The sequence below is a fragment of the Cygnus atratus genome, chromosome 1, assembly GCF_013377495.2.
Source record: "Cygnus atratus isolate AKBS03 ecotype Queensland, Australia chromosome 1, CAtr_DNAZoo_HiC_assembly, whole genome shotgun sequence".
NCBI classification, from domain to species: Eukaryota; Metazoa; Chordata; class Aves; order Anseriformes; family Anatidae; genus Cygnus; species Cygnus atratus.
The window spans coordinates 135197173-135341351 of NC_066362.1; the positions used below are offsets into that span (position 1 = coordinate 135197173).

Consider the following 144179-nt stretch of genomic DNA (forward strand, 5'->3'; position numbering starts at 1 on the left):
CATATAAACTGTAGCTATCATGTGCTTAACAAATGGTAGTGGAATACAGCTTGTTAATCCATCCTCGATCATGGGAGAAAGCAGAACTGGCTCCCCAGAATAAAAACCTCCAGTGAGTTACAGCGTGAGATATCTCTCTTAACAGCCAAAACACTATATAGGTATGTTTGATTCATTTTATTGCCTGTCCTGTAGAAATCACTTACATTTCAGTGGGATTGCTTTGTTTTTCTCTGCAAAATTATTGTATCTTAAAAATATTGAATGTTCAAAAGGATGAGCAAAACTCGTTCTGGTGGTCTGTATAGCGTACCTTTGCATCATTTTTTTACCTTTTTGCATTTTAATTCCCTGTAAAATCACTGCAGTATGAAATATCATGTTTTAAGGATGAATTTTCACAGATTTTGTGGAAAAACATGTATCCAAAATTGTTCTATTTTCAAACCCTAAAGTAAGAAGTTACTATTTGTGCTCAAAAGAGATGTTCCTGATTTTTGAAAATAGGTCTTGATTAAAAATCTTACACTTCAAAGATCTTTTTGCTGGCTTATGAGAGTTTTGAATCAAGTTGTTGATTAATGCCCCTGTCTTGAGAGTTGGAGAACACACAGCTGACACTGGCTTCAGGGAAATTCTCTGAGTTCAGGGTAACTGTGCCTAGCTTATAAATGTGATTGTATTCACTACTATGAAGAAAAGCCTTTTAAGTAATGTATATTTGATCTAATTTTCCTGGGATTCAGTAGGAAGGCTTGAGAGTTCATGGTGGTCTTCCTTTTGACTGTAATAGAAATAGTACTTTCCACTTTCTGGACTACATTTGTGTTCCTCCTCACTGTGTAGTTCTGCTGATTTTAACATTTGGCACCAAACTCACCGTTGGTTTTCTGAATTATCATTAAGTTAATTAGCTGGCATTAACTCTCTGAGGTCCTGTGGTGGAAGACACCATGTTAGCATGTACTGTTAATGTTATTGTTTTGTCCTAGCAACTGGAAAATAATTAAATATGAGTTTCATTTGGCCATTATCTTTTAAGATCACTTGCAGAATATATCTGAATCAGACACTATATATATATGTTCCATAGATAAAATTTTCAGTTTATTTAAATTCCTCATATATAAGACCTTGAAGGTGAATTGAACACTGACTCAATCACAAGGCAAAGATTTAATGTCCCTCTAACTAGAAACATGACCAGCCCTGTTAAATTAACTGAAGGAGGAAAGGCTGTGCAATGGAGTGAGTATTAATCTGGGCCTCAGGAGCATGCCACTCACTTCCTTGTTTTTCTAGGTACCTCTTCTGTGACTTTGTATGAATCACATATACTCAGACCCTGAAAGTCATTACGTTATCTGTCATTAAAATTTCATTCATTCTCAGTCAGCTGCCTAACTAACAGAACTAAAAATAGCCATATGAAAAGAACTAGGGACTTAAGATATCTCAAAATATTTCTTACTCCGCTTAAACAGACCATCTATCTCTATTGCCAGATTCCACACCTGGGAAGGGGCAACCCTGGCTGTACGTACAGACTGGGGGACATGAGGCTGGAGAGCAGCCCTTTGGAAAGGGATCTGAAGGCTGATGGCAAGTTGAACGTGAGCCAGCAGTGTGCTCTGGCAGCCAGGAGGGCCAGCCATACCCCGGGGTGCATCAGGCAGGCACTGCTAGCTGGTCAAGGTAAGGGATCGTCCTGCTCTGTGGCCTCACCTCAAGTACTGTGTGCAGTTCTGGGTGCCACAATATACGGACATAAAACTATCAGAAAGCAACCAAAGGAGGACTATGAAGATGGTGAAGGCTCTAGAGGGCAAGACATATGAGGAGCAGGTGAGGCCATTTGGTTTGTTCAGCCCAGAGCAGAGGAGGCTGAGGGGAGACTTCATGGTAGCCTGCGGCTTCCTCAAGAAATAAGCTCTTCAGGGCAGTGGTCACAGCACCGGGCCTGCCAGAGTTCAAGAAGCATTTGGACAATGTTCTCAGACAGATGGTCTAATTTTTGGGTGATCCTGTTTGAGTCAGGAGCTGGACTCGATGATCCTTGTGGGTCCCTTCCAACTTGGGATATTCTATGATTCTGTGATTCTGTTGGATTCCTTATAGATTTCTGCCTGGTGTTACCACTTGTTTGACCTAATTTTATAAATATTTCATTCAGGAAAATTTTTGACTTCCCTCAGAAAATTATTCCAGTACCTACTTTTCCTTAAAAGGATTTATTTTTATCAAAACTGAAAATCTTCCATGCCTCAGATCTTCACTTAGAAAACATGGTGACTTTTATTATTTAATGGAACTATTGCAAAAATAAATATATTTTCATCTGCGTAATCAAGTTTAGCTTCTGAAGATAAAGCAGTACATATTTAAAAAACTTAATCAAATAACTAATAAATCTAAGCACGGGAATTTGGCAAATTTAAAAACAGTCTACACACAATAGTTATCTGCAGCATTCAAATATAGACAACTATATAGGTTTTTGAGTAAATCAAATTCTGTTGACAGAAGCAAATATATGCATATATTTTAACTATAACATTATATTTCTCCATAGTTACTCTAAGAAATGAAAAGGAGTAAATATACATTTATTTATTTCATTGTGTTATCTTCACCAAATGCTATTGGTGAAATTGAAAATTGAATGTCAAAATACTATGTGGAAAGAGTACATCCCAAAGGAATTACACTCTGCCTACTCATCAAAGCACACTGATAGTATTCCTTTCAAAATTGATCCCCATGTAAAAGTAAAACAGATTCTGCTGAGCATAAGGGTTCAAAAGAAGACTTAATGTTGTATTTCCACATTTTCTGAACTTTATAGTTCAGAATTCATGTCTTCAATTTTATATCCTCAATTTAAAAATATATATTATAATGTTATTTTAAAGAGATTTTCTGATTTGCAATATGATTTTAAATGTTAACTTTATTTCTATTAAAATAGATATGAAAATTGGAATTCAATATTTTCAGATAATCAAAATTAAGTATTTAATTGGTCAATTACAATTTTCTGTTTGATTACTGGGTCATGAAAATGTTTAGAGCTCCATTTTATTGTCTTGACGGAAACATTTTTCTCAGTGTTCAAAACTCAAATATGAGATTTCCTAATAATAGGTAAAGGTAACTACTTTTTTTTTTTTTTTTTTTACTTTTTTTACTTTTTTTTTTCTTTTTTTTAACTTTTTTTTTTTCCCCAGGGAGTATTAGGTTGGATTTGTTGGGCATCTAGCATTCAAATGGCAATTTAATCTTAAACAATCTATTGCACAAATTTTTGAAAAATAATCTTTCTCTTCATCAACATTCCCTTTCCCACAACACATTTTAAAATTTGACATTTTTTTTCCTATGGGCAGGTTAACAACAAAGGCTTTTCTCTGATTCCAGACTGGAAACCTTGTCAGAGTTTTATAGTAGAATAATGATTACTGATTTCTAAGACCTATAATTAAATGTGTTCTCTGGAGTCAATTTGTTCAGCTGTGACTGATTCATTTAAACGAGAAGAATCAGGACCCTTTTATCATTTTATGTTACAAAACATTGAATTGCACTGTGCCTTGGTTTCCAATCACCTCTGTAAGTACCATCTGTGCTCCTTATTTATGTTCACCTGCTTTCTAATTAACACCTTGCAAAACTGCACACCTGCAGCAGCTCTATTCTCACCTCACTGCACGTTACCCATTAAGTCTCCTCAGCACAGCCTACACAGGAATAATTTTGTCACTACATCATTTTACCTCATCCTCTCCAAGAGAATACAGGCAAAAATCAACTGTTTATGTTATGTTTGGGGAGAAATAGCTATTCCCTTTCTTTCATATCTTTACACATTTCACATAAAGTAAAAATCTAGCACATCCAATGTCTGCATTGCATTGGCACTGTTGAGAGCAAGGTGAGGAGTTGAAAACAAAAACAGAAAACCAGAGTTTTCCCTTTGATGTGGAGACTGGATCTCGTTAATAAGTATGCCAATCCACAGCCAAATGTTTTCAAATGCTCTCACCAGTGAAACATATACTTCTTCAATAGGTACATTTCTTGCAAAGTTAGACTATCCCAATTTTTTTTTGTTAGGAGTCTGTTGTGCTGGTTGCACTTGATAGGGGTTGTTTCGTTTTTCTGTGTTGCATCACGTTCTGTGTAACTCGTGTATATGCAAACACAAACCACACCACACAAACCCAGTTGCTCATGAATAACTTAATTGTGAAGTTATTCAGCAAATCCTGGATACCGTAGGGACAAAAAGCACCACTTCATGGGACCCGGACGCTTGGTCAAATTTTAGAATGTACCAAGAAATGTTTCCTTATGCATTCTCATACAGTAGAAGAATGATAATCCTCTGAGCCTCTTCTGTATGATCAATGCACTCTGTCATAGCCTATATTTTCCTCAGATTCTCAAACTGGTGTGCATGTGTACATTTGGAGTATATGTATACAAAGAATGATATACAAGGAGTGATGATCTGGCCTGATAGTATTTAAATCATCATTGTACAACTGTGATTATTAATGATAAATTCCATGTACAATAGATTTTTTAATGTTACAGCAACTTTATTTTTCCTGTCCACCTATTTGGCTCAAGTCTTATTTAAGTCAAAAAAAGATAGTATTCTGTAATTTTTTTAACCCCCTAGTGCCTTTTGGCCTGTTTCTATGTGACCAATTTTGCCTCTTTGTAGCAGGTGGAATACAATGCTAAATGCTACCCAAGCAGAATTATCATGAATCACTCTCATTTTGTGGTCGTGTTGCAGAGTTGTAAATGACTTCACCAGAGCCAGTAAGCACCGCTCAGGCAATCACACAGTCTCTTAAACTCTGAAAGGATTGCAGACTTCACAAAACATTGAATTACAAAACACATTAATGGAAAATAATAGCTGGAAATAAACTCTAATCCACATTAATAAAACTGGTATGTTTACAAAAACAAGGAGTAGATGTGCGGATATGACACTTTTGACATGAGCCATGTCCTCTGCTTATCTGGGTCTGTCTGTGCCTTCAGTGTGGTAGATCACTCTTCTGTCAGCCAAGGACTGGCCTGACAGATCTGTGCTGGTGACTTTCACATGCCTACTTCTGGCATACTTTGTTGACTGCAGTGCTGAGATGATTTTGGAGGATGTACAGCTAAGGATTTTAATATATACAGGTAAAAACCTGAATGAGGGAGCATTAAGAGCTCTTTTCAGCTCTAGTACAAAATAAAAAAAAAATTATATAGGCAGATAGATGCAACACTTTTACTGCTTTATAGAAGTGATTATTGTTAAACTGATCTACTGAACCTTTTGTTTTCTGTTATTTTCAAGAAAAGGCTATGCAAGTGATTAAAGAAAACAGTCTTAATACATTGACTTCAACAGCAAAACAGAATTAGGACTAAGAACACATGCACACAATTGAAGAGCAAAAACATTTCAAGGAAATTGCAGACAGTATTTGAGATCAGAATTTTCAACAATGAAAAATACTTCATAAAATTCAAAAAATATATTCAAGGATGGAAATACACTCTACAATATAAATGCCATATAATTATACAGAAAAAAAACAGACATTTGCAATGTAGAGATGTCGTTTCATGTATGCAGCTCAACAATAACCAAATGCTGGCTTCACAGTCTACCTTTTTTTAATAATGCTCTATAGATTAGTTTAAAATTATTTTTGCCAATGTATAATTAATGTAAAGCTCAAGTTGGTCTTACAACACAAAAATGGCTAAGAAAATAATTAAATATATATATATATACAAATAAAAAGAATGAAAATAAATATAGACTGGAAACATCTCATGAATCTGGAATTTACTTGTTGGAAAACCATTTCTCTGCCACGCCTTTGGAAGGGAAAAACCCCATCCCTTTTCCTGTCCTTATCTCTGTTCCAACTTGCCCAGCATATTTAGTTCCAATGATTGCACTATGTAGCAGACACATTCATGCCCAAGAAACCCAGCCAAGTGTTGAGATTATATCTTTATTTAAATTATGAGATAAAAATAGTGTCATTGCATATTTTGGGGTATTTCCTGCTACCCCATAGTATTAAGGACTAGATATCAATCTCTGTAATAATGATTCAGTGAAACAAGCCATAACTCTAAAATCCAGCTGAGAAAACACACATCATAAAGTCACAGAATCAGAATTGTTGAGGTTGGAAGGGATCTCTGGAGGTCATCTAGTCCAACCTCCTGCTCAGGCTGGCGCACATACAGCAGGTTGACCAGAAACACGTCCAGACAGCTGTTGAAGATCTTCAAACTCAACAGCCTCTCTGGGCAACCTGTTCCAGTGTTTCATCACCCACACAGTAAAGACACGTTTCCTGATGTTCAGACAGAACCTCCTGTGTTCCAGTTTGTGCCCATTGCCTCTTGTCCTGTCACTGGGCACCACTGAAAAGAGCCTGGCTCCATTCTCTTTGCACCTTCCCTTCCGGTGCAAACGTGGATACATGGATACATGCGTACATGCATACATGGCTAAGATGCCTCAAAAGTCGCAATTCAAATTCATACATCACAAAATTAGCTCAAACCTGTTTCAGCTTTGGGTCAAAGTCTGGATGGTTGTAATAGGCAGCAGACAATTACTGCAATATCTACTCAGCAAGGTAAGTCTTGATACGGTTAAACATGCAGTTTTTATTTTTTATTATTTATTTATTTATTTATTTATTTATTTATTTTAATTACAAGTCATCCTGAGAGTCTGGTGCTTGCTTTCTGAGTTTAGTCAGTAGAAAAGGTGGCTACTGGTCTAGACATGGGCCTGTCCTTGTGTGTGTTCTTACACTCCAGAGGGGGAACAAAGTAGCTTGACTATGTTTTAACCCACCCATGTAGTTAAGACTTCAAACTAGAAACCTAATTAGTGGGAGGGAGGGAAGGAAGGAAGGAAGGAAGGAACGAACGAACGAACGAACGAACAAAAAGAAAGAAAAGAAAAATAGACATTTCAGCACTCTAGAAAGGAAACTGCCTGAAGCTGCCTGGTAGGACACATTAAACCTTTTTGGGGATTCAAACCAGAATCATCTCTTGGTCATCACCTCCAAATTAGCATAGGTCCTGCTTTGTAAAACAGAAGAAGGAAGATGTCATTTTGCCATGCATGTCACCATCCGGCTTTTATAATGCCCCAGTATTTGACATATTCAGATGAGGTATGAGATTCTAGTCTTTTCTCAACAACACCTTCTTGTGGTAAAGTGTCTTGCTACCTTAGTATAGGATAGACTAGGAGGAACACACTTCACCTCTGCACTGTAGCCAGACCACTGTATAGCTGAGAGATAAATGGAGAAACTATTCTACACAAATATATATATTTCTTCTCAATTGTTCAGTTATTATTCATAATAAAAATATATCAAGTTTTAAGTACATTAATCATGTGTAAATAACATTAAATCTACTAGTCAATCTGCCTCTATTCTTTTGCCTCTAAATGCATTCTGAAATGTAGCACTATGCAGTCAGAGGAAAATTGCTTACCGTATGTCAACTAAATGAGTCCTATAAAAGATATAATTCAAAAAAAATATCTCTTACACACAAATACTGAAATGAATGTGCTTATTTTGCAGTAGCAATGCAATTAAGTCCTGTCATTTTTGTATACAGCCTTGGGAATCACAGCATTAGTTAACATTAATCAGAGAAAAAGATAGAATAAATTCTAATCTGTATAAATTAAAATAATCTTTTCTCACCATTTCCAAAATAAAACAGTGGGAACACAAGTCATTTATAAGACTTATATGCTTAGATAACCAAAGAATTTAGCATTTTTACTAGACATAGACTAATTAAACATAATGCCCCAGTGCTAGGCAAAGACCTATATTCTGAAAAATCATTCATGCCAGGGATATAAAATATTTTAGTATCACCACTGGGAGACCAACTCTTAATAAGCCATTTCTCCAAAGAATGCTGTTATTTATGAAATATGCATCAGATTCTGACAATATATATATATTTTTAATTTTATTTTTCCCAATCATTCCAGTTGGTGTTGGAGGGATAGGAATTAGATCTTGCCAATTCTTGGAATTGACTGTGAAAACTTCAATGGAAGCAGTCACTATTCAATCTGCACAATATGGTTTATAAGTTGTGAATGGACTTCATGGCCCTTTTTGCTTGAATTCTTATACCTTCAGAATTAAGAGTGTTTGAATATCAGTGCAATTTTAATTTTTGCAATTATCTCACCTGATTACCCAGGTATTCACACAAATAATAGAATTTTTCTGTCAAATACCCAGCAAACAGTTCTGCAGTACAGTAACACTTCTATCTATTAAGCAAGCTCATAACGTGAAGTTTCTTCCAAGTTATCTCTGATATCTCTGAACAATTTGTGAAATAAAATATGTACAGAAACTGTGTTCTGTATAAAAATTGATAATTCTGATCTCTGAATGATCGCTTTTATATAATAGAGTAGGCCCTACATGAGCTATGAACGACAAAAAAATTTAACAGACACTCTCCCTCATTGCTGCAAAGAAATGTCAATATGATTCCAGTTGGTCTCAAAGTATGGTAATATATCCAGACTTCTTTTAAAGAGAAATATGGTTTTGGCTTTAATAACTTTTAAACAAGTGTTTTACAGTTTCCCCATGGAAAGTGTTGTAGAGTTTGCTTGATATATTAGTTTTGCAGAGTCATGAACAGAGAAGGAAAAATCAACCTGTGAAAAAACAGGGATTATGAATATATTCCTATGAACTTTCTGCTGGTTGGTAGCCAAGCTGACCGCTACTGTTAGCAGAATATGGGCATAGTTCTCACTTGTCAACTACTCAAAATGGTGTATTTGCACTCTCTCTGTATAAATCTAGTTTTAAAACTGATAACTTGGCCAAAGTACAAGGAAATTTACTTCCATTAACTCAGAGTTTCACAATGAAAAATAACTTGCAAATGTCTACAAGTAATGCTAAAATCTGCAAAATCATCTCCTAGCCTCCTAAAGGACTGTTGATGGGCAAATAAGTTATCCAAATATGAGAGATTCTTCTGTTTTACAATTTATCAGGCTGTCCCATTAATTTCTCATGTTCTGCCATTGACAAAGTCTTAAGTTATTTGGATAAGAGGAACAGGAAAAAATTATCTTCCTTAAAGTATTTCCTCATCTATGGAACTGTTGTAGCTAGCTGCTTATTCAAGAAGAGCACATTTTATCTCTCCCTGCTTAAAATCATGTTATTAGTAGTTGTCTGATCATCTAAATGTATGATTGCATAATGCACACAGTTACCCGAAGTTTTATAGATTTGTACTTAAGGAAAATCAAATACACCTTCATTAGTAGTACCAAACCAGTGTAGATTAATTTTCCGTACAAACCAGCCTGTTGAAGAGTTGTAAGTAAGCTGCATTGTGTCTTTGCACAAAAGTGCAAAGCATTTGCATATTTCAAATCTGTGAAGCTTCATTGATGATCAAAGAGAAATAATCACTGCTGCGCATATTTTGTGTCAGACAGCAGTATGGATATACATTTCTACTGCTGAAATCTTCATTTTTTATGTTCCCAATTATTAAAGCACACAGAATGTAAAGTATATGAAATCATATCCAGTAGATTAAAATAAAGGTACTCTAATTGTGATTTTTATTTCCACATAGAGGCTTGTTTGTGGGCTTTTTAGCTGCTTAAATAAAGTTCCAACCACAAATATTTATGTGTGTAAAAGCTATTTTAAAGCAATTCTTACGGAAATGAATTTGCGTATTAGCACAAGAACTGCTAAACAGATTTAGAAGGGGTTGCTTTTAGGAGTAGGTTAGTTGAAAACTATTTTGAAGTATGAAGACCACCATTTTGTTTGCATTAAAAACAAATAAGAAACACAGAAGGTTCCAATGAAGCATTGCAGAGGCTAAAATGAGCTTTTTGACTCCAAAGCAAACAAATGAACAAATAGAAAACACAAACAGTTATTTGCATGTGTTCACAAGTGCCTCACAGCTCCTATGGGAGCATCTTAGACTTCAGTGGAATAATTAATCAACGTTTCATTTAGGTGTTTAGACTTTATGCTTTAAAGCTTTTTATTTCCTTGTGCACTGTGCATTAGAACAAAACCCAATAAAATGGATTAGAAAGTAAGCATATATACTTCTATTGATGTTAAATATATTTCGTAGCCACTATTAAATCCATTAAGATTTAGTAAATATATGTCTCAGTAACTGGGGGGGGGGGGGGGGGGGGGGGGAAGGGATAGTTTAAGAAACCTATGCAATAGGATGCAGTTCCATATTAAATTCTTGAAAATTAACACAAGAAATATCTAGCCAGCAGACCAGAATGCAGAATTTTTCAGAATATGAATAAAAATCCAAAGTTTTTGTTTGTTTTTGAGTTAAAAAAATAGGATCAATGTGCAAAAAAAAACCATTTCATTAAAATGTTAGACATGTTTATGCCTACTGGACATGGATTAGAGGTGCTCTTTTGTTATGGTTAAGTAGATAAAATCCTATTGATTGAGGATTAAAAAAAAATGTCATGCATATAAGGCACAGATCATGGGTCTGTAGTAATATGCATTGCTGTGAAATATTGTAGCAGCTGTGAGGAGTCATGATGTTTATTGTGCCAATGAATTGAAAAGCAGAACCTATTTCAAAACACAGAAGACTGGAAAATAAAACAGGCTCTGGCATGTACTATGCATCATATAGTATACTTGGATTGGTCAAAGATTTTTGCCATTTCATCATAGAGATTTCACTGAATGAACATTTCTGAAGTAGTAAAATGAAGAAATAGCAGTCAAGTAGAGGTGGGTTCACAAGTAAGAATATTCAATACAACATTCATTTCCTACAAAATAGTTAAAATATGTGTATGCCATTTCATTGCAGCAGGAAAGGTGCTGCCTTTTTACTATGCCTTTTCTTCTGAAAAGTTTTGTCAAACTAAGATGGAAAGGCATAGTTCTACTTTGCCAATGACAACTTATTTAACACAGGAATCACAAGGCACCCCTGGGCCTCCCTTGCAAGGGCCAAGTTTGTAATTTCTCTCCATATTCCTGCAAATCAAACTCATTAAACTGATATTGAATGTTGTTGCCAGAAGGCCAACAACCAGTCCCAATGGTAAGGGACAGGTAGTCAGACTGTTAGGCTCATTTTCTTTACACATGAGTAGGTGACTCCCTCCATAACAGCTCCAAACACAATCTAATTTTGTTTTGCTTTGTTTTGTTTTTGTCTTTTAATGTTAGACAACAAGTGAGAATATCTCAATCTAGTAGGAACGTTGAACTGAAAATTGTTAACAGATTTTGCTGTATTTCATGATAAAGAGGAACAGTATGGATTCTTTGTCTTAAATACTTTCAGAGGAATCTTAAGCAAGAGCAGGAGTATTATGGCATCAAATTGTCATTTTTTCACTAGCACTTGAATACCCAATTGGGCTTAATTGCCCTCCGGTGAATGCAACAGTATATATCATTTTAGCCTAAATTTAAAACATCATGAACATTTACCCCAAAATATTAGATTAAGACCATCTTTTTAATGCAAATAATGCAATACCATTTATGCTTGTCCGTGGAGGACAGGATGAGACATTGAGACTGGTAATGAAAGACAATAAGCGCAACTACTTTCATTCACCTGTTAGACAGAACCGATTTTTTTCCCCTCTGCCAGTGTTGGTGAGGCTGTACTTGGAGTAATTGTGTCCTGTGTGTACTGTGTCCATTTCTGGGCTCCCCAATACTACAGACATGCGCATACTGGAGGGAGTCAAACAAAGGGACATGAAGAGGATGAAGGGACTGGAGCAACTCTCCTACAAGGAAAGTCTGAGAGAGCTGGGAGTGTTCAACCTGGAGAAGGGGAAGCTTGGGGAGATCTTATAAATGTGTCTAAATACCTGAAAAGAGGGTGCAGAGAGGATAGATCCAGTCTCTTTTCAGTGGTGCTCAGTGACAAGATGCAGTGGGCACAAACTGAAACACAGGAGGTTCCCTCCTAACACCAGGAAGCACTTCCGTGTTCTGCGGGTGACGGAGAACTGGCACCAGCTGCCCGGAAAGGCAGGTCTTTTTCCTTGGAGGTGCTCAAAAATTGTCTGGACATGATCCTGGGTAACCTGCTCTAGGTGTCCCTGTGCTTGAGCAAGGGGGTTGGACCAGATGGTCTCTGGAGAGTCCCTCCAATCTCAACCATTCTGTGATTTGGTGATTCGGATATTAAATTCATCTTTAAAGTCTGATCATGAGACTTCTGATTTTGCCAAGAATATTTAAGTACACGCATATACACATACAGAAGCATAGACTAAAAGAGACCTTTGGAGGTCCCAGATAACAGCAAACTTCCAATCCAGATGAGGTTGCTCTGACTTTATCAAGCCCAGATTAGAATAGCTACACAAATGGACACTCTGGAGTCTAGGGAGCCTGGTCCAGTCTCATACTCTTGTCCACTCTCAATCCAGGTTCATTTGTTTATTATGCATCTGTTACTGAACTATAACACCCTCATGGCAAACAAACCTGGTCACACTTGCTGTTGCTATGCACTTTATTCTTTGTGTATTTACATACAGAGTACCTAACTCCCTGTGATATACAACTGAAGAAACTAAAAGATATTATGAAGGAAAATCATACCTACTGCAATTAAGAGTGGAAGGACTCGGCTGCATGTGGCTGAACTGATGTTTTCCCAGAGGTATTGACACATGAGTGAAAGCTCATAATCAGCTCTTTTTATAAGCACTAGATAATATCACATTCATTGCAAGATTGGTCTCCAGTCTCACAAGGGCACCTTGAAATCCATGTATCTCTGCGTCAAACAAGTCACTATAGTTTTACTAGCTGTAATCTTTAACAATAGTTCATGTATGCATACATGCAAAAACTCTTGAAGAATCTAACTCTGATTCACGTTCATAGTTTAAATGGAGGTACCCTTTGATCAAATTATCCATCTATCTACTTGTGTGCATATTAAAACAGAGCTAATTAAGATGGAAAAAACAGCAGCTTTCCAAAAGGTAATTTGGAGGATAAAATATAGTCTTGATCCAGGACAGAGAAGAAAACATAATTTTCTATGCACAGTCATTTTGGACGGGTGGGGGGAAATTATCTATAGATTGCTAGTGTGTAGGTGTCTGGAGATAATGATGAAAGTTTATTTTTAAAACAACATGTTGTCAAAACAGGCATATGCAATTTCATCATAGATTGTTTAACTACAAACCCTTATGACATGCACTAACAAAATAACCATTACAGTGATATTATCCCCTTCTTAATTCAGCAGAGTGGCAATAGTTTTAGCCTAAATCATTCTGAATAGCTTCCACTACAAAGTTTATCATGTTTATCATGTAACTCTGAATTATTTGTATTTGTATTATACTGTAACATAAATGTTTTCAAAATATTTTGGAAAGTATTTCAAAAGACAAACTTAATCCAATTCTATCTGCCAGAGCATCCACCCACAGAAACCTGAAAAATCACATTACTTCTTGAGTCAAATTTCTCTCATCTTTTCACCTAATTTTGTTCTCTGATTTATATGCCAGAGATATAAATGTAGAAGTATTTATAGTCATTGCAATGTTGGATTGAAAATAAGTTTTCTACTCTTGTAAAACCAGTGAGTTAAGTGTTTTCATTTATATGCATACACAGTAATGTAAATTATTCACATAAACACACTAGTTCTGATGCTATTTTTACCATGGTTAGTGCAAGATCTAATTAAAGACTTGGATGCCTTAAACAGCCTAACTGTCCTATTGTTGTTTTTTGTTGGTGGTGGTGGTGTTTTTTTTTAACTTGTGAACAAGGTAAGTGTGAAGAGCAAATGGCTCGTTTTGCTTTTTCTCTCAAGCAGCATCAGAATTACATGAGAAGAGAAAGAAAATTGAGAGTGTTATATTGAGAAATGGGCATGTTCATGCATGAAGTTCAAACAAAATAAGCTGGCAACACAGAACAAAGTTCACTGGGTAATTCCAAATACTTTCTTTGGGTAGTGGTCAGAGGGCAGTGATCACAGAGCTAGCATAATAAAGGCTTTTTCAATAAGTAAACTGCTAAAGGAATTAAAAATGCCCTTTTTCTCACACACTTCCCTTGAAGTACAGACATATCACCAAGACCCTAGCAGCATACTGACTTTCTGTATGCCTGCTATGTTCTGTACACCTGCTACTCAGCTCCATATGCTGTACTGTCCTGCTTTTTTCTTTTCTTTTCTTTTTTTTTTTAATGTTTCCTATGTAATTTTGCTCTTCTCCAATTTAAAACATGGAGAAGAGCTCTAAGTCTACAGGTGTGGCCTGGGAAGTAAAGGCAGCTGAAGCTGCCAGGATCTAGATATGTAATTTAGGTTAACCTACATGACGACCACAGTTAAAACTATAGTAATGCAGAACGCTAAAAAGGAAGCTTGGAGATTATCTCAAATGTAAAGCACCGCTGTAAACATCAGGGAATGGGGCTGATACTGTTCAGTCCTCCTGGAAATGTTACTGTTACTAAGGAATCCTAGAGCTAGGCTGCAGTGAGGTATATCAGAATATCCCTGATGCTAACAGACCTTGTTCTGTACTAAACTGGAAGGAATGATACAAGGAAATACAAATGTAATTAACAGTCACCCTTGTATCTTAATAGCATGACCACAAATTGATCTCTTTTGTGTCTTTGGCATGAGTTAGTCCATACTCATGTGGGTATTTTCTAGACAGTAATCTATATAACTTCATGAAGTAATTTTTTCCTCTAGCTTGTGAATATGTAAATATGTTTTGTATAATTATTTACATGATTTAAATACACAGTTTCATAGCCCTGCCTGTCTTAAGACTTGTGATGATAATCAGACCAAACAAAGAAGTATCTGATGGTATGGCAGATCCACTGTATACCGACAAAGAAAGCTTAAAGCCAAAACACATACACAAGAGATGGAGAATAGTTCTACAAAGTGGTTTTAAGTAATTCTCCACTGAATAGCCATGAAAAAGCATTAGGCATAGAGATGGGTGAGCACAGCTGTGGATTTCTATGTGATCCTGTATCAAGAGCTGGTCTGTGGATAATCCATTTAAAAATGCTCTTTGGCCTGAGCTAGCATGTGCCAAGTTTCAGCATCAATCATGGCATTCTGCCTTGCCCAGATAGAAGCCAGTCAAAAACTAATGTGATTACATGGCCATGATAGCTTTTAACAGGAAAATGGTTTACAAACTTGCAATTGGATTTGATCTGATAATCCCTTGAAAGCAAAAGTGGCTTTTCATGTGCTGATGCTGAATGACTGTTTCTAGAAAAGGCAACAGGAGGCAAAAATACAAAATAAAATCGTTTCTCCTTTTTCTTTAAGTCTTCAGTGTGTTACAGTGCTCATCACTTACTTCAGAGGTTATAGCTCAAATATTTCCCTGAGAAGAATGAAAGATCCATTGGGATGCAGTGGGCATACCTTGATCAGTATAATATATACTGTAAATGGCTGTATTCTTTGCAATCAACAATGCAGACCGTTGCAGCTGTATTAGAAAGCAGCAATAGTCCAATATGTCAACAAGGACCATTAAATTCCCTTTGTGCAGCTGTGATATAGTGAGCTTTGTATTATTTACAGCTGAAAATTGCTTATTAGCTGTATATGAAAATCTGAAATATCTTAGCACCACTATTCTATGTCAGTTTAGCAGAACTAAGTTCTATTTTAGTTTATTAGAACTCATTTTATCTAACTAACCAAAATTCATTACTTTAGACTACAGCATGAACAAGACAGAATGAAAATCACTCTACTGATGCTAATTGTTCCATTTAAATCAAGTGGGGTTTGCACTTTAAACAGCAACTTGTTGCACTGATTTTCCTGTCGGTTTTTTTGTTTGTTTTGTTTTGCTTTTCCAAAGTTTACTATGGAAAGACAAAAAGGATGTAGAGCACAAAGCCTAAAAGTTTTGCCTTCACAACACATGGGCCTATCCCAGCAGCAAATTTTAACCATTTCAATCACCCAGCATGAGGCTTAAGGTCAGCTCTAGACAGAGAAATCAGAATGCACTGCAAACCCAGAATAAGAGGCAGCATAATGATCTCCTGAGTAGATGCATACAGAGACTACATTTGCCTGCTTCCATTCATCTATCACAAGCAGCACTTTTAGTGGAAAAACTAGGAACATTTCATGGTTCATCTTATTATGATTTAGTAGTTTACAATTACTTGATAATTTGAATTAATTCATATTTAATTTTTTAATCCTTCTGGAACTAAACACTTGTATTTTCCCCACAATCCCACCTAGGAGAAGCTAATTTCAGGAGTTGTCTGTAATCTGAGGAGCTCTAGGCAAGTATAAGCATTGTGAATCCAGTTCTTATTTGACCTTAGGCTGCCCCTTCCTTGACTCTCAGTAAATCTAGGCTATGGTATAACATTGTGGCTTCTCTGCAACCTGATACTTAGAGCACACCCCTCATTTTAGCTTCCATTCCTGTCTAAGGTTGCATCTGCCTGCCAGTCTTCCATAACTGGAGAAAACAAGAGCTCGTTTTGTACAGTGACTTTTCATCTGTCAGATGTCTCTGCATTCTTCACTCTGCTATTGATATTAATACTTCTTTACACCATGAATTTGGGAGTGTTTTTTTTTTCTTTCCCCATTTTTATGTTTGCTTGTTTGTTGGTTGTTTTTTTTTTCCTCTCCAGACTGCTTATACGAGTCTCTCTCTCTCTCTTTTTTTTTTTTTTTTTTAAGGCTTTTAGATATTACAAGAAAGTTTATTGTTGGCAAAAGACAAAGAACTTCTTGCATTAAAAACTGAAGCATACATCATCCTTTCTGTTGAATAATTTATTAGTCCAAACCCCAAGAATACCTTAGAAAAATCTGAAATCATACCTCCCATGTACATACCACACCCACACCCACAAATGCTGAGCAGCTGAAATCTCTCCCTACTAACTAATCAGTATATCTGAGCCATTTGTTTTTGTGCCAAAGTAATCTATGGTCAAAGACTCAGCCAAAGGTATGCCAACTCTGAGTGTTTTTGTTGCTTTGCATCTGGAATTAAATGAATTTTCAAACCTCAGACTATGTTCAAAAAAAAAAAAAACTGTTAAAAATATGTTACCTCTTCATATGGCAGGGAAGCTAGCAGGTCTGTGTAAGCTCTATTCTTCACAGAAAATCACTGGATCTTGCCTCAGTATAATGTGAGAAATGTGGGCAAAAACTAAAGAGGGTGGGTAGTGTTTATGGGCAGGATTCTTCAGACTGAAACCTCAGAAAAGGTTTCAAAGGGCTGGTTCATATCCAAAGACTTGACTGTCAGTTTTGAACTGTGCCAAAACAAACCAGTGACCTAAAAATAAGACTGCACTGTGTCTACCATTTCTGCCTTGTTCTATTTCTTTCCCGAAATAAAGAACAATTGCACACAATCCATTAGGAAACAGAAAGAACATGAGGAAGAAATTTTCTCAGTCATTTCCCATTGAACAAAGACGTGAACCAATTGAAAAAGGGTAAGCAGACAACTGGTTTGCAGCCCACACCAGGCAAATGAAGAAATAAAGTCAAGTCTATCTATCTTTCTGGTTTCTATAGCTCTTTCATTTAAAAGAGAAAAAAAATAGGTCAACAGACTAGTGAGGCTGCCTGTTTCCTATTTCACCTTAATTATTTTTAATTTCTTAATTAATTTGAGAATATTAACATTAGCTTTAATGTTAAGGAGACTACTTCTTTGTAATCAGATTAAATGATTCCAAGGTCTTTCATGTGCTTTCTAGTTCTCCTTTCAAGGGCTTTCATAACTGCTTCCTCCTATTTATATTTCTCCAACCACAAAGCCTGTGTCACTAAGAGAGACTTCTGCTTTTGCCTGTAAGAAAAGTTAAATCTGTTATTTTTGGAAAGGTGTTTGGCAGCATTTGTGCTGACTAATTACTTTGATTTCTTTCATCTTGTTTTCTGTTTTACATCTCTTTTATTTTGTATTAACCCCTTACTGCTAACATTCTCTGGGCAGCAATCTTGAGGAAGCATGTTGTCGACAGCTCCCAAACAACAGGCAGAGACACTGGAGTATTTCAGTGTGACAGGCTGCAAAAGCATCCCTACTTTCTTGATGGGGTCACATTGAGAGATAAGCTGTGATGGGTCACATGTTTTCCTTTTGCACTGTTTGTTTCTGCCCAATTGAGCAATGGCAGCAGGAGACATTTTTCTCCTAGCACTCATCAAGATGTAATAACAGGGTTCCTATTGTCAGAGAGGCAAGCCTTGCTTTTGTTGGCACTGATAAGGGATTTAATGTAAACATCGGCCTTGAAAGACAACATACTTGTAGCTAAGAGAATACAAAAATGTCTAATAATAACATATCTTCATTCTGAATTCTGACACGTGGTTCTGAGATTGGCAGTCTTTCCTGTTTTGAATCATAAGCCTAACACCGTACTTTAAGCTACAACAATCCAATAAAAGACACAGAGGTTAGAAAACAAGGTGTTTTTCTCTTCAAGAAGTTTGTTTGAGGCTAAAACTGACAACAGCCGGAGCTTTCTCACAAAGAAAAGGATGAGAAAAAAAAGGGCAGGATCCTAGCCCTACCTGCTTCTGCCTTGGCCAGAAGAACCAGCCAGGCAAAGATATGGAAGCAGCTCACCTTGCACTCCTTCAAAGGGCTAGCAAGGATGACACTGACAGGTGGTATGCATCAAAATACAGTGCCTCCTGTTCTTTGGCATTAGCTATCAGACTTTATTGTACTTTGCTCCAGGCCTGCAGGTGCACAAAACACTTCAGGAGCTGCTAGTCCAAAACACCTCCCAGCTTGGTACATGCTGTCCCTATTCTGCTTGCGGACAACAGATCTCAAGACAAGATTTGGCATGCTGGCAATATTTTTTATCTAGCTATTAAAAATTGTTTAATATTCTAAGTCTATCTATTAATTCTTTCCACAAACCAGAAAACCTCAGGCATTGTTGGAGGCAAAAATACACTTTGGTATACTAGCCAGCTCTCTCCTAGTTTCAGAAAAGGGATGGAATGAAAAAGAAACCACCTGGTATTTGGCCACTGCTATAGTTCTTAGCCAGTGGAGCAAAATTAGATCACACTGAAATGCAAAGTCATGAGGAAGAAAAAAAAAAAAAAAAAAAAAAAAAAACAAACAAGACCTGAAGTTTCAAGCTTGTTCATCTAACACTAGGGATTTAAAATCCTGCTCAGGCAGGTAACAAAGCTGGTCACCTGTTACTGAGGTCACAGGACCTCCACCAAGCCAAGCACAAGCATTTGATTTTGCTGATTTGTTTTTTCTCTGTCAGAGCAATGTCCAAACATAAAGTGTTTTGGAACATTATATAGTTTACTTTTAAGTCTCTGGGTGGCCTGAGAGTAATTAGCCATAAGATCCATAATTTCACCATGATCAAGGAGACCTGTCACAATGACATTCATTTTTCTGTTGCCCACATAAAGCCAAGGGTAATGACTGCCAGATATATCCCATCCACTTTGCCTAAGTCTTATTGCCAGGGAATGCGAATACTATGATTATGAAGCTGGGCACTTTGCTGTATTATGTCAGATTCTTTTTTAAACTGCCATACAATTATCTTCCAGATTCATGATTTATATTTAAAATGTCTCTAGTCACAGTGCTTTAAAACATAAAATGAGTGTGTAACCAATCCAGTGATGTCTCTCTAAGTTTACAGTCTGGAACACTGGTTCAAAATGGCATAAATTGCCTCGTACTTCCCGGCAGGATGTTATTGCTGAAGTCTGGTGACAATTCTCTTAACATCAATTATTTCACTACTGATTTTTGTGTTATATCACGCACACTGGACAGACCTACAGCTTCTGGTAAATGATAGTGTGCTGAGGTTAAAGATATTCACATCTTTTCTCTGCACATTTAAAGTAATTCTGTACCAGGTCAGCAAAGTCAGGGAAAGAATAACTACATTCCTTCCAAATCAAACTGCTCCCTTGATACTGAAAACCAAACGTTCTCTTATGCTGTTTTAGGTGCCTGAGGACCCAATTATCCCTCATCTAATTGCCAGCTTTCAGGTTTCTTTTAGCTTCTCAAATGTCTTGAGTTGCTGAATTTAATATAAATGATATCTAACATAAATATAATACTAGAAGACATACCTTTTTTTTTAACAGGGCTGTGCAAGAAAGTGAAAAACAACAAAGAAAGGACATCAAGTAACATAGATGCATAATTGCATGGTGCCTACCACACATTTCAAATCTAATGTGTGTCAGAAGTCACTGTGTATCTACTGTATCAAAATTGTCAGCGACACCCATAGGCAGCTACTGCTTCAAGGAGAGGTTACTGCTTGGTCTACAGAGATGCACCTAAACCATCTTCACCTCTCCAGAAAACTTTCCAGCTTTCTAACAGGAAGTGAATACTGTAGCATGTCATGAATGTGCCATGGTCACCTTCCCGGCTTCTGACAAATTTATGAGCAAGTTTTTGTCAAGAACAGTTGAATAGGTTACTCCATAATATGCCAGTGTACTTGTGGGAGAAACAAGACAGAAACATTTTTATTTACTAAAAACATATGCTGCCTTTTCCAGATCATTTGGTTAATACAGGTGAAAGAGTGGGGAAACAGAGGGAGCAAGCAATATAGAATAAACTGTATTCTACTCTACCTGCAGCATTTGGCACACAGACAACTCACTAAACAGTTTCTTAGTAGTGATAATCAACAAGTCAGTTTGTCTGTCTGTCTCCAGTTCAGTCATGTTTTGCTATCACAATAGTTCCAGTCATCTTCTTTTTTTCTACATTGCAAGTCTACCAGTGGGAGAATTATTCTGGCACTGTTTAATAATTCATTTCTGCAGTGTCCACAGGGTTTGCATGTAGCTATTTTTATAGCATGAGTGAAATTGCATTACACTGATTATTTTTGAACATTTGCTCTGTCACATCCTTTGAAACTTTAATTTTTTGTGGAAGATGAGTTGAACAAAGTAGTTCATGAACTAGATATAGGCTATACTAAATGAAGGACTAGCTCATGATGGGAGCAAATTTCATAGAATCAGAGTAGTTTGAGCTTGAAGGGACTTTTAAAGATCACCCAGTTTCAACCCCATTTTGTGTTTGCAGTGAGTCTCAGGGGCATCATTACAAGAGGACAAGGAGACATTCAGGTGAAGGAGGAGGACAATATGCCTTTATATATTAAGAAACCACTTTTTTTTTTTTTTCCAGACTGTATTTCTGATTCACTGTGCTTTCATAATAACTCCAAGTACATGTGCCATTGTGTCGTGACAGCTTTTCACTAACTTGTATAGGGAAGAAACATTCAGGAAAAAGGAAAAGGTAAATTTGTATCTTGCAAATTTTGAGGCCTCCATACTCTTCAGTCGGAGTCCTCCAAACTCTTTTTTTCCCCTTTTTCTCCTTCTTCATGAGACACTTTTATCTTACCAGGTGTCTTTCATCTCTCTTTATTCATTTATATTCTCACATTCTACTTGGTCTTACAAATATTTTATGGAAATTTATACTCAATTACTGCTACTTCTTCCTTCAGTTACCTATATTTTTTTAATTGGGGGGGGGGGGGGGACGGGGAGGGATGGAGGAGGAGGGAGAATCACGAGGGACTTTTTTCCCTAAATGTCCAAACAGATTGTTTCTCACACTCATGATGTTAGGGGGAGGGCAGGTCAAAAAACCTGCTTTGCATTGATGAGCTGTTTATAAGAATAAAATCTTGCCATTGTTTCTCTAGATGTAATCAAGATGCATATCTCAAATGTGACTTGTAAAACTCTATGACCACATTGATAAAGCAGCAAGCTCAATATAAACCAGGCAGCAAGGTAAAATGGTTCTGCCAGACAAAGTATTAATAGCTTTCTTGAAAAGCTTTACTGTAGGTTGGTTTAGAATAGAAAGAAAGTAAATAGCTAAAAATACCAAAAGAGAAATATTATAACCTTTTGCATTTGGAGAAAAGTATTCTTATGTCACAATACCAGGAGATTATGTACTGCAAAAGAAATATGAGATCCTGAATGAAAATAAATGTATTATAAAAATGGAATTGTCTAGGACCATCATACTATCAGGCAGGGATGAACATAAATAGGAATAGAAATAATCAAAAGTGGATTAAAAGTGTTAGTATGAAACTGCCTAGAAGCAAGGGTGAGTATAATAGCGAAACTTGGATTAGAAAGCTTCTTTTTAAAAGCAAAGATTCATATTCAGGATAAAAACAAACAAACAAACAAACAAAACCATATTGCATAGAGATACTACCCATATAAGTAGTATCCATAGAGATACTACTTTTCAGGGGCAGTTTTAGAGTGCTGAATCTAAGGTCAAGGCAAAGAACAGCCCAAACTAACAGAACTCAATGGACAAAATCAAAGTCCCAGGAATCAGAAAGTAACTAAACTAGGATCACCTATGCCATCTTGCTTCAGGCTCCCACCACATTATCATGAATATTATTACATGTTCATGTATTCTTTTGCTACATTCAGTGAATAATGGCAGAACATAGAGTAAATATTGTTTATTTAATAGGAAGCGAGACATTCATTTTTCAAAGCCTCCAGCTGCAATGAAAAATAGTCTTAAGGTACTATGATTACAATCACCTTCATTATAAGAGCAGGTCCATGGGAACAGGTCCTGTACGTGATCATGCAAATAAAGGTAATACCTTTAATATCACAGGATGCAAACCTCTGTCGTGCATGTCTTCATTTTGAGTGCTTGGAAACTGCATTTCCTTAATGGGACCCTTTCTGTATGCATTTTCTGAAATGCAAACTGAAGTAAAACAAAATTAAAAAAAACTTGTTGTATCTTGTCAATAATCCATATAGATTGTCAGTATAATGGGGAACTACAACAGAGGGTTGTGACACTAAAGGAGTGTCTGCTTGAACTCTAATTGCTGAATAGGATCACATGACTGTGGTCCCAGAGCATTTTGCAATCTCTACCTATTCTTTTCCATTTTCTCCAATTTGTTCCACACCAGGCTTTTCCCCATAAGTTAATTGGTTTTTCCTTTCCCATTCTTCATGACTGCACAATGATTATTTCCCTCTGTAATCTCACTTCCACAGTTTTGTACATCTTGTCTCAATGTTTCACTAATAACTAGATTTGTCCCTGGTGATCCCAGCCTCCAGGCTTGGGTTCCTTCCTTTCCCTGTCCTGGTTCTGATGAATTGTACATCACAGCCACCTCCTTCACTTCCAGCTGATAGTCCAGGATTTAACACCTCTGTATTTGAGACTCAGAGAGATTTTCATCTCTCATCTGACCTGTGGCTTCAAACTTTTAAGCTAGATTTCTGACTTTTCCCATTTCATTAATACAGATCAGAGAAAAAATGATCCCCTGATTTGGACAAGAAGCCTAATTTAGAAGCCTGTCTCTATTCATGGATTAAAATCTCTAACAGATTTTAAAGCAAAATAGTTTTGTAATTTTCAGGCATAATTTTAGGTGGTATGTGCATCATCTATACTGCCTGGACAGTCACAGCAATGATGCGAGCCACCCTATTTCTATGGAGAAAAAATAAGATTTTTTTTTCATGATGAAACATAAGAAATCTACCCAGTGTTTGTATACTATAGTTCTTTAAAAGATAGAATAACAGGATTGGGATTCAAAAGGGACAGAAAAAGATGACAGAAATTTAGTGTGGTGGGCCAACCCTATTTCCCTGAGCAAATAGTCTAAAAGAAGAAATATTCTGAATATTGATATCATGTCTGAACAACCCCTATATGCACAGATTGAGTTGCAATTCAGGGCTATGTGTCCTCTTATTCCTTTTGTACCCTGGTACTAATGAGTGTGTTGCTTTTGAAGAGACTCAGTTATGTTACCTTAAGGATGAATATCCCTAAATTTTGCTTCTACATAAAAGAAGCTAATGGGAAAGCTATGCTACAGTTATCTTAGTGTGATCATTCACAACATCTTACAGTATAAGAGAACATAAGTGTATCTCTACTTGCAATAAAGGCTGCCACTGTGTATACCTATCATTTTTCTATCTATTCAGAGCAAGTCAATTTGTATGGTGTTACATATTGCAGTTTTATTTTCCATTAGTAATGCAATGTTTACTGTTATCTTATGTATTTTTTGTCATAAGAACTGTTGTAATTAAAAATGTATTTGGGTGACACTTATTTTTTCTATTTCTAAAACATCTCCCAGTTAGACAAAATTGCTGCTTACTCAATCTCATAACTGAAAAAAACTGCTAATAGAAAATTCATGGATAGCAGCTCTGATCCCCTCTAAAAGCAGATGATGATCTGAACGGGCTATTAAAACATTGTTTTAATTAGAACAATGGTTATGTTTTGGTGGCTTCCATTATACAAGGCTAGCCCTATAGATTCTCTATAATTCATGACTCACATTGACTTTACAGGGAGATGCAAGTAAATCTTTCTTCTTACACCTAAAAAAATTAAGGTAAGGAAAGCTCTAGTGCTCATTTTTTCCAAGCATTTTCTAGAAAGTCAATCCCTCTTCAATATTTAAGGTGGGTGGGGTTTTTAGTTTAGAACATTATCTGATAACCAAAGCTATAGTTTCTTTTGGATTTATTCGTTTATGTTAATTTCTGCATTTATTCACAATGATTGAAATAAGATTGATAATGTATCACACACAAGCTTATTAGAATCAGTCAATTATAATGAGAACTTATAATCTGAATCTGAAAGAAGGCACTCAAGTGGAAATTATTTTAAATTGTTAGCATCAATCTGAATCCCTATAATTGCTTATAATGATAAAAATTTTCAAATACCATGATGTAGCTGAGCTATGCAATTCCATACTATACACTCAGAGTATTTTATATTTAATTATGTAGTTTCTGGAGATCATTCATTAAATCTTGTGGTCGAGTGATCCAGCATAAAAGCTGGTCAGAGGTAAGGAGGCATACAGCTCAGTCGCATATTCCACCATTACATCTACCATGTATTGAACAAAATACCTTGCTTCCTAGTCCCCATTACCCCAGCAGTAGTTTTATATCACTTTGTAGCTCCACTCCTAGCCACATGCAACTCATTCAGGGGGTAGAATGCTGGAAGTGTTCAGGGAGTAAGTCAAAGGTTCTACTGTCATTAATTTAAAAGTATGCTTGAAATGTCAGACCAGCACAAGAACAAAAAGTTACCTAGTCTATCTCTTGCTACTAAGACAGGCTAGACCATCTGTAACAGACGTTCACCTAGCCTTTCTTTCAAAGCCTCCAATAACTTAAAAAAAAAAAAAAAAAGGCAGCTTGTTTCAGTTATTAGTTATCCATGTATTTAGAATTAGTTATCCATGTATTTAGAATATTATCTCTTTCAATTTAACTTACAGCCATTTTGTTGCAAATTCATCCAATTTTGTCCTCAAGTGGACATGGAAAATAATTGAATACCACTAAGTACAACCTTTGGATACTGTGTCCATTAACGTTTATAAATGTGTCTATTAACAGTGTAGAAAAATGCCTAAGTTAACTCAGTTCTTTTAAACTTTACTCAGAAATCATATTGTCTAAATCTTTTAGCATTTTAGTTCTTCTCTAAACACATTCTAACTTGCGTACGTCTTTCATAGAGAGCAATTCCTAAGATTAGACACATCACTTTAGCTGAGGCCTCACTAGACATGGAAACCACAGAGTAATTTTTATCTGTGTTATGTATAACACAGCTGCTAATACACCCCAGAAAGAAATTTTCATTTTTTAACCACATCATACTGATGGTTTACATTTATTATGTTGCTTTATGCTATATCCTGAAAATACTTTTCCGTAAGTCTTCTTAAACTAAGCAGTGATTCCTAATTTTGTATTTTTTCAATATTTTTGATCCCCAAATGCATTTATCTTTATTGGATTCAGCTAATTTCTCCAATTTGTTGCATTCGTTAGATTTTCAATTTTGTTTGTTTGTATTAGGATATTTTGCTGTTGAAGCTCTAATTTAATTTCTTTGAGTTATAGCTTTCTACCCTACTAGTTATCCTTTCATTCTGTCTTCCCAGGAAAACCTACCTACTAGCTCTTTCAATGTGCTGATTCTCCTTTTTTGAAATATACATCTGACAGTCTTTTCTTCCTCTTCCATCCATGCATCCTCTTCCTAGAATCCCAGATACATCATGATTGCTTACATGAACATGTCTTCTGGTTTTGGATTTTCAAGCGGTATTGTCTAGCTAGTTAGAATCACACCTAAACAAGCTAGAACCAATCATTTATTCAAATAAAAATATTGTGTCTGTCTGACAAGTCTCTATTCCTTGTATGAAAAGCAAAGTTAGTCTTACAGCAATACAAACTTAATTAAAACCACCTATTGCAACCCTGCTGTTTGGATGCATTACATAGCTACACAAAAATAGCCTCATCCACCTACTCGTTCTGTTTGGCAGTTTATAGTAAATCCCTAGCATTACATTAACCTTGTTCTTTTCCCCTTTCATCTTCACCCAAGTATCCAAGTACACTGCCTCCTTCTGAACTTCAGAGCAGGTATGTATACATTCTTGATCCACAGAGCAACTGTTCCCTGTATTTTTCATTCAGCATGGGCAAAGTTTTACCCTATATTTAAACTAGACATGAGCATTGCAACTATTTCACATAAATGTTGACTTATATCCTTAAGCCTCAAAACTAGCTTGGGTACTTTTCCAAGAAAACAAAGGATGACCCATTGTAGTGACCTGCATGTGTAACAGCCCAAGAACCATGTAGACTCAAAGTGCATGCTGTAAGGAGAAATTGGCTGAGTAGGTAGCAAAATGTATTAACATAAAAAGGCAGAATTTTATTAACACAACAAAATATCACAAAACATAGCCAAGCAAGTAAACAAGAAAAATCTGTAACAGCCCTATAATTATCACGTACATTAAGATTAATAATAGCAGAAATACCCATCCCATGCTCTTCTAATCAACAAATAGTAGATTACAGGGTAATTAGTAGGGAATTTATATATGATTATTATGTTCTAGATTACACAGTGACTAATTATAGTAGCAATCTGAAGGCATGTTAATAACCATGGAATCATCTGACAAAAAGAACATAAATTAAAGGTGTAACATGTTTCTGAATTGTATACATGATCAAACACGTATATAAATACATCAAAATAATTTTCATTATTTTATCCATTTCTCCAAAATAATGAAAAGTAATGCATCTAAGTAATATTTCTGAAAATCCTCAAGGGTGATTATCATCACAGAAGTATAAAATATTACTAGTGATTTATTGAATGACCATAAAAAGATCTGCATAAGCTTCCACTTTATTTGTTTTTTGGGGAAAAAAAAAAAAAAAAAAAAAAGGAAAGAAAGAAAAGAGAAATAAAAAGAAAAAAGACAATTCAGAAAGAATTTAAAAGACTAAGCATGGAAACATGGAGTTTTTGTGACTGTTAACCAATTCCAGCATGCAATGTATAGGACAATCTCCATCCTTTAAAATGAGAGAACATCCTTAAGAACTTAAAAACAATGTGCTTTCTTCCTGAAAATATAAAAACAAAATTTATGATATTTTCTAATTAAATCATATATAAAACTGTGTTCCTATGTCCACAGAGGTTCAGCAATAGTATGATTGTCTGAAGTTGTAGGGTATGCAGCAATTGCCTCAGATAAAACTTTCAGATACTGAGCATTAATGAAACTTAGCCCTTAATTTAGGAGCCAAATGTGAACTTAGAGTCTTCAATTTAGAAAGCCTTAAAAACAGTCTTGAGAAGGAAAAAAAAAAAAAAAAAAAAAAACCATAAAGCACTACATGATCACTAGTATGATTATTTTTTTAAATGACAGTTTATTTCCTGGGGGGAAAAATAATAATAATAAAAAAAAAAAGGCAGAAGAGTGGGTAATTCCCATGCAATAGAAAACATTTGTACAGTCCACTGCTATACCCGCTCCTTCATTTATCAATGGCTGCTTTCTACTACTGTACAAAACAATAACAATTATCTTTAAAATTGATGCACACTGTGGAATGGGCATGAAAAGAAGGCATGAGAGGTAATGGAACAGAGCATATACCTAGCAAAATTTAAATAGAAGAATGGAAAAGTTAAACACAGTTTCCCATAGGATCCTACTGGACAAAATGTCCAGCATACAGACAGACAAAAACATCATACAATGGGTGAGCAATTGGCTGACGGGTAGGACTCAAAGGGTTGTAGTAAATAGGTCTGCATGAGGCTGGCAGCCAGTCACCAGGGGGGTCTCCCAGGGCTTCATTTTAGGGCCAGTTCTTTTCAATGTTTTTATAAACAACTTGGATGTAGGACTAGAAGGTGTTTTGAATAAATTTGCTGATAATACTAAATTGGGAGGAGTCATTGACTCTGCTGAGGATGGAAAGACCTTGCAGAGAGATCTGGACAGATTGGAGAGCTGGACAATCACCAACTGCATGAAGTTTAACAAGAGCAAGTGCCAGCTCCTGCATCTGGGACAGGGCTATACATACAGACTGGGGGCAAGAGGCTGGAGAGCAGCCCTGCAGAGAGGGATCTTTGTTGATAGCAAGCTGAACATGAGCCAGCAGTATGCCCTGGCAGCCAGGAGGGCCGACTGTATCCTGGGGTGCATCAAGCATGGCATTGCTAGCCAGTCGAGGGAAGGGATTGTCCCACTCTACTCTGTGCTGGTGCAGCCTCACCTCGAGTACTGTGTGCAGTTCTGGGCACCACAGTACAAGAAGGACTTGAAACTGTTGGAGAGTGTCCAGAGAAGGGCTACTAAGATGGTGAAGGGCCTAGAGGGGAAGACATACGAGGAGCGACTGAGGTCACTTGGTTTGTTCAGCCTGGAGAAGAGGAGGCTGAGGGGAGACCTCGTTGTGGCCTACAGCTTCCTCACAAGGGCGAGTGGAGGGGCAGGCGCTGATCTATTCTCTTTAGTGACCAGCAATAGGACCTGAGGGAATGGTGTCAAGATGCAGCAGGGGAGTTTCAGGCTAGATAGATATCAGGAAGAGGTTCTTCACTGAGAGGGTTGTTGCGCACTGGGACAGGCTTCCCAGGGATGTAGTCACGGCACCAAGCCTGTCGGGGTTTAAGAAGTGTTTAGACTGTGCTTTTAGTAATATGGGCTTAATTTTGGGGTAGACCTGTGTGGTGCCAGGAGTTGGACTCGATGATTCTGGTGAGTCCCTTCCAACTCGGGATATTCAATGATTCTATGTTTCTATGAAATGCTAGCAGAAAGAATAAACTGTGAGAGAAAGAGAAATAATACAGGAGTGTGGACCATACTCTTGTAGCTGCCTAAATGAGCTTAACTTCTAAATTCTAGTTAAAAATGCTTCACCAACAGGATCAAAAGACTTGTTCTCAAGTGAACAATTTGACAGCATGCTTCATTCTCATATTAATAAGGACCTGGGAATGTGCTAAAAAGCATTAAACTATCTGTTGCTGTTTAGCCACATGGAAGATGCTTCAGAAGGTCTTTCTTACACAAAGGCTGAATTCCATTAGCAATTCTCATTAACTGTGAAGAGCATCTAGAGAATCAGGACATGTATGATTTGATATGTGAATCTTCCATTGTTTGAGGCAGCAACTATTTCTGAAACCATAGAACTGAATGTTTTTTTTTGTTTGTTTTTTGTTTTTTTGAGAGCCAGCTTGGGAGGAGATCCGGCACGTATAGTTCTTCCCCCCGCAGCAAAAAAGACTGGCTTGGTTGCCCCTCTGGAACCATCCAGCCTCCTTAAGCCAGTACAGAAATGTTGTGGGCCTAGAATTCAAAGAGAAGAAATGGTTATTGAGTAGCCCATTTTCCAGAGCTAGTGATATAGGGATCAAAACCCGAGGGTTGTTCTCAGAGTCATAAAGATTAGGAAGCCTGAGGCTATTTCTTTTGATTTTGTGCTGGTATTTTACACCTTTTCTGTGGAGCTTTTCTCCAGGGCCTTTTGCCAGAGAAAGCTTAGCTGTGAAATGATTTCAGTATTTCTGTGAAGAGCACAGCAAGGCTAGAGGTGGAAACAGATACCTGGACTGCAAGACACAATTAAAACAGCAGACTCTATAATGACTTATATAGCTTATATGATTCTCAGTCAGCATGTTTTTCCTCTTCAGCTGAATTTTTATTTCCACTTAGTCCTCACTGTTATTTTCTTAAAAACGTTCCCACATTAAGGTTGCCACTGCAGGGCCCACCAGAGTTGATATATTCACCTGGTACAACCCAGAAGCAGCATTGCTGCATTAGCCATCCGTGCACCTGAGTTAAAAAGCCATGTGGTCTGGGTACTTGCTTGAATTCACTGTCCCAAAATCCATAGTGAATATAACTACTGACTGTAATCTACCTTCCCCCCACCATGAAAACAAATTCTAAGTTTTTCCTTATTTGCTTTTTTTTTTAAGTAAATCCAGCTGCTATATTTACCTTATTGCTTTTTATCAACAATGGCAGCAACAATTAATCAGCTAGTTAATCACTCACAGAGAAGTTTTGCCAAACAGATTTTGAAAAAACAAACAAACAAAAAAACAAACAAAAATCATACATACAATAATAAAGAAAGGTTCAAGTGATAAAATAAATATATGTGAAATGATGGAAAGGAAAGAGAAGAACAATGGCATAGAAAATCTGCTAAATATTTATGTTCCTGCAAAATAACTAAAAAAACTTGAATCACTAGGGATCAATACATTTCTAAAGACACATACGCAAGATTGAACTGCTGCTACAAAAGCTGAAATAAACCTAAAATAGCAGAAGGCAAGACAGTAGTGAGGCAGAATGAGCAAAATAGGCCAAAACCAGACACATTTTCTACAGAAATGAAAACTAGATAGGCCATAGGGTAAGTAAGTTTGTAGGCAACCAAAATACAAATAGTTGGAGAGAGATCCAAAGAAGACTGTTTGTATTCTAGAAGTATGAAGCAGATGAAATATAGGGAGAAATACTAAGAAATAAAAATCCACTAGGAAGAACAAAACCTAACACTGGCAAATTCAGATGTATTTTATAGTAGTGCAGGGTCTAGTCTTCAAATTAACAACCATGACAGATTTAACATATTTTACATTATAAATACTGAGATGCGATTACAGAAGAAAGGAAAGAGATTATTAAATGAAAGGAAAAAATGACGTGAAACAATGGAAAAAGAATGAAAAAAAAAAAACAAAAATCAGAAAAGATAATATCTTTATGATAATAACTGTTAAGAAAATCATACAGAGACTAGTCTAATATTTGTGGGAATATGTTTCAGAAGAAGATGGTAAAGAACCATGAATGATAAAAGGAAGTCAAGATTGGCAAAATCTTGGGTTGAACTTGACTCTGATGAGAGATTGCAGTAATAACATTATAACAAAATAAATAGATATTGGAATGTTGGATTTTTTTTTCTTTTTTAAACTTCATGAAGATGGGTTCTTTTTGTGAGGTTAAGGCCAAAAGAAGAATAGGGAAAAAAAAACTAACAAACAAACAAAAAACATCTATGTTGTAAAAGGAAGATATCTCACTGCAGGAATACAAAAGAAATCACTTGGAATCAACTCATGGACTGTATTGTCATGGACTACAGTTTAAGAGTCAACTATGAATGTAGTCCAAAGAATGTAAAAAGTCACTCAAGACAAGTTTCACTGTCTTTGTATCTTTTCTAATTATTCTCATTAATTTTGATGAACCAAATTACATCTAGGTAAAATATCCAATTTCATAAGTAAAGATATATAAGTAAAGGTAATTTTTTTCTTAGAATAATGGTCTCAAAGGACAGCTTTAGATGATAACTAGATTTAGGAGGAGCCGTGTCTTGTGAATCCATTCTGTAGTGAGCCAATAGCAAGAAATAGTTTAACAAAAACATGTCTGGAAGTTCATCATTTTTTTGTGGGTTTCTTCAGCTGCAGCACCCTCATATATGGGCCACGCGCATTCTCTCTTCCTGACCACCTCTTCCACTTTTCTGGGAGAGCTATTTTTGCAGCGGTGTGTGGCTCAAACCAAGGAAACAATTTGGCAGAAAAAAAAACTTTTACGTCAGTTTGCAGCCTGACGACTTTGCCAGGACAGTTTACTGGGTAGTTGTACAACTAAGGTAGCAAATGGAAGAGGCTGAGGGAAAAAGAAACAACCAACTGAGGGTTGTTTAAGTTGGTCTGAATCCCATTTTAATCCAGTTGCTCTGGTGATAATGCACCTTTATTTCCATCTTGATGTTGAATATTACTAATCTGCTCATCAAAGGTAAAGTTGTGGCTTTGCCTACACCCCACCTGCCTTTGCTTCCTCTCCACTCACCCACAGGTGACTACCAGTTCCCCACAGTGGCCTCTGCAGCTCTGGTTTTGGTATTGCATTTGGTTCTTCTTATTTCTCTCATCACAGAAATAATCTAGTCTTTAAGGGAAAAAAAAAAAATGCAGTGTGAAAATAAAACAAGTAACTTCCCTGATTTCTCAGAAATGAAATTATGTCCAAAAAGGCATGTGATAAGTTGAATAAATGTGCTTATATTGTTTTCAAAATTAAAACAGTGAAAAAACTCTCTTTTAGATGAGATTACTAAAAGAGAAACATAGATACTGTTCAGCATTTTACACTACGTGTGTTTGAGAAAGCATAAAGCATAACTCTCACAAAGGCACTCAAACAATTATTAAATGTCTCTAGAAGAAAAATGTTAGACCCTTAAGTGAAGCTTGGCTTAAATTTGAAATATTTTGTTTCAAACTGGAATATGGCAATATACATTCTGATCCTAACACTTACGCAGTTTTAAAGTTCCCCATGTCAGATAAATGAGCCACTCAAAAAATGTCTGATTATAATTAGCATAAACCTAGATTAAAAAAAAAAAAAAGCTGAAATAGACTGAAATAAGTGCCAGACTACTTATGTTCATGTTTACATATTACAAAAGCAAAAAATGAAGAACAGTGACTTAATATGATGAGAAGTTGTTTTTGGAAGCAACACGTAAATCTTCACTGGGTAAGGACAAATAGACACTAACAGAAATCCTTTTCTGGTACTGCAAGAGGTCTCAAAGGGCTCTGAAGCTCATACAGTTTTCCTCATTTTAAAATAGTTCCCTACTTAAACCTTACCAAACTCCACTCCAGAGGAGGTATTCTCCTATTCTGGAATGATTATCACAGCTTCAGCAGGAACACTTTTCAGAACAGGGACAAACATTTATGCAAGGAATAATCTTTTCAGGATATTTGTATCATTGCAATTTTATTTTCAGATATTAAATGCACAATCATTTCTCATGATAACTTATAGTATTTCTGCATTATGGGGGACCATTCTTTAGATACTATTAACACACGTGTAGATTATTAGAAGATATTTTAATCCTTTGGAATGCCTTAGCACAGCGATTTGCATGAGTCAATAACATCTCATTTGCTAGTCCTTTATTTGTGCAATACGTTGTAGGATTCATTTGGTAAGACATGATTTCATATTTTCAGCAAATGTATAAAAAACATATGTGTCTAATATATTTCCTTTGAATAAGTAGTTCCACTTTGATACTTTTACTTCTCTGTGAACCTAGTGTAACTTTGGAAAAGGAAAAAATGGGGTGCTAAAGACATACATGAAAGTGAATTTTCCAGCAAATCTACATCATGAGTGCACCTTTTCCCTCTGTCAAATCATTATCCGCTGTCAGCAAACATCAGTATAGTACTTCATTTTTTTAAGGTGTTCTTTTCTGTGTGCTTATTTCATGCTTTTGGATTTGTAGAAAACAATTTCACACCCAGTGAAATTGGTGTTACCTGTAATAAGAACATGTAGTTTGAAGCTTCATTCTGCTGAATTGGCCTGATTTGTTAGAAATGTTTCTTACAGATCCCAGCCTATAATTTACATGGTTCCGTGAGATCAAAGGTAATTTTTTCTCTTCTTATTTCACTGTACTCTCACCTCAACTGGAGAAAATGTTTAAATTATAAGAGTTTCAGTCTAGTAAAGCACTTACTGTTTAGTATGTGCTTAGGTTTTTGTTAGTCAACAAAGCACTTACACATTTTTTATTCCTACAGACTTCAAATTTTATATAAGCTTAAACTTAAACACACTCATATTTGCTTTCAAGAGACAAAGTCAAACTAAGAAATATATTTTGAATGGACTTATCAAAAAAAAAAAATCAAACTGTCATCTAATTCCATTAAAATTCATTAAAGATTTTATCCTGCTCAAAATCCCTGAGAGTAGCTGGGGAGATTAAATTGTCAACCTTTGAAACCTTCTCTAAAGCTTAAACCTTCACATCAAAAAACTTTAAGTATCAGAGTTGTCATGTTATGTTCAGCCTATAACTACTGATTTTTAAGAAACGAACATAATCTATTCTGTAATTAGATTGATATGCAATATTTATAATATTGCCAAATATATACTAGTGGTGCTTTTCAAATTAGCTAGTGATAACCACTTCTCACTGAACTCAGAAATAATGTCACCAGTTATTCTTGCATCTCTTCTCAAATGCCCAAATCATCCTTGTGCTTTTTTTTTTTTCCATCAAATATTAATAATGAAATAATTTAGACTGAACAGCAAATTATGCTGGTGAAGTTCTTGAATATTTATAGAGAAAGGGCTCTCTTATCAATGGTCAGGTAAAAGTTATTCCACCCCACATAACAGAGTAGAACAGGATACTGAATTAACCTGAAGAGGCATTTGGTGTCTTCACCTTCCAACACTGCTGTGCCTTTTAATTCTGTTGTCTGTAATATCATCACAATATGATTTCCATATATTCAACTCTTGGTTTCCTAACTCTTGAAAACCTGCCTGCCTTGTCCTTTTGCTAAAATTCTGACTCATCCTATGTGACATCCACCAGGCTGGCACAGTCAGGTACTATCACTAACACAAAAAAAAAAAAAAAAAAAAAAGAGAAGGTCAGCAAATTGTCCAGCTGATTTTGACTCCAACCTAAAGAGCATGTGTTGATTCAGAAAAAGTGACTACGGTAATATCTCGTAAGGCATTAATGCCCTCAAATTTATATCTCTGTATTTTTAGAGAAGCATTTCAGTCTCTTCACCACTGTTTCTTTGTGAAATTCCCATACCCATTTACCTACATTTCTTTCTCAATGAAGGTAATTTTCTTTTTGATATTCCCCAAGTTCTAGCTGTTCAGATTCCAATTCTGAAAACAACTGATGAACCCAGTTAATTCATCCCAAAAGAATGTCATAATTCTCCAATTAATTTTAGAATCAGATTTATATCCAAAGTCTAAAGCAACCAAAGCTTAAATAAACTAGGCAGCACAGTGCCTTGATTTAAATAAATAAATAAATAAATAAATAAATTTGCATGCTACCACATGTGCATTTATTGCCCACTCCACCTATGAGATTTAAAATGGACAGAGCTGGCTAGGAAAGTTATGCAATTAACCATGGTATGTTCTGATCCAATTTCTCTCTTCAGCAGTTAATATAGGCTGTGCTTCTATGTCCCCAGTGAAATTTCAATCTGTCGTTCCCCATTAGAAGGTCTGAAGGAAGCTGAAAAAGGAGCCCTGCCAACACTCTCCTTGGAGAGGCTGCCGCCAGGGCTCCGTAATCCTCTGCAGCCCTTCTCCTCCACAATCCTGCCTGAAAGTGTCATCCTGATTCCCACCACGTTACCAACCTTTCATCTTGCTCCAGGTTTCAAGGAGGAACAGGACAATTCTTTATTATAGGCCAATAGGCCAATGTTTTATTATAGACCAATGTTTTATTATAGGTCAACGTTCTATTATTTATTATTTACATTTGTCATTTCTCACACACTACATTTTACTGGAATGAATTTGGGTATACTTTTCAGTGGAGTGGGTATTAAAAATAAATAAATAAATAAATAAATAAATAATAAGCCATCTGTCACAGTTTACTATTCATTTTATGTAATAACCTTTTCAGCTGTGCATGTGTCATTGGGAGATATGAACCTTGTTCCATGCAAGGAGACTGCTTGGCTCTCTGATGAAAGGGTGTGTAAAAACAGAAGCAGATAAGAAACCCACAGTATATAAACATGAGGAGAACAGCTTCTTATAACATGAAAGCAGCACCACTGATAAAGTGGTCAAGGCGGTAAAGTATCTGAAGAGTAACGGTCACAAAAGAGGAGTAACCAAAAAAGACTAAAAACGTATCCCCATACTGCAGGACCTACCAACTAGCTAAATGCAGCCCAAGTTAGAAACAGAGTTTATATATATGTATATATATGTATGTACATAGGGTTTTAACAAAAAAATATATATTTTATTACAAAATATGTGTTTTTAATAAAATAGATTATATAAATTTGTGTGGATTCCATAACACATATAACATAGGGGGAAGAGAAAAAAGGAAAATGGAACTGTTCAAAATGAAAACAATTTAACTACATGCAAAACCACTTATTTCTGAAATCCGAGCAGAAAGAATGTTATTACTATTTTCATTCTTCCCAACCCAAATCCTAATTTTTTTTTCCTTTCAATTTCTAACTAATAGGTTGGAGAGACACTCAGGAACATCCAAGAGCAGAATAGCAAAAAGGTAAGGGTGCACAGATAAAAGAAATGTCATGCAGCCATCACCTTAATCTCCTGTATGCTTTCATGCATCACAGCCTGAGATCACAAGGAAGCGGTGCTCTGAGGGACTGCTGTGTCTCCTTCCCAAGGAAAGATAGACACGGACAAGCAGCACATTCAGTGGAGGCTGTGAGCACTTGTGAAGCTCTGCTGGGGTAGCTGCAGGCTGTGAAGAGACAAACCATGGCTGAAAACAAAACCTCATGGTTCATTCCCAATATAAATTAATGAGAGCTCTCTCTTGCTGTGTGGGGTACTGGTTAGTGGTCAGCTCCACACCCCAAACCGTGAAGCTAGTGAAATTGCTGACAAAACTCCTCTCAATTCCAACATGAGCAAGACTGCTCATCACATTTAAAAGGGATAGCAGCAGCTACAAACAGTTATCTGCAGTCCCAGCACATTCTCCAAGCATTTTTTCTGTCAGCATTTTCCTTTACCTGCAAATATACCAACACAGGAACAAAGTCAGAGCCAGGCAGAGCCTCCTGCACAAGAGCAATGTCCACAAACATGTAAAGAGACATCTGCAGCATTTCAGACGAACTTAACTTAAAAAGTGTTACAGGAATTGCCTATAGTAATGGTGAGGAAGAGACTTGGTACATTTAAATAGTAATGTTTCAAATTGGGTTCCAAGTTAACACAGGCTAAGTAACTTTTAATGCAACTTAAAGTTGTCATAAATCATATATATACATATCATAGATAAAGCACATAATACCTTTTGAGAAATTTACTAAGAATTGAGAGAGGGAAACATCAGAACTAAGGACCTGTTTCCTGTAAGGGGAAACTCACAAAAATAGTTTATTCTTTTACAAAATCATATTATCTATTCACGTTGGACATCAGCAAGTGCAAAATTCACGTTAATTTCCACTAGATTTGAATCAGTGTCTAAAGAGCCATCTTTTAATACTCGGAGTGTGTCCCTATTAACTAATCACAGCAAAAGGAAACAAAAACAAACAAAAAAGTGTATGTAGCTTATACCTGCTACAAAAACTCTGTCATCACAATATCCCTGTGCCTATGAGGAGGAGGCGAGTGGATGAAGTAAAATATCACAAAAGGAGACAAACATGTTGAGAAACTTTCCAGAACACTGGGTATAAGCCTTGACAAAGTGAATTTGTTAACAATTATAACATGATGTTTCTCTGCCTCATGTTGGATATGATCTGATTCCTAGACATACAAAGCTCAAAGAGTATGCTTCTATTTATTTTTAGCAGAATAAATTATGTCTTCTTCCTAAATGACTTTTTCCTCTAATTCAAGCCACCATGCCCTTCATTCTTCTTGGACATGCAACGAATTGCATTGAGAGTGCATCAGTTAAATGTAGTTAACTATGTCCTGACAGGCTGGTAGCTTCAATCCCAGCTGTCAGATTTTACATTTAATTAAGTAATCCTAATTACATCTGTCTAAAGTTTGTAAAATTGCATCAGTCTAAAACCTGGATAGCAGAACGGCTGTGCACAACACCTTGGCTTTCTAAAAGTTTGTTTTTATCAGAGCTACGACCAAGTGATCCACTCCAGCTGTCCAGACAAATGATCCACTGCTTTCCAACAAACACAAAGACTGGAAACGAGATCAGCTAAAAGGCCATAAATCATCTGCTAAATATAGTAGGAGAGTTACGTAATTAGGTATTTTGCAAGATAAACTTCTGGTCGGCTTATATGTTGCTGAACTCTCCTCTACATTCATATTTTCCTTTGCCCAACATTCACTGTATTATGCATTTCTCATGTTGACTATTTAATACTATACAAAAGTAATATACAGGGGAAAATAAAATGCACCACAAAGCCCTGGATGGTTAATTGCCTTTCTTCAGGAGTGAATGTGACCAGCTATGTATAGTATGTATAGATTATGGTTGGACATAATCCAGGGTTTTCTCAGATTTGTAAGGATCATACTAACTTGACTTTTCCAAAAAGCCACAATGGTTTTTTTGTTGTTTTTTTTTTTGTTTGTTTGTTTGTTTGTTCGTTTGTTTTTGTTTTGGTAAAGTTCATAGTTCAATGAACAAGATGCCTGAGTAGAATATATTTCCATTTCGTATTTGAAAATGGTTTCATTCTCAGTTCCATTGTTTGAACACTTCCATGCTTTTTGTTTGTTTCCATTCTTAAAAGCACCATCAAATCCCACCATTTCCAATTCCATTGGTTTTAATAGAATTTAGACACTTGTTTAAAACTAATAGAAATTAGGTAGGCACTGGAATATTTTGCTTAATGAGTCTACAGTGACTAATGTAGTGAACAGTTCATAAACTGAACTGTAAACAGAAGGATGAATCACAGGTATATCACTCTACATTTGTTTGGCTAAGTATATATTTGACTAGCAGGAAAAAAAATAAAAATAGCACATTTTATTTCATACATAAGATTATAACAATGAATTCTAAGAAATCTAAAATCAGTTTCTTTACTTTTGGCAGTGATTAGATGGTAATAGTATCAGCAGAAATATTTTTGAAGGTTTTTCTATCTATTTTAGCTCATGTTTCTGTAAGGAAATTAACTGGTAGTGTAGATAAATCAGTTCAGTTTGGAATGTTAAAGTGGTGCGTCATTACAGAATGAATTTACAGAATTTAAATTATTTTAATTAAAATAAAGTAATGAATTACAGAATACAAGAGAACAGGTTAAGAAAATAATATATTATTTCATGGCAGAAGAGATCAGTTATGGATGATAATAAAGCCATAATTTTTGTTGCTGGATTCAACTGATAGTCCTCTCTTTTCACAGTTCCATCCCATTTTTAAAGATGCAGCTTTCAAGCTTGCAAGTATTTTGTTTTCAAAACATACATACTTACATTTACGCATGAATAAAAATACTTATAGCATGTTTATATGGCATTTGTAAGACTTTAGAGACTGTGGTGTCTCCATTTTTCAGATACTGCATAGACTTATAGAGATTTGTCTAAGTGATTTGCTGAAACTTGCAGAAAGTAAGGGTCAGAGTTTGCTTAGCTGACTTGAAGTACTACAGAACTGAGAGATAATGCTAGCCTCTTGCCTGGAGCTAGCCTGGGTTAAATCTGACTCTGTATTTCCTGATGCAGATGGGCAGATATCTCCAGAACACAAGAAATTTTGATAACAGAAATTAGGTGCCCATCTCTTTCCTCTGGCTCTATGGCCACCTTCAGTGCCACTGTGATTTACTTGTCCAGAAGACTGAATGAGTATCTATCTAAAACCATTCATCAGAAACACTAACCTCAACTGCAGCTATGCATATTCAAAGTGCTGATTTCTCTTTAGAGGGGCAAAGGGGGGAGACATGACATGAAACAGAAGAAAGTGGAGGAAAAAAACTATGCAGCTTGATGGAAATGCAGCCTGTTACAAATTCCCCACAGCTCACTGATTAAGGCACTGAGTGCCCTAAAAGCCTGTGCCTGACAATGATCTGGCTAAAAAACTAGTAACTTTATTTCATAAGTAAATCTCTGAACCAATTCCTGAACTGGCTCGCCAGGGAGCTGCCTAAATGTTGAATGCACAAGCAAGGGCGTGGGTGAGACTGCAGAGCTGAGAGAGGGAGGAGGAGAGAATCGTGGCAGCCTGCATTTGGATCAGCTCATTGTGCACCACGCCTTTCCAAGCCTGAAGCCTGTGTAAATTGTGACAGGGGGAGAATCTGACACTAAATCAATGAAGACACAATGGACTCCCATACCTGGTATCTTTCTCGCTTTGCTGCCTGTGACTAGAGGGAGATTTTAGCTCTTTCTTTTTCCCTCGAACAAGCCCTTAGTCTTGGATATGAAGATACCATCATGAAACCGAATACAATTTCAAAAAACACTGAATTAAAAGATTTACTCTGTTCATGCATTAGATGTATGTGCCTTAGTAAAGACAATTAAAATTTCACTTTAGAAGTGCTTTATCTATTACGTCTCATACTGAGGGGAAAAAAAATAGGTTTGGCATGGAAATTTTACATTTATCTACTTGAGGACTCCTTGAGGAGATGGCTTAGTTCCCTGAGGCTGGTACCAACAGGTGTGTTTTATTATTCTGACACCCGAGTGTTACAAAGTTTATGTAATGTTTGTCTTGCTGAAGCGCATACTAATTAATCATTTTTGAAATTTATTAATTCTACAGTAATCTTTGCAGGACCTTGATAAAATTTGTAAAAACACACCACATTTATATACCATAAGTTGTATACATAAGTGCGACTCGTACTACATTTAATTTCTAAGACTTCTGCATCCTTCTACAGAGCAGTGAACTGACAGCTTCATCTCATGGGCATAGCAAAGAAAGGAATAGTTTTGAAGTTGGGATGCACAATATGGGAAAACATATCTTGCAGTTGCCTTCGGTAATTTAAGGGAAGGAGGTTGGAACGAGAACCCTTTTCATACCACCAAGATCAAAACAACCAGGTATTCCATTTGCTGAGTGACTGCTATAACCAGCATGCTATCCTGAGTATTCAAAATGCGATGTACTGGTATGAACGTGCATAACTAGTTCTCTGGGGAAACGAACGAACAAAAAGATGTCCTGGTGCGCTGCTATCCTATTCTGTCTTCCGTCTGAAGAAAATATCACCGGCTGTCTCTAAGAGCTTGTCCAGCACACTGGTATTTCTATGCCTCTTATTACATAAAACTGCATTTTTTTTCTAAAAAGTTGACCCCAGCTTCATTTGGAGAAGGGAGCAGTTTTGCATATACGTGAGATACGCATTCAGAATGCTGAACACAACAGGTTCCTCAGCAAACTTAGGCAAAGCAATGTCTTGTTTCCAGATCTCAATCTAGTTCTGGCAGAAGCTAGGCACAAACTTGCTCAGACCGGGCAGAAGTCTAGACACCCCGGTAACAGCACTTCCACAAGTGGAAAAGTTGATGCACTTCTGAAGCTAGGCATCAGTTCAGAAAGGTGCTACAAAATCACAGTTTGGGATGAAGACATCTGCATGACTATTTTTATTTTCGGTGCTTAAATTCTCATTTGGACTTAGCCACTCTATATAATCATTTTAAACACTTAAAAGTAAACATAATCATATTAAAATACAAGTGTGATAGTTGCTTTACGAATCCATAGATACATTCTCATAATGTGTGATTGTTCATTATACAAATGGTCTGATTTCCATACATTGAAGGAACTACTTCAGATGGGTGGAACAATTTTCCCCTTTCTTTGTCCCAGGTAGGGATTTCTTGTATGAAATCCCTGCCTGTTTACTTCACAGAACTTGCCCGATCATGAGCTTCCTTAGCAAAACAAAACAAATGAAAAACACATAGCAGTACTAATTATCTTTACTAGTTATTCTTCTTCCTCACATCAGTCCCTGACTTTCAGGCACTGTACTTAATGTGACAAGAGAAGAAGATACAGAACTATTTATTAATAATAACCATCATTGAAGGACTTATTCACTTCCTCCCTACAGGTTTGGACAGGTTTTCCAACAAACTTGTAGTAGTTTTACTGTGATTGTACAAATATGCTTTTAACAAGATTTGTGAGGAAAATTATATATTTGTGGGGAGGAAAAAAAACATGCTTTCAGGGAGACAAATGCAAGTCTGCTCAGACCAAAGGAGAGACTCTTTTTGTCAGCAGTCACAGAGACATTTAAATGACTGCTTCCCTTCACAAACCAAGAGTTGAGTGCCTAAATCATATCCATTTGTTTGATATGCACATCACAATGTTCCCTCTAAACGACAGAGCAATGATCCCTGATATCAACTCATGGATAGTCAGGTAGAAAGTTTGGAATCCTTTCTATAGTTTAACCAAAGGTTTCCTGAAAATGAGAAATAAAATAAAATAAAAGAATGGGAAGTAGGTAACATCACCCAAGGAATCACTGTACTACCATTATGTCTGTATGTGGTGCAAAATGAAGTTTGGCAAACATATGTACAAGAAACGAGAACAGGGCTGGAAACCTTCCTACAAAGTCTGGCCACATTGGGCAAGAAAGTAAGTATCATACCCACTACTGTAACCCAGCAGGCAGCTCTACTTCCAGGTGTAATTTGCAAAGTTACGACTTTTGATTCTCAATCTCTTTGTATTGGAAAGAACAGCATGTTATTCCCCTGAAATATCGTGAGTAATAATCATCATCAGCAAGATAAATTCTAAGTAGGTTACACAGAGGTGGTAAAGAACATTAATAATATGTTGATGCTCTAAATATAAACATTGCAATTATATTATTACAACTACAGCTAGCAAATGCTTTGGATACCAGGCTAGAAAGGCAGTAAGCACAAAGTAACTTCCATCATAAGAAGAAGGACACTGAATTAAATGGAGCTAACCCTATGCTTGCCAACCTGGGTGAATCACAGACTTTTTAAACATATCCTGCCATACAAGCCACGTGACAGGCCACCAACTATTAAAGCTTATCAGTAGAAGATTTTAAAGGAAGTTTTAAGTTCTTGAATGCAAGCAATTTAGTCACCAAGTAAAGTTCATGGCATACATAGAAATATCAGTTGAAAGTAATCAATACCTTATAAAAGGTTTTTGTTTGTCCTCTTTAACATCTGAGCAGTGAACGATTTCCTAGGTTTTTTTTTAGGAAAACAAAGTAGTTTTAAGAAGAGCATATATTGATCTTGGACAGACTGAAGTTAAGGTACTCCTTCGTGAAAATGATCATAATTAGCTCACATCTTTTATTAAAAATCATCTCAATTTGCAATGATCTGGCTAAAAAACAAAGTTATATTTGTACATAGACTCAGCTTGAAAAATAATCATGCATCTGGTGAAGAAATCTATCTTAAACAACATGCCTCCGTTGTCGTTAAGAGAGGTTTGTTGGCTTGTTCATCTTTTGACCAAGCTAAACTTATGGCCTGGCCTGCCAGAACATTTACAACTCACAGTTTAAGGAATCTTTGAAATATTCAATTCAAGGCATGAATCACAAAGATTTTTGTATTAAAAACTTACAGAACATAACGTGAGTTGAAATAATAAAAATGGTAAAGCAAAAGAGAAGTCTGAAGCTTGCATTCTGGAGAGGGCACTACTGAAATTTGAAATTTTAGAGCAAAAGCCATGTCACCCTTTGTGAGCGGCGATTCCTCTCACAGGCTGACAGGAAGCAGAGATGACCTAGCGTTTTTCCAAATTAGTCACAACCCTTCGAGTCAACAAGCCAAAAGATAAAAAAACACACGTCACGTTCCCCGAGTACCGCGACTACAGACGAGGCTGTGGGGGTCTCTCACGACCCCAGGTATAGATGATGTAACAATTACAAGTTTGTGTGTACGCTGGGGCTCCCTGCCCTGCACAGCCACTTACTGGGCTCTCACAGCAGCCAGCAGGCCCCGCGCTGCCCCCACACCGGGCACCACGGCAGCCCCGGGCACGGCTCACATGCGACCCCGCACCCGCCCTACCCGCCTCCCCCAGCGGGACCGTGCCGCAGCGCCGGGCGGGCAGACCCCGCCCCTGCCGCCCCGCCCGCAGCACGGCTCGGCTCGGCACGGCTCAGCACGGCCCGGGCTCTCCCTGCCTCGCCATTGTGTGCCCGCCCGGCGGCTCGCCGCGGGGCCGCGATGCTCCAGGGCTCCGCGCCCCCTCCCAGGCGGCAGCGGGCTGCAGCGCCGGCGGGGAGCGGCCGCGCCGCCTGCTGAGGGCTGAAACTTCGCCTCGCTCCCGCCCGGCTCGGATCGGCCCTGCCTGGCCCGGCTCGGCTCCCTCCATGCGCTGAGCGAGCCCCATGGACGCCTTCAGCGCCGCCAAGGCCAAAATGGGGGCGAAGAGCGGCGGCGAGGCGGCGGCAGCGGCGGCGGTGGGGCTGGCCGTGCCTCAGCCCGCCGCCCCGGCCCCCGGCCCCGCCGGCCCCGGCTCGCCCTGCGAGCCCGCCGCCTACAAGCTGGAGGACCTGGAGACCCTGGCCACCGTGGGTGAGTGAGTGCGGGCGGGCGGCGCGGCGGCGGCGAACAAAGGAGCTGCCCAGGTGCCTGCCTGCCTACGGCCGTGCCGCCGGCACCGCTCCCCGCTGCCCCCCCGCCGGGCGCTTGGGGGCCGCTGCGGGGCGGCGGGGTTGGGGTTGCGGCCGTTTAATGGCCGGCAGGTGCCGTTGGGGGCACCCCCCTCACCCCCTTGAGGGACACGGGGAGCCTCAGCTGCAGGCGCCCATGCCAGGGTGTGTTGTTGGTTGGTTGCCTGTCGTTGGGTTTGGGGGAAAGCGAGGCTACAGCCCGCTTCTGCCACCCTTAATAAAGCTGCCTGGGATCAGCAGCACGGTAGAGTAAATGTGTGCTAAAATAAATGGGCGTTCGGGCAGCCGTGGTGGTGCTCGGTGCATTATCTCCTGCAGCATCTGCCCGGTGTGTCTGAGGGTTTGTACGGCTTTGCACCTGGTTTGAGGGACTGCCTGTTCAGAAGGGCTCCTTCCTCGGAGGACTGAGTTGAAGGGCTGTTCAGCCATACAGGAGGTCTCTTTCCGTAGAGGACCATGAAACGGTTTTGAACAGATTTATTCCAGCAAGTGCTCTAAACTTAAATGTCGCTTAAGCTCTCGAAAGCCAGCAAGCATGGTTTAAGCCCTTTCTTAGTGAGGTTGACGGCTTAAAAGGGTCTTTAAAAATGGAATTGGGAAGGCCTAGGAGTGTCATGATTGGTGAAGACCACGTTATCTTCTCTTGAAGCGTGTTGTTTTGTGAGGTAATAGTTCCAAGTTGGAATGTCAACAGGCATTTTATTGAGCAGTTAATTGAGATTACTAAGAGACTGCCAGAAAGGTTTGTGATGCTTTTCCTCCACCAGAAGTGGTTAATCTTGTTTGTTACATCACGACCAGTTGCTGTGGATACAAGTTGTCATCACTGAGGATTATGACTTGAAGCAAAGCACGGGCTGCAGGAAAATAATAATTTTTAAGAACACATAATAGTCATGGAAATGTTCCTGGGACCAATGAAGACATTTAGAAATAATCCTGGTGTCAATTTTTAACAGCGTGTATACTTAGAGTGTTCTTTAAAGTGTTCCTTTGAGTTTGAGGAAGCAGAAAGGCATTGTTCCATGGAGAACACAGAGAAACTGCTTGCTGTAAAGATGCAGAGAAAGAAAAAAAAAATTGAGTAAAAGGATCAGATAGCTGCTCATCAGGACACTGAAGGAATACTGGAAGAACAGCCTCCCTTCCTGCTCTGGCTTCCCCAGCTTGATTTGTTCTTTTCCCCTCCATATTTTTGAAACTCTCTCCGTCTGAGAAGACGACCATTCCTTGCACCTCTTATGAACTGTGGCATTGGTTGCTTGGTTGGTAGTAGAAAGACAAACCATACAACTTGAAGGATACGAAAGTGTCATAGGTACATACATAAGGCCTTACCTTAACAAAGAAGCTGAGCTGGTCTGTTTTGAGTTGGTTTTGAAACAGATTTAAGGCATGCCAGCTCTCCTCATTAGAAGGCTGCAAGGAGGGAAGGGATCTAGCTCCTGACCAGGAAGCAACATGGCAGCCTCAAAGTGATACTGAAAGTGAACACATCTGTGCCTGCCTCTGAGTGGTAGAGTTTATAAATTTCAAAGATGAAGTGCCCTTCCCACGTGGTCATAGTGCCTCTGCGATATGAGCCATTAACTACTCTGTGAGGTTGGGCTGCTCTGTGTCCTTTAGTTAAACGTGCTGCAGGCTAAAGCCGTGCAGAGTACTCTCTGGATTGGTATTTTAGCTTGAGAAGTTCATTTTTGCTTGGCTTAAACATCTTTCTAATTAAGTTAGTTAAGTACAGTTTAGGTTTATATCACATGTACTGAAAGAGTACATCTTTTTTTTTTTTTTTAGCAGTGGTTTAACTTAGTATTACCCTATCCTCCTTTTTCTGATCTCCTTGCACAAGTAGGTGAAATTAATGTACTGTCATCAGTTTCACTGCAGCAGTTCAGAGTCTTGCGTGCAGCTTGACTGCTGTGATAAGAATAGCAGTTGTATTTCTGCTGATGCTCTCAAAAGCAGCACGCGCTCTGTCCGAGATATTTGGCACGTTTATGGAAGGGAGGGGGATACCCAGAAATGGCAGGACGGAAGTTCTGGTATCTTGTCTACTAGAATCATTGTTGCTTATGGACATACCCAGGGTTAGAAACAGGATGGCCTTGGAAACCATCTGTGAGAAAGTAGCAAAAGAGGGAGGTAAGCTCTGTGCTCCTACATGCATGTGGTTAGTGTGTAAGCTAACTAAAGGATGTTAGTGTCCGTGAGGTTGTACTCTTCCTTGGGTTTAGGCAGCTTCTCTTGGAGGATGGAATGAATCTCAGAGGATTCTGAGCCAGGAACCAGGTTCTGTTTCTCAGAGGGTTCCTGGTTCAGAGGATTAAAGTCTTTGTTAACCTGACAACTGTAATGCAAGCTAGCTTGAAAGTGCTGCTGATTTCTATTGGAAGTTATGACTGATTTAGCAAAGAACTCACTATGAAGGAGGAAATGGAGCAAAAGAAGAGTACAGTTTAGCACAATGATTGTGAGGGCATTTTTCTCCCCCAAACATCCCAGTACTCAACCTTCGTTCCGATGTTTGTAGGCTCTTTGGTAAGAGGCATTTGGAGCAGAAACTAGAGTTTGCTTTTTGTGGCAGCCACCTAGTATTGGTCTATAAAGTGAAGTTATGGGTTTGGGGCGGGCACAGGAGTGGGGGTGTATGCTGGTTTCTGGCACTCAGAGGACTTGAACAGGAAGAACATTTCTTTGAGGTTTCTTCCGGAGAGGTTGAAGATGTGGCTTTGAACCTTTGAGGTACTTGGTGTTGTGTGTTTTTTAAACTAACCCTCTTATCTACAAGGATAGATTTTCTCACTTTGGAGCTAGTGAAGGTGCCTTGTCCACTTCTATTTTTTAATTAAAATTTTCCTTCCAAAGGAGGTCAAGCTAAGAATGTTCGCTCAGCATGCTCAGAAAATCCTGCTCAGACGAGGCTGACGTATTTGTGAATCTCAGCTGAACTTAAGTAGTAAATACTCATCCATGCCAAGGCTGTGGTGGCACTGTGCTGCACAGAAGCAAAAATTTAGATGTCCTGGCCGTGTTCAGTGAAACTTAACTGCTAAAAGTTCATGGCCCAGACATGACTAAGCTTTATCTGAGCACATTTCAAGCCATTTGTTGGTCTGGGCTGTGAAAGAGAGATTGTGAACGCTAGTGAATCATCCTTGGTTTTGACGGGCATTTAACAAGGACATCCTTCCTAATTCAGTAGCCAGTGTCTGCAGCTGGACACCTTACATGTACCCTGGAGTGGAGATACTACGTTTTTAGTTATGTCATAGTGAAGAAATAATTAAGGTAAACTAGAATAATAAGTACAAGTAGAATAAGTTTAGAAGATGTTTGGGTAGGTGAAAGTGGGAGGAGAAATCCTATGTTCCCAAATAAAATGCAGGGTAAGGGGGCACCTCTGGGTTGGAGAAAGGTGACAAACTTATACTTGTCCTTTCTTCTGCGAGGTAGTTTCCTGCCTGTTTTTTGAAGTGCAGTAAATTCTGTAGTGTGCATTATAAATGTAAATCAGTTTCTATAAATCTGTTAAATTGATTGAAATATTTTAATAACAACATTTTCATTTGAAAAGATTCTTTTAAACAGCTGTTCCCATGAAGTGCTTCAAACTAAACAAATGCGGAATAAAGAATTGGGCAAACCAGTATTTCAGTTTTTCTGAGCATGGGAAAAACTTAAAATGTACATGGGAAAAGTCAGAAGCAACATATTTTTAAATACTTAATTTCAATGTGTTCGCACACAAAATATGCTAGCCAAATGTATTTTAAATGACATTATATCAGAGGGACAACAGGTACAGGACAGAAGTCTAATGCTGTAAGAAGGAACCTGCTTGTTATTTTCCCTCTGTGTAGTCTAAGTAAAATATTACTCACCAGAATAACTAAGTTCTTCTTTTGTAGCTAAGCTAAGAATACTTTTTTTTTTTTTTTTTTTTTTCTGGAGGGGACTTAATGTCTCTTCTGTTTCTGACTAAGCCTTAGTTTTGGTTTCACTGCCGAGGGCACCTACTTAAAATACTGCGCTGTGGATGTCTGAGCATTTTTTCCTGTTTTGTCACCTTTACTTGATACTGCCGTGATAAACAATGATCAATGATTTTACTTGGCATGTCCTTAAATACCACAAGTTTTGAAAGAAAATATGGTCTGAATGTTGTGACTGTAATGGTGACCCAAATTCACCATTACATCTGAACATCTTTGAGACTTTAGTCATCAAGCTAAATGACTTGGATTTTATTTTAGCTCTTTTGTGAAATGTGCTTTGTTTTTCCCTGCCACAAGATCATACTTGTCCCAAAATAAATCTTTAGTATTGTTGTAGCTGATGCTCTAGAGGGAGAGCGAGCAGGTGTGACTCAGCTTCCTTCTGTTGCCTTTCCCAGTAGTGGGATGCTTATGTGGAGTGGGCAGCAGCGGGGTACTTCCTCATAAGGTTCTTGTTCTCTTTTTAGGCTGGGAAAAGGGGATTGAAACAAATATCATTTTTTGTCTTTCACAAAGAAAGATCAGAAAAGAGAGAGTATATAAAAGGCTGAGCATGTGAAATCTGAAAGTTCACGTTTCTGCTTTTCTGTCTTCTGTGTTTAAAATCAAGGTGGAGGTAAATGGCTTAGTGTTTTCCTGTCTGTCACCTGTTTCTTTTGCCGTAATCTACGAGTGCATTTTGGTATGTAACTGGTTGTAGATAGAAACTCAGAATTCTTTCTCTGAGGTTGCAGACGTGGTATGTATTAGAATAAGCTTTGACACTCAAATAAATTTCTTAAAGATAAATAATCCAAGTCCTATAATTAGCCCAGAGGGACCCAAAAGTGCCTGCTGCAATGCAAATAATCTGAAATCAAACTAGTACTAGTATTTCAGGAATAAGAAGTATGCAAAACTCCTCTCCTACAAAATCAAGAGCACCTAATGCTCCCTTCCTACAAAAAGTTTATGCTTAAATAAAATTAACATTCCTGGCGAAGATCCTGTTGAAAAATTACTTCTTTAAAAGTGGTGTGCATCAGTCCAAGCTGGAAAAAGACAGAAAATGTAAACAGAGAATCAATTCCTCCTACCCTCCCCCTTCTTCAAAGGCAGGAAATATGAACTTAAAATACTGGAGGTTGGCATCATAGGGGCTGTTAGGGCTTGACTCAGCTTTTCTCTGCTTAGGTTCTTGAGTTTGCATGTCTGGGCTCTTCGTAGTGGGCAGAGAGGATAACCATTTGGAGATGGACCTCTTGCTGTTTGGGCTACTACACTGTGAAAAGTTAGGGAAGTGAATCCCAGGCTGAAACACATTTAAGCCTGGTTTGGTCCACTTCAAAGGTGATATGCAATATATAAGTATCTGAAGTAAGGAAAGGGTGTTGGAGTTTATGTACTGCTTTTGTTTGTTATGAGGGGCGTAGACATGCAGACAAAATGACGAAGGGTGAATTTTCGTGAAGTGAGATGGGAACTTTGTGTTTACCTTGCAAGGACTTGTCTGGGCATAAGCTGTATTTAACTAAATTAGTTTAGGTTAAACAATACAGTTCCTTACTGTTGATGCTTATCAGCATAAAACATCTTTAGCATTAGCTTTTTCTACTCAGGAGTAATTTCATACAATGTCTTCTCTTGTTAAAGCATAATATACATCTTCCCATGTCTACATGGTTTTTGAGGTGTTTTTAGTGGCTTCAGGGGTGTTGGTAAGTAAAATTCTGCAGAGTGCTATGTGTTAGCATGCAACTGGGATATTCCAGTGACAGGGAATAGCACATTTCTTTCTAATTCTCAAAATTGCAACGTATTTCTTTTTTTCCCAAAGGAAAATTGTCTTTCAAATGAATGAACTCATTCTTTAAAATAAAAAAATCACCATTGTTTACTGTTTGCACCTCACATTAGAGCAGTGGTTCAATTCTGAATTAAAATGCATACCGATGTATTATTATTCTTTTTTAATACTGAGGGCACATCAGAAATTTTCCTGGTCTTAATAGAGTTCTTATTTTTTCTAAAGGCTGTAAATGTAGACTGCTAATCAAATTTACCTGGACATCAGGTAAATTGTGAAAGTAGTTAATAAAATAAAATACATTGGAAAGTGAGTGGAATATTACAGGACAGGAGAAAATTCTCAAAACACTTAGGTCAGCTCCATTACTGCATTTCTGTGGATGTCTGTGGTTTTGCTTTGTTAATTCTGTTAATAGAAATGTTTAAGTTTTTGCCCATTTTTTACTATTTCTTTTTGGGTAAATAGTGTGTTTCAAGGGTTTTGAATTAATTTCCACTGTGGTGGTAGGATGGTAAGTTGGGAAATAGAAGGCTCCATTCTTGAGAGATTTCAGGGAAGGGTGTTTGAAAGGACCTTATCTCTGCAACAATGGACGCTCCCAACCTTCTTTCCATCTAAACATGGAAAAACTATTAAATATTGAGAAAAACATTGCAAAAGATAAAATAAGGAAAGGAAAGGAAACTTTGAAGTTTATGTACAGAGCAATGCCGGAGCTACTAAAACAAATGCTACCCCTAGATTGCTTGTTAATTTTAAAATTAAAAAAAAAAAAAAAATTTTGAAGTTTTATAAACCTGGGGGAAAAAGAATTTTCAGCACAGTAAAAAATAAAAAAACAATAAAGCACTCCTTTTGGCTGGGAGGGACAGGGTGTAAAACAGAGGCAGTGTTCCTGTGATCAGTTTTGTCCAGCACCCACTGGTAACCTCAAAAGATAAAATTTCAGAGTCTAATACAGATTTATCATTCTGAATAGCTTATTTGAACAAGAAGAAAATGTCTTGTTCTATGCTGAAGAGCGCTCTGAAAATACTAAAATAGCAGTCTCATGAGGATTAAGCTCCCTTTTTGTTTTTATGCAGTTTAAGGGCCCCAGTTTCAGCGAACTCTAAATTATTTGTGTTTGCAATTCAATTTAAGCAGTTTAACTGTATCTGTGTAAATACACAAGCTCATTCTCTGAAAGGCCAACAGATGGCCTAAGCACGGAGAGTAGTGCTGAAGCTGTAAGTCCTAGCATGCTGGAATTATTCAAAATATGCTCTTTTGGACATAGCTGCATTGTAGAATATATTATTGCAGTTCTCCTTTTTGGACATACCTATACTAGATTTAAACTGTTTACCTCATTGTGTTTGTGGTTTTGTATTAATAAAATAAGCTTACCTGACCTTCAGCTCATGCTCAATGATCGGTATTAATATCTCTACTCATTTTACAGGTAGTTTGAGGATGTTTGCAGAGTCACTCTTCAGGTGTGCATAGTCTAAAATTCTCTCTTGCTAAGTTCTGACAGCTACCCTGCCCAGTTTTAAATTGTAGTGATCTGTGGCATTTGTTCCTGAAAACTTTCCACTCGGTTGCCTTCTTTCTGCACTCCAGCCCCAACCTGGAGCAGTTGATAGCTGGGCTATTAATTGAGTGGCAGCAAATTTTGTGCAAATGAGTTGTGATTTTTTTCCCCAGGGGATCAATCGGTCTGCTTCGATACACTTCACCTCAGACAAATGGCTAGTGTGTGTGTTTCAGTAATATATTTATAACTGAAATACATTAAAAATAATGAAGGAAGCATTGTTTCTAGGTGACTAAACTACGAGCTCGAACATCTTTCTGCGTATGACCCATGGCAGTGGAATGTTAGGCCAGACTGCGGGGCTGAGTGTTGGTCTGATCCTTGGCACCGTTTCGCGGGCTTTTCTGTGCGACCCTACACTTTATTGGTGTGTCGAGGGAGCAGGGAGCATGTCTACTTCCATTTGGCCTACAATACAGTTCAGTAAACCTGAACTGCATCCCTCAAGCAATTCAAATGCTTCGAGAAGTATCCAGTTTTCTAATCTTAAGACTATTTATTGGGGACTGTTTATTTAATGCCAAAATCAAAGTAAGTGGGTTATATGGTTTTGTTTGGTTTGCAGTGTATATCATAACCTTTATGCCAAAAGGCTGTAGTGTCTAAACAGACTAATTTTAATCTAAAATCTTCTTTGCTGTTGTTTCTTTTCTGGATAATCAGTTTGGACACCTACAGTTTCTCTGTCAGATTACAAATAAACTTTTACATTTATGTGCATATGTAGCTAAATTTATATAAAACTCATAAATTCTATAATCCTACAGCTTGATGTGGAAAGAATGAGAATATGGGAAAATCGTCTGCTTGTTTTTTGTCACAGTATATACAGGGCTTCCTAATTGGCTACCTGTAACAGCAGTTCTTCATGAAGTATGAATATAATATCTGCAGTGCGTAATAAGTAGCTGTTCTTATTTGGGATACTTTTAGCTTCCTTAAAGGAAATTCTGAGTGACCTTTTCATGAAAGGTCACATCTACTGTCTTTTTTAATTATTATTATTCTAGTATGCAGTTTGCAAGAATTGAAGAGGTGTAGTGATCTATATTTTGTATTGAGTGCACTACTTGGGAAAAGCAATTCAAGACAGAAGAGTTATGTAACTCAAATAGTTGTAGCCTGTGACTTAAACTTGCACTTGTTTTTCTTGTGTACGCCTGGCGTTGCCTTGTGTATATGTTTAAAAAGCACTAAAGCTTGCAATTTATTTTTACTTGGAAAATGTGAATATATAATCTCTTACATAGTCGAATAACAGAGGAAAATATGGGTCTGCTAATTTTATTTATTTACATGATGCTTCCAAAGGAGGTAGTGCTCTGTTGAAAAAAATCACCTGAAGTGTCCATTTAGGGTGCCCACTGTGCAGTATTTGAGTTTTGGAATGGTTCTTCATTAAGGTGTGCCTTCTTACACAGAGTTCTTGGCATTTGCTTAAATGTTGTTCTGATTGTGCTGGGGACTCTGAGTAACCTGAAATATTTATGGTAGTGACACCACCATTATTCATAAAGGTTCAGGGAGCTCTGGATTAAAGCAAAATGTCTGGTTTGTGTTGCTTTTTATGCCTCTCAGGTAGTGTCCCAGTCAGTAAATTAAATGCTTCAGAACTGTTTAGGTAAATGTTGAGAGGGCTATGCCTCCATAGACTCTTCAAAAACAGGCTAAACTGGGTATAAGATTTTTACCTTGCTGATCCAGTAATTAGGATGAACTGTAATAGTTGTATAGATGGCGAATATAAAAATAAGAGGCTGGATGCTGACTGTATTTATGTAAAACTTGGCGGTGCTCTAATAGCAGACTCCTCTAGCCACCTGCCCCAAAACTGCTGACGCTTTCAGCCTCGGCCTCTTCTCTTCAGCTTGGTATTGGCTCCTAGAGCTCCATGAGTGCAGGAGATGATAGCCTGTACAGCTTTAATTCTGCAGGGCCTGCCAGAAGTAACTTCAGAGTATGCATTTTAAAATTTTAGCTTGTTTTCAGGAAGATTAATGGGTAACTCCTTCCCCATTCCCAGAGAACTAACAAACAATGAGGACAGGTGCTGGTCAGCTCGGATTCCAAACTGGGATTCTTGTCACTTCTTTCAGCAAAAGGTGTCAGGTTGCACTTCAGTGTCCTGAATTTTTGTTCTGATGCCACTAAACTCTCCCTGATTTTTGTGAATTTCAGAGGGTTCTGAAGACTTCTGCAGCCTATGTTCCAGGTGTTGCACTGGGAAGTGGTGGGTATAAAAGTTGCACTGAATCAACAGCATCGCTCGTCCTTCATTTTTAATTACCAGCATATCCCAAGCCACGTAAATTAACGTCAGCAGCCATAACTGTAGAAATTGCTCATTTATTAATATCTTTTGAAATAATATAATTTGGTATATAATTTAAAAATATTTCTAAGAGTTTCCCAGTATCACAACTTATTTGAAATAATTCTGTTTAAAAGCTCCCTGCATCTCTTCTAGTCGTTTCACAGTGAGCAGCAGTGATGCCTTGGGCCTCTTTCTGGAAAGTTTTCCTTGCTTACTGTTGGATTTTGTTACATTTTTTTGTCAGATATGGCTAAGAGGCAGTGTGTCCCACAAGACAGAACCATTAGAAGGAAAGCAAAGTAAATGAGAATTACGAAGAAGCTGAAAAAAAACAGAAATAACACCAAGGTTAATGCAAAATATTTTAAATTTAATGGAAATATATTTCTTCTGGGAAAAAATGTATTTTTTTAGTTAATTTTGTGGATGTCAGTTATATACATTGTCCTTCATTGGTGGGAGAGCAGAAAAAACTTGGGGCGCATCCATTCTCAATGACTTAAAGCCTGTGAAAGCTTTCGCCATAAGTTTTGAATGTGTCTAAGTGGAGAAAGTTTCTAGAATTATCTCAGCTATTGGTGTCTGCAACGCTTCATGTAAGCTAAGAAATGATTTTGATGGAGGTGGGGATGATTGTTTGCCTTCGTTGCTGTTTTCTTTGTTGTTAGGTAGGCCTAAGTTTTTCCTTAGCTCCTACTGCTGTCAGTTGGGGTTTACGCAGAGTACGGCACCATGACTTGTTTGGGGTAATCCTGGGCAAACAGTGCTCTGGAAATTCATGATGGGACAATTTCAGCAGGTCACGTGCATTCTGTGGAACAGCAGTATTTGACATCTGAATTCGAAAAGGTATTTTGAAACAACATCTTCCCTTGCACCCCCAAGAAGTGCAACATGCCATAATTTTGCAAGCAGGAGTTAAGCATGAGATGTGCAAGTGTCTAGGCTGTAATTCCATAAACATTCAACCTGACCAACACTGGAGGCAAATTGAGACGTAGACTTCAAAATCCTGTTTTGAAGTTGTTGTGTTCTTTTAAATTCTTTTAAAATGAAATATGTATGAATTATACTGTAGGTGATGTTACTTATTAGTGAATTCTTTATCTGTTGAGAGGATCTTGCTTTAAACGGTAATAATAAGTAGAGAAACAAAATTATGAAATAGGAAGCTCGAAAGACAACTGGCTGAGTTGATAATTAGCCAGTCTCTCAGCAATCTTATGTTTTTCCTGACGTGTCTCCAGGTAAATGCATCTAATGTTAAAGGAGGAAATGCTTGCACAGTCCATGATTTAATAGTTTGGAGTGTGCCTGTTTCATGTTGCTTTTAAGAATTTTCTAGGACACATTCTGTGGTGATAAAGCCTGCAATACAGAGTTTTGACTTTGAGTCTTGATCTTAAATGTTTAATTGCAAATGAAATACTTTGAAATTATATATTTGGAGACAATGGTTTGCACCTGTATATAATTTTAAATATTCTTTTTGAGTGTTATTTTTTTCGTAGTTGCTATTTATATTCTAATAAAAAGGCCATTTGGTGAAAAGGGACTACGAAATTGGATGAAAAGTTAGAGCAGGCTGGCAGACAGTAACAGTGATGAATGCATAGGTAAGCCTTTATGTACAACTTTGGTTGAGAATGTTGGATTTACTAGTCTTTTTATTTTTTTAAGATGTTGGAACAAGCAAGTAGAATAAGGGGACTTACGCTGTTTTGAGAAACTCTTTCATTTTGTTTAGGTAGGTTCCTGTTGCATCAATAGTGTTTCTTTTCAAAGCAAAATAAGTAGAACAACAAAAAGAACCATTGGCTAGGAGCACAGCTGGTTATTTTAAATGATTAAATGTGAAGAAACAGATTTTACAAGTGCTTGGTTTGGAATATCTGAACTTGTATTTGTCCTTAGTTAATAATGAGTGTGCAACATCAGCAACTTCACAGTAGTGCTTCATCTGGAAATGAGCCAGCTGTGGATTCACTGAAACCCTGAAGTTGGGTACTCTTGCCTAAAGTATTGCCAGTTTATCTGCTGTAATGAAATACGTTGATAAACCTCTCTCTAATCTTCATGTGTTTGGCATTTAAAGTATCTGTAGGAGGGGAAAATGTTCCTGCTTGCAATTGGATATAACACCTAGGGGAAGGTACAGAACTCCAGATACTCCCAGTCTAGCTGTGATTTCTGGCTTAATTGGTTTTCATTTTTGATTGTGATACTGGCAGAAGCATTATCTGAGAACAAACAAAACCTTGTTGCATGGCCTCCCCTGGTTCTTTGAAATATAGTTCTTGAAATAAGAAAATTAAATGGTGATTGTGGTAATAGGGAAGAAAAAAAAAATAGAGATGCTGGAACATTTGGTGGGGGAGAAGAACAGAGATTTTTAATTAAAAAACCAAACTACTATTTGATTGTTTTGCTTTGGAGACCATTCTGTAGCACAGTCATTTAGTTTTATAAGCAAGCCAAGTCCTTTTCTGTGCAAACTTTTGAATAATTCACCATACAGTATAGTCATCTCTTAATATTTAAGTACATCGAACGCAGCTCTCATTTTAAATACTAAGGAGCTTGGTAAACATGACTTGACTAAAAACAGCAGCGTAGTTGTTTAGGACTTTTTAAACACTGATACTACTTAATAGGATTGCCACTGGTGGTACACAAATTACCAATAACATTCAATTTTTATGTCAAGAATTTTCTCCAGGTACTTCATGAGCAGGTGTATTTTGGATAGTGCAATGCTAGTTTCCTCTTCCATCAGTGATGTGGGAGGACCTTTTGCGCATGAAATAATAATCTCATCAGTCTCTGTCCTGTTTTCTGAGACACTTACTTGTTCCTAGGAAACGTGCAGGCATCTGAAACAAACTCCAGTTCACTTTGTAGGCCAGTAAATAGCTAATATGCCTAATAGTGTTTCTTGTTTGGGGTATCTCATGTCTGTTCAGGGCAGAGCTATGCCATTTATCTTTGCTGTTAAACTTAACATGCTTCAGCTTCTTTAAGAAGTGTTAATAGATTATAAACTTAATTAACCATCGGATACCAGTAACTCAGTTACAACTGATTTGGGTTGTATTTGAACCAGTGACCCTTACTAGATAGATAGACTTGGTGTTCATTTCTGATCCCAGTAACTTCTGATTTTAGCACATGTATACTGTGCACTATTTCTTTAAGTGTCATTCCTGAATTTATAAATTTTATTAAAATGCTCATTTTTGTAGAATGAATAACTTAGCACACTTCTCAAACGAAAATATTTATGTCAACTGTAATAGCAAATGAACCTCTTAGTAAGCAATGATGCTACAGTTTTTGAGAAGCAGTCTACAAGGGCATGTCAAGTACTCCTTCCACAGCTCATGAATTCGGTGACCTGCAATTTCATCCATCCCATGAAGGTGGTGCTGGATTTGCTATTTGTTGCTCTCTACTGCAGACTGATCCTAGTTTTAAGTCTATCAAACTAGGTTCAATTAACTAATTATGAGATTTGATGGGACGAGAATGGGAACAAGAAGTGAGAAGTAGCCTTGGCAATAAGCGACAAAATAAATTTGTAAAAAGTTGCTAAGAAATTTGATGTGTGAAGATGATGTTCACAGGATAGCAGAGTGAAATAACTGAAAATCTAAATGGAAATACTAATTCTTAATGGAAAAAAAAAAGCAAGTTGGTTTTATTTTCAGCTGTTTGACTATTAATGAATGTAACTGCTCTTAGAGACTGGAAAGTGAGAGCACTGAAGAAGGGCTGTTTACAGCTGACTAGCTTAACACTGTAACTGATACAACTGGAAATTGTGTTTCTATTAATAAGATATATCTAACAGTCTTCACTATTATTACTGTTAGAAAGTATAGTTGATATTCTTTATAATCATACAGAGTATTGTGAGTTAAATTCTGGCAAATAACTTCTCACGGTCTGGGGCAGAGTCCAGCTGATAAATCTCAAGTGCTGATAATTGGTTTCCATGAAGTATTCTAAGTACATTAAATGTAGACGTTACACTTCTGCGTCTAGAGTGGAGATTTGTGAGAAGGGCAAAACCAGTCATGAACTGATCAGTTTTAGATTTCAGTGCCGGGCCCCGTGTCTGGTCTGATGTTTTTGGTTGTCACAGATAATGGAGAGGGGCTTTTCTGTTTGAGACATACTTTAGGTTACACACTCCACTTAGGATAGAGAGCTATCTGTGTGTACTGAGTCAGTGTATTTGTCCAAACAATTGTCATGAAATGCGGTTTTAACACCTCAGCTTTTCTTGTGTCCACATCAGTGATTTGCCTCTGCGCTGCTTTGTGTGACTTTGTGCTTAAGTCACCATTGGGTTGGTGGCTGGATCCAATGTATCGTTAGGCTGAGATTCTGCAATTTGAGGTGGGTCTTGAACACTGGGTCATTGCATGTCACTGAAAGATGCAAGGATGAAATTTCATCAGCCCAAACTCGCTGCATGTGAAAGGAGATAAATAGTCTTTTCTTCCCAGTGCATTTAAAAGCTGAACCAAATTATTTTGGCAGAGCTCTGAAGTGCTTCATGGTTTATGGCAATTTGTCAATTTTATGGAAAGATCTGTGTCAGGGTACATGCTTATGTAGGGTTCCCCAATAATGTGATTTTCTGTTTTCCTTCTGGATTTATGTGGAATTTTGTTTATGCTGTTCTTTAAAACCTACAATATGAATTTGAAGGCTATTTTTTTTCTTTTTTTTTTTAACAGAGCCAAGCCTTGAATTGACAGATGATATTTAAGAAAGGCCTACTAGTTAACAATGTAGAAATCATAGACAAATTTGAACAAAATTGTCATTGGAAATTACACTTGAGATCTGTAGTTTCAAAAATTATATGCAATTTAAAGAAGCATGTACAATGCTGTTAATGGAATTTAGTAGCTGCAATACAGGTTTTGGTTTCCTTAAATGTAAGCCTTCTCATACTACTTGTATTGTTATATATGGTGTAGATTGGTCATTATATAGAACTAGCTATCAAACAGTATGAAGTGGGTCTGAAATCACTTTTATGATGTAAATATTACAGGAAGTAGAGAGCTTAGCTTTACTGAGCTTTTACTGAAGTGGTTATAGTAGCTTGGAAATTTAGGAGTGAACGTTGCCGCTTAGTAAATGTAAATTGTGGTAAGCTAAATTGTGCGCATCTGTCCAAAAAAAGCTGCCTTTCATGAATCTTAAGAACATTTGCCTATATGTGATTGAGCTATATGCACTATAAGGTATTTTATTTACATGTATCACTGGTGTTTGATTTTGAACCTTATCCTGTCTCTTTTCTCCTTATGCGTCTGTCTGAACAATTCTGTTTCATATTGTGACTCGTGAATAATTTCAAACCTAATAAATTCTATATTATACATAAGTATTTATTCTTTAAATGTTTTTGTTCTGGAGCTACTAATAGTCATTACAAGTGACATTGTTTCCATAACCTTATATGTCAATCTTACTTTTGGATGGGGAAAAATTTATTGTTGGGGTAGTTCATACAAGTTCATGACATATTGCATCTTCCCACCTTGTTTTTAAGATGTATGAAACTAGTGAACTGTGTTTAATGCTAATAGTATTAAAATGCATACTGTACCCTTAGAGGATTTATATTTGAAGAAAAAAGGAGGGGGGGGGGAGGGGGGGGGAAGGAAAAGCCATACAGAAACAATGTCCAGCACGAAAACACAAACTGATTGGCAAATGAGCCAGAAAGTCTATCCTTAATATTGAAAAATTGATCACATCATTATTCTTTAGCCTCTAAAAGTTATTGTAGTAGTCCATTAACTTCTTGATTTCCATTTTCTTATACAGTTTGTTTTTTCAGAGTTGTTTTGAAGATCAAGATATTTTCATGAAAGGAATTGATTTGTGGGTGGTTTGGGTATATTCTTTAATAAATGCTCAAAGGAAAAATATGCATATAAAACTAAGGAGAGCAATCGGCTTTTGACTGGAAAGTTAGTAGAGTGGCTTTTCTTCCTATTTAGAAAATGTATAGTAAAAATGGAAAAAAAATCTATCCACTGTTGCAGTCATGTGGTAGGCTGCATGGATATCAGAAAACAACAGAATTTTTAATAAGGTTAGATTTATGTTTCCACATCAGGAAGGAAAAAAAAAGTGCATAGTGGTTCATACAGTCCCAAATAGCATGATAAATTTAAGCTAACAGTCCTGTTCAGCCATGGCATTTAAGTGTTTACACTAAACATAGCTGTTACATTAATATTGGCATGTCTTCAGTATCATTAGATACTAATACTAAGAATGTTTTCACTCTTTACCTGTATCAATAATAATGCTGTTCTTAGAGGCTTATTGAGATTTTCTTCTGAAATATTTAATTACTATTTGAAAATGGATTTTGGAGACTGGTATTTTGAAACTTAATATTTGCATTAGTGCATTTGTTCCAGTTGCATATCAGATAGAACTTTATTTGGATATTCTAGGCTTGTTTCCTCTTTCTTGCATAATAGCTCTCTATGTGGAGAATATTATGTCCATTCTAGTACCAAACAACAGTGATTTCATCTCCTTCCCTTGGACAATGTTACATTATTTTCTGTATGATATAGTATGAGTGAACGTGGAAAGGTAAGGTAATGACTATGTGAAACAAATTGTAGATACGTAATGCGTCTTTCTGTAGTCTCTTAGGAATATCGGTTGATACTGTCCTAGGAATATAAACAAACCTTCCCTCTGAGGAAAGCTTTGTTCCATTTGTGAATTGTCAGTGATCTTACTAACCCTTACCTAAAATTAAATCCATTTGCAGTGAGTGTTCCAGACTGAAATAGTCTTTCAGGAGAAGATTATTTTTGGTTTGCTGCTTGGCTTGTTGTCTAAAACTTAATGTACAGAAGATAGAATACAAAGTCTCAGTTACCCAGCATGCTGATCATACTTCTGGATGCAAAGAAATTATTTAAGTCATTTTCAGAAGGGTATTCATTTTGCTGTAGCTGCAACATTGAGTCCTTTGTACATATTATAATAAAATCTTTCGTACATCGTACTATTCAAAACAAAGATCAAGCTAAATAAAATTCTCAGAAAAGAGCTTAGTTGCATCAGAAATCCTTTTCTATTTTTGTCTGTGTAACAGCTCAAGAGTAAGGTAAACATTAAAAAAGTTTAAAGTACCTTCTAAGACTCTTCCGTGCTGCATAAACTTTAATAGCTTATGCAAAATTATAGATTATATCAGTGAATGCAAGCTTGCAAATTAGATGTGGTTTGAGCTGTCATTATTTGTAAAAACAGCATTTCTTTCTTACGTGTAATATCTACTTATTAACAACATTGTTATTAAAAAAATTGTTAGGTGAATGAGTCATCTTTTTTCCTTTTTAATAGCACATTCATGAGGTTGTACTGGTAAATTTTATTTTCTTGACACTGCGGAGGGTTATGGAGTCATAGGATGGTTTAGGTTGAAAGGGACCTTTAAAGATCATCTGGCCCAAAGCCCAGCCATGGACAGGGGCATCTTTCACTAGGCCAGGTTGCCCAAAGCCTGATCCAGCCTGGCATTGAACACTTCTGGATAGGGCATCAACAGCGTCTCTGGCAACCTGTTCCAGGGCCTCACCATGCTCATCATGACAAATTTCGTACTTATGTCCGATGTAAATCTACCCTAGCTCAGTTTAAAACTGTTGCCCTTTTTCCTGTCACTAGAAATAAAAAGTCTTGCCCCATCTTTCTTGGAAGTCTCCTTTAGGTATTAGAAGGCCCCTATAAGGTCTCCCCGGAGCCTTCTCTTCTCCAGGCTGAACAACCCCAAGTCCCTCAGCCTTTCTTCATAGAAGAGGTGCTCCAGCCCCTTGATCATCTCTGGTCCTCCTCTGGACTCGCTCTAATAGGTGCATGTCCTTCTTGTGCTGGAGGCCCCAGAGCTGAATGCAGTGCACCATGGGTGTCTCACAAGAACAGAGTAGAGGGTGGGAATCACCCTCCTTGCCTTGCTGGCTATACTGCTTTTGATGCAGCCCAAGATACAGTTGGCTTTTTGGGCTGCAGGAGCACATTGCTGGCTTATGTCCAATTTTTCATCCACTGATATCCCCAAATTCTTCTCCATGTGGCTGAAAAAAAAGTTGTATAGGTATCATTTGGTGTAGTTTTGGTGACATGTATGAAGAATTCAGTGGGCTAGTAATGATTTTCTGTTAAAACTCACAGATGTGTACTTTCTTAAAATAGCATATTCTGTGTCAGTAGTTTCCCTGTGGTGAAATGCTGTATGTACGTATCAGACCATTTAACTCTGAAGCTGGTAATGAAATGAGTTTGTTTCATCTGAGTGTAACCTATGTAGTGTGACTGTCAAACCTACACATGTAGAATCATTTTACAATCCACAGAGGAAAAATAAGTACTTCTGAGTCTGTAAAGTGCATGTGTAAAACTGCTTGACTCAATACAGAAGTGCTTATTTTCCCCCCTTGGAAAGGAGTCTGCCTGGCTGGTTCAAAGGTAGGTTCTATAATTGGTTGAGGTAGTTCCTGCCTAAGGTGTCTGGGAGACTGTTGATTGCCTAAAAGATCATAGAACTATAGAACATCGTGAGTTGGAAGGGACCCACAAGGATCATCAAGTCCAACTCCTGGCACCACACAGGTCTACCCAAAAATTCAGACCATATGACTAAGAGCATAGTTCAAACACTTCTTAAACTCTGACAGGCTTGGTGCTGTGACCACATCCCTGGGGAGCCTGTTCCAGTGTGCAACCACCCTCTTGGTGAAGAACCTCTTCCTGATATCCAGCCTGAACCTCCTCTCTTGCAGCTTGACACCGTTCCCTCGGGTCCTATCGCTGGTCACTAAAGAGAATAAATCGGTGCCTTCCCCTCCACTCCCCCTCGTGAGGAAGCTGTAGGCCACAATGAGCTCTCCCCTTAGCCTTTTCTTTTCCAGGCTGAACAAACCAAGTGACCTCAGTCACTCCTCGTATATCTTCCCCTTTAGGCCCTTCGCCATCCTAGTAGCCCTTCTCTGGACACTCTACAGTAGTTTCATATCCTTTTTGTATTGTGGTGCCCCAGAACTGCACACAGTACTCGAGGTGAGGCTGCAAGATGGAGAAAGTCTGTCTCAATTTGGGTTTGGGCTACAAAGAGGCTGGTCAGTTGTTGCATGTACAAGGATAGCGGGCAACTTCGCTGCTTCTGTCTCTGCGTGTTGTAGGACTTCCACTAAGATCCTACCGTGAGTTGCAATGGGACAAGAACTCTGGCAACCTTTGAGGACACACATCCATTGTATCTTGTGATGTGCAACCATAAGAGATGATACGGGGCTACGTGTTCCATTGTGGTGATCTTTGAAAGGAGGGAAAAGTCCAGTTTGTCATTTTTGAAAACTATCAGTTGTAAGGTGAAGGTATAGCATGAAGAACGAACTTCCTGATGTTTCAAGGTCTTCAACTACTACTCAGTGGCCAGGCTTTGTCTTCGATGTGAATGCCTGTACTTCATCTATTTTGTTATCATGAATTAGCTCCAGGTCAGGGAAATTTTACAAGTGGAAGTAAAAAGGCCAAGTGAAAAAGGTTAAACTTATAAAGTGTGTTTAAGGTAGGTACTGGCTGCCACTAAACTTTATTTTCACTGCTGATTTGATAGGATTTGCTTTCTGAATATTAGTGTATCTGGATTTCAACCTGGTCTTTTTAGTTAAGTCCAAGTTTTGCTGGTACACATGTTTAAATATCAGCAATTGTGTTTCTGGACTAGGACCATCTATACCTGACTAATGCTAATGCACAAAATAGCAGGGATTAGATAATTGAACATTCCTTGTCTATTTGCCTGTTCAGCTATTTCCTGAAATACACAATGAGAGAACTAGTAACTCAGAAGTACATTTAAATTAGGGCAGAGTCTCTGATCTGTCTACATGTAGGAGGTGTTCAACATAATTTGTTCTCCAATCTTATACTTTAAAAACATTCTAGAAATACCAGATTAAGTAATGAATAGATAACTTGTTTCATAAGTCTTTTAAAATACAATTTTTGTGTACTGTGCAAAATTTCCCCTTGATTTCTTTCTCCTTTAGCACTACGTTAGATGAAGATGGAAGTAAAATGTAGTTGAAATGACTGTATTATAAGGGGTGCCAGTGCCTCAAAGGCTTCTGTCCAGTGCTGGTGAAGGAGGAAATCGGTCAAGTACAAACAATGTGGCTTTTATTACACTCAGCCAGCAATAATAAACCTTTGTACTTCAGCAAGATTTTTTCCGTTTGCTTTTTAAAAAGACACAGACAAGGAATATCCTGATCCTTTCCTTGCATTAATGTGGGACTGACTTGCATCAAGTAGTTCTTTCAGGCGAAAAAAAAACAGAGGAAGAAATCTGCAAGATGAGTTACAGGACAGACCAAAATATGCTGCTGATGTAAAAATAGCCTAGAATGTCTTAGAGGCATATATTTCAGGGTTGAAAAGGAAAGTGGCTAAGCAGGTGTTAGATGAAACACCTGTGTATCTAACACCTGCTTAGCCACTTTCTTTTTCAATGGCTAAGTATCATTTAGCCTCATAGTTTGTAGGGGACTGCTGTTAAGTTTGGACATATGGTGCTTCACGCATCTCTGATATTTGTCAGATTCCATGCAACTTTAACTTCTGTAGGATGAAGTGACTCTTCAAATCTTTCCTGGATTATTGCACTTGTAAGCATTTTTTTATTCTTAGTCAGTCATCAGTTTTCATGAGGTGAAAACATGTTTTGAGGCACAACCATTCTCTGTAGTTTTATGTTTGGTCAGCTTTATTTATTTTAAGGTTTCCTGCTTTCTGAGGGTAAAATTATACTTCTGTCCATACAGTAATTTGTCAGGAACATACAAGACCTAATATGTTCAACTGCAGCAATTGAAGGAACAAAAGCTACTGGAACAATCTGTTGTGTACCTGGCCCGTCGTGTATCTTCTACAGAGGTGCTATAGTAAACCTTCAAGACCTTTTTGAAAGTTCCCTTTAGTCAGAGGTGCTTGGAAAGGTCTAAATCTGCCCTTGACCTAGTGACATAGGACATTGTTAAAACTTTCACTTCTGTGGGAAACTAAACTAAATATCTCCATGCTGAATTTGGGTAAAGTAACTGGCCTATAGTGGTTTTACCTGGGCTGGCAGCTAAGTACCACACAGCCATTCACTCACCCTCCCCCCTCCCTCTCTGGGATGGGGGAGAGAATTGGAAAAAAAAAAAAAAATAATGAAAGCCTGTGGGTTGAGATAGAAACAGTTTATTAGGATAGAAAAGAAAGGGAAATAATAATGATAATAGTACTGCTAATAATAATGTGTGCAAAACAAGTGGTGCACAATGCAATTGCTCACCACCCGCTGACCAATGCCCAGCCTATCCCCGAGCAGCTGGCCCCCCCACCCCGGCCAGCCACCCCATATTAATTGCTCAGCATAACGCCATATGGTATGGAATACCTCTTCAGACAGCTTGGGTCAGCTGTCCTGGGTCTGTCCCCTCCCAGCTCCTGCTGCACCCCTAGCCTGCTCGCTGGCAGGACAGAGCGAGAAGCTGGAAAGTCCTTGGCTTGGTGTAAGCACTGCTCTGCAACAATTAAAACATCAGCGTGATATCAACATTATTCTCACCCTAAATCCCAAACACAGCACCATACCAGCTACTTCAACTAACTCTATCCTAGCTGAAACCAGGACGTGGCCAAATTGGTTTTGTATATGCTTCCAGTTAAAGGAGAAAGTTAAAAGCTAAAAGGAAAAGATAGAAGTACAAACAAATGATGAGAGAAAGCTTTAATGTCCTTTTAGATAAAGATTTGGTTATGTGAATTAGACGTAGCCATAAAGCTGTTTTTTTTTTCCAATTCTATTTGTTCCAGCTTAGTTTTATTCACTATCTTTCCTTTTACCTTCATTGTGAGGGAAAAAAAATTCACTGTGAAAAGCACTTTCAGTTCATCATCAGAGTAAGTGAAAAACAGTGTATTAATGATTTACCTGAACTAATTCTTTATGTGCTACTAGAGGCAAATTGCAACTACTTTTTTTTTTTTCATAGCAAGTTAGGGGTCAAACCCTTTTTGGTTTAGACTGTCTCAGACATCCAATTGAAAGTTTTAAATTTAGTACTGATCTCAGATCAGGGAGTAGGAGGCATGTATTCACAACAGCAGACAAGAAATTAAACAGTATCTGGAGAGAGATCAGGATTCATTATTTGGGGTTATAATATAAATATGGCTTGAAACTCTTTACTGTTATGAAGATTCATAAAATCATAGTGAGCATCCAAAGGAGGCAACAAAGATGGTGGAGGGTCTAGAGAAGACTTGAGGAGTGGCTGAGGTCCCTTGGTTTGTTCAGCGCAGAGCAGGCTGAGGGGAGGCCTCATGGCAGCCTGCAGCTCCCTCACAAGGGGAGCAGAGGGGCAGGCGCTGAGCTCTGCTCTCTGGGGACAGCGACAGGACCCGAGGGAACGGCATGGAGCTGGGACAGGGGAGGGTCAGGCTGGGGGTTAGGGAAAGGTTCTGCACCCAGAGGGTGGTTGGGCACTGGGACAGGCTCCCAAAGGCAGTGGTCACAGCACCGAGCCTGCCGAAGCTCAAGGAACATTTGGACAACGCTCTCAGACATAGGGTCTGATTTCTGGGTGGTCCTGTGTGGAGCCAGGGGTTGGACTTGATGATCCTTGTGGGTCCCTTCCAACTCGGGATATTCTGTGATTCTATTCTGAAATATCAGGGGCCCATAAAGTATAAAGAGAATCTGATAATTTTGTTTAATGGCACCCTGATATTTATAGTACTTTAATAGAGACCAAACAATTGTGAGCCAAAAACAATTTATCTGGAATTAGAAAGGAACTCCTGCCATGGGTGTTTTGTTGAATTGCTCTTTTTGGAAATCACGAACCTGTCTCTATGTGAACATGTGAACTATGTGAAAAACAGGAAGTTTGACTGGCGTGTCTTAATTAGTGTGGTGATTCTGTGTTTTTAATTTTTAAGGGTTGTAATTCAAAAAGAATTAAGTGGGTGGTTCAACACCAGGACTTGACTTAAGTGCTTGGTATTCTTCTCTGGCGTATCAAATCTTAAGGGAAGTTGAACAAGGATTATATTCCAAATTGTTAAATTTTGTTTTAGTGGTGTATCTCTATCAACTTCCTGTATAATAAGTAGTTAAGTAAGAAAAAAGTAACACATTTTCAGGATCTTTGAAATCTGGAAAATGCAAAGAGGTGGACATTTTTTACAGAGCAAGTTGGAAATGAATCTTTGAGTCACTGGCTAGACTGTACTTAGAACATGCAATGCTAGTTTTTCTAACTTCAGCTGAGCAATAAAGAATTGTTGATACTGATATTTCAGTTGTAAGATAGGTTGACAAGGGGCGAGACCAGAATCCAAAACAGAAGAAATAAAAGATCACTCTGGCATGCCACTGGCAATAGTATTTCTGGGGTGAGTAGCCTTATATCCCCCAGAAGTGATCATGTCACTTGGAGTGTAGCGGGTATATATATTTTTTGCTGTCTAGTGTCCTACATCGTTGCTAAATAGTAAGATATTTTCTCTATCCAAGTGGTTCCTAGTGTAAACTAGGAAATAGCACAGCGGATGAATGAAAGTCATGGAAGCAAGATACTCTGGCAAAGCTGCATATGGTGAACACTGTAGGAGGCATTTTGGTCCTGTTTTCTATGCTGTTAAGCTCTCTTTATCAGACTGTGTCCTCGTCTACATGATCACTGAAGGATGTAAAAATGCTTTGCAAAAGAAATTGCATAATATTTACTTACTGCGTTCACTAATACAAGATACACAATTTTAGAACAATGAGGCATCCTATGAAACCTCTAAATTTCTTTGTTTCTCTCTTGCGCTTTTTAGGTGTAGATCAGAACTCTCCAGGGTGGTGGAGGTGGAAGCAGTGGTCTAAAGAGTTATGAGCAGCAGCCCACAGCTGGCTTGTGGAACAGTGTTGAAGGCACTGGGAAGGTTGAGTGGTAGTCTGCAAGGCATTTGGAGCTGACACTGGTCTGTGGGTTGGAAAAACAAAAAACCTGAACAATGCCACTTTGATGTCCAAAACCTTCCTCCTCCTGTGTTGCCTTGCTCATCTGTTGTAGAAGCCCACAGCTGCTTGTGTCATCTCATTTCCACTACTCTCTCTCAAATGTTAATCTTCTGGTTACTTGGGCAGGCTTCTTTCCTTTCATGTGTCCCTTCTTCCCTTTTCTCAAGAATTGTTGACGGCCCCCTCCACCTTTTAAGACATGTATTGCTAGTCTGTTCAAGTTCTATCACAAGACAAGCCATAGATTAAAGAGCAGAGAAATCCGACATTCAGTAGCGAGATTGTAATCTGCTACAATTTACCTAAGATATCTTTAACACTCAGCAGAATTGCCTGTCCTGTTTATGGCTACCAACAAAGACCATCACATGGCCCAGTGGGAAACGTTTCTTCTCACTGTAAATAATAGCAAATACATCTGATGCTTTCTGTAGGCATCTGTGGAAATCAGGACCATCCCCTATGGGACTCAGAAAGCAGCCCTCAGGGTCATGGATCTCACTTGACCTAGTTTATTCTTTGTTAAAACAGATGGTATCTATCTGAGCAGGGCAAACTTAGTTTTAAGAAAGAACTGGGGATTAAAATGGTGGGAAGTTGGAACGGCTGGGCCTAATTAATGGGAGCAAGCAAAGAGGCAAACTGAACATTGAGTTCAGTCACCTACATCAATGGCAAAATAGTCAGTACGTGACTACTCAGTTATTTTAGCTGATTATTTTAGTGGCAGGATTGGTTTTCCTAGCATCTAAAGTATCTTAAATTGCATCAGAAATATTCCCACATTCGTTATTCTTTTCTACCAGGCTTCAAAGAGCAAAATCCTGGAAGCTGGATATGGTATTTTGGCATGGTGTAAGGGAATCCAGCTTGTTTTATATGACTGAGAATGCCCTTCTTGTGTTTGATACCCAGCCTAAGCTGGTCCTCCGCACTATTTGTCCTCCTCCCTGTTGTGTGTTTAACATGAGAAGGTTACCTAATTGAGAAGATTGTTGGCATTCCTTCAAGTTCTGCAACCGCACTGAATTTGCAAAGGGATCCAAAAAAATTATTGTTTCTGTTGTAAACAGATTATACTGGATTAGTGGTTAGCATTTTGCATGCTTGTTCTGTTTGCCCCCTTAGTCCTGAAAATCTTGGAATTGTGTTCATGTTGCAAATGGCACAAGCACTCTTCATTGCTTTTGTTACTGGTGGCGAGAAACCTTCATTTGCTAGATGCCTTTGAGGGGAGATGGGGACTCATCCAGAATGGTATATAATTCCTGAAGTCTCCTGTTTTGAACTGAACATAAAATAAATGTCAGAATATTGTGCAAATCTGCAAACACCATATTTCATTTCATTACTATATGTAAGATGTGCAAGGGCAAAATATTTCTATTCTAAGGTTTGTTTGCCTGTGTCACAGAGGGGCAAATGTAGCCAGTTTCAAATAGCTGAGTTTTGAGGAGACTGGGGCACAGAACTTGCACAGGGATTAGCAGAAGTTGTTCCATGACCTTAGTGTGGCTTTCGTGGAGGACAAAAGGCAGCGGTGCTTTGACAAAAGACTAGTAACTCTGCCTCTTTCTGCTTCAAAGAGCCGTCTCTCAATTTTATGGGAGCAGTGCCTCTGTCTTACACGCAGCCACTTCGCTGCCTCAATTTGTTAGGCTTCTTGCCATGAACATGGGGGCAGAGTTCCAGCTAGTCTCAGTGGCAAGGCAGGCCTGTGTAAAGCAGCTAGGTATTCCTGACTGTGCTACAGAACCGTAACAAGTCTCTCTTGTAGCCTGCCCACCCTTCCACCCTCCCCAGATGTCTGCAGGAAGGTGAACGTGAGCAAGAGATCCAGAACAAAGTGAGATATTTGAATTGTACCCATTTTTGTGTCCAAACTTCATCTGGTTTTCCAAAGACTGGGTAAACATTAAAACAAACAAATGCCACAGTTAGTCCTGCATGTGGCTGTGCGAAACCATAAATTAAACCACACTTGTGTGCATTTATACAGCTGCTGTTCTTAAGTTTCAGCAAGTTCTCTGTTGCCCAGTTCTTGTTAACAGCCCCACAATATTAAAGAGTTTTCTTTTTCTGTGTTGGAAAAATACCTTTTACTCCCATGTTTGCTCTTTGGTTCTCTTTGCCACAGGAGGAGCTTGAACGACTTAAACAGTGCAAGCAAACCTCCGTGGAAATTGCAGAGCATCCCTATTTTTCTTTGGGACTTTTGAGAGTGTGTATTGTTTGTCAAAAGAGCTGGAAGGGTGGTGGTTGTACGTCTGGGTACTGTCACTGCCAACAGATGTAGGCCTAATGGATTTTCTGAGAAGATTTGAAAGGGAGACAATTCATATTGTGAGAAAGAGACATCTGCAAACAAATGTTGGAGGATTTCTTGGTCTGCTGAGTTAGAGGGATTCAGGATTGTCAGCTTGATTTCCGTAGCTGCTTGAAATTAGGCTGAAGATGTTTGAAGAAAATCTGCGTGCAACCAGGCAAACAATAAAACTGGTTCGGGAGGTTGTAGGTTCTCGTCCGTCTGTGTGGTCTCCGGCTTTTCCCCGAGGCTCCCTGGATGAGATCTTGCCACCCTTCTGGAACAGCCTGCCAGGTGCTGCAGCTCTCGGCAGGAAGGTTTTTAAAGAGGCCATGTTTCCAAATTTAGAGCCATTGCTAAAGAAGTCCCTAACGGGTCCTGCTGTGAACGTGGTGGAATGTGGCGTTACTATTACTATTTCCGAGCACCGCCGCTCGTACTGCTGGAAAAAATAAAACGTTCTAAAATGAGAATTTCTAGGACAAGTGGGATGCTTCATGAAACATGAGGGCATTAAAGACCCAGGAAACAATTAGTTATGTGTTCACCTCCTACTTTACTCATGAATGTGTCTGTGGGAGTATTTTATTCATGCAAGTATCAAAATGCATATGAAAACAGCATTTACTTGCAGAGCTGGTACTGTTAATTTCCCTGAGTCAGCATTTGGAAGACTTACAGTTTTTAAGATGCTTTTTAGTGTAGATGTATGATAAGACTAGTTATTCTGCATTCAAAATGTTTTTCCAGGTACTTGAACTTGCATTTCAGCTCCTAATTCTGAAACGACCAAAGTTATTTTTTTCATGTATGCATCCAATAAAGATATAAATAAGTGTTTTAGTCTGAACAGATGGCTGTGCTTGAATGTTCTGTTTTTAATGTATTTTTTAAAAACTCATGTCCATGAAAACAAGATTGTTTACAGGTATAGTCATGTATTGTGACTGCATTGCTAAGGGATTTAATTGCATGGTAAATTTTCCAGGGTAACCTGGTGGGTTACTTCAATACAACAGCAAGCTTTATCTGAGACCTGTTTACAGTTTTCGTGGTTAAAGAACTGTAATTCAGGACGGGTGGGAATACGTGTTTTAAAAAACAAAACAACGCTTTGATATAATCTTTTGGACAACTGTAATCCTTGGTGGGTTTGTGGAGTGAGAAATTTTATCTCAAAAGCTGGTTTTGAAAGCTATATTGGTAGTGGAGCTGCAACTTTTATAGAAGTGGATTGCTGAAGTTGTTAGTTCCTCGTTTGTAGTGTGAATATTTTGTTCTGTTTTTAGTAAATGCCATGCTTTTAAACAATATTACAAGTGATTTGAAAGAATAACTGTTAAATAACATGTAAACGTTTTAAGTGTAAATACATATAGTGAGGGGGAAAAAAGGGGGGGGGGGGGGCGAAGACCCAAAACTTAAGTTGCCTGAATCTGTTAGAGGCAAAATCTCCATGTATTTATTTGTTTGTTTATTTATTTATTTATTGCCACTGTAATGCAGTTTTGGCACATCTTTTATTTTTGTTCTCCTCCCACCCTTCCCCTTTCCATGTACTTATTCATCCGCTTTGCTGGCTACACATCTTAGAAAGTTGTCTTGTGGGGTTGGTTGATTATAACCAATCAACCCAACCTGAAATCAGCTAACACGCTTGCTAATAATGCTGCATCAGGTCAATGGGATGCCTTCCTACAGTACGTGCAAGGCAGTACTTGTGAGCGTGAGTATAAAACTTTGACTTTTTTTTTGGAAGGCACTTCTGAGCAAGAGAGTGACCTTTTACAAATCAGGCAATTGGTTTGAATGCCACTTTATAGTGGGACATGTTTCTGTCAGAGAATAGGATTAAAAATCTCTTCTGTACTGTTCAGTGGAACCTACATAACATTGTTTAAAGAGCAAAAAAAAGAATGAGCAACCACCCAGAGAGCTGAAGTAGTTCATCTTGAAATGTGTAATACTGTGCCTGCTCACAAATGGACCTGTGGCTAAACATAATAGTTTTAATTCTCCTTTCAAATTCAAAAATAATTCTCAGTTCAGTTATGTATAATTGTCTTGAGTGCAAGGCATTTAAAAGGAAATTTAACTATTACTGTATTGAATGAAGAGAAATGCATAATACATTACTCAAAAGATGATATGTTTTTTGACTGTTTTTTATTTGCCTTTTATATTTTTAAGAGTGAATTGAAAAAGGAATGCATTAACTACAAAAAAGTGCCTGAAATGTACTCTTACCATGCAATATAACAATTCAGGAGATATTTTTTGTTGTTTATATACCAATCAGCACTTTTAAGCGTTTTTTTTTCCAATCACTCCTTTCCCCTACTGAATCGCTTCATTGCTCTGTACACATTTAAGGGAATGATCTCCTCACCTGATCATTTGCAGACAGTTGTTTTCAGTCACTGAGGTCTTGGTAGATTAGTATTGTTTTCTTTTTTGTTCTTTTTTTACATTCTGTACTCTTATGAGTTCCTATTTCAAACACTACTGGATTTAGCTACATTGTTTTAATAAATAATATATGGAAAGTTAATATTTACTCAGTAAACAATAACTTAAATCTGTTACAATTGAACATTAATTTCTTGGTCAGTGTTTTTTTTTTTTTCCCTTTATGCCACGTGCTGTGTGTATATAGGATAAGCTGAATGCTATTTCTGAGTCTGAGATTACACGCCCTGCTCCTACCTAAATTAAAACTGATCTTTGAAATTTAAGATTTTTCCCAGCCTTTCTTCTATACTTGAGAACAGTTTTGCATGTTTCATTTATTTTGGTTACATTTGAGTCTTCTCTGTTACTGACTTGTTTTTTTAGATCTTCCTTACCCTTTCTCAGGACCACTTCTGTTGGCAAGAAGTGCTTCCAGTATCTATCCAAAGAATGGCAGTATCACAGTATCACTATTGTTATTACACCATTATAACTAAAATTTGAGAAATTCCAAAGGAAGACAGTGTGGGAGCAACTAAAAAAATGTAATATTGATTATGAAAAAATGTGAGTGAGGTCCTGTAGGTTTTTAATTAGCAAATCGCTTTTTTTTAATAATACATTGATGTTTTTTCTTCAACTTTTCAGGCACAGGTACATTTGGGCGTGTTCATCTTGTGAAGGAAAAAATGGCCAAACGTTACTTTGCACTGAAAGTAATGAGCATTCCAGATGTCATTCGACTGAAGCAAGAACAACATGTGCACAATGAAAAGTCAGTCTTGAAAGAGGTCAATCACCCATTTTTGATCAGATTGTAAGTTGCTGTTTTTTTATTAAAGTAGTATATGAAGTGCAGTTAAAACTAAGCATTCCAGACTCTTATTGCAAGTTCTTGTGTACGTAACCAACAACAAATGCTTAATTTCTGTTAAGTAATCTACTCTAAAGTAGACTTCAAAGTAAAATATTTATTATGGAAGAACTAAAAATGTAAATACAAAAACCACAATTTAAGCATTTAAGCAATAATTTATTACAAGCTTTTTATGCTCTCTAGTTTTTCTTTTTTTTTTCAGACAGCAATAGAGATTTTCTCAAGTGAGGGAAAAACAAAGAAATGTTAACATTAGCTTATCAGAATGAACTCTAGAATAATTCTTGAGGAGGAGGCTTTTTCCCTTGCGTGCTGTTGCTTTTTCCAGCATAATGATGCTATTAGTTTCCAGCTAGCATTCATAAATCCTGCATGTGGCTTAATATCAGTAAGATGAGTTCTAAGGGATGTGAAGTTTGAGATGCATGCAGGAAAGCAAGATGAAAGTACATCTGGTTAGACTGGTTAAAATATGGGCAGGACAGGAGGAACAGGATTTTATTTGTATACTTACGTACATAAATTCTATTTTAAGAAAAGAGAGAGGAAAAAACTGTACATCCATGCATCTAGAGCAGTGCAGCAAGTGTGGGAACAGAGAAACTTGTGTGAGAAGTGAGACAGGGTCATGAGGATTGGTGTCCATACAGAAGCAGTGGTCAAAAAATCCAAACTGATTAAGTTTTCTTGTTTTTTTTTGTTCTTGCCTTATTTCCAAAATGCTGGATTTTAAAGTTGGCAACAGAAAGACAATTCAAATGAAAGTTCATTTGTGTGCAAAGGAACTGTTCTTGCCTTCTAGCTCTCTTCCCTTTCTGACATGCTCTATGTGATGCTGCATCAGCTGTGCTCTTATAATTGTCTGTGTCCCTTGGCAAAGGAGACTCAAAGCAACCTAGCTGGAATGAGCTATTTAAATTTTAAGTCATGTTCATATTTGTGTGCTTTATGTTAAACAAACGTTCATGGACAGTTACTACTGACTTGATGACAAATGAGGGTTTTTCCAGCCTGCTCCTCTCCTACTCAATACATGTGTTTTTATCATTAAATTTTTGTCTGTAGTTGATCAGCAAAGAGACACAAATGTTTTTCTGCTTCAATGCCTTTAAACCATGCTATTTACAGTCTGGTTTTTGTGTTCCCATCACCACCTGAAACATGGATAGTATCTTCCTCTGGCTGCAAATTCAAGGAATGTGGGCCAGTGCAGCATAATACTGTATTTTGTAGCACTTTATGATGGGAATTTTTTAAGTAGTGCTGTACATCATCTAGTTCTGACCTTCACCATTCCCGTACCTTAACTTTACATTGTTAGTTTTTTTGTTTTTTTTTTTTCCTTTTCCTGTTACATTTAAGAAGTATTGTATAGGGAGGTTCATAATCAGTTTTTCTGTAAACAGAGAAGTTATTTATCTACTTCTCTCTTAAACTGTTTCTTAGAAATGTTTTGTGCTCTTGTAACAGCTGGTCATTGGAGACTCCTATACAACCTTTACTGACAAGTTTGAATGAAGTATCATAACTCTGAGTGCAGCAGTTCACATGGCACTGTAATTTTAACATGTATCTTTAATTTTTCAAGAAAATCAGAATTAATAAAAATCATGTTTTATAGCTCTGTAAGCTAAAATAAGTTATTAGACTGTAAGAGTTCACAATAGTTTCCACAGTTCATATAGAGAAGCCAGATTTTAAAATTACATGAAACCATATATGTTATTCTAATCTCAGCTTCTGTAGTATTTTTCTTTTATATATTAAAATACAGCGCAAAGCAATCTGTATTACAAATAATAGTTATTTTTCCATTTTTCATACATAATAAATAACACATCAGTTTTTGTGTATAGACAGTCCCTTAAGAGTCAGTGCTTGAAGATGTGACTTCCAGTACAAATACTGTGATACAACAGCTAGGTCTTCCCTTTTTTCTTGTATTCTTTTTCAGATTTTGCCCCTTCTCTCCCCTGTACATCATTTTTTTTTACATACATGGTTTGCTTCATTTTACCTGTTCCTGTCCCTCTTTCTTCATTTCTTGTAGCTGTAACTTTGCCTAACTCCTTTAAAACATCTAAAGAGAGTTTTTATGTAGTCCAGAAACATACAGTGAACATGATCAGTAGCCAATTAGTGATGTTGAAGACTCTGTAACAGGAGGTAGAAAAGCCTGTGCCTCACTCTGTTATGCTTCGAACCCATGGAGGAGCTGTAGCTGGTGTCTAATAGTCTGTCTTGTTTGGTTGCCCTTAGTGATAGCATCAAGAAAGAAAATCTTACTGAGCAAAACTCACTCTTGGGTTTGGAAGCTGAGTTTGCCCTGCTTATCTTTCTTGAGACTCACTATCTTGATTAGGAACTAGTAAATGACGCAAAAAAAAAAAAAAAAAGATATTTGATCTGTACATTTTTGTGATACTACAGGAACATTTATTAGAAGCTGAAGTAACTTCTGTTCTTCTATAAAGAAAGTAGATGAAGATACTTTTTTTGACTTTCACAATAATAATTAGCTGTTTGTTTTAAAATAGTAAAATATTCTTCCAGGCTTTATCAAATACCGGTTTTCTTCTGAATTGTTAAGTTACATTTGGTTGTGTGACGTATGACTTAGTTAATGTGGGTAGAAAGAAGAATAGCTTAGTTCTAGGAATGTGGGAGAGAAGGTTCCCGTATTCTGTAATGAAGCATTTGAAAGCCACGTGGAGTGATTTTCTTTTTCCTTGGCTGTTCTTTACGGCACTTTAGGAAAGAAGGTACCACAGTATTTCTTAAAAGAAAGGCAATAGTCTGAGCAACAGAAGGTAATTTTCATTAGGTTAGATCTGAGGTAAAGAAATGATCCTGCTTTGTTTTTCTATTGATTTGTTAAAGATATCGTAGAAGAGCAAGCATTGTGATCTGACACTTGTAGTTTACTAGTTTACAAGTGAGTAAACTACTCACTTCAGTTGGGGTAGTATATTACTGTGTAGGAAGGGTACAAGAAGGGAAGGAGAGCTCTCTGGTGTCCTCTTTGTGAACATACTGTCATAAACATCTTTCCAAATGCAGATTCTGCTCATCCTCCCCATTACTTTGGCAATATTTCATTAAATAAAATATAAAATATGTGAGAATCATCTGGTCCTAGCAGACTAGCAGTATACAAAGTCAGTTACTAGGTGCCTAGCAGATACCTGTTTGGTACAAAGCAAAGGAGTCTGTCAGTTAAATGTTCTTTCTAAGCCAGTGCTGTGCACGTTCTTAACTCTGTGTTTTTACTTTTCAAGTTAAGTTAGCTACTTGAACAGCTCTTACATAATCTTGCTAGATTCTTGGGATTTTAATATTTGCACAATAGGAACCATAAACGTATTATGTACATACTTGGGGTAATAGAGATTAGTTTACAGAAATTTACTTCTGAAGCAAATCAGAGAGAATTTGTTTATTCAATAAAACAATATTTTTATTACAGATTCTGGACCTACCACGATGAGCGTTTCTTATACATGTTAATGGAATATGTGCCAGGGGGAGAACTTTTTAGTTACCTGCGCAACATGGGGCGTTTCAACAACAGCACAGGACTGTTTTACTCTACAGAAATTATTTGTGCAATAGAATACCTGCACTCCAAAGAAATAGTTTACAGAGACTTAAAACCTGAAAATATATTACTAGACAAAGAAGGACATATCAAGCTTACTGATTTTGGATTTGCTAAAAAACTGGTGGATAGGTAAGTACGTTTTTATTATGGCTTAATACAGAAAACGTAATTATAGTTGGAAGAAAAAAAATTATTTCAGAGCTCCGATTTTCGTCTAATTCCCAGTGTGGTTCATACATGTCAAATCCTGTAATATAAAGGAGATGGGTTTTATTGAAATCAGTATGAGACCTTAGGTATAATTAGGAGCAGTATTACAGACAAGCTACTGTAGAAAAATGTTTTTATGTGAGTAGAGTTGCGCGTTTGGGTTTACAGCACTCCTTTTGTTTAAAAAAAAGAATTTGTTAAAGTAAAATGAGAAAAAAATGAGATGTATATATCGATATATTAAATGGGACATAATCTTCTATACAAGTTGAATTTCTATATATTTTGTAACTGCTCTGTCCTTGAGATTTCCTTTTAGAGAGATTTTGGAAATGCAGTAATAACATTTTACAACTGGATACTGTTTTTTCACTGACATGTTGCTAAAATGAAATTGCAATATCTAGATTGAAACAAATAAGGCCTGCTTCAACACCTCCACACACACACCAGAAAAATGCTGAGAGTATTTTAGAAATCGGTTTATGTCCATTTTATTGTATGTAAGCTTTTTGGTAATGCAGAGCTTTTCCTCTTTCATTTCTTTCTCCGTTCTCTCCATTTGAACTACTCTACCAGGATTGTTGTGTTATTAAAAGGAAGCAAGAAGTTCCCTTACATTGAAAATAAGGGAAAATAAACTAGTCTGTCATGTTAGAAAAGTGCCGTGACAAGGTATGGTGTTATGCCCCAGTACTCTCTCATGAGAGAGGCCAAATCCAATTGTTCTAGTTGAGATAAATGGGTGACTGTTTGAATCAAATAGATGCCCATCCTTTTTGCTTGCCTGTTTCACCTATTTGATGCTGCTTTTGCTACAGTTCAGCATGTGGGGGAAATTGACAGGCTCAAATTGAAATGAAGGTGGATCTGAGAGACCTATTCTTACTGGATCACTTATGAAGCAAAAATCAGGACAGATCAAATCATTGTACGGTGGTCATAAAAGTTGCATCCCTGTGTTACACGCTCACAGTACTGCATTGCCTCAGCATAGAAGAATGCCAGGCACTAATAAATATGCTGGTTCTGTTTACCATTGAAGTCTAACATTCTCTTTTAAATCCATGATGTTTTACTATCTGTACATTTGCTTGAATTCAGTTCCTACTGGGCAAGCAGATTGGTTTATAAATTTTAGCTTTCCTTCTTTTTTTTAATAGTTTTTAAATCAAAATGACTTTTTGCAGGAAGAGGGTGAGGCAGCTCTGATGTAAGAAAGTAGGAGGCTCTCTTTATAAGACATTTTCCTACTAATTTTTATGACTTCCTACTTCTACTAGATGTAGATGCTGCCACTTAGTGGTTATTCTTAATTTGGATTTCTGTGAATTTAAGGCACAGCAGGAGTAACCATTTATACAGGGTGATAGTTCACATGAAAGTATATTTTTCAATCTGGAAGATAAATCCATGTAAGAGTCAATTTGTTCAAACAAATTTCAGGACATCAAATCAATGGTAGTTATCACTACCATTTCTTTATTCTTTTGCATCCCGTCTTTGTGTGTGTGTCAGGTAGGGGTGCTAGTCATTTTGTGTTGAATTGAAACATAGAATGCTACAGTAGTTTTATATTTGTAGCTGCTTTACCTCTAAATGTACAACAGATAATATAAAATGCAGAATACAGAGTTGGAAGGAACAAGGACTTTATCAGTCAGAGCACTGATAACTCAAGTAACTCAAGAGTATAGTATAACTCAAATGACCTTTCAGAGGAAAGCACAAAAGTAAAGTTCATAGAATTTTACATTTTTCATGCACAGATTACTTAAAACTTACAAAACACTCAGTGCAAAGTTATGATTTTCACGTTTTTGTTTTTTTTCTCTTTTTTTTTGGGGGGGGGGGGGGGGGGGCGGGTGGGTAATGTTGTTCACTGTTAATTTTAGATTGCTTAAATTCCATCCCCACCTGCCCCCTCCAAAACAAACAAACAAAATAAAAAAAACTAATAACTTGAGACGTGATTAAGCTTAAAGATTTTTGGGACACTCGTTCACTCCTTCTTAAACTGGATGTGCCTCATGACAATTCTGCACAAAAGACTTGAATATAGAAAACAAAACAAGACACAGCAAGTCTTGTTTTTATGTAACTGCCTTGTGTGTCACTGTAGAAGCAAGAATGTCTTGCAGAACAAACTTTTGAGGGCTGGAAACAAAGGAATTTCCATTGAATATAATTATGAAGAAACCTCCAGAAGAGAACACCAAAAAGGACAGTGTTAATTATCTCTGGATTGTGTGTGAGAAGCTTGGCAGGGACTACAGAGGAGGAGGCTAAATGGCCTGCAACAGTAGGACACGGTAACCGTCCAGACTTTTAACTTTATCAGGTAATGCTATTAACAAGTCCAACAAATGTTATTTGATAGCTTATATTTGTGACCAGAATAGATTCTTGTTTCATTTCCTTGTTTTAAAATTACATGCTGAACCTTATCAATTATTACTTACCTGGATTTCAGCTCTTATGTTGAAAACCCAGAGCAGTGGAATTTTTGTAGCAGCTCAAGCAACTGCAAAGGAAACAGTCTATTTTTCTGCTTCATGATTTATCTGCAAAAGGATGATCTGCAAAAAGATGAATATGCGACAGTCATGAAATGCTGCTAATAAAAGTAATACTTAAGACAATTTGATCTTTTCTACAGAATTTACTTTATGCATTTTTCAAAATGCTAAGTAGCTTGTTTCTTGACCAACAAAAGAGGAAATAAAAGCTGTGATCAAACAGTACAGATACAGAGCTTGACAAAGAATGTGGTCTTCCTCCAAGTTTATGTGCATTTAGTAAACTTTTTTTTTGGTTAAATTTAAGGGAAGTAGGCGACCTGCTGGTGGTAATAACTTTGTTTTTCTGGTGCAGCTAAGGACTTCAGGTTATATTCTCTTTTCCTCAATTTGTAGTTTTCCTTTTTCTTTAATAAAAAGATCTTATGTACCCCTAACAGAAGCTCATTTTAGTTACATTGTCACCAGCTAGTTATATGGGTCCTAGGAGTCATAGTCAAGTATTAGGTAAGATTTCTGTATCTAAATGACCTTGATAAAAGGATGAAAATCACCACACAGTTCACTTTTGCTGAATTTATGCCTTCATACTAATTTTGGGGAAGGAAAGGATGACTGTTGTGGGGCATTGCCCTGCCAAGTGCCTGGCTTATTTACTAAAACAAATGTGCCTGCTTTACCTGCTGTATTTGTACAGCCTTGCTTCCCAAATACAAGAGTAAAGCTGGCAGCTGTTTTGTTTGCAGGGCAGGCTATGTCATCATGAATAACAGTTTATATCATGGATTGTAATACGATGTCTTAAATTGGGGGGAGGGAGTGTTTGTCACAGTTTTGTTTTAAAAGGTACCAAAGTTTTGCTGGTTTTCTTAATCATCTAGTCATGATCTAAGCAACTGCTAGATGGCAGTAGTGTGTAAAGCAGCACTGTACATAAGAATTTTCTTGAATATGCTCCATTTGAAAAATGAGTTTGTTTTCTAGCAATATAAATTATGCCACCCTTTCATGATAGAAATTGAAGATTCATTCATTACACCAGTGAGTGTAGTTTAAAGAGTTATGGAGCATTAGAATGCACAGTATGTCAGTAACAGAGACAGTATAGCTGGAGTAATTTTGCTTTTGCCATGTTAAAACCATGCCTAAATAAATTCAACTCCATGCATCATAAGTCTTTAAGTTTTGACTGACTATACAGATGCTCTTCCCTAAACTTTTGTACATGAATCAAGGCTGAGGAGAAAAAAAAAGCTCTGATTAAACCTTTTAAAAAAATAGTTCATAGTTTGATATGCCACAAATATGGATCTTGAATATGAACTTATGGTTGGGAAGTAGGTGGTTTAAGTTGAGCAGAACAGTAGAAGGAAAAACTAGAAGATGAAAGACGTGTATTACTTGTTAAAGGTGATTGCCATTCATGTTAATGCATTTGTTCAGGACCACGTTACCAGTTTGATGCCTTGGATATATTCGCATTGCACTCACAAATAAAACAATCAGTTTCTCTTTTTTCTCTGTAGCCTGTATTTAAAAATGTCAAGATCATGAAGCCAGGCAAATCCCCCACAGGTATTCTTACAAAGACAAGTTCACATTTCTGAAAAAAATAGTCTCAGAATATTCTATTTCAGTTTGTAATTTATTTTTTTTAAACATTAACTGCTTAGTTTCGATTTGTTTCATTAATTTGTAGGATATGAAATAAACATTTCAATTAAGTACCAATAAAACTTTTTTTTTATTATTCTGGTCTTTTAATAAGAAACCTATGAGTAAAAACAAGACATTAAACAATATCAAAAAAAAAAGGTAATATAACATTTCACACTTGCTTATCAACACTTTGTAAATCCTTTAAATAATTGAAAATATAAAACATTTACCTTATAATGGTTATTGTGAAAGTGATAACAGGTTATATCTCAATACTATTTGAAAAACATCTTACTTAATAAGAGACTGTAAAAGGAATCTTATTATTTACTGATTTAAGCTACTACTTTTTTATTCCCCCCTTCTCCCTTTACTTTTCTAAACAAAAATCTTTCCTGGTGGCCAATAATCTTGCAGCTTTCTGGGCCTGTCAGAAGTAGTCCCAGGGGTCTGTTGCTTCCAGGGTAAAAACTACTGTTGTTAATAATTTCAAAGCAATGTATAACCTAATGTATAGAGGTTACAGCACTCAGGAACCTTCAGCGCACTGATGTCTCCTGCAGCCAAGAAGTTCTTAATTTCCGTATTTCACCTTTATACCAGGAGAACTGGACAGCATCACAACAGTCTTCTCAGATCTTGTTAGAGATCATGTTTTGTTTATTTTTTTTTCCTCCCCCAGGACATGGACACTTTGTGGCACTCCTGAGTACCTTGCACCAGAAGTCATCCAAAGCAAAGGTCACGGAAGAGCTGTGGATTGGTGGGCCCTGGGAATTCTTATATTTGAGATGTTGTCAGGGTAAGTGGTAACGATTGCTATATGACAAGAATACTGTGTCGAAGCGTATGTGTACTGATTCTTTACTAGTTCTATTTGTGATACTCCGAAGAGCAAATTTCGGTGAAATTTATTATTAATGTTAGCAGTTTCATTTCTGTCTCTTATGAAAGGAATCAGGAAGCTGTGTTTAAAAACAAAACCAAAAACCAAACCACCAGATATCAGCATTACTACTGGGATAACTGGTGGGGAGAATGTTGTTTCTGGTGTTTTGAAATGTGTTTCATAGCAGTATTCACAGAAGATACAAAATAAAACTAAAGAGAGATTTTTCTGTCATTAATATACGTGACTGTTTTGGACTTGAAGTGCAGCTGAAAGCAAGGTTTTCACAGCTTCCAAAGAAACAGTATATTTTCAATTTGTTTTATAGTTTCTACAACTTCTTTTCAGTGTCAGGGTACTGATCCCTGTGTGCTTGGTGCCTTCTCACATGCTGGCTGTGTGCCAGTTTGTCATTATGACCTTTCATTCTGGAACACAAGTCCTACGAGGAGCGGCTGAGGGAACTGGGGTTATTTAGTCTGGAGAAGAGAAGGCTCAGGAAAGACCTTATCGCTCTCTACAACTACCTGAAAGGAAGGTGTGGGGAGCTGGGGGTCAAGCCTCTTCTCACACGTAACTAGTGATAAGACTAGAGAGAATGGCCTCAAGTTGCGCCAGGGGAGGTTTAGGTTAGAAATTAGGAGACATTTCTTCTCAGAAAGAGCAGTCAGGCATTGGAATGGGTTGCCCAGGGAAGCGGTGGAGTCACTGTCCCTGGGGATGTTCAGTGGGTGATATTGGTGGTAGGGTGATGGTTGGACCAGATGATCTTGGAGGTCTTTTCCAACCTTAGTGATTCTATTACTCTATGATCTCCAGCCGCATAGAGCGAAGTCGGAACAAAAACATCCCTCCATGGACTTGTTCTTCCTTTTCTATATGCAGTGGCGTCAGCTCAGGGTTGTGGTGTTTGGACAAGCAAGTACCTGATGGATGATTGCCTCAGAGCTCCGATCTACGGCGCAGGTTTGGTGTGAAGGAGCCCACCTAACACCATCAAAACTGTATCCCATGGCAGCACCGCTGCCTGATGCTTGCTTTCTTAAAGTCCTAAAGGTTTTGCACATATGTTTGCTTTTGAATCTCAAGGCAATTTCTGTGCAGAAAAAGCATAGAAAGGTACTAATAGTTTAATACTGACCCAGGCAGGGTTGTCTGACTGATCTAATAAGAAGTTGGTACTTTGTGTAGGCTCATCTGTGCAGAGGCCAGGCTTCTTTCTTCTTCCACAGCAACCTGTAAGGGTGGGAGTCTCTTGTTCCCTTCTCAGCAGGATGAAGGGAACATGAGATTCCCAGCAGCCTTTTTGCCACTAATCTTAGTACTAGACAGCAGGAAGATAAAAGCATCTGGGGCTGTAACATTAGCGCAGGAGTTAGTCTGCCACCTGAAGTCACCGATTTCGCTTCCTGCCACAGGATTTGGTGGGACCCCTGTATATCAGCTTTCTGTTCTGTCTGTGCAGTCCCAGTGTAAGTGCAAATTGGACATTTTTCCTTTACGTGCCTTACTGAGGTTGGTAGGATTCTCTCTACTACAGTAGTAATAGAAACATATTTTCCAAAGTTAACATACAGAATACAGTTGATACTCAAACAAGTTCTCATCTCTGGAGTCAATGAGACCTCAAAACTGCACGGCACTGAAGTATGATGGGCATATACTTAACCTAAAAAAAAAGGGGGGGGGGAGGGGCGTGGAGGGAGCAGCTGCAGTCATTTCAAAGTGTAGAATCCTCTGTCCTGACACAGTGTGATGAGATCTCAATTCCCCCAACTTTATGCAAACACTTTGGCTATTGAGATTCTTAACTGATAGAGGTAAATTATGCATTTCTAAAAGGCAACTGAGATCTTATGTTGGCTGATTGACAGAGCAGCTGTCTGCTGCAAGTGGTTTTGTAACGGCCTGCGTATCACTACAGTATTTCTGCTTTAATAAAGGTGTGTGTGTATATATGCTCTCCATAATGATGTATATATGCTTCATTGCTTCACTTTTTTAGTGTTTCGGTGGGGCCTCTGTCAAAATCTGGTTGTTCTTAAGATTTTGGGGTTTCATGGACTGGGGCTGTGGGAAACAGAGACTGTATTATCCATCTTTTCTTTAAGAGGGCAGGATATCATACAAGGGTTTTGCTTTTAGCATTTTAGAAGCTTTTCACAGCTATTGTCAGCAGCAATGTTTTAATGCACTTTTCCTTAACAACTCAAGATGTGGCTGGGTATTTACTATCAAGACTTTTAATGCAAAAACAGTCATAAGTGTTTCTTTGTGTTTTTTCTTCTGTTCGTTTGGGGTTTTTTAGTTGTTTTAGTATTTTTTAATCCCTTCAAACTAAGGAAAGATTTAAGAAATGGTGTCTTGGTTTCAGCTGGGATAGAGTTAATTTTCTTCCTAGTAGCTGGTACAGTACTGCATTTTGGATTTAGGATGACAATAATGCTGATAGCACACCGATGTAGTTGCAGAGCAGTGCTTACACAGAGCCAAGGACTTTTCAGCTTCGCATGCCGCCCTGCCAGTGAGGAGGCTGGGGTGCACCAGGAGCTTGGAGGGGACACAACTGGGACAGTTGACCCAGACTGGCCAGAGGGGTATCCCACACCATGTGGGGTCATGCTGGACAATAGAACTAGGGGGAGTTGGCTGGGGGTGGCAACTTCTCAGGGACTGCCTGGGCATCAGTCAGTGGGTGGCGAGCAATTGCAGTGTGCCTCACTTGTTTTGTGTATTCCTTTATCATAATTATTTTCCTTTCCAGTTCTGTCTTATTAAGCTCTTCTCAAGCTATGAGTTTGTTTTGTTTTGTTTATTTCCTCAATTCTCTCCCCCATTCCACTGGGCGGGGGCAGGAGGAGTGAACGTATGACTGTGTGGCATTTAGCTGCCTGCCAGGTTAAACCTCAACAACAGGAAAATTATTTGAAGGTGAATAAAACCTGACTTCAAGACTAAGTTACTGACTGCAAATAAATAACTTAAAACATTTGGTAGTTATTTCCTTAAGTTACTCTCTGAACCCCAAAAGCAATTGAAAAGAATAGGGAGATGTGTGTGTAAGGAAATAGTCTCTTTAAAAACAAACAAACAAAATAAAACCACACTTTCCTGTTCTGCAGTGTATTATTTCTCTAACTTAATCCCTAGAGACCCATGGAATTCAAGTTCTGCACATTCTAGATTTAGGGCAAGGTCCCATTTAGGTTTAAGATAGCAAATATGGGAAGGGGAAAGAACAGGGAAAACTGAGGGTGAGAAGAAATCTTTCCAAAACAGATTATAACATCAGTCCTTTATTGAGTTAATCTAAGCAAACTAAACAAACTGTCAATAGAAAGAGTTGAAAAATCTGTATATCTTGAGTGATCGTGTTCTGTTACAATCTGCCATAGATTAAAATATACTTGTTAACAAGCTAAATGTGTTGGATCCTGATTGTACTGTTATCAGAAACATAGCTAACTGAATTTTCTTATTTAATGAGGACTTTGTTTTGATTTCACTTCGGTAGTTATATATGTGATATGCTGGTCTATTGTTTATGGGTAGATAATGATTTGTGTCTACAGTTTCATAGTCTCAGACCTGTATGGTTTTCCCCTGAGGTTTTGCAGCATCTCTTCTTCAGTGCTAAAAGTATCTACTGACTTTGAGACCCATGTCAATGCCATTGTTATGCATCAGTTAGCAAAAGGAATGGTTTGCAGCTGTTGTCCCATATATAGAGAATTCTTAGCTTCTTTTCAGTTTGTGGAAAAAAGGCAGCTGTTTGTATTTGCCTTGTGGTGTGAAGACAGTCTGAAACTCAAGGGGTTTTTAGTTGATTTATAGGGTAGCTTTCAGCACAATATTTGCACTGTTTTGTCAGAAATCTGTGCAATGTGTTGCAGATTGATCATTTGCACGTATTATCAAAGTCAAGTTGGTTGGTTTATGAGTTTGAAAACCACCTAATCTTACTAAGCTAATCTTATTTTGCATACAGGTCAAATACACTTTAAGCAGTATTGACATTAAATTTTTGCATATTTAAGTGTGATTTGCTTTCTTTAAAGAATTCATTACATAGTAATTTAGGATTTTCAATGAGCAATTTTAACAGATATAAATATGTAAAAGCATACGTAAGTTCCTTATTCTTCTTGATTATACGTCTCAATAGTATATAAAATATTTGGAGATGGGAGGGAAAAAAATCTGCATTTCACATCAGTCTGCTTACTGAAACCGTCACCTTCATGCTACGTAGTTACAAGATCTCATTCTAATTGACTTATGCAATTAGATTTGCTAATATGCATACCAGATACAAAATTGGAAATTGAGTCAACTATTTTTCACTGCTTTGGAGAATGTGAAGGACATAGATTTCACATGATAGTCTCTGGTGTGCAAAAATTTTACCCATTTTAAAAATCTATCACGTTTTCCATGTTCTTTTCTGTCAAAGCAAGAATTTATAAACACACATTTTTCCTGAGACTCTTATATTATCCAGTTTCCTTCCAGCTGAGACTATTCAGTTTTTCTTAATGAAACTCAGCTTTCTGAACAATAAAAAATTTTATTCAGTCTTTTCTTAACCAGATAGTTTGGTAGTTATGATTTTCTGTGCTTTGAAGTATGACCTTCTGTCTGTGAGTATATAAAAGGAAATGCTAATCCACTTGACCATCAGCTAAACAAAGAAGCACTTGGTACTTCTGAAAACATTTACATGGTAGGAATAAAGTATAGTACTTGTTGAGGAATAAGCTACTTTGAGCAACATAAAATCAAGGAAAGAATATGCAATGAAGAAATGTGTTCACCCTTGTTTGTGCTACCAGTGATTCTAAAGCACTGTACTTGTGCATTTGCACACAGTTTAGTTGTCTTAGAAAGTATTTATAAAATGTTTTCACCTCTCCCTAACATTTTAAGTGTTGGACCATAGTAGTGTTTGGACCTAATTAATATAGATGATATTCAAAATCCCATTTTCTACTTTGTAAAAGTTTTGAGACAGAAGCGTACAAGGGATACTTTGGTCATGTTATGGAAGTCAAGGTGGGACTAAGATTAGTGAATGAATGGTTAGTTATTCCATTCCACTAAAATATTTTCTATGGTAACTTCTAAAATGATGATTCTGAAAACCTCTTGGCACTTGGTCTAAGCTGAGCATGTACTGATGTACACTCCGAGCCTCTTGCAGGAATCAGAAATTTATCTCAATTCTTACTGTAGGTGTGAGACAAGAAGCAGTGTATTTGTTACCTTGTAACTTTACAGAGAACTCTTTAGAAAATAAGAAGTGTAGAATTCTAATTGCATCTTGATGTGATGATCATTCTGGAGAGCTTATGAAATAAGTATTTTATCTGGCCCAACACAAAAAAGGTAGCTACACTTTGATAGACTTTCAGGTTCTGAACAGTTTGTCTCCTTTAAACCTTCTCTAACAAAACCTGTACTTGAATTAAAGAAGTACAATAAATAACTGCATTGGACAGTCCATTCACATGTGGGGTCTTTGACACTTTGGATGGAGGCTAGTTAATAAGGGTATGTCTGTGGTTACAGTACGAGATAAAAAATGGTGGTGCTGTTTTGGAAAGTATAGCCTTGGATTTTATAGGTTTTTATAGGTTTTATAGGTTTTATAGGATTTTATAGCAGACACGTTTTTTAATTAAACACTGAAAGTTTCTTTCTTTTTTTTTGAATGTATTAATGTAACAAATAGCTCTCTTGTAATTCTTCATTCTTAATTCTATTTTGAATGTGTACAAAAATGTTTTCTATTTTGCAATAGCAGCCTCAGTATGGTTTGATAATTTGTCAAGTTGGTATATGATTGAAGCCTTACAAAAAAACCTATGGGATCAATTATTTCTGAGGAGAATTACTATAACATCATAATGTTTGTAGGATTCTTGCAAATTCTTTTTCTAACCTCTAAAAATTTGTTGTATTAAAATAGGTTTCCTCCATTTTTTGATGACAATCCATTTGGTATATATCAGAAGATTCTTGCTGGCAAAATAGATTTCCCGAGGCATTTGGATTTATATGTAAAGTAAGTCTGCGACTCCCAACACTTTTATGTTTTGAATACTTCCTGAGCATTATTTCTGAAGGATTTTCATAGATCAGATACCAGATTCTGATTTTCTGGAACACCATGTTAGAAAATGTTTTACTTCAACTGCAAAAGCAAATGTGATCTAAAATTATGTCTGATAGATTTCAGGCTGGAGATAAAATTCAGGCTGGTTGTATCTGTCTCATACTTTTCTGTTTGAATATTAAATACTTTTCTACCTTGCATAAAGCTCTTTGATGCTAGGTTTATGTGTGGGAGGAAAAAATGAGGAGGTAATATAGCATGAATAAAAATTAAATGGGCAGGTGGAGGACACTAAACTATTCCTTTGTATGTATAAGTACCAGTTAAATCACTTCTGACACAACTATTTGAAGTTTTTGATACTTCTAAATTTCAATGTAAAACTGCACTTTCAATAGCAGGGCCCCAGTTTGATATGAAGTTTTAAAAATGAATAAAAAATAGACAAGCATAATATTTTTATGTTGCAGATAAAATGCTTTTTTCCCCTATTTAAAAATTCCCTAATTGAAGGTTCCATAATAGAAGTAATCGCTAGTAAATATTAGAGGCTCTGAAGTGCAGTGAAGCACTTCATGAAGTTTCTACTCAGAAGCAGAGATGACTTGAATGAGTGAAGGCTGGAAGTTATTCTTACATACCCAGCTTAATCTTTTTGAAGGGGCCCGTAGAGATGGCACTTGCTTAATGTTACCACTAGGTTGATAGATAAAATGTTGTATGGCGAATCTAATAAAATCTGCCCTATATCCTCTGAACTTTCAGGAATTCTCTTGCAAACCTAATAGTCTGGGGAAGATTATTTAAGCCTCCACTGAATCACCAGGTTCACTGAATCAAGCCTATCCACATCAGATTATGCTGATTAGCATCTGTCATCCGTGTCTGTTCTTAAAAGAGTTTTTCCTTACTATCTCTATCCTTTTTCCAATGAGGATAGTCTTGTCTGGTCTTCATAACCCAGTCTGACTTAGGAAAAAGACTGCATCTCCAGTCATATTGTGTGCATTAAAGTACAAGAGCATGACCAGAAGGTGAACATGATGCTTGCGAAAGCATTTAAAAGTAGAGATGTGTTAGTTTCTGCTTGGACTCAGCGTTCACAGACCAACACTTAGCTCTACTATCCAGAGGACACCTTGATGCTGTAAAGATTCCTAGTTATGATAGTAGGCATGTATATGCAGGCTTTGCTCTTCAGACTAGACACGACCATCAATGAATTGCAGGATACATTAATCAACGTAATTGTTGATATACCTCTTTGCTAGTTTTTCTTATCCAGATGTTCTTTCAACTTGTGCTTGGCAGTTCATTCCCATTATACTCCTGCCTTTAAGGGGTCTCGTGGGATTCTGGCTTGGACTTTCTTCTTTTAACACTTCAGTTTTGGGTGATCTCATCCATTGGCTTCACCTGCTTTCCTGCTGTGAGTTGTGAGCACAATTTGTCTCTCTTGTTCCAGCAACCGTTCTTCAACCATTTTTGTGATTTAGAAGTTCTTTTAAATCACAATATGAAGAACTGAATAGTCTTAACATCTTTGCATCATTAGCTTAAAGCACTTGCTAAGATTATTTTCTCCTAATAAGGCAGTCTACTTTTTCCTTACAACCCTTTTGCTTTCATTCTCTTCTTCCTAACAGTTGGTATCTCAGCAAGTATGAGGACTGTCTTGTGTCCCATCTGTCACATCCATGCTATGTTCAAAGTATTAATGCTACACAGTGTTTATAACAATTGAACTTAAACTCTCTGCTTTTAGGCAGCAAAACTGTCTGTCTTGTTGTTGAACCCTGGTAAACTTCCCTGCCTCGATGTACTACAGAAATTTACTTGTTAACATTTTTCTATCCCCCCTTTTCTTCCCCATTGCCCCTCCACATGCATATTTTACATTTCAAATTTTTACCGCTTCTGCTTTCTCTCTTGCTGCGTGATCGCTGTCTCTTGCAGTGTTGTAAGATCTGCTGTTTCTTCTGGCCTGAGCTAGTCTCTTTTCAAATTGCTTTCTACTGTGTCTCTTTTGCTAACTTTCCTGCTATTTGATCAGATGTTTTATATAAGTACTTTGCCCCATATACAGGTCCTTAACACACTGGACCACTAGTGCAGATCTCTGCTGAGAGCAGTTTCTGTTATGAAGATGATGATAAATTAATGAACTAGAAATTCTGAAATTAACATCGTCAGCAGAGTTTTGCATTACTTCACTTCCGATAAAGCTTAAGTATTAATTATGTTCCACCTATTTCTTTGTCCATTAGTGAGTTTGTGAATTATTTCTTTATATTTTTCTTTTTTTGCTTTTGTAAGCTTCTCTTTGCAAAGACAGATTTTAAAAATGCCAAATGAAACTGCTACAGCAGTTTAATGATTGCTAGCCTGGAATGGCCTTGATGTAGAATCATTCCCCACAAATATACAGCAACATATTTATTCAACTGATTTTAATGTGACAGTTCCAAAATTGTTCTAGAGAAACTACAAAGTAAAGAAGCACTCAACTATCTCTTTATTCAAGTTAATGGATATTTGTTCTATTGAATGCAGCAGATGTGTTTATCTTCAGTGACATCACATATCACTGAGTTTAGCTTTGCTTTTTCAAGATGAATTTCTGATGAATGTTTTCTAGTTATACTGGGAAAGCTCCATGATTTAGCTTTGGCCATATAGGCTGTGAATCTAGTTTTGGGTTTCTGGATCCATTTTCAGTCCTACTTCAGTTGAAAAGACTGTTTATAGCCATTTTCATAGGCTTTCCAGTAAGAAATAGTCTTCTTAATGAAGAACTAGAAGGAGGTATTTCCCAGAAGGTCAATATAAAAGAAGTTAGTCACATGATTTAACCTAATCCAAACATGGATTGTCTGAAATGATCATGAAGGTTTAAAAAATGCTTTCTGCCTTGATTTCTTTATTCTCCTTTTATATGTCAATTGAATATTTCTCTAGTTGAGTTTTAGAACTATATCCCTGCCAAATACAACAGCTTTTGAAACAGTTCAACACATTTTCTGTGAGCTCATATGTTCATCATGCATACAACTTGAGCGATTTCTAGGATACAAGACATAATACTGTTTTTGTTTGGGGATAGTAGATGTTATAACCGAGGGTGGAGAGGGAAAGGTGTGCCATTAATGCTTGCCTTTTTTTTTTCTTGCAAATATGCTTGTTTAACCTTCTGCAGAGTTAAAAACCAGAATTAGACATACTTTCTAGATCTGCAGCATGTCATGCAGTATTTCATCTTTCAGGTCTATTTGAGGCTGTAGAAACAATGGTAGCAGCTAAACTTTTTTTTATCACATTGGTAGCTTAAGAAAGCAGAATGATACTGTGCTAAAATATATAGCAAAATAATAATTGATATAGAAGATAAATATTTGAGAAATACGAAAACACATTTTCTCCCAACTCTAAGTAATCAAGCTCACTCAGAAAATTGTGATGCTCATTTTGATTTGTGTTGGAGTTATTTGGCGCTTAAAGTGCTTTGCTCTTAAAATGGAAGTCTTTGTGTTTCTAAACTTACTTTCATCTTTTTTAAAAGGTTGACTTAGGTTAATGTAGAATTGTTCAATAAACTAGAATCTCAGAGGAAGCTTCTTATTTTCAGTGAAATGAAAACTTACAGATCTTACTAGTTTTAGACAGATGACCAGCTCTTCCATGTTCTCTCTGAATATTCAACTGTTGCAGAATTTAGATTTGAATGTATAAAGTTGAGGGTGTGACTTTATCTATTTCATATATTTTTATTTATATATATAAATAAAAATATATGAAATTTATATATATTTATATATATAAATAAAAATATATGTATATATTAGAGTTGTGTTCTGCCAAATAGATTTGAGATTCATTTTGAGATTTGGAATGCCCAGCAAAATACAAAAATACAAAGAAGGATATGGTACTACTTGGGGAGGAGGAAATAGAAAAATGTGTTCTTTTTTTGAAAAAACACTTGAGATAATGTTGCAAGTTCCTTTTAGAACACTTTACTCCTTTTTATGATTAACTCTTAACTGTTCTGAAATACAAAAGAAATGAATGGGTAAGTTATACACAGTATTAACTAGCCAAAGTGAAGCATGCTTATATTCTGTAACATCCATATGACATTCAAATACATATTATTTATATTTAACAGAGGACATGTTTTCTTTACTACAGAGACCTTATTAAGAAGCTGCTTGTGGTTGATAGGACAAGACGGTTAGGAAATATGAAGGTAAGCATAAAACGTTAGGTGTAATGCACAAGGTTGAAAGAATTCTATAGGAAAGATTTAGAATAGCTTTTGTTTTTATAAGCATGAAATTGAGATACATTTTCCCATACATGACTTCATTTGTGCAATCCTAAATGCAAACTTTAACTCCTCATTTCTGGAATTTGTACTCATAATGTTTGGATTAATTCTATTTTTCATGATAGTCTTCTTTGCCTTCCCTCCCCACCCCCCCCCCCCAACCAATTCTATTTGTTTTTGTACATTTGAAGACTTGCACTAGACTAGACACACGGTGCTATGTCCTGTTAGTCCTCCAGAGAGCCAGATAACTTCATTCTTTCTTTGGAGTTGTTTAATCCCAGAAGGAACACTAAACAAATTAGAGGCTTGATTATTTTAAGAATACAGAAATTGTTTCTGCACTGTGATGTATAGTCATTGTCTTCACAGTTTGTTTGTGGGGCTGCACTGGGGCAAATAACTTACTGTTACGATTTGACTTCTGGAGGAAATAGCTTAAAAGACAAAGCTATGCCCACAGGTCTCAGGCAGCATCCCAATGTACCTCAGAAATACATCTCTACCTGTGATATGCCAAGGTGACACAAAAAGCAATCCTGTGAATTCTGTGAGATGACCTGTTGTAATACTACTTCTAATGTCAAGAAGACAACGAGCTTACTTGATTTTGCAGCTATGTGGCAGCGGTGGTTGGTTGTGCTGTGAGAAATTAGCTGTATGTGAACTAGCTTGGGTACATTAACAGACTAGACAAAGCACCTTAAAACTTACTGTAGGTTAATACACCCTTCTAGCAGAATACATTAGTCCTGTGTTTGTTGGTTGCTGTGGTCGCAATGTTGTGGATACCTAAATTAGCTTTTGTAATCTTCTAGTTGTTTAGAGACAGCTAAAATTTCCATTCCTCTGGCCAGGATTGGTCAGAAGTTTGATTTTTGTTGCAAAGCATTATTTATGTTGCACATAGCTGAAGAAGGTAAAAGATGTAGTCACCCAGGTTCCTTGAACATGCAAGTGCAGACCCTAGAACCCACTTTCCAAAGTTCCTTTTCAGAACCTTTTCTACAGCACAAACTTACACTAATAAATAAGAAAAGCTGGAAAATAAGTATTTTCCTTACCTTTCCAAACTTTTTGCAGTATTTTTCTACTAGGAGGAGGGAGATTAACATCAGACCTTCACAAACTCAAAATTTAGGAAGTTACTGGCCGATTAAAATTCTTATCCTTTGATAGTTTCAAAGGAAAACAAACACAAAAATAAACCTTGGTTTAATCAAACATGTTTGCGTGGGGTGACGGGGGATGAATGTGGCTGGTTGCCTTTGTGTTTTTTAGTCTGTGGTTATTTAAGGTATTTTTAGCTTGTTTACTATAAATGGCTAAAACATCAAAATCAAAAATTGTTTTAATTAAAAGTGGGGTTTTGGGGCTGGGTGGCGGTGGGCCAGTATTAAGTCTGATCTTTTTCTGTAACCAAAGTTGGTTTAGAAAAAATTATATCTGGTTGGACATTTTCTGATGAAACATTCAATGAGAGAGAAATTACTCTCCGTATCGCCTTTTTGGATAGGTGCATGGATAGTCCCAACCCATGTAAAACTGAAAAACAAAATAAAAATAAACAACAACAAGAAAAAGTACAATATTTTTTGTTCTATGGGGCTGGATGTGGTGGTAGCTTGAACGCTGTGCATTAAAACTGTGACCAGGCCTGAGACAGAGAACCTGCAGTTTTTCCCTAGTGCTTAGATCCTTGAGAATGAGTATGTGCTTGAACAATGTTTTATCTTGAAAAATAAATGACGTTTTTGCTCTTTTTGTACAAAATCAAGTCAGCCAAGAGAAAGTAATCATTACAAGACAATAAGGCCTTTAACTGTTTATCTAAAATGAAAACAAATGGCTTTATAAGTGTACTTTTACAGCAGTATTTAGAGCCTTTTGTTTTCAGCACTAAACATCTGTCATACTTTATAGAAGTATTTCCTGGCCCTGACGTTTACTTTACACACCATCAACCCACAGTTATTTTCTTGATTAATGTAAAAAATTCTTCTTACTCTAGAAAATGTGTCTGACTAAAAGGCATTCTCTAAAACACAGGAGAAAACAAGTAAATAGAACTGCAGTGAATGGTTTTGTAGGTATTTAAAGGCTAATCTTCATCACCCTTGTGTCAGAAAAATGCTGAAAGAAAAAAGAAAAGAAGACTATATTGCTGGAATTCAGGATCTGTTAGGGAAGTAACACTAAATTTATCCTGTAGACTCTTTTTATTGATTATCACCTGAGAAAAAAAGAGATAAGGTTAAATGAACCATTAGCCTGTTTTGATGCTGCGGTTCTTAGGATGAAATGCATGTCTTGGCATACATATAACTTATTAAATGGTTGGGTTGTTTGTTTTTTTCTTAAAGAATGGAGCAGATGATGTGAAGAGACATCGATGGTTCAGGTCTATAGACTGGGATGCTGTACCTCAAAGGAGACTAAAGGTACATTCTGAAAAATACTGCACAGGACATGGCAACAAGAAATTGTTCGTTTAAACTATTCTGTTGAGGATTTGTTGCTGTGTGTGTGTTCGCGTGCGTGCGTGAGCAGTGTATGCCCACATCAATAATTATATGCATTTTTGTCCTTTTACACTACAGAATTAAATTATTTGATTGTCTATTTGCAGTTTGTCTATGATACTCTTACAGATAGCAAGGTAGAAAAACCCTAGTTTGTTCTGCTCAAGTAAGTTGATTAGCATTACATACAATGAGCTTTAATTTTCAGTTGTAGGGTTTTGTATGTAATTACTGTTGTAGGGATGAGGGGTTGTTATTGTTGTTTCTTTTTCTTCAATGTATATATGTGGAAATATTTTACTCTGAGTTTTATTTTTTTCTGCCAAGTTCAACTCAGGTAAATGCTTTAATAAAATGTAAAGTATATGGGAGTAGGAGGAAGAGAGAAGGTGAGAGAGAAGGATTTATGAATGTAATTCTAACATACTTTTTAACAGCACTGAATTCTAGTGTTATATGAGGGCAGATGTTTGCAAAAGCTATCAACACTGTAAAAATGCTTTTTAAAGACCTTTGGAAGTAAAACTGCCTTCCTTCTTTTTCCTTCCTCAAATTTCTGACTAGTACAGTTTCTTATAGCAGTGATTTTTAGTAATATAGGTTGCCATATAGAGTCAGTCCAGTACTGATTACATGTTTGGTTTTACTTTTCTTTGCATTAATTTCTTAGAATGAATTTCTGGGTAGCTATCTTAAATTGTGTTTGTGGACAGTAGTTTAGAGGTGAAAATGTTCTTGATGTATTCTTGTAGACAACATCCTAAAGTAACACTGTAGCTGATTTTTTCTTTTCTTTTTTATGTTGGGATTGCTATATCCAGTTGATGTTTTACCTAGTGGCATTGTAATTAAGACACAATTTTCAAATTATTTACTGTAAATTCTGGTCATGAAAAACTGCAAAGAACACAAATTGTGAGATCATATAAGTATTTCAACTCTGAAGTTTACGACAATCTACTCTATTACTAAATAGATAGCAAACAAATAGTATTAAAAACCAGAATGTTAGTCTTGGATAGAAACACCTGTTGTGCAAAATTTTTATTTTAAAAAAGTCACTGTAGCATTCAGATTATGAATTCAAAATGTTGTTTCTTATTCTTAGTGATGATTGAATTAAACTGTTAGAAGTTGAGATGCTGTTGAATTATACTTCAGATTAAAGACATAAATTGGCTCAGAAATTTACTTTGTTATTGTTAGAGGCAGAGTCGGTTTTCAAAATCTTAGTCTATTACATACTGATGAAAAGATGGAAAATATGAAATAATGGATACGGTGCTCCATTTTCTCTCTTAAAAAGTCTGAATTGTCCTATTGTACAGATGAAACATTGATTCACAGTCCTGATAAGATCTCAAACGTCAGTATTAGGCAAATAACATTGAAGGCTAGGAGAGAGGAGAGAAAATAATTCTGTCAGTCTTAATTTCTCTCTCTCTTTTTCTGTACCACTTCACAAAACTTGTTTTCTTGTCAGTATGCTTACAGAGAGGCAGGAATATCCTCTGTGGTGAAGCAGATATCTCTGAGTTTTCTTGAAGATCCATTCTCTATAATCCTTGAGGTTCTTTGGCTTTTTGGAAAGCAACAATCAGATTGAAGTGGATTTAGGCCAGGCTACATCTTCCCGTTACTTTAGAAATAGCATTTCTGAAGTCTTCTGTCAGTTTGGATAATTGTCCCAGCGTAGGAACCTTTGAAAATACATTTTCAAGTTGTTTTTGCAGTTGCACATATTAAAAATGTTTGGGTACGCTGGAGGATTGTGGTTATTAGGATCTGGTGCACTGTCCTGAGTACCCCTGGTTCATACCGTCTCTCTGGAACTGCTTAAACACGAGTAGAAGCTGAGCTTCTGGAACAGAGCAGATTCTGCCCATCTTCTTAAGTATCTGTGCAGTATGTTGTGACTGCCATATTGCCAAAACAGGGCTTTGCTTTTGGTTGAAGCTTGGTCATTACTGTCTGTAAGGACCCTTTCTTTCCATTTGGAAACCTGCTAATGGCATTGTTTCAAACTAAGAAGCCAAAAAAATCAGATTATATCTCAGAGACGGTGGAAGACAGGCTTTTGAGAAAATGGAGAATATTGTTTTGCTTTGTTTTGTAGTTCTTCCTGTCATGTAACTTTCCTTGGCCAGTTTGGTGGTTGTCCTTAAGGTTTTCTCAACCTAGAGTGGTTTGTTTGCCTTATGATGATATTTAAGCTCTCCATGTCACTGAGAAGGGGATAGAAAGCTGAAGGTCTCTTGAAAGAAGAAAAGTTTTTTTATCCTACGGTAAATCCTCTAATTGATTAAGTGTCCTGGGGAGGTGGTTTATCTCCTTCCTGTGGCCAGAGAGTCAGAGTAGTCTTGATGCTAGACAGAAGACAAGGCACTAGAGGTACAGTGAAGCTGGTGGGCAATACTACAGCTGAAGCTGAAGCGAGCAATACTAGAAATCCAAAGGATCCTCTGAGGAAAGAGATAGAAACAGTTATTTCCCTTGGCACTTCCAGTTTTCTTAAAAAGATCCATTTGAATTAAGATGCTTTTACAGACATCCTTGTGAAATAACTGTTTTTTTACAGCGCAGCACTTTCTTTACATGCTTCAATTTACTGCTAGGCTAGGAAAAAGCACATTAGGTAGTGTGAGGCAAGCACAAGTGAGTCATTTCAGCCTCTTTCAAAGCAATCAGCCTATTTGAAAGCAATGAAGAGAAGAGGAGACTTTCTCTTTCAGTTACAAAGCAATTACCCTCACTGCTATTATGACCCTTCTTTAGTTGAGAGGGATCTGATGGTGATTACGCTCCTTGCCAGCTGACCAGAGAGGTAAGGAGTGAGGAAAGAAAGTGGCAGATTATGCTGTAAGAGAATGTGCCTGGAAGCTTAATTGCAATAATGTTTTGAAGTAGTCAATTTCCATTTCCAAAGCAGGTAGAGCTTGAGTGCTAAATAAATAAGTATCTGCATTATAAGTGTCCTTAACCACAGTATTTAACTGCAGATAAAGCTTTGGAACCTGACTGTGTTGCTGTAAGCTTTTCTCTCTCACACCAATCAATATTGGTGAAAGAGAAGAACTTCTATCAGTATGTACGCCACCCCTACCACCACCACCACCCATTCTTTTTCTTAGCTCTTTACAGAACGTCTGCTTTAATGTGATGGAGTGTGGCTGATTGAGAAACCGTACTAAATTTTTTTTGCGCTTTTTCTGACTAGCCTCCTATAGTGCCGAAAGTATCTAATGATGGAGATACTTCCAATTTTGAAGCTTATCCTGAAGATGACTGGAATAAAATGCCTCCAGTACCCCCTAAAGATCTAGAAATTTTCAAGAACTTCTGAATGCTACATATGCACTGGACGAGGTATGTCCAAATGTCAGGAGCTCGCTTCAAAACGTTGCAAGTCTGTGAGTGAGAGCCTTGTACAGGAATTTCATCTTCTGATTAATAATAGTGATTAATGCTTTCATACAGCTCTTAAAACGAATATGAATTGGCCATAATAATAGACAATATAAAGTAAACTTGAAATAATATGTTGTAAAGCAAGCCTGCCCAATGATAGAGATAATTTATATCATAGGCTTTGCTGTTTCTATAGTGAGTTATCCACTTACAGATATTTTTTGAAGTCCTTTCATCCTTAAAATTTTTTCAATAGCTTGTTAAAAGCAGATATCTAGATTGATTTGACACATAACAGTCACGTTCATTTCTTGATTGCGAGATTTTTGTATTAAGAGTGAAGACTTTGACAACCTTGTTCCTCAAAATAATTCTATACCCTAGATTCTGTCTTAGAGCAATGAAAGACTGATAATTTACATTCAATTCACATGCACTGTGTTGTGTTTTATATTTTTTTTCACCGCTTTTTGTCTTAGAAACTAGAAGGAAACTGAAGCGAAGAGTAAGTCTGAAGAAAAACGGATTTCATATTTCAATGAAGACCACCTTTGTGAATGAGAACGATACTGCATTCAGATGTGAATATGAGAATATCTTAAATATCTAAGGAATTGGAGGCAGGCAAGAATAATTTTTAACTGTAAACATTCGGCATTAGTTTAGTAAATTGTAATATTGATAGTCTACTCTGAAGTAGACTGACTAAAATGGTATATTAGGAATTTTTTTTTTAAGTTATGGTTTAGTTAAGTTTCCTGCTATTCCCAGATCCTTTTTGCATAGTTAATTCATAGACTTAATTTTATAAGTTTATACTAAACTTATGTAATTAAAAGCACAAATTAGTGTATATGTATATAATGAATACAATACAACGAAAGCACAGGAACTGTGCAAAGATGTAAATTTTTGTATTTTTCAGAGTCTACAATTTTTATTTTTCAAATAATGTTTTTCAAGAAGTTCTCTAGGGATAAAAATCTTAAAAGGAAAAATGAGTTTTTCATCATCTTATATACATTTTATAATTCTTTGTAAAAAATAAAATAAAAATAATTAAGTTTTAAATAAGATTTGTACCTAAAAATTCCAATGCCTCACACTTGCAACCATAGTACTTGAAAGCAGAAAGACAAGGGCATGTTTTATCGTTGATTAAGATACATCTTAATGGCTAATCAATGAAGTTCTGTTACAGTGATGTCTCTATAAACCAGGATATTGAGTGAAGTAGACTGTCTGAAAAGTAATTCCTCACATGACAACTATCTGTAAACATGCAATTCAGTGCATATTCATAAAAGGGCTCTCACCGGCTTTTAAAGGGGTTGTGTTCTCTCAAGCTTGTTGTCGTCTTCACATGTAAAGCATGAGCCATAACAGACCTTTTCCGTTATTGACATTCTTGTTGAATGCTTGGCACTTCTGAATATAAGAGGGAACACTAAATATATATTAGAGCCCGAATTTTCTGCTTCTGCTTTTGGAAATGTCCTAAAGTCTCCACTGCCAGGAATTCCACATGTACATAGTTCAAGCCTTAGACATAAGGAATTTTTTTTTATACTTACTAACAGCTTTCTAGCAGATTAAATACACTGTATTTAGGAAGTATTTGCAATACTGCTTCATTTTAAGTAGCACCAAGTAACAGTATATGCATCTGTATGTATCTATGTATATGAATACACGTAAACATGAAGGTAAATTGTATACAATTCAAGATTTTTTCATATTTCATATCATGGTTCTTGTTTTAATGCAGGGAAATTGATTTTGGAAGTGCTTTGATTTCAAAAAGTAAATGCATTAGATGTTGTATTTTTATCTGACCTTTAGGAAAGCTACAATACTTAGATCCTTCTTTTTTTTCCCCAGAACTCATCAGCTCACTGGAGTTTTACAATTGTGACTAAGAGCTCTACATAAAACTACTTAATTAGATGACACAGACAGTTTCTCCTATAAACAGTTTTCTATATTTATCCAAAATGCCATAAGAAATGCAGGCCAAAGATTAATTTTTCTGAGCTAAATTCTGAATGCTTATAAAGAAGGCATTTTACTAATAGCTGATAAAATTTAACGTGTTTATAACTTTACGACAGATATACAGCCGGGGTCTCATGATGGAAAAGTTACCTCCAATTTCTTTTGTTTAAGAAAGTCTTTCTTTAAACAGTGCAGAGGTGTAGTAAAATAGTAGATGTACTTTGAGAGCTTACAACTTCTAGCTTATTAGATCTATTTCTTTATCAAATTTAACCTTTAAAGAGACTGTATAACTGGCAAAAATGTACAATATGTAACAAAATTGTGCTACTTCAGAGCAGTAGCTCTGGAACATTACAGAGTCATCTTGATGTTATGAAGTGTCACAAGTTGATGGCCCCACCTGGCGATCAGTGAAAGCTGTGTAGTTATATATAATAAAATACAGGAAAATCCATAGAAAATTATACTTTTAACATGGTAAAATTACCTTGTTCTCCCGAGAAATGAATCTGGTCTACTTTATTTGTATCTGTGGAGTTAGTTATTCCAAACCAGTTGGAGGAACTGAAGTATGTAAAAACAGCTTACATTGTCTAAGAGAAGAAAGCACAGTTTTGTGGGTTTTTTTGTTTGTTTGTTTTGAAGTGTAAGCTTTCAGTATTTTGAGTACTACAAAAGCAGCTTTTTATTTAAAAACATATGTACTGCAACAACCAAGTGTCCTAAATATGAGGGGTTTTTTTGTTTTGTTTTTTTTTTTTTTTCAAATTTAAAAACTGCACTGAGTTTAGGTCTTCAAAGCTGAGGAAATGAAGTTGCATTTGATTAATGTGCTACATTGGTGGTCAGAAGTTTTGAGTGTTTGAACAACAGGAAATAGTAGATTTTCTTTCTACAACTCTTATCCATTGCTGGCAGTGGATGCACTCACTATGATAGAGACTAAAGAATCAAGTAAAATCTTCTTAATAATGCTAATCTGTTGACTTCACATTATTTTCAGAGCCATGTGTACATATGCCTAACTACTGACCTCGTCAACATGCTTTCTAGTACAAAACTCCTTTCAATTTTTTTTAATTAAAATAATAAGAAACCTTGTTTTTGAAATGTTATCTTAAATGATCAGTTTTCTCTACAATCTTGAAATTATTGAGCTGTTATTACCTTCCCATTTTATTTATTTGCACAAGTGAGTTGGTTTTATTCTTAAGTCTTTGCTGGGACTTCATGGACCACTAACATAGTTCTGTCTGAGTGCTCAAGTAGAAGTTCCCAAATACACACTGCACTAAGGACTCTAGTGTTAATTTTTTTTTTTAAGCAAGCTAGAACACTTTTTATTTTCCATTGAAGTTTCTGTTCTCTGAAATTCATTTTATTATGATTGCTTCTGTTAACGTGTGTTTTTGCATATAGACTTTTGCATAAGGACTTTTTTTTTTTTTTTTGCAAGAGCCCATAGGCCTTTCATATTCTGCTTTGGTGAATGAGAATGTTAAACATTTAAAAAGCAATCTTTATTTTTGATTTTTTTATATAAATATATTTTTAATTGCCCAATTCGAGGTTTTAAGTGATAAATGCGCATTGTAAACTTAATTGCCTTGTAACCAAATGATGAAAATGCTTCATGATTTAAATGGAGAACATGCTGTAGATTTTCCTGTATATTAGCTTGATCAATGAATATGTGTGCTACTGAGCTTTAACTAATGTGATCTTCCACTGTAGAAAAGTCATTGTTAATTGATCAAAATATAGGTACTGAACTATGTTTAAATGGATCAACAGGGATTTTGCAGGTTTGATAGCAATTAAGATATGGCTGTTCCTCAGCCCATCTGCTTACCATTCAGAAGAGGTGTGATGCAGTGCTTCCTATGCTATAGAGTTATTTTTCAGCTTTCAATGACTGTAGCATGATTTCTTTTTGTACTGTACTGTGTACAGACTTCCCATGTTTTGCACTTTTCTATGGCAAACCTGACTGCTTTATAAATACTCTGTTGTGGTAGAAAGTAGTGGTAATGATAGCAGGCATTTGTGTACTACATAACCAGTTTGAAACGCTAGACTTGCGAGGTTAACTTGGACTAATGTTGTATGTTGCTGGTTGCTTGTTGTAGCTCACATGTATAAGTACTGTTCAAAGTTATAAAGTCAGCCCTCATTGCACAATGAAAATCACTGTGATCTGTACATAAACCCTAGTAAAATTTTATTGCTGTTTAATTTATGTAATATCTGTCAAATCTGGATTCATTTAATAAACCTTTATAACTTTTTAAATGTTTAAACCTAGTTTGCTTCCGTTTATGGTGGGAGGAGGTGCAGGTTCTTCATCCAAAAATTGATGAAAGGGAGAGGAGTAGAAAAACAATTGTTCCTTCTTGTCAGGAGTTAAGTCTTTCCAGAGCAAGACACAAGTGGTGGAAAATATTTCAGTTGGCATAGAAGTAGTACCAATAAGTAAGTACATTTTCCAATTAATTTCAGGTAGTGATCTGATACTGAAAAGCGTTGACTTGGATTTCTCATTAAACTTTGATTAAATGACCCTAGTTGCTTTGACGTTTTCACAACTTAATGACCTGAACGCTGTCCGGAACACTCATTTCAATCTTTGCAATCATTTCTTAACACCAAAAATATTCTTATGATGTCAGGCACACTAAACTAAATCTTTTTTTCCATCTTTATCAAGAACATCAAAAGTCTGCTTTTACCAAAAAATATTTAGCTGTTGGTTTTAAATTACTTCTCCTGGTCCAGTTGTATTTTATTTCTTACCCACTAGATAGGTTAATCTTGCAGAGGTAAATATGTAGGTATAGAACTGACTGGATACAGTAGGGACGAGTTAAGGGGTTTTTAGCAGTTTTGTGCTTTATTTCTGCCTGGCTTAAATCTATATTGTGTGCATTGGCATTTTTCTCTCATTAAGCACTGTCATGTGCTTTTAAAAACTGGTAATGGAAAGCGAAGAACACCGCAATAAGCCCTGGCAAGCTTTTAGTCATGTCTTAGACATGAATCAAAAAACTGCTCAGTTAAAACATACCCAGGACACTTGCTAACATTCAAGAATTTGGTATTTGTAAAGAATTTGGTTTGGCATCTATTTCTTACCCCAGCCTTTTGTCATGTGGTAGAGTTTTTGTTCATTTACTTTAAGCTGAGTACTGTATGTTTTTTGGATTTACCTGTGACTCAGAACCTTCTCCAACAAAGGTCATTTTAAATATGTTTTTTCACTAATGAAGGGCAGGTAAGTTTTGCTGGTCTATTTTTGTTTCCCTGGATCATACTCTTGTAGTATTACTCGCTGACCCCAAATCCATCTCATTTGCATGATTCATTAACCTTTTTTTACTGTAAAAAGAAATGCTGAAACAGTCTGACAAGAATCCTCTATTCTATGACCAGCTAAATAATTCAGTGTTAGCCCCACGTCTTATCTCTTGATTTCACTGTTAAGTAGTAACAGTATAATAAGAAGTGGTTGAAAGCAACTGTCACTTTTGCAGCTCTGAATCTTGCCCAATGGTTTGTGAATCTGTATATATTTCAGATATCAAACTCTTCCATCTGTGAACTCTTGCCTTCAGACTTTCAAGCTGCTTTTCACAGGGATAGTAAAAAGCATGTCTCAGTAGAAATCTATAGCTTTCATTTCTCTCTTCCACTTCTTTCTACCTACTCTCTAAAATATACTGCATGTGAATCCATGTCAAGCTTCATATTTATCCTCTAAACCAAGAATATTGTAAAGCTTCATCAAGCTGAATTGTAAGATTATTTTTTTTTCAGCTTACCCAAATATTTTTCTACTTCTCTCCAGGAAATTTCTAAACTGTGACAACAGGAAACTTCAGTAGTAAGTATGGTGGAAAATCAGCTTGAGGGGCACTTCACTAACAAATGTTTATGTGATTGGACTGGAAAGGGAGGACTGTATACTGGAAAGTTGCATTCTTAGAAGTACGTGGAATCTCTAGTATGAGCAATAGAATCATAAAGTATCCTGAGTTGGAAGGGACCTACAAGGATCATTGAGTCCAACTCCTGGCACCACACAGGTCTACCCCAAAATTCAGACCATATGACTAAGAGCACAGTCCAAACACTACTTAAGCTCCGGCAGGCTTGGTGCCGTGACTGCGTCCCTGGGGAACCTGTTCCAGTGTGTGACAACCCTCTCAGTGAAAAACCTCTTCCTGATATCCAGCCTGAACCTCCCGTCACAGCTTGACACCATTCCCTTGGGTCCTAGACTTACCTCAAATCTTAGTCCTGAATTTTACTGTTGTTTAGCTGGATAGGTCAGGAGTAAAAACAGGTGCTGTGATACTTCAGTTTTTTGTTTTCCCAATTAATAACTATTATGTGCATGGCTATTTTTTTCTTACCATTTTTCAGATTTATGAAAAAAAAAAATCACAAAGATGGTACCTACTGTAACAATAGTTTAAGCTGGCCAAGAGTGACGTTTGAGAACCCTGTCCACCATCACTCCCCACATCCTCCTTGGAGTGTGAAACCTGTTTACTGCAAGTTGCAGTTAGGGTTTGGCATGCAGAATAGGAGTGCATAATAAGATTAAGCTTCAGTATCGTAGTTCTAGAGAATCTCTCCAACTTCTTGCAAATTTTCCGTAAAGCAAAGGTGTACTTGCTAAAGCATGCATTTTTAGAAATGTTAATTTTATCTAGCGACAAGGTATGGAAAGTATTGTTTTCTTTTATTTGAATCTTGCATCACAGAATCACAGGTTGGTTGAGATTATAAGACACCACTGGAGACTGTCTGGTCCCTCCCCTGCTCAGTCAGGGACTCCTAGGGCTGATGGCCCAGAACCATGTCCAGGTGGCTTTGGAAGATCTTCAAGGAGGCTCTACACCCTCTCTGGGCAACCAGTGCTCAGTCACCTGCACAGTAAAGAAGTGCTTCCCGATCTTCTGGTTTGTGCCCCTTGCCTCTTGTCCTGTCACTGGGCACCACTGAAAAGATCCTGGCTCCATCTTCTTTGCAACCTCCCTTCAGATATTTATACACATTGATAAGATCCCTCTGGGCCTCCTCTTCTTCAGGCTGAACAGTCCCAGCTCTCAGCCTTTCCCTGTCCTTTGATCGTCTTTGTGGCCCTTAGCTTGACTCTCTCTGGTGTGTCCATATCTCTCTTGTACTGGGGAGTCTAGAGCTGGGCACAGTGCTCCAGGAGTGGCCTCACCGGTGCTGAGGTAAGGGGAAGGATGTTCCTTTGTTCTCCTGGCAATGCTTTCCTTAATGCAGCCCAGGACACTGTTAGCCTGCTTTGTGTCCACCAGGAATGTGCACTTCTCAACAACCTCTATCCTGAAGTCTCTAAGAAACTCACCAGCTCCTTTCCATACCTTCAGCAGCTCACAAACCTTAGGACTCTTTCCCATCTTGTTCCGCTCATCATATTACATACATCTAGCTCATCTGCTTCTTCTCTTCCCCTCAGTAGGAGTCCCAAAAGCCCCCAGAGCAACCTTGCTCACACCTAGTCTAGTCTAGTCAACCTAGACACCTTGAGAGCCACCCCTCTCACCAAGGGCGCTCTCTTACTGATGAGTCTCAAGCACCACAGAGATCCTCCAAACCTTACTTCCACAGGATCCCAAACCCTTGCATTCCCCTAGCCCACCGCAAGGCAGCCCCAGCCCAACTCAAGCCATCCTTAGAGTCCCAAGTCTTCCTCGTTCCCTCCCCCTACAACCTTCCAGTGGTCCACGAAACTCCCAAATCTTACTTCCCTCCCAAGGGATCCCAAACATATGAAGCCCCAGCTCATCCCCCACCTTCAGAGCTCCTTAGCTCCCTCACCTTCCACTCAACACCCTCCAGCACTCCAAGAGACCCCCAGACCTTACTTCCATCCCACAGGCTCCCCTACTCAGCCCAGGCATCCCCCAGCCAGCTGCAAATCCCTCTGCCCCCCATACATCCCTCGGGCATTCCAAGAACCCCCCCCAAACCATACATCTGTGCCACAGCACCTCCCCTGTTCATCCCTCAGCATACCCCCACATCCATCAGGATCCCACCTCACCCCATTAAAGAGTAGTCTGTTTCAGCTTAAACAACTAACCAAACAGATCTTTGATTTGTTCCTTCTTGTCTCCAGCACATTGTCCATACTCTGTTTTTTGATAATAAAGAAGAAAAAATGGAAGAGAGAGCTGTTTTGGAAAACCAAGAAAGCTTGAATTGGATTTACGTTCAAGAAATAATTGTGCCTGAATAGGCTTTATTTGTACATGTGCTATTAGCTCTATCATTAAAGGCTGTAGAGAAAATAATGCCTGTTCTAGCCTCTTTGCTTTTGTGGTGGCTGCCAAGCTGTAAAATCTGCCCTCCTTCCCAATACTGTGTAAAATGAGAGAGCTTCAGAAGCCAGAGTTTATTTCAGTTCTAGCCATTAATTAGTCTAGATTAGAAAATACTTGAGACTAAAACACCTGAGTCAGAGAAGGGGAAAAATGCTTTACAGCCATCATCCTCTTCACTTCTGTGCAAGCACAAGCTGTGCATAGGAGAGCGCTGTGCTTCAAATGCTGCTCCTCGTGTCAACCACTTGAAGAAAACAGCAGCTTGCTCAAGTGTGCAGTGTGTCAGCCTTGAGATCCTTGTCCTGCTCAGGCTCTTGTCATAAGCCTTCTCATTGTGCACGACCAAATCTGTTCTCTTTCAGCAGCTTTAAGTGTGTGACCAAACAGTATAGCAAATGTTAAGATTGGACTTTAGAACGACTCAGCTTTTCCATGGCAGCTTTCAAGTCCACTTTTCTTAGGAATTTAAGCATTAACTCAGTTTTTGAGTTAGGTTTGATAAGATTCTCAGCCATTCAATGCTTCTTAAGTTTGGTGAAGAAGTGTTATAAAGTGTTTCAAATTGTGTGTGTAATACATAATACTTTCTCTGACCTGATTTTAATTTCTCAATTAAAAAGAAATTTCAATTTTATCTAGGAGCATCTTGTAATTGATATATTTGTAAAAATATTTAACTGAAGCAGGGATGCTAGACTTTATTAATAGAGTAAAACCTTCATAAGTGGCACCTTTCATTTCTACTGATTAATAGGGTTTGTTTTTGAAATGTGCTGATTAAATTACTCAAATTTCCATTCTTATTCTTTGGTCAAGCTTTTACCCAACTTAGTCACACATTTTGGAGGGAAAAAAATGGTAAATATTTACTGGTAAATAAATAGGAGCATGTAAATTGTTTTGTCCTTTGTGTTAATAAAATTTAGCTGGCTGTATATAGTTAAATGCATTATTGAGGAACCACAACGTTTGTTCCACATTAATGCATTTGTGGTTTGCTGCGTATGTTGGTTATATATATGTGTGTGTGCGTGTGTTTTGTTTTTTGTTTGTTTTGTTTGTTTTTTGTTTTTTTTTTTCAATTAGCCTCTCTTTTGAAACAGTGCTGCACTCCTGTGCCATGACACTCGCTTCTTCCTGCCAGTCTGTCGTCATGCATGTAGCAGTAATAAGTCAGCCAGTTAACACAAGTGATCTATGAGAAATATTTCCCTGCTGTGAGCTGAACGGTGGATGAAAAACACTAGCTCTGCTTATTTGAGCTAAAAATGAGTTACAACAACTGAGAGTAACTGTCCTTTTTCTTTTCTCTGCAAGTATTTGCCACTAGAAAGCAAGACTTGCAAAATGCTGTGAAGTAACACAAAATTCAAATAGCATGCTCTGAACCCATTTTAATATCTTGACATGAAGGGCCTGTGACTCATGTAATCCCCAGCAAAACTTTGGTGATGCAAGAAGGAAAGTTTGGTGATGGATCACTTGAGTAAGCATTGTTAGGGTACAGGTCTTTTTAATTTCACTTCCTGGCTGCTGAGGAAGGGAGATTTTTTTTTTTTTTCTTTCGAAGTAGGCCATCCATACATGAGTGGCCATTACTCTTTAGTCAGGTTTTCTTGTTGACCCCTGATTTTGAGATAATGTATTCTTGGATTGTGAACATGTATGTGAAGTCTGAAGACTCTGTAGATTGTCCCTGTAATTAACTATTTCAGATTTTATTTATACAGCTGGTGATGATTAACATGCAAAATATGACAGGTTTGAAATTAATGTGTTAATTTTTTAAAATTTTAGTACTTTACTACATTGACTTGGCAATCGAATAAAGAAATTCTGTGAATTCAGTTTAAGAATAAGATATTTTAAAATAACAAATCTTTTGACGTAAAATATTTTAATTTTGAAAATAGGGTAATACTATCCGAATAAATAAATATCAGGAAGGTGGGCTGTTTTAAATTCTTGATCTGGGGATTAAAACTGGCAACTACTGAATAAGAAGAATAAAAAGAGAGGAAGTTGGAAACTATTCCTGTCTTCCACCCACCCATCAAAACTTATGAAATAGAGAAAAAGTAGCTAGAGCACCAGCTGTATGTCTGTCTGACAATGAAGATGAGATATCTATAAGGCATTTCTCGAAACTTCAGTCCACATCATAGTGAGTGATCCTTAGGTTTTCCTTCCTCTGTTGCTGTACTAGACAGATCTTACTGGTATGCTCTCAGTTTAAAAAAAAAAAAAAAAAGTGACATGTTGGGGTTTTCATTTTTCCTTTGCCACAATTTGGGGGTCAGTTATTTCTGAAAAGGAATTGTGAGTTGTTGTCATTCATCAGTACTCTTAACTGCCTTTCATATCACATTGAAGTGCAAGTCTTTGACAGAAGAAGTCTAAAAACCTGGTTTATTCCCCCCAAAAGAAGTGTTTAACTGGGCAGAAAAGGAACAGCTGAGTTAATAGTGTATCTTTTTTATCAGCATTCAAAATTAGTAAGTATTTTTATGAAATATATTAACTTGCATGAAGTTTGAAATGTCACATTTTTTAAGCAACAGATGTGTTAAAGTTATAAAATAGTGGGCTTTTTTTGGTGCTTTTGTTCCTGGATGTGTATTAAGCAAGGAAGATGTCAAAGAGTAAATCTTCCAGTATAAGCAAATTTTCAGCAGAGTAGATGTCTTTGCATGGGTAACGAGTTCAGCAGCTGAACCCAGGGATGCACAAAGTAAAATGGCTTCACACAAATGATAACCTATCACCCTCGGAAACAAACTTCCATTGGGCTTGTGGTGGTAGGCAACAGTTACAAATTTCTTACTTTATTTCTGACTATAAAATAAGAACTTCAGTTATCAAACCATGGAGTGATAATTTTTGTCAGCCATTCAAATATATTTTTTTAAAAAAGACTTTTTTTTATTATTCTAGTGTTAAAATCATGAGCTCTACAGAAACATACTCTCTTTATAGTTATTTAACTTGCCATGAGTCTGTGTCTATTTTTTTCTGTTTTCAAATTGTCAACAATGGTAGTGAATACAATAAAAAAGTAAAGGAGGATAAATTTACCTTGTAATATATTTAAGCTTCTAGTGTCTTCTATACATTGAATGAAGGACATTTCATGGTACTTGAAATAATTCAGTCCATAAATTCTTTCTCTCTAAATCTCTTTGGTTGATCTTAGATTGGCATAGGTTCAAGCAGCTAAAAAGAGAGAAGCTGCAAGAAGATTGCAGAAACAGTCATTGACTTTTAGAACACATGTTGACCAAAAGTGTGGAGTTTGTTTTGTTTTGTTTTGTTTTGTTGTTTGTTTTTGGTTTTGTTTTTCTCTGTATAGGGCCATAGCATATGATGTATTGGAAGGAAAAATAAAAGCCACCTTGAAAATCCGGTTTGAGTTACAGCACAGTTTCATTTATTGCCAAAAAGTTGTTACACTTACTGGCTTCTTTTAGCTAGTTCACTTTAAAGACATCCATAGCTGTATTTTCCTGTATTGTTTTGGAAGCGCTTGCTTCACGTTCAAGCCTTGTTTCCCTGCTGCCCTGAGGGTGACATGCAGTGGAGTTCACTTCTGTTTATTCTATCAGAAAAATCTAAGATCCTGGTTCTTGTCAAGGTGCTATGGGAGATAGCAGCAATGAATTGCAGACTGAAACAATGCACTACTATGAGTCATATGAAAGACTATGAGTGAGAAATAGACCAAAGCATTAAAAAAAAAAAAAAAGAAAAAGCCTGATCATGCTGGTGTCTTTAAAAGGATTTCCACTAGTATGTTTTAATTAAAACTCTTTCAAACAAGGTCTTAAGATACAATGCTTAAGAATAAAAACAAATTTTCATATTAATGTAATTTGTGTCATCTACCCAATCTGTCTAATTTTGCATGTTTGGAATTGGGGGAAGTAAGTAAGTGGTTTCATGTGTAATTGGCTGGAAAAAAAAAAAAAAAAGGAGTCTCTCTAGGTAAGAGGATAAGTGAAAAAATATATAACCTCTAAACCTTTCTAACAGAAGTGTAACAGTACATAACAAATGTTTATCTGTTTATCTGTGGCAAGAAGGGAAAACAAAAACAACGCTGAACAAAAGCTGCATTGCATTTTTTTCATGGTATCACCATAGCATTTTTTTTTTAACTTAAATATGGAGTATGCAACATAAAAGATTTTCAATGCTCTGTTCCTTTGACACTGTCTCTCCTCTTACTTCTATAAAAATAAAACCAAAACCAACTGAAAAACCCCAACACCCATAAAGTAGTTGATTAAAGGCAGATACATGCTTCTAGGGGTAGAGAGAGTATTTGAAACTAAAGAATAGTAGCATCTCAGAAATGGAAGAGGAAACATTTTTTGGTTTGAAAGTTCTCTACGTGAATCTTGTAGCTGGAGTCTTATATGACACTAGAAGGACTCAAGGTTTCGAAGATCAAATTAAGTAAATTATTTTGTGGAGGAGACCAAAAAGGAAGAAACTGGGGAAAGTTTTGTCTTTTGCTTAAACATTTCAAATCAATGTTTTGCATGCATCCCAAATGACATTTTTGGAACTGTTCCCAGAAGTTACGAAAATAAAATATGCAAAACTTACTTTGTTTTAAAGAATAAATAATTTATTCTAGATTTAAATTAGTTCAGTTTTAAAGTTTTCCAAACAACCAACAAACTAATAAATTCATTATTCTCACAGCTTTAACTTCAAAACTTCAGCAGAGTTGAAACAAGAAAAGGAATTTGCTCAGTTTCTTGTCTTAAATATTTTTGAGGGCTGTTTAGCCTCTCTAGACTTCATGGAGGCCTGTAGTCATGAAATTAACTACACTGTAACATCAACCACAGCATGCTCCTAGCTCATGACAAGCAAGTTCTTCTGCTAAAGGTGGTGCTAATTTGTGGTCTCTGTAGACAGCTTTGGATTTTCAGTTGGAAGAAACCTGATCTTCTGTGTCAAACAGCTCATGGTAGGAAGAGTGTTACTTCATCCAGTTCCATGTGTTGAACCAAGTTTCCAGTAGTTCACAAACTTTTTTTTTACCTCGGAGTGTTTCAAATGGCCATGCCATTCAGCCTTGTTTCTCTCGGGTCTAGAAGGGTAGCATGGCCTTGGGCCTGGGGAGGGGGCAGAAACCAGTGTAGGACCCAGCTCTTTGCAAACTGAGTGGCAGAAAATGGGTGTGCTTAAGTGTTGCTGGGTATGTGCTGTATCCAAAGAGTACTGGATGCTGCTCAAAATATGCCTCTGTCAGTTAAAGAAGTTTCACCAGAAACATTTCCACCCAGTCCTTGCTATGGTGATGTGACAAGCTGGCAGATAGCGAAGTCATGTAACATTGTGCTTGCATTTCCACCAGCTGTGACTGTCTGGATGATTCATAAGCGCTAAGGAGCTCCTGTACAGCTAACTGGAGTGTAGACAGAGAGCGCATCACCACCAAAAAGCCCTTCCAGGAACCATGAGTGCAAGGAGGATTGTGGTCAGCTTGCCAGCCAACTCTTTCATCATGGCAGGCAGGAATGGAGCACAGCAAGACCTCTTGGAAGAGAAAAAGTTACCTCAGGCAGGAAAAGCGTTCGAGGCAAAGGCTGCAGCAGCTGTGCATTTGTTTGTTCCCTGGGCTGTGTGACAGACCCTTGCAATCCGTCTGAAGATGTACAGCTGTCCACACCCACCCCACTTTGTTCAAGCACCCCAGCTGTATAACTACCATAATGCTCTTGCAGGGCTTCTCGTGTCAACAGAGTAATTCCTTTTGATACTTTGGCTTTTAGTAATACAGAGAGTGCGTCTTTCTTCCTCAACTGAAAAACATGCCATGGGAATTGGCCTGGAATATATTTAATGGAAAACAGAAGATGACTGATGCCCTTTCCAAGTAATGACTTTATATATATATATTTATATATATATATACACACACCTTGTTTATTTAGCAATCTGTTTATGTACATACAGTAATAACACCATTTTTTTTTTAATACCCCTCTTCTGAAATATCATGTAATGGAAAAAAAAAAAAAAAAGCCAACAACATTCCAGACAGAGTCAAGAAGTATTTGGCTACTGTTAATTAACAGAACTGAACTGAATTGTTCTTGGCCTTTTGGTGACTGGAGGAAAAAGCTAAGGAATAAAATAACCACAGAAGTACTATGATATTATATTCCAGAATTGTTGTATTTATTTTTAAACAGTAGAAAATTGTTCAATTGTTTCAACCAGGCTTAGTTCCAAACCCTACTAAATTTGGAGTTAAAGAATTGATCTTGAAACACAGGAAAACAAAACAGACTTCCTCTCTCATTTCCTGTTTGAACTGATGAAAAGCTGGGCTCTTCTTTAGTTACCTTGGCAAGCATTAATCCCCTATGAACTGTCTTTTTACTCATAGATCACAGAATGCCCTCTTCTCATATGAAAAACATGAATTTATAATCCATTGTGTCTTGTAAAAAAAAAAAAGATTTTTTTCTTTAAAAATGAGCTACAGCACTGTTAAAAACACTTTAATAGTTTTATACTACTGTACATAGAAGTGATCTCCGCTTTCAGCTTGTAGTGTTTTGAATAAAGTATGCATTCTAATGCTATTAATCAAAATCTTAGAAGTATAATACATAGCAATAAAAGCACAGTAAGGCACAGTGAGATAGCAAGTACATCTATAATGCACCAAGAGCTGTGATTCCTTCTGGTGGTCCTGATTCTAAAAGAGTGATATAAATGAATCAGGAGATGGAGACTGCACTGAAAATTTAAGTAAATGGCCAAGAAGCTTCAAAATTTCCTTAGAAGAAAGACATTTGCACTGACATCTGGAGAAGCTGTGTCTCTACTTACAAAGGGTATCAACCATTCCTTTGAGGTGCTAAGTATGGATTTAAGAGCATAAGGAGGCTCAAGAGTTTTGAGACTTTGGTCACAGGACTTCTTTTGTTTCTCTTATCTGTGTGAGTCTGCTGAAGTTTATATTTTAAAATTGAAATATATATTCTGTAATGTTTATGTTTGCAAACACTAGTGATTCTGGAAGTAAGTGATAGCATCATTACCGTTAGTGAGTGTGGTACACCTTGCTCACAAAATATAGTCCATGTAACAGGGAGTCATCCAGTGGGACCATTTTCCAAAAACAAGGTAAATTTGTTTTTCTGATATTTTCTAAGAAGTTTTAACCTAGAGTAGCAATCATAGTTTTATTCAGATGAGAACTCTGTAGCTGTTTAACTGAGTAATCATTAAAGACTCACTCTTGTATATTGAGGTCATACAAGTAGCTATGACATCTGATTTAGGAAGACTGTGATGCTGATATGCATTGCTATCCTTTTAGGTTGTCCTTGCTCATTGAAAAATAGACTTATCATTAAACTAATGGCACCTATAAGCTTAGCTTGTACTTGAACATGATAATGAGATTGGAAGCATTGTTTTTTTCTGGAATACTTCAGGTCTTTCAAAGCACTTCACAAAAACAAGATAATAGATTTCTTCTCATGTCTGCCAGTCCATCTTCATTAAGCCAGTCATAGTGGGTCAACATCATAATATTTCAATTTTAACTGAATGAAACAATGACTCTTAGCTCTGAGTGTGTAAATCAGTCATTTTGAAGGGAAAAATAGCACCAAGGGGGTGGACTAACACCAAGGTGCAGTGAAGAAAAAGCAAAATCCACCCCCCTAAAAAACACCACCACCAACAACAACAACAACAAAAAAGCAAAATACAAACCTGAATGAAATTTTCTATTTTTCACATTCAATAGTCTCCCAGAGAAGTTGCTAAGAGATTTTAGTGATGAAGGATGAGGTATTTATTGCATTTTTGCATCAGTCTTTATTAGTAAGGCCAATTTTTCTCAGGGTACCTAGACCCCTGGGTGAAGAAGAATATGATGACAGGGAGAGATGAAGCCCCTATGGAAAGCCCCCAGTGGAAAACTGTAAGTGACCTCCTACATGTTTTGGATGTTCATAAGTCTGTGGGACCAGATGAGATTCACCAAAGGGTACTGAAGGAGGTGGTGGAAATTTTCAACCAGACACTTTCAATTACCAATATTTCTGGCTAACTGAGGAGGTCCTAATTGACTGGAGGCTAGCAAATGTGACTCCAATCTACAAGAAGGGCAGGAAAGAAGATCTTGGGAATTACAGGCCTGTCAGTCTGACGTCAGTATCAGAGAAGGTTACGGAGCAGATCATCCTGAATGTTGTCCCATAGCACATGTGGGACAATCAAGTGATCAGAAAAGGCAACATGGGTTTAAGAAGGGCAGGTCCTGCCTGACTAACCTGATCTCCTTCTATACAAGACAACCTGCTAAGTGGGTGAGGAAAAGGCTGTGGGTTTTGTCTGCACTGATTTTAGTAAAGCATTTAACACCATCTCCCACAGTATTCTCCTGGTGAAACTGTCTGCTCTTGGTTTGGACAGATGTACAGTTTGCTGGTGAAGAACTGTCTGGATGGTTGGGCTGAAATAGAGCAAATAGAGCTCAATCCAGTTGGCAGCTGGTCACCAGTAGTATTCCTCAGGGCTAGTACTGGGGCCAGTTTGTTGAACATTTTAATCAGTGACCTGGGTGAGGGGATTGAGTGCACCTTCAGTAAGTTTGCTGACAACACCAAGTTAGGCACGAGTGTCAATCTGCTCGAGGGTGGGAAGGCTCTGCAGAGGGCTCTGGTTGGGCTGGACTGATGGGCTGAGGCCAACAGTATGAGGTTCAACAAGGCTAAGTGCTGGGTACTGCATCTAGGGCACAACAACCTCATGCAGCGCTGCAGGGTGGAGGAAGAGTGGATGAAAAGCTGTCTGGCAGAATGGAGTATTGGAGTATGGTCATATGGGAGTATTGGTCAATTACCAGCTGAATAAGAGCCAGCAGTGTGCTCAGGTGGCCAAGAAGGTGGCCAAGCATCCTGGTATGTATCAGGAATAGCGTGGCCAGCAGGACCAGGGCGGTGATCGTCCTCCTGTACTCTGCTCTGGTGAGGCCACACCTCAAGCACTGTGTTCAGTTTTGGGCCCCTCACTACAGGAAGGATACTGAGTCTCTTGGGCAGGTGCAGAGAAGAGTAACAAAGCTGGTGAAGGGACAAGAAAACAAGAGTTATGAAGAGCGGCTAAGGGAATTGGGGCTGATTAGTTTGGAGAAGAGAAGCCTGAGGGGAGACCTCCTTGGTCTCTACAATTACATGAAAGGAGGTTGCAGGGTGTTGGTCTCTTTTCTCAGGTGACGAATGATAGGACGTGAGGCGTGTCTTAAGTTGTGCCAGGGGAGGTTTATATCAGTCATTAGGAAGAACTTCTTTCATGGAGAGGGTGGTCAAGCAGTGGAACGGGCTGCCCAGATATGTGGACATGGCACTAAGGGGTCTGGTTCAGTGATGTGACTCAGTAGATCGGGTTGATGGTTGGACTTGATGATCTTGAAGATCTTTTCCAAACTAGAAGGAAAGCAAATCTTCTCCTGCAATGCAGTGCCTTAAGGTGCAAAAGCACAGGGAAGGCAGAGGGCTGTTAGGCCACTAGATGACGCAGATCAGATACCCCGCCAGAAGGAGACTGCCAACCACCTGTGCTTCTGTAGTGAAATGCTGCTGCTCAGCACCGCGGGGGTGAGAACCCAACACCAGGGTGTCTCTGCTGTCTTTCAGCAGACCGTTTCTATAACAGTAGCAGAAATATGGGAGCCAAAGTAAGGAGTGGCCTTTTTCCATTTTCTTTCTGTAAGATGAGAGTCTGTAAGCATGGTCCAAGGGAAAAAAAATAAAAGAAAAAGACTTGTGGTGTAGAGCTTGTGGTCTGGGGTTTGCACTGAGATGTTAAATAGCAGCCAGAGAGAGAAAGCAGAGCTCTGACAGCTAGCTGGGGGAAGAGACCAGATCTAAAAGAGCACCAGGGTAGGAAAGGGAAGTTGTCACAGAGCCAGAATGAATTAAAAAGGAATGAGGCTGAAAAGACTTGAATGGAGAGATTTAGTTTGCCTCTTCTTGGATGGAAAAGCAATCTCCTTAAGAAGGAAAAATGTTTTAAAATTGTTTTTTAGCATGTTGCTCCCCAGGAGCAGGCCTTTTGAATGGCACAGATTGGTCTGCAGAGGAGTCCCTGCATCTGGAGGGAGCTGGGGCTGGGGGAGAGGTGCTGCTCACCCTGTCCATGTCTGCAGGCAGCAAAGCTCACTGCTCTGCCAGGAACCCTGCATTTCTCTGGCTCCGGAGGATGCAAGTGCACAGTTGTGTGTTCTCTCCTTGCAGCCCTCTCTCAGTTGGTTGCTTTTAATTGACTTGAGGATAAATTAAATAAACACATGCATTACTGTGTAAAAACTGACTCCGCTTCTTAGCTATCAGTTATCCATTGTGCAGCATCAGAGTTGTAAGTTGGAATTTACTTCCAAACAGAAATAGATAGCTTAATGTCATTAACTGTAGTAACTTTTTATAGTATGAACCTGCATTATTTCTACCTGTGCTGTGTTTCCTCTGGGTAAATGTACCCGGTACCTTTGCGTCTCAGTGTGTTCATGTACTTAAAGTTTTGATTGCTGTGTGAGATTTTATGTTTTCCAGTACTCTTGGGATAAAATTATGTAGAAATACTGTAGGGGGGGGAAGAAATAAAAAAATTATTAGAGTCTGAGGTACTAAATCTTTTTCCATACCCAGGCACAGAGAAAACAAAAGAAAAATTATGCAGAGGGTAAGCAAGCAACTGGTTTTGTAGGCTAATAACCAATAACTAGTTTTTGCTGGTAATTGAACAAAACTCCTCTGGGAGCCCTAAGATAGTTTCTGCTCTGTTTCTTACCTGCTCCATCTCTCTTTTCTTCCTGTAGGTGAAATGCTGTGCCCACATGTTTGCAGAATGAAAGTCTGTTGACAGCAGTAAAGGTCAGGAGCGAAGCATAGGTCAGCATAAATTATAGGACAATTATTTGAAAGATTTTGAAATGGGATTTGAATACCCAAAGGGATACGCTTAGAAAAAAAAAAAAAAAAGTGATCTAGATTCTTACTCAGTAAATGAATCTAGGACTTGTACTTGCTCTACATAAAGATAATTTTTTTTTTCCAAGCATAAAATGTCAGATCTTACCTTGAGATATATCTAGATCCTGTCTAATCCTGGGAAAATAGAAAGAAAGATCCATGTTTTCTAGGAACTTACAAGGTGAAGATATGAGTGTGATCCCTGAGAGGAGAACACTGATAAAAGCCTCAGCCTGCAGACATGCAGTTATGAATTTCCTAGAGATTTCTGCAAATGAAGAACTGATCCTGATTCTCCAAAATGCCACTCTGCTCACACAGCTAGCACAGTTAGAAGATGGTTTCTTGGCCTGAGGAGAATTGCCAAAAGGAGGTACTCAGTTAGCCATATAGTAATAATTGCTGGATGATTGGCAAACTGTCAAAAATTAGATGTGGATTTGTGGAAAAGAAAGTAAGTGCTACTGTTAGAAATAATGGGCACTCTGCTGTCACGGGACTGAATTTCCTCTCCTTCCTTAGGCTTTGGCAGATGGACATGCACATTGAAAGTCTCCCTCTGATCGAGAATAAAAGCCTCAAGTCCTCTCTTACAGGTTGGTAGAGTTAACTATGAAAGCACAGTCTCCCAAGAAAATTGTGTTATTGTCATTTTTTGTAAGAGAAAGTGATTACTTACCCAAGAAATGAAAATAGAATTCCAGAGAGCATCATTTTCTTTCTCAGCTTTCATTTCATGGTGTCTTCTTGAAGCTGGGTGATATTGTAAGGGCAAGGATCTAGCGTGACTGGATGAGAAGGCTAGCAAAAGCTCAGGGGATTAGAGCCTTATAGAGAGACTTGGGCTCCATCCCTGAACTGGAGATTATTTCTATACAATGCAATGGTCTATTAGGAAACACATATCCTTGCTTTCTCAGAACCCTAACTGCAGCGGTGAGTTCGTACTCTCAGTAACTTAACCTCTTTCTAGTCCAGAGCCTATAGGACAGAAGACTTTAGACGTACTTCAGGTTCCTTTCTTTTTTTATTAAATTCCTTCTGTTCCTCTCTTTCTAAGGAAATTGGGAGGATAAGGAATAAACCATTAAAAATAAATCTCTTCTATAATCATATAACAATCAAGAAAATAAGCAAAACACAAACAGCTTGAATAATTAAAGCTGTGTAGCCAAGCCTTAGCTGCAGGGCTTCCTGAGTCTCCCAGTCCCCCACCCACCCACAATCCCTCTGAGCCTGCCAAGAGCCAATGCTCTCGAGCAGGGAGCTTACCTGCCCCTCTGCTCTCCCACAGTTAGAGATTCCTGGCAGAAAGGCCCCCATGAGTGGGATGTACCAGCACAAGCCTCTCTCCCTGCTCCCCAAGCACTTTTAATCCTGTTCCAAGCTATAGGCAGACAGCTGTGAGGTTGGTGTGAACCACTGACTCCAGGTTGTATGTCAAACGGTCCCTGTGACCTTTCATGACAGAGGTGATCTGTTAGCATTTACATGCAATTCAGTCATGGCACAGCTGCAGGACATAGCAATGCTGCAAGTGACATAAACGAGGCTGGCCCAAACTCCTTCTATCGTGTTATGTGCTCTAGCCCTGGGGTTTGCACTTGCGTTGTGTTACAAAGTCTTTGGCCAGGCTCCCTTCTTCACCGAGGAAGCTAAAGCGCAACTCCCTTACCCTTAACAAAGTCCAAATCAGAATCACATTTCTGGACCATGAGCTGGACTGCTGGCCCCCAGCCCAGCTGCTCTATGGGGAAACATATCACAGCCTTGGAAACCACCCTGAACATACCGTGGAGTAAGAAAGAGAAAAATGGCTTTCGCCTGTCCTGAATGCTCACAGCACTGAGGGGAGAGGGAAGCGCCAGAGCTGGCCTGGGCTCCTGCTGATGCCTAGATGAAAGGCAACACGTCTGTCCTCCCACTTCTCAAATATCTGCTCCACTGATTTCGGCTGATTTTCCCCTAGAAGGAGAAATTTAGGGGGTGGAAGCTGAGATCATTTTCTGATAAAGCAAAAACATCTGTTAACCTCGAGTGCTGTCATGTCTGCATCCAGCAGCCAAGAAACCTCTGTTTCTGCTCCACATTGTCACTGGGCGATACTTTGATCAGCAGGAAAGGTCTAGGGAAATCAGATTTATGGAGAACAGAGCTTTGCTGGTGTGAATAAGAAGGGCGGCTGCTCTCGCTCAGCCCTGAGGTCCCCTGAAAAGCAGGTCCTCTGCTTTGACTGGTTAGTGAATTAGTTGTGTGTGGTGAGTCTTGCAGGGAGGACTCAGAGAGGGAAGGAGTTTCTGGGAAGTCACTAGCCAGGAAACGGACCAGCAGAGGATGCAGATGGAAAACTAACGTCTTCTCACAGTTACTTTAAATTATGATATCTGTGGCTTTTTTTGGTGTGTATTGTGATGCTGGCTGTCACTACGTGGAAGTTCTACATTGTGAAAGAGGGCTTTTGAGTAAAGAAAAAATGATTATTATTATTTTTTTTCACTATGGAATTGTCCACGAAATCCTATATATAGGGATTCAAACTGAGGCTTATTTATCTTAAATTAACACTAAAAGGGAAAAATGTTCATTTGGATTGTCTATAATTGAAATATCAGGTGGCACTATCTCAGACGTAAGTGGTGGACTCTCAGAACTCAGACAATTGACACCCTGACTTCCCTTTCTTGCTTATGAGAAGGATGGGCAGCCTTAAAGCTTGCTTTGATATTTAATTTTACATACCTCTGTTCCTGAATCTTACCTCTGAATGGCATGAGGTGGTATTCATTTTTCATTGTCTAGGACATTGATACTTCCCTGAATATTGCTTATCAGAAACATTTGTAATTGATATGTTTGTATACATATGGTTATTGAGGCCAGAGAGAAAACATTTAATAATTCATTTTTATTAAATCATAGATAATGCATTCTGAATGGAAAATTGAAACACTTTGCAGTGAGATATCTGCTGTCTAACAAACCTACAATGATGTCAGTAGGATTTTCTACTGAATATTGCTGTGATTATATAGTTATTACTCTTTCAAGGTCTTTTAAATGTATCTCGACAGCAATGCTAACAGCTGTGGTTTCGCAAATGCAGAATGCAGTTATTATTCAAGAGATTTGACCGACTTTGGAAGCTTTCCTTGCAATTTGCTGTAATTATGTGACTGCAAGAGGTGCTTTTAAACATTTTAAGGGTCAATGAGAGAGAATTTAATTATATCATGCTGACAGTTCTTTGCTTTCTACACATAAAGTATAAAGTGTTAAAATCCTTGAACTGATTAGTAGAAAATCAAGATTAATGTCTTACCATACTGTAAAGAGAAGGAAATGTGGGCACTGTTAGGAAAAAAAAAAAAAAAAAAAAAACTGATAAACTTGACAGCTATAATCCTTTTGCGGGAAGGACTATGGTAACAGAGTATGACATTTTGGCTTTGTTAATGAAAAAAGCCTTATGAAATAAACCAAAACTCAGATGTTTGATCGCTCAGGAGTGATTTCATACAGGCATTAGCTGCCTCCACGTATCCTAGCCTTACATATGCAGGACTTGCTGTGGAGGAGGGTAGCTGAAAACAGCTGCTTTGCCTCAAGCACTCCAGATAGCAGCTTCTCAAAACAATCTGCTGGTGAGCAGGGAACTTGTTGTGACTAAGTCATTTTTAGAGGATGTTTCATCTATTTGTCTAATTTTGAAAGCTCTTATTTCTTTGGGATTTTCTAGTGCAAGAATCATGAAAGACAGATAATATTAATGTTGTTTGCATTATGAATTATTGTTGCTTTGTCTTTAACACATGATTTTACAATTTGTATTTGTGTGTTTATCTGCTTTGTACTGTGTTCAACACAGATGGGTTGACTTTGTGGCCAGAGCTCTTGGATATGTCATGCACATAATTAACAATAGTGCCACCCACCAAGAAATTTCAGTGTCCTATATATTGCAAATCACTGTCATGAGGGCAGTGGGATGGGCAGAAGGATAAAATGACTTGCTGAGGGTCACTCAATTAAATGTTTAAATTAAGCCTGCAATCCTAGACTCCTGACCTCCAAACCCTTTTTCTTCTCTAATGGACCTTTTGGTAATACCACATGACTCATGAGCACAGTAGGAAAAAAAGAAAAAAAAACACCACTGTGTAGCTTCCATTCCTATACATCTTTGTTAAAATGAAAAATAAGAAATATGATGGAGCTGAGTCACCAAAGACTTCTGCACATTTGAGAGAATTCTTGACAGTCACTTAGGAATGCATTCTATAATGGTTAAGAGTATCCCATTTTGACATCCTTTCACGTATGTGAAAAATATGAAAATGGAAAATAGATGAGATGTTTCGGATCACATAGTAGTTAGTGAAGATGAATTTGTTACACTTACAAACTCACTGAAAACATAACTCAAAATCATGAGGTAAAAACGGTGGTCTTCTCTGTCACTTGCAGAAGAGCTAACCAAAACTTCTGCTATCTCCTGATTTTCTTTTTCTCTTTTCAGTTACGATCTTTTTCCAAAGCTTTTTAGCGTGCACCTGCCATTGTGTCTTGGACATATTGATTAGTAACTACTTTTTCATGTCCCCATGGTATTTTACTTACAATATTTTATACAATTACACAATGAAAATGTATATAATTTGGGGGAAATAATGAAGCTGACCTTCCTTGATTTCCTTATGTACTGCTGCCAAAGACCATAAAAATTATGATGATAAATACAAACTCAGAATTTCTTAGCCAAGATTTTATTATGAAAATGCATCAAATTCCACTGAGATTATATTCAGCTGTGTAATTCCTTTGTTGAAAGTATGAGATAGAGCAGGTGACTGGGAACAGAAGTGGTTCCATTTGCCTCATTTGTATGTGTGTTTACACAGGAAAATACTCTTGATTTGTATACAAAAATTGTACAAAAGGTCAGACACCCCCAGAGTCCATATACAAGTGTAGAAAAATGCAACAGCATAAAATAGAGCTATATATATATATATATATATTTTTAAACGTAAATATCTAGTCCTAAAACCAGAAAACCTTCTAAAATAGAGAATTTCAGCAATAGCTTTAGGCATTTCCATGTTTACCTCCTAAAAAGCATTATTCAGTTATTAAAATCAATATGCCAATTAATATTTTCCCACAAACTTCTGCTGTTTTCTGGTATTTGCCTGCCAGACATTTAAACCTGATTTAGCCACCACATTTGAGACTGCAGAGGAAGAAAACAGGAGTTGTAGGAAGCAACCCACCAGTGACCTATCAGGTTTCAGAGAAACTGCTGTGTGGGATTAAGCAGGGAGATTGCAAAAAGGAGAGTGGAAAAATCTATGCATCTTTGTGTCATGAGGCAATGTCTGATAGTTAATTCAAGCCTCCGTAGACCTATATATGCCTTGTCGCACCAATTGAGAATTGAGATTTCTCTGTCTAGCTGAATCACACAGCTTTTGAGGGGATGAGAGGATTTCTGATATTTATAGCTGACTTGATAACAACAGCCTCAGCGTGTTCTGCTATTGCCTTGGTTTCACAATAAATATGTAGGTGGTGGGTGGGTATTTCCAGCCAGTGGTGTCTATGCTGTGTTTAGTAATAGCCACGTAGCTGTAAAAATAACCAAGCCACACTTTCCTGACAGCTCTCTTCCCTTTACACTGAAGCAAGGCAAAACATATTCATTGTACTTCCTACACCCTAGGCATAATTTTATTGACTTTCTTTTTTAATATCAGACACCTTGGTTTCCTTTCACACACAATCCCATATCCAGAAAAGACTAGATGCATAATAAAATCATTAGACAAAACCACTGGTGATGGCAAGTCTGGAAATAAATATGACACTCCTGGTAAGGTGATCTTTGGCTTTGTTATTGCAAAAAAAGACAGTCTCATCTCCCTTGTTTTTTTTCATCTTCATGACTTGCAGATCTGCCTTCACTCACAGGGACTCACACCTCCCATAGTGTTCTCTCTTCATCTTTTAGATGATTCTGGCAAGTTGTCATTTTGAATCAGAACCAAATGTCTGTCTCAAGGGAATTACAGATGCTTTTGCATGGACTTTGATTGTTAACCTCTGGATTACACTCCTAGGTTTTGTCTGACTTTGAAATAAACAGAAATACAACAGAACACACCCTCTCCAAAATTCACCATTGCTTTGACATTGCCAGTTGGACTGGAAAGGGCACAAGAAACCAAACCAAGTTTATGGCAGTTGTAACTTCAGTCTGCAACAAAATGTCCAGTAGCAAGTAACATGTACTAAAGAGATAAAATTTTTATGCTGATGATATCAAAGATGGCAAGAAGTCTCACTATTCAGGGTCTGTGTCTGTTCTGAGTCAACCTATTTTCAGATCGGGGAATGGTAGGTGCAGAGATAAAGATTTACTAGATCAGTTGTCATATCTCTGTGCCAGCACAGGCACGCTCCCCACAGCACATTTTCTGGTGTTGTCTAATTTTAAATGTGTTTTCTACCAATTCTTTATACTACCCTTCCTTACTTAGAGTTGATCTTATTGTCAGATGGTTTTTCCATATGTTCAAGTGTTTGCTTTTTCAATTCCATCCTATTACTCCTAATAAACTCCCTCATACCATGTTTAATAACCTCTCTTACCTCCAAGTACACAGACAGTTATGTTTCCCTGTAGTCAGGACTTAATCAACTTCCACATACTGAAGACATTACTACCTTTCAGGGTCTTGCATGCAGAACAACTGGCCCCGTGTCCATGTTTTTTTCTGGAAGAAGCCAGTCCTTGCACACATTAGTGACCTGGCAACATCGATCAGAGCTGCTGAAGGGTGCTACAGGCTGAAGAGTGGGCCAGGGGACATCCATCCTACTAGAAGGGAGGCATGGAGAAAGAGAAAGAGGGAATTTGTCCCCTTCTAGCATCCAGAGAAGAGCTTGGGTAGGGGTAGCAGGGAAGGGGGACAGAGCTTTGCATTTATCAGATACCCATTTCTAGCAATACCAGGGCTGAGAACAGTTTGAAGAAACCACTCTGAGCATCCCTCCTTCCTAACAGCATGGAGAGAAATGGAGGGAATCAATTCTCAGCTCACTGCAGACATCCTCCCTCTCTCCCACTGTCCCTTTGCCTAATTATTTATTTATTTATTTATTTAACATTGTCCATAGGTTTTAGGCTTCTGGCACCTCAAAGACATGTGTGCAGCTCAAATTTGGATGAGGGACACTGGTTGAATGTGATATGACCCAAGGAACAGTACTATGGGAACAAATGATGCTTTCTCCCAGCTTTATAGAAGAAACAGGCAATGGGGAAGGAAAGGGTGAGAGGGAAGAGGTTTTTTGGATAAGGTAATTATTAATCCACCAAATAAAAACAATAAGGATCCACCATATTAAATTTATATGGAGATAGAGAATGTTTTGCTATTTTATTCTTTTGTGAGGGATTAAAATAGCAGATATTTTTCATCTTATTTGGTACAGATTTTCTAAGCCAATTTACATCTCCTTACCAACACGGAATTTCCATCAGCATCATGCACTCATGAAACTTTCAGAACTCTCCTTCAGCTGCCACCGTACCTCATAGGCATGTAACTTCCACTGTCAAGCCAGAGTAGGTACATTTAGTCCATGACTGTCCCAGCAGAACTCAATATGTTTCTGCTAATGTTGTCCAAGGGACTGGTTTTATAGATATGTTCTCAAGGCTGTGGCTGAAACAGTGGGTCCTGGCTTTCCCAGTATTATATTTGAGGGAAAATTCACCCAAATTGTGCAGTATTCAGTTCAATTTCTTCTTTGCTTGTCAAGATTTGAACTAACATCACCTCCTGTCTGGTGGATGTACCACTGAGGAAAGAACTCACCGGCTCACTAGTCAATGCTACTTACACTATGCATAAAATGCTTTAATACTTGAGCAAATGGGGAATGGAACTCTGCTTTTATAGAAAAAAAAAAAAAAGAGAGACATTGGTCCTCAAGGTTGTTCTTCCTTATGACTTCCCATCTAGATACTGAAGCACTGGGCCATTAGATGTGAGGGATGCTAACTCCTCCATTTTGCCCATAAAGGGCAAAATTAATTTTAGGCAGATCATACCAAAAAAAGAGCTCCCAGAGATATCTGTGACAGGTTCTCTATTCATCAGAACAAACATTTTGATGTTTTGGGACAAGAGTATGTCCCAGTGACATAGGACAACTCCTTAGTGTTGGGATTTCCTACTAGATACCTCAAGTAGCTCAGCCTCCAGGGCTGTATGTATCTCCTGTTTGGGTGCCTGTGCATTTCACAGAAATGCTTATTGCTGCAGCTGTTTGACTTTGCAGGATTTGACTCTGCAGCCTTGATACCAAAAATAAATTCATAACTGCCCTTGTGCCTCCCAGCTGAATGTCCTAATCATTATGCTACGAAGTGACACTGTCACTGTGTCTCTTCATGCTTCCTCTTGCAGTGTGCTTTAAGGGATTTTTATGCACAGCTTGAGTGCAGAGCCTGGTGATTGCTCCCTCCTCAGGCTTCATGGCCATTTTGGGTCTGAATCCCTCCAGGTTAGGAGACTTTCAGTGCTCCCACACTCAGGGATTATTTCTGTCCAGGAGTGTGCTCAACAGAAACTTTCTGTCTTTATATCCTCCATGGGCTGTACTTAATGAAAAAATGCTTTGCGTTTACCTTTAGCAGAGGCTTCTGGTTTTCAAGGAGTTTTTTCTTGTAATAAAGGCACTTAAACACCAGAATGCAGGACTGAAGACTTAGCATTTTCCTGTAAATGCCTCCCTACTCACAGGATTGGGTTTTTCATAATTGTGCTTGAATCTACCTAGTTTTTCCCTGTGTTATGGAGGAAGGTCTCAGTGTTTTGCTCTCTGTTGTCACTTCCACAGGGGCACAAAGCACTAAAGTCCACTTGAATGTTGATATTGGGCATTTCTGTCAAGTGGCTTGGTTCACTGCAGAGAAAACATTTTTATTTGATTTTAAATGTATCAAGTCTACATTTATATCAGGGAATATAAATAATCTAAGTGCTACATCCCTACTTTTCTTTTGCTAATACAAAAATGTCAAAAAATGAAAGCAGGTGAAGTAAAATATATTATTATTATTATTATTGTTATTATTATTATTAAATTTGACAGATTTTTTAGTTCCCCAGTTTAACTGTCCAGTTACCCTGTACTTCAGGTTGTCATGTTTCCCAGGTAACAACCATGTCCTCTTTTTTTTTTTTTCCTAGCACACTGGATATACTGATAGTATATTTTTAGGCAGTAACTATAGCAAAAGAATAAATTAAGAAACATATTCAAGAAATAGGAGAAAAGGCCTAACTAGATGTCATTGTGTTAAAAACACTTCCATTCTTGACATCTTCCTGGAGCTGACTGTTTTTCTAGCATAACACTAAGTAAAATGAAAATAAATTGTAACCACTTGCATTGTTTTGTAGCCCAGAATGTAACTTAGAAAAACAACATGGAATCACAATGAAAATTACCAAAGAAGCTGAAGTGTCACTAGACCTAATCCATCACCTATTCATCTAGCAGTAAAATTATGCTTTGTGTGTATTTACTACTATGTCTTTCAAATCCTGTGTATTAATACAGAATATGTTTCTTTTAAATGATTAAAGAAATATTGAGCTGGGTTTCATTGGAGAGGTTTTGTTGTATTGGAGAGAATAATAACAACCATACCTATTTCTATCCTTCTGATAGAACTGAAATATTCTGAGGGTGGAGGAAATGTCTGGAAGCTGTTTAATGTAGCCTGGACTTCTTTTTTTTCATTTAAACTGAAGGTTGAGCTGTTCAGTCATGAATGAGAACAATTGTGGCTTTAAAAAGAATGCAGTTGGGAAGGTTGGCTTTTACTGGCAGTTTGTGCAAGGTCTGTGCTTCCAGCATGCTGTCAGAAGCAAGTCTGGAGTGACTGAGGAGCTGGACCAGCTCCTTGGTGTTGCGTAAATGCAGATTTGGTCTTCCAGTGCACAGACTGTGATAATGGCACCAGCCCAGCAATAATTGAAGACAGACAGGAAAGAAAGAGAAGGGAGTCTCCTCAAAAAGGGCACTATAAAAATTGAATTATAAACCAGAATGCACAGATTCCACTTGGCTTCATGGAAAAGCCCACTGTTTCTCTGTTGTTGTAGTCAGGTTTTAATTAAATGTAGGTGCTGGTTATAAATTTTATGGCAACCACATCTGGATGGTTTCTTAACACGTAGGTAAATGACTAAAGGTATGGCTTTCCCAAGGTTGCAGAAGGAAAGTTTTGTATAGTATTTTCTCTTGGCTGATTTGAAGCTTCTGTAAAACCAGGAATTAAAAAGAAATCTTCAGCAATTTACTGATTCTTGCTGACCAAAACTAAGGTTAAATCTATTCAATCATTTAATGTCTCTCTTAATGGAAAGTCACAAATGTGTAGGAAATAGTTCCCATAATAGGGAAGCAAAAAATATTGGCCCAGTCAAAGAACATTCAGATGCACTACAGTAATATCCTGAAGAAGAAAGCCTGGTAGGCAGAATTGTTAGCATTTTATTATTATTTACATTATCATCACCTCCCAGTGAGACCCCATTGTGCTAGACTTGCTTAAGCCTGTCCCTGAGTAATGGTGACCTGCTCTCCACCAGCCTCTTTTCCAAAATAGTGTTCTGTAAGAAGGGCAACATAAAAAATATGAAATGTAAATTAAACAAATCTTTGCCAGACTCCTCCATGTCTTTTTTTTTTTTCTTTAACAGAAATGACCGCCTGTGATGAATATATATTGAAAGGGAATAAAGGTAGTCATTGTAGGCAAATCAAGCCTACACAAAAGGTGTTATTTCTGAACAGAAGGGACGTCTACGTAATCTAAATATGTTACAAGGTTTTGTGAATTTCCTTTCTCATCTTGACCTTTTATTTGGGGTCTTACACTCAGTATTCAGTAAACTATTCTTTCTTGGTGATGCTCTTCTCCCAAAGTATACTTTAATGCTATAGAGTTTTTCACGCAGTCACTACAGAAATCAATAGTTATGATACTTCAGGTTGTCATAAGCATGAGGCCATTGTCCAGAGTGTGCAGTGAACAATCTTTCTCTCCTAACAAGACAGCCTTATCTCAGAACAAGATTCTGAAATTCCCACTTACCTTGTAAATTCCTTAAATGCTGTTATATGATGTTTAGGTTTCTATAATGAACCAGTCACATATTGCAGGCCTTAAAAAATCCTTTTGTCCTGTGGTTTGAACTCATTAAATAACATGAAAAGATCTGAAATACCTGCATTTTATTGTGGGATTTCCAGAATCTTAACATATGGAGGAGTACACTTGTCAGAGAAGAAACAACAAAATCTGTGATTATACTACATTAAGTAAATAGAATAGCTTAGTCAACCATTTTGTTAGTTCTTAAGATGTAAATGTTCAATGAAATTAAATCCTGTTATTAGTCATGTTTGTTTTCCTTGCAATGCAGCTACAAAACCTGGTTGGACCCTATTCTGCTATGTTTCATACAAAGATGGACTCACCCTAGAGAGCTCGCAGCCTCTATGAATAATGCACAGATGAGCAAGCCGCATAAAGGGAATAAACAAATATGGAAAAACTAATGGAGAAAACAAATGGACTACATAGAGAAGGCCAATTCTTTACAGGCATTAACTTTGAATCCCTGCCTGTCATTATCTATTACTGATAGACTCAGTCATGGGTTACAGAGAAGTAATTTGTTTTGACATTTTTGTAATTTGATTCCTGATGTTTGTCTGATCTTGGCTGATCTTGGTAGACAAGTATGTAATGCATAAAGTTTCTAAAAGCTTGGTCAAGATATTAGGAATGAGTTACACAGGGCACATATCTTATGGTAAGAAGATTTTTGTAATTGACTTCACTAGATCCCTTGCAGCTGTGGTCCAGTGACCAAATAGGATTATTTAACTCATTCCATCTTTCAGCTATGGGACAGAATCAAGCAGTACAGGTGTCCTTGACCTTAGGGCTTGCCTAGGTACTTGCACTCTGTTCAGAAAATGTGGCCTCTGGCCCTGACAGAGGGCTGCCAATTGTATCATATTGAAAAGCAGTAATTGTAGCTTAGTCAAATCTATGACATCACTATGCAGATTACCTGGCACTTATAGTGATAGTACTTCACCAGGCATCTATAAACATGGCCACTAAATATTCAGAAGAAGCTGTAATACTATCTTACAGACTTTCCTGTCTTTATAAACACTTCTGAATTAAAGAAAACTTTGCATATTTGAATTTTAGAGCACACAAAGACATCTGCATCTCACAGTTCCACCCACTCCAAAATAGCTATTAATTAATTGAAGCACTGTATAGCGTTTTTCCACAAAATTTGTACCAAGCTCCCTTTTGATCTATTATTTCTCACGTACATTGCTGACACTGATTTTAAAAAAAAAAAAAAAAAAGAAAAGGGGGAGGGGGGAGGCAGTGTAAATGACACAGAAGTTGAAGTGGAAAAAGCTTTAAAAGGTTTTTCCCTTTTAGTAAAACTAATGATAAGCAAATAACTACATTTATTGTGCCTCAACTCAAGGGTATCAATACCTTTGGTTTAATTCCCTTCTGAAATACTGTGCAATTCTTTGAAGAAAATTCCCTTGCCTTGCCTTGCCTTGCCATGCATTGCTGTGCTTCACCTTTGCCATTGCCTTTTATAAAAGAGATATCATTAACATCTGTTAAGTACCAGCTCTAAGTCAGTAGAGCAAATGTAAAAGGGAGAAAAATCAGAGGAGGAAAAAAGAGTCAGAAAGAAGGGCTGAAGCCTTCCAACACCAGCATATACTTTTTACAAGAGCTATGCTTGGATTGAGGCTATGACCTCATCAGCATCCTTCATAGGCTTAGTCCCCTGATCCTGGGGATCTCTTGGACGTTTTGAAGTACCTGCCTATACAAATCAGGCTCCTGGGAAATGGTACATACCAATATTTTTTTTCCAGGATGGAGCTAAGGTCCCTGTCTATATCCAGGAACTGAAGAGGACTGTCAAATACCTATGAACCGATTAAGAAATTTAAAGTGCTTTTGTTATTAAATGATCGTTTTTGCTCTTTATTGAGCCCAGAAGATGCAGACCATTTAAAAGTTTTGCTAGTTTTTTATAAAAACCGAAGAGAAACTCTCTTTTCATTTGAAAAATACAAATAAATTAAAATAATGTAAACTGCAACCTCTGCCACTAGATTTAGGAATGTTATGTAATGCATTAAAAATGTAAAACTTTTTTCCAACAGAGATCGATATTTTATATGAACATTAAAATAGGTGTGGTTTTACTGCTTTCCTCTGTTTTAACAGTACAATAGACCCCCAAGCATAACAGAGAAGGGTAAGTCAGAGTGATGTCTGCTTTATGTTGCTGAAATAGTTACCAAGAATAGTAACGAATGTGATCTCAGCAGATTCATTATAAAGGATATTCTAACGAATTTTCTCTCCTGAATAGCTGGCTCGCAGATGAACATGGCTGCATAAAGAGGAAAGCTAGAGGAATGAACATATAATGGTTTCCATTGTTTGGATATTGTTGCTAACAATATGTTCGTGCCTGTTTTGTATGAAGCCTCCCAGAAAGCAGTATTTTAGTAGAATGCAATGTATTTCTTTACCTTGTGATGTTTCTATCTTGAAAGTTGGGAAATGGGTAAGAGAAAAAACAATACCTTCAAAAGAGTAACAAATGGAGTGAGAACCTTTATAATCTTCAATATCCAGGTATATTCATACAGTTACCTTTGAGTGTTTTTTTTTTAATTATTTTTTATTTTGTTTTCTGAGAGGGTTCCTTGGAAAGTTGCTCTAAGCCCTTCCACTCAAAATTTCTGAACTTCCATGCTGCAGTAATTCTCTTCTTTTACTTATGACCATCAACCTGGAAAAGGAATCTTCATTTTCTATCTGTCTCAGCTTTCTTAGTTTTAAAGAAAAAACTAATAGCTCTCTTTCTTTTGAATTCAGTTAGTAAAGGAATTACAATTTCTCAGAAATCATGTAGGCAAGCTACATGAATAAGAGAAGGAGAAGGCTGCTACTTTAAATAAAATGTATATGTTAGTGAAGACTGTTTTCCGTTTGCACAAGAGCTTTTTTATCTGTGTTCACTGACCAAGTTCCCTGCTATTGTAAATGTTCTGCACCTCAGTGAAGACAGTGAAGTGCTCCCAGTTGAGTTCACTCAAAATTAACCCTTCCTGAAACCTTCATTTGTAAGGATGGAATTAAGAGAAATGTCAAGGCTGTTTGTACTTTAAAGTTTTCTTAGGCCTTCTTGACATAGTTGGAAGGAAGTTCATCATTAAGCCCATGATTATTGGCAAGATCATAGTCAAGTCTTCATTACCTAGGGTTGGTTAATATGGGTTTTGAATTATACATGCAGACACCCTTCACATCATATGTCTACACAAAGCAACACAGCTTTGAGTTCCTGTGATATGTGGATTCCCAGGCTCAGGCCGGCTTCAACTCAGAGCTTCATGCCACAACTGATGCAAACACTCATTCCCTATTTCTTTCCCTGTTCTTCTAGACCAGTTTACACTTGTTTTATGTTACTTCTTGTTTCGTATTATTCAGGTTGCCTGTGGCAATTGGATATTAGGACATTTAAGAAGATAGGATCTAGCAATCCCATGTCTACCTTAGTTTCTCCTGAAAGCACATCATATTCCTACAGTACAGGCAGAACATTTTTTCTCCCAAACTTATTTGTCCATGGCCAGACCTGTAGGCCTACCTCAGGGCAGATGTTCATAGAAACACCAAAACAATAGTGTTTTTCTATAAAGCTGTATGACAGTTTCAGCTGCTCTTATGTGTGTGGTTAAGGATCAACAGCATTTATACTGAAATCAGATTAAATAAAATTTTGCTGATTTTTTTATTCTTCAGGAAAAACTAAAGTTTTGTATTCCAGGTTAAAAGGGTTTGTGGATAGACAGACTTTATGACAGTTTTGCTATTTGGAACTGACTTAGTTTAAAATTGTTTTTTATGCTTTGCTTTACAGACCATTTCTTGAAATTTTTGCATATTGTCTTTCTTCAGCAACACATTTTATACCCTGAAGAAGTTTTTGCATTCAAATAATTTATTACAATGGACTGGAGACAGTTTGTTGATCCTCAAAATTTTAAACCAAGATTTTTATTTTCTCTCTGTTTTTAGAAGGATCGATATCTCAGAAAGTATACGGGGGAAAGGATAAAGGATACAGATGTTGGAGTTTTTGCCTAACTCATTGCTAAGAGCAGGGAAGTAGGCCAAAATAAAATGAGAACATAACTTACCATTTTTCTGTTCCAGCCTAGGACCACCATGGCAGTGTGAGAAACCAGGTATAATTCAGAGGTAGTATTTTTGAGGGAAAATAAATGGTAGACTAGATTAAAGCATACAAGTGCTATCACTTGGTTTCCTACTAACTTTTCACAGACTAAATTCAAAGCCCTAGAAGTCCAATGAGAAGATAAGAGACAGAGCCACTAGTTGGCATTCATCCCAGGGACACAGCCATACATAACTTGATTTCAGTAGTCTTCCTTTTTTGAAAATTGAGGATATAAAAACAAAAAGCCTTTTCCCATACTAGAACCCTTCTTGAACATTTTAGCAGTCTAAAGTTATCTGTTGTCATCTCTTCTGAGCATAGCTATATGAAGTATTAGATATAGAGCAGCCAAAATCTTGAAGACACATTATTGTTAACTCACTGACACCAGTTAATGTTTAAAAGACAAACTTTATAAACTCGTGCAGGAATTACTAGATGAAGAATATTTCCTAGCCTATGATGATAGATAGCCAAGATTATCATATGGGTTTTGCCTTTTTTATAGTGTAGGAAACTGCATTATCAGTTTCCAGTGTATGTCTGTGCTTTTGTGCTCTGCTATATCTTTTATGAATAAATTATAAATTCAGGCAGAAAGGAAAATAAAAAGGAAAAAAGAATGTTCATACACAGATGTTGAAAAATAGCCCTAGGTATGTGCTGCAGGACAGTTTATGGGCTGTCATTGTGGGTTAAGTTTTCTATGACAATGTTAGTGGTTTCCAGGCCTATTGCAAAGATGAGAACTACAACAGAAAAACTTTGACACACAAAAGCATCCAAATGTGCTATCAACCAAGCAATTCTCTTTCTGTAGTCTTTTCAAAAGAAATCTCACAACCTTTTTCACTGGGTTATGTCTCAGTTGATTATCAATGCACCTGAAATGTAAATGCATCAGAATTCTTTTGTAAAAGACATCCCTTTTCAGGATTAAGAATTCATGAAGAATTATATTTTGTAATAGATTAATTAAAGAGATATCATAGAAGTGTCCCCAGAATACTAAAAGGTATCAAACTAGGTATAGACATTATTTATCAGAAATCATAATAGCAGAAAACAGATTAATTATTTTTTTAGAGATTATTTCTAATTAATTTGCTACATAGGAGGAAACTTAAAAAGAAAGCTTATAAATTCATAAAAGATCATAGGAAGACCAAGTACCAAAAAAAAAAAAAAATTGAAAGACTAAATGGGTGAAGAGGGCAGCTGTGACAAACTTCCACATTATTTAGCAAGCGGTCATGGGCTCTGTGGTCAGTTAATTGACAGAGCAAGATTGATGCAGGCAACAAAAGAACAAAATATACAAACATCAAAAGACTTAGTTAAATTCAGGTACATACAACACAGATTTTCTACATTTGTTGAAATTTGTTCAGTTTCTTGAAAAATACAATGAATGTAGTGAAAGTAGATGATGTGTTCTCTCTTGAAAAGGTGTTAAAAAAAAAAAAAGCTTCTGGAAAAACAGAATGCATCTGGTTTGATCTTAAACTGGACAGTATAAATTTTCCTGGAAAGTTTAGGCATGTTGATGAATTATCTGTCTGGAAAAGATATCACCACTGATTCTTGTAAATAATCAGTCTTTGCTTTTACAGTTTTGGATGTTTTCACATGAAAAGGTTTATTATATATGGAGAAATGGCAACACCCACATAGCCAGTGATTTGCCAAGTGGATTGAGCCTTCAAACTATGGGAACCATATTCATATATATAGCTGATAAATGAAAATCATGTGCCTATACTGAATCCTCTTACAAAAACAGGGAGAACTCACATGGACCATTTTTCTTAGTGATTTTGTGTTGTTCCAGCAGTTCTATGTGTTGAGTCAGTGACACTCTACTACACCTTAAGGGGTCTGGAATTTGTCTGGGAAGAGAAAGCTGCTTAGTAAGAAATTGATTGCCTTGTTGAGCCATGAGTACTGAGGACAAAGTATTATTAGTTGCATCATATCTTTCTAGCAATTTTTCACCCACAAATTCTAAACCACCAAAAAGATTATTCTCTGATATTTGCTTGCATTTTTTTTCCCTACTAAATCCTACTTCCTCTCTTTCTAATTAATAGTGGTACTGGGTGTTTTTGATTTTTACTGAAAAGATAATAAAAGGGAAAAATTTTTAACTTCCAAATTTATGTGTCTATATCTGCAGATGTAAAACTGTGATCTGCAAGTGTAAGATGGTATATTAAAGTGACATTTGCATCTTTTTACTTGACTAAGATTTGAGCTTAGGATTCTTGAGTTCACTTACAGTAAATGAAGACATCACTAACATCCAAAACACAGCAAGGAACTGAATGACTTAGCTTAGCGTTTGGAGAGGTTAACCTCTGGAAAGGTTTCCATATGGATTTGGTATCTATATGAAAACAAAACAGATTAAACAAAAAAATCAGCAAAAATACACTTTTATATATTTTGGATCTATAATTATGTTTGCAGCTCAGACTTAATTCTATGACAAGGTGATATCATGAACTTGACTTGTAAAAAAAAAAAAAGCAAACTATTTTTAGGACAGTAAACATATTTCAGGTTTTACTTAGAAAAAAAAATGGTAAGATTACAGAACCACGAGACAATATTTTTTGCTCTAATAAATTACTGCTGATGGAAACAATCCTTTGATTTCTGTATTAAGAAAAAAAAAAAAGACATACCAGAAAATGGATTTTTCAGGCAAATCCTGTCCTGTTACTAAATTTCTGAATTGAACGATCTTAGACGTAAACAGGAGAAATATGGAAACTCAGAAAATCTTCAACACATTGCAAAAAAAAAAAGAAATAGAAGAAAAGAAACAGAAAACACCAGAAGCCAGCAGTCACACTGTCTTTTCCAATACTCTTCTCCTTCAGCCTCAGAACTGAACACAAATCTGCTAAAGAAATCATTCAGTAAACGGCCTTTGCAGAGTTGGTTTGTGAAGATCTCCACCAGCAAAGAACAGGGTTACTTTCACTGTCTAACTCAGACTATATCTTGTATGACTATGAAACAGTTAAAGTAAGTTTCTAATGAACAGCATGAATTTAAGGTATCTCCCTTCTCTTTTAATTACAAGTTGGCTTACTGATTTCTTTTCCAATCTGTATTCAGGTTTGGACTCAGTGCCTGGACTGAGGAAAATTGCAGCAGCAGCAGTTGTTCATTTATTTATGTTGTATTTCTTGTTTCTCCTTTTTATTTGTGATCATGCTAGTCCCTTTCTCTTCCAACTTTGGCTGCAAGTGCACAGTTAACTAGTTCAAAGGGGAGAATAGATTACCCGACTTAATTAATCCATTTGTTGTTCTAAGTCTTGCTTTATTTATGAGCATTCTACTTTTTGGTTTTACTTTTTATGTCAGAAACCTCAAACAATTTTCACCTCAGCCTCAGGAATTTAATTAAAATTAATTAATTAATATTCAGGAATAAATAAAAAAGTGTTTGCTTCCTGCAAACTTCAGCTTTCTCTGAAACCTGTTACTTGGTGATGACTTGGAACAAGAGAACCTAGCAGAGGTCTGCCTTTCTGGCAGAGGTCTGACAGATCACTATTTTGTAAGATGATCTTCTGCACAAAATTGCAAGATGTTCCAGCTGGCTTTTTTTGTGTCTATACAGAAAGGCAAAGGGGAGGGTCTGAGAACAGGCATGCAATTTCCAAACCTTACACATATTAATGGCAAGCATTTGGCTGTGCCTGCATGTCAGTTTCCCTGTTACTTTTCATACTTGCCAATGATTATTTTAGATCATTCCCATGTCTCTACAAGCCTCGTTAATATTACAGAGAGCTTTTAGAGCACTGGGGTAGATCACCAAGGAAGGCTGAGGAGTTTCTAGATTTAAGAAATTATGCAGAAACAATAAAGGTGTAGGAGGTTGATAATGTTGCTGAAGGAGGCAGAGGGTACTCAGGATGACCTGAAGGTCTCTCCAGCACAGCTTGCTATTATTTCATGATATGTCTGGCTAGCTGGCGGCATGCTAAATGTATTGGAGTCTGTCTTCTGGAAAGAGGACAAAGCGTTCTTTTAGTGCAGTCTGTGAATTCACAAAGTGGATCTTGATGAACCTGGATTAAACTTAACACAAAACTGTAAACAGATGCTAGGCATTTCAATTCCCTACAGATAAGGGTATCTGTAAGGAAAGCCAGAGCTGCACATTGTGCCAATTAATGAGTTAGGCTAGAGTAAGCCTAGGCAGTGCCTGGATGAGAATTAACCTAGAAAAATGCTTAGAAAGGTGATTTCACTTCTTCATCATAGGCTTCTGCTTTCAGCAATTTTCTGGGCTGCTGTAAGGTTGTCTGACATATCTGGCACTTTATGCCATAGAGACTGTGCAATAAAAATTGACTAAGCAGGAATAATGAGATTGCCTTCAAAAAAAAGGATGTTGAATTGTATTTTGTTATTGAAGAATATTTTTAACAAAAAATATTTCAGAAATATTTTGTGTTGTGCTTTGTGAAGAATAAAGTGATCTTCTTTGTTCTCCTTCATCCTCTCAGACAGTGACAGAACGAGGTTGTCACTACTGTGTGGAGGTGTTGTATACCACCAGTTGTGGCATATCAACGCGCAAGGCTCATAAAATCTTCTGCAGTTTTCAAATGCCAATATGTCAGGAGGGATTTGGTTTTCCTTTTGAATTGATTAAAAAAAAAAAAAAACAACATATACTTCTAAGAGTTAGATAAGAGAATAAGAGAGGGACCTATGCCTCCTAAATGTCATTAAAAAAAAAAAAAAAGAGAGAGAGAGAGAGAGGAAATCAGCATGATGTCAATACCAACACTCAAAAATGTTATACATAAAGGAAGCATACAGTTGTTTAGGTTGCGTAACACTGAACACAGTGTAAAAACAGTCGTATTTTGAACAATCGAACTACACAGTAAAACAGGTTTGCCTTATCTATCAGCATATTTGAAACCCCAGCTCTATGCATTCCTTATAGCAGAGGTAGATACTAGATTAATGTAATTATATATGTATACAAATATAAACACATGCACATATATATCCTATCTAAACATGGAACCTATGTGCTTTCTTCCCAAACTGGATCCTGCCAAACTTAAATTAAATAATAATAAATCAAAAGTTTTCCTTAAGTTAAATTCTAAAATTACGTTTCCATTCTAAGCTTGCTGGAGTGTCAGCAGCACAACCCTCCCAAGACTGCACCAGCAACTCTGCAAAAGTGTTTTCCCTAAAATATGATAATTGTAACGTTCACTGTTTATAAATTTTGGTCTTTATCTGACAAGTATGGTAATATACAAGAATTGCTTGGCATAAGCTGTTGCTTCCCTGTGGCAGCTACTACTGTGATCTCAACAATCGTGATTTTCAGAACCAGTGAAAGGGACGATGTGCAACAGGAGTACATTTTGTTGTTTCAAAGGTGATATATCTAGCACAGGTACGAGTGGGCTTGATGGGATTTTCCTTGCACTCCAGCTTGTGGTGGATGATAGCAATATAACTGTTTCTTCCCAGCTTCATCTGTATTATAAATGATTTAACACAGGCTGTGATATGGTGCTAGCTGGGTGGGCCACGGTACACAGATACCTGAGGCAATGTTCTTCTGTTAAAAGTTGTGGAAATGGCATTGTCTTAGAAATGTACTTGGCACCAATTCTCTTAAAATGCCTGGTAAAGATTTATATGTATATTCTGCTCTGTAATACAGTGCAGGTGTTAAAGTTACTTGGTGAAAATGACAATGAAATAGCTAATAGAAAATCCATCCAGAGATAATTCAAATAAACATGTTGGACTGCTATTCATTTGATTCTCCATTAATGTACACCTGGAACAGCCATTACCCTGCCCAGCAGGAAGTTCACTGTGCTCCTATCATGATTAAGTTATGTCTGACACCTCCTGCTTGTTTGTTTCACATCACAGCTCTATAAGATGAAAAGTAGTGAAGAAACAGGCTTTGTCTTTTCATCTGCTAATATTTAAGACTTAACAGCATTTTCAAGGGAAAAGAAAGCACAAAAGAACAACCTTCAATAGAATATATATAAACTACCACAACCTCAACAGAGATATTTATTTAAATATCTCCCCCTACCTTTTCAGCTTTTTTTTTTTTTTATTCATAGATTTTTAGATATGGGAAAAACAATAATTACACAGGGCATGTTGTGGAAGATATAAAGCATTGTTATGGATTTCTCCACAGAAATTGGATCGACTGGTCCAAGAAGACCAGTTTAGACTTTCTGAAGTCTACATTTTTAAAACATAAAATAACAGTGGAAAATCGATTTTCATGGAAGTCTTCAGTGTCTCTGGATTCATAGGTCTGTGTTACGGGTGATAGCAGACACTTACTTGTGGACACTTGCAAGTACAGAGTTCGTGTACAAACAGCCACACCCAGACACTTTGGAGCAAGCTATTTTTTTCTGAGCAAGCTCACTAGAAATGATTGAATTTCCAGTGAGGGATGCCAGAAACACTTTCCATGTCTCCTAAATACTATAAGAGAGCAGTTCTGAGTTATGTGCCTCAATATGCAGAAGAAATCAATTTAGCCACTACCTTTCTGAATCTCAGCTTTTACCATATTAATTTCTCTCTTTTATTTGGAAGATATGAAGTTGTAAAGCAATAAGCAGTGTGAATTTCATGCAAGGTATGTCCAAAGCCTGCCTTCTTGCCTTCCTTTAAAAAGTTTATATGCCATCTGTGGAATTGTTTCTGTAAATAATTCTAGGGAGGTATACCAAGGACCGTGATGATATGTTTTTGAACATGTGATGACTAGCTTTTCAAAATCATTTTATAATTTACTGACTTTCCCCATTACATGGTGCAGGGTAACATAAATGGGTGTATAAATCCGAAAGATGTTTATATCCAGGAAAAACATATATTTCCAAATAACTAGAGAATTCCCCTGTTGTAACAGCCAATAGTGCACCAATTCCTTTAATGATCACCACAGAGTGTTCAGGGTTTAGGAGCCTGACTGTTAGTTTGTTTGGGAAGATATTCTTATAGAAAAATTGATACAGAATAGGTACATATGTTTGGGCCAATTTTAGAAGAATATTCATCTATCATGATAATCGAACATATATATATATACCAAGCAATAAAAAGGTATAAACAGACTTCTCAAGTTTCTTTTATCTAAACTACCTCATGCTGCTTGTTTGCCTACACATGTGCGTGTGATGTGGGAAGGAGAGCAGGAGGTGGCAGGAGACACCTGCCCTGCCCACCGCACAGCACTGGAACTTCTCTTCTGCTCTCAGACCATGGCACTACCATGGCCACCAACAGGCTTCCAGAGACACAGGCAGGGCACTCTTGAAGTAAAGTGCTCTGACAGACGCACATCCATTGTGAAACACATAGTACTCACACGCTTACCAGCAGCTATTTCTGGTCCCCTTGGCAAGGTCTGTTGAAATTCCAAGTTGTACAAGTTGCCTTTTTTTTTTTACATTTTGGTTTCTGTAGGCAAAGGTTCAAATATTTACCACTGAAGATCCTAGTTCATTCTGTTTTCTTTTTGCATTTAGTGATACAAGCAAAATTAAGGATACAACACACACACACAAAAAAAAAAAAAAAAGGTGGTAAATCATGTCAATCATGTCTTAGATCTATGGTGTATTTTACTTCCAGGCAAGGTTGTTTTTTAAAAAATTATTATTATTATTAATTTTTTATTATTATTATTTTTGAACAAGAGAAAGGTTCTGCTACGTTAAAGTTCAAATGATAAAAGGATTTCTCAGAATCTAAATCTAAATTAGGAATTGGTATGATCCAGTCTTATAGACTTGGATAGCAGTGCGGGAAGGGAAGGGAAGGGAAGGGAAGGGAAGGGAAGGGAAGGGAAGGGAAGGGAAGGGAAGGGAAGGGAAGGGAAGGGAAGGGAAGGGAAGGGAAGGGAAGGGAAGGGAAGGGAAGGGAAGGGAAGGGAAGGGAAGGGAAGGGAAGGGAAGGGAACCAGGGAGGTCTGCTTGTCCAAGTATAAAAGAAACACAAGGTTTAGGGTAAAATCCAGATCTGGGCGGTCCGTAGTTCACAATTATATGAAACATGGAAGGAGATGCCAGTTTGCAGCTTTCTGAGATGATTCTGAAATTCTGTGTTCTAGAACTTCATATGCCCTTGCCATTAGCAGCTTTCTCCTGATAACACCATCTTTCAGAAATATTTGGAATAGCCCAATCCCAGTAGATCAGACTTCAGGAATAAAAAAAAAAAAAAAATTAGAGAGAAAAAGACAGTAAAAAGATTTGCCACTTAGCGAGCACAGATAATAACATTTCATCAGCCTCTCCACAAATGAGAATTTCCCAGTGGAATCACCTCATTTCCTTGTTTGTTGCTGCACAGTTATTTGCAATATATTAAATATTATTGAAACAATTCTACTGTGAAATTAAAATTTTAGTAAGTTCCATACTGACACTTTGAACTTGTGTTAATTGTTATTGGAACTATCAAATATGATTTTACTACCTAAATTTTCAGTAAGAAAATATTTCTGACATCACAAACCCCTTTTAGATTTAGTCAGTTGCACAAGTATTAGTATTTTAGACAAATCACATAATTTTTCTAACATAACAAATGCTTAGTTAATTGTAAAACACTGCAACTGTCAGTTCAGGACACATTGCAGCATTTTCAGAGCACTGATTGGTTTTCTTCAAATTACAGGAAACAATAAGGAATCTCTTTTAAAGCCTAGGAAGCAGAACAATACTTTCAAATTGTTATTTGCAATACTAATTTTCAACAAAAGGTTTAACGTTGGACCAAAATGTTCCCATAGTTCGGCCAGTCTTATTTGTTTCACTGTTCTGCTGTCGAGCATTATAATGATCATAGAGTTCAATTATGTGTTTATCATCTTCTTGGAAAACTCTCAAGAGCTTATAAAACAAAAAACATTTTTCTGTCATCGTAAAAATAAATAAATAAATAATGAGATCTTGTAACGTAATATGCCTGTATGTGTTCTTTCTAGGGGGATATGTGATACAATAAATATTCAGCATTCGCAGATGAAAGGAAATGAAGGTGGCTTGTAAGAGAGAGGACTGTAAGAGAGACTGTATGCTCAAATTTTCATCAATATATAGTGCTGGACACTGAAACAGCTACGGGATGAGAATGATAGTTACTGTTACCTTTGCCTTTGAGACAGAAACCTCCATCTGAGGTGATGTACTGTAACAAGTTCAGAAGTGCTCATCCACAAAGGACAGTGTAAAATCCTCTTTACACTGCCAGAGGAGGTTAGAGAAAGTTTTACATGACTCAGTGTCATTAAAAAAAAAAAAAAAAAAAAAAAAAGATTAATCTACACCCGGAGAAAGAGAACTGAATGCCTTTATTTCAGATGAATTACTTGTTTTTCATTAGCCAAAGTAAGATTCCACAGTAATGCATTAATAAAATATCAATACTTACTTTTAAGCCTGCCAAGGTGTCAACTACACAGAAGTTAAGAGGTTTCTGGGAATTTATTAATATGTCCATAGTCTGTCTCTGTAGTCTGTTCCTATAGGCCTCATATCGTGTTTGATCATGAAAAATGAAAATTGCTGAATAATAGTTAAATTAACTGAATGCTTGCACTGATGTACAGTTCAGCTTATCCCTAGGAAGATGTCTCTAGCTGGTCAGACGAACTCTTCCCTAGGAGCACCTGTTTCCCTCTGTTGATGACTGCGGGTTCCCAGAGTGACTGGCTCCACTATAAATGACTGTTCTGAAGCTGTCTTAAATTGGCCATGGTAAAGGTCACTTTAGCGCTGTAAGGTTTCCTCCC

The 144179-nt window shown here is 37.4% G+C and overlaps 1 protein-coding gene and 1 long non-coding RNA gene across 3 annotated transcripts; one reads left to right on the top strand and one right to left on the bottom strand.

Annotated features, from left to right (window-relative positions):
* Positions 1-29886: 29886 nt before the first annotated feature.
* Positions 29887-43676, bottom strand: LOC118245803 (uncharacterized). Its single transcript, XR_004777977.2, has 3 exons — positions 43373-43676; positions 36825-36987; positions 29887-29960 (listed from the first exon to the last, which is right to left on the bottom strand). It is a non-coding gene; the product is annotated as an uncharacterized LOC118245803 (long non-coding RNA).
* A 669-nt stretch (positions 43677-44345) lies between these two features.
* Positions 44346-103861, top strand: PRKX (protein kinase cAMP-dependent X-linked catalytic subunit). 2 transcript variants are annotated; one of them, XM_035542201.2, is made up of 9 exons: positions 44346-44783; positions 74085-74253; positions 77780-78043; positions 82985-83104; positions 89160-89255; positions 93495-93552; positions 95997-96074; positions 99373-99521; positions 100043-103861. In XM_035542201.2, exons 1-8 carry the CDS (start codon positions 44597-44599, stop codon positions 99496-99498), a joined length of 1098 nt encoding a protein of 365 aa, XP_035398094.1. In that variant the 5' UTR covers positions 44346-44596; the 3' UTR covers positions 99499-99521; positions 100043-103861. The 2 variants fall into 2 exon arrangements, with proteins under 2 accessions (XP_035398094.1, XP_035398095.1); XM_035542202.2 differs by lacking the exon at positions 44346-44783 and adding an exon at positions 73844-74003.
* Positions 103862-144179: the final 40318 nt, after the last annotated feature.

Excerpts from the sequence above, each read along its gene's own strand:
- PRKX (XM_035542201.2), top strand. The coding sequence starts at position 44,597 with ATGGACGCCTTCAGCGCCGCCAAGGCCAAAATGGGGGCGAAGAGCGGC. Across the intron at positions 44,784-74,084 it reads GGAGACCCTGGCCACCGTGG|GCACAGGTACATTTGGGCGT; the intron begins GTGAGTGAGTGC and ends TCAACTTTTCAG. Across the intron at positions 74,254-77,779 it reads CACCCATTTTTGATCAGATT|ATTCTGGACCTACCACGATG; the intron begins GTAAGTTGCTGT and ends TTTTTATTACAG.